Source organism: Sprattus sprattus, assembly GCF_963457725.1.
Source record: "Sprattus sprattus genome assembly, chromosome: 9".
Taxonomy (NCBI): Eukaryota; Metazoa; Chordata; class Actinopteri; order Clupeiformes; family Clupeidae; genus Sprattus; species Sprattus sprattus.
The window spans coordinates 21,572,291-21,698,721 of NC_137928.1; the positions used below are offsets into that span (position 1 = coordinate 21,572,291).

General features: G+C 41.8%; 6 protein-coding genes across 10 annotated transcripts in view; 3 read left to right on the forward strand and 3 right to left on the reverse strand.

The window, feature by feature from the left end:
* Window positions 1-252: 252 nt before the first annotated feature.
* On the forward strand, window positions 253-9,747 carry LOC308370358 (galectin-4-like; the record flags this gene model as incomplete). The annotated part of the gene is made up of 7 exons (XM_080845012.1): window positions 253-294; window positions 432-520; window positions 1,423-1,627; window positions 5,467-5,580; window positions 8,736-8,824; window positions 9,281-9,446; window positions 9,601-9,747. 7 exons carry the CDS (start codon window positions 253-255, stop codon window positions 9,745-9,747), a joined length of 852 nt encoding a protein of 283 aa, XP_080701138.1.
* A 3,812-nt stretch (window positions 9,748-13,559) lies between these two features.
* Window positions 13,560-27,383, forward strand: mindy4b (MINDY family member 4B; the record flags this gene model as incomplete). Its single annotated transcript, XM_080844284.1, has 12 exons — window positions 13,560-13,681; window positions 13,850-13,874; window positions 15,453-15,629; window positions 16,549-16,668; window positions 17,803-17,900; window positions 18,076-18,241; window positions 18,370-18,435; window positions 18,604-18,674; window positions 21,566-21,638; window positions 26,233-26,409; window positions 26,668-26,848; window positions 27,241-27,383. The coding sequence occupies 12 exons, from the start codon at window positions 13,560-13,562 to the stop codon at window positions 27,381-27,383; spliced, it is 1,419 nt and encodes a 472-aa protein (XP_080700410.1).
* A 2,290-nt stretch (window positions 27,384-29,673) lies between these two features.
* Window positions 29,674-63,484, reverse strand: maml2 (mastermind like transcriptional coactivator 2). Of its 2 annotated transcripts, none has more exons than XM_080844785.1 (5): window positions 62,468-63,484; window positions 37,987-39,264; window positions 33,425-33,592; window positions 31,894-32,002; window positions 29,674-31,237 (listed from the first exon to the last, which is right to left on the reverse strand). In XM_080844785.1, exons 1-5 carry the CDS (start codon window positions 62,882-62,884, stop codon window positions 30,333-30,335), a joined length of 2,877 nt encoding a protein of 958 aa, XP_080700911.1. In that variant the 5' UTR covers window positions 62,885-63,484; the 3' UTR covers window positions 29,674-30,332. The 2 variants fall into 2 exon arrangements, with proteins under 2 accessions (XP_080700911.1, XP_080700910.1); XM_080844784.1 differs by having other exon boundaries at window positions 31,876-32,002.
* Window positions 63,485-73,196: 9,712 nt separating this feature from the next.
* Window positions 73,197-93,991, forward strand: cuedc1b (CUE domain containing 1b; the record flags this gene model as incomplete). Of its 4 annotated transcripts, none has more annotated exons than XM_080845327.1 (11): window positions 73,197-73,316; window positions 82,825-83,501; window positions 87,022-87,149; window positions 87,370-87,496; window positions 87,718-87,949; window positions 88,975-89,046; window positions 89,564-89,653; window positions 89,757-89,850; window positions 90,518-90,576; window positions 90,684-90,753; window positions 90,998-93,991. In XM_080845327.1, coding segments are annotated over exons 2-11 (1,164 nt in total). In that variant the 5' UTR covers window positions 73,197-73,316; window positions 82,825-83,210. The 4 variants fall into 4 exon arrangements, with proteins under 4 accessions (XP_080701453.1, XP_080701454.1, XP_080701451.1 ...); XM_080845328.1 differs by having other exon boundaries at window positions 90,687-90,753; XM_080845325.1 differs by lacking the exon at window positions 90,998-93,991 and having other exon boundaries at window positions 90,684-90,757.
* A 4,991-nt stretch (window positions 93,992-98,982) lies between these two features.
* On the reverse strand, window positions 98,983-108,801 carry LOC308370359 (NACHT and WD repeat domain-containing protein 2; the record flags this gene model as incomplete). The annotated part of the gene is made up of 8 exons (XM_080845013.1): window positions 98,983-99,135; window positions 100,831-100,907; window positions 101,148-101,961; window positions 103,051-104,412; window positions 105,484-105,669; window positions 106,013-106,120; window positions 108,094-108,182; window positions 108,762-108,801. 8 exons carry the CDS (start codon window positions 108,799-108,801, stop codon window positions 98,983-98,985), a joined length of 2,829 nt encoding a protein of 942 aa, XP_080701139.1.
* A 3,268-nt stretch (window positions 108,802-112,069) lies between these two features.
* The window catches only part of fchsd2 (FCH and double SH3 domains 2), a 59,112-nt gene continuing 44,750 nt past the window's right edge, over window positions 112,070-126,431 (reverse strand). Inside the window, exons 11-20 of the mRNA XM_080844197.1 lie at window positions 121,500-121,616; window positions 120,899-121,003; window positions 118,375-118,536; window positions 115,951-116,085; window positions 115,407-115,490; window positions 114,778-114,955; window positions 114,223-114,443; window positions 113,053-113,227; window positions 112,821-112,915; window positions 112,070-112,483 (exon numbers count right to left, since the gene is read on the reverse strand). Coding sequence (XP_080700323.1) covers window positions 112,379-112,483; window positions 112,821-112,915; window positions 113,053-113,227; window positions 114,223-114,443; window positions 114,778-114,955; window positions 115,407-115,490; window positions 115,951-116,085; window positions 118,375-118,536; window positions 120,899-121,003; window positions 121,500-121,616 — 1,377 coding nt within the window. The 3' untranslated portion in view covers window positions 112,070-112,378. The remainder of the gene's footprint in view (window positions 112,484-112,820; window positions 112,916-113,052; window positions 113,228-114,222; window positions 114,444-114,777; window positions 114,956-115,406; window positions 115,491-115,950; window positions 116,086-118,374; window positions 118,537-120,898; window positions 121,004-121,499; window positions 121,617-126,431) is intronic.

A 126,431-nucleotide genomic window follows, 5' to 3' on the forward strand; every position in this document is an offset into this window, starting at 1 on the left:
CACAAACGAAAGCAGACCCTGCTACACATTAAAGCCACACCCCACATTCACCTCTTTGTTGATGAGCCACTCCTGTACCATGCATTTCAAACATTTCTCCTGATAACACTGAGCAAATAATGGAAGTTTCCTGTACCTTGCACTGGAGAGGGCATAATTCCCCACCCTTCATTGTGCACATATAAATGAAAAATGCATCGACACCGTGCTCTCTTCTCATTCACCCTGCCTTTGGATTCTCAGCGTGCCACCATGTTTACAGCTCCTCCAGGATACCAGCCCATCTATGGCCCCGTGAGTTCATCCTGCCATCTCTCATCCTATGATGAAAAATACATTGTGTTGCAGTGTTACAGTCATCTCTCTCCGATGTTGGTGCACTGGAAAATAACATTTGCAGAACTTATTTTGCATTGTTGTGCACTTTTTAGAGCGTCCCTTACACGGGACCTATTTTTGGAGGTCTAAGGGCAGGAATGTCTCTGTACATCCAGGGATCAATTCCTCATCATATAACAAGGTAACCTCTTTCTATACCCATGTACTGTATATCTGGTTGCAATGTTACAGCACCCAGAGCTATTACTTATATATCTAGGGATAGATTGTGAAACCTGTAAATGATCTGGGTACAGTATGGATTTTGATTATAAGAGGGGAAAAGGTGTATGCGTTTGGTAAATATATCCATGTACGAAAGGGGGAAAACATGAACATGAAAGGTTTATAAGATAGGTACAAATATTTTGTATGAGAGATTAAAATAGTTTGTAAAGTGATAACGAGGCAAAAACTGAATATAAGAGGTAAAGAGAATTGAAGGAACACATTGAATGAAAACCTAGTATGTGAAAGGTGAAAGCAGGACCTACGAGATGAGGTGTAAGTGAGAAGTAATGTGCAAATTATTACGGGCAGTTCACCCATTTGGGACTGGGACATAGAGGTTTGTTGAGGAGAGAAATGAATCACAATCTGTTGCTGATTAATCATGTGGCTGAGGAGCATGTGCGGGGGACTTTACTTTGCTCAGACTGAACTTACAAGTTAAATACACATTGGTTAGCTGTTTTATTTTTATTCTCAAGGCTATTCTTCAGTGAATCCGTTAGGCGGGGCTCAGCACCATTAATAGTTCCCCCAAGTACACAATAAAAAGTAACATTGAGACAACCGCTGAGTTGGCTACTTGGGTGTCCAATGGAAACATGAGAATATGATGAGCTAGATGTTCCATTACACTGGTCTGACTGCTCTGGCCTTTAATAAGGATTGATGCACAAATATAGGCTTCCAAGTGCTGCTTCTTAAAATAGTAAAATACTTAAATAGTATTAGTAGTAGTAGCAGTAGTAGTAGTAATCGCAGGTGGAACAGCAGTATTAACAACATATTCACAACAGTTTTCATTCTTATTCCAAGATTTGCAGTCAACTTGCAATGTGGTGAGTTTGATGGCTGTGACATAGCACTTCACTTCAATCCCCGATTTGATGGCTGGGATAAGGTGGTCTTCAACACATTCCAGAATGGGGAGTGGGAAGACCAGGATAAGATCCATGAGATGCCCTTCTCTAAAGGAGAAGCCTTTGAAATGGTCATTGCAGTCACCCCTGAAGGCTACCAGGTAAGTCACCATACAAGCGAACACATTCTAATCAAAATCATTTATTGTTTTCTGAGGGATGGCTTGTTGTGCCATTTTTTAGTACTGCGCTTTAATCCTTCATTGATCTGTACATTTTAATCACAGGTAAATTATATTGACCAAGGTACCTGCTATAAAACAAATGACATGGTGGAAGGATTACTAATATAGAGATAAACAACAATAACATTGAATTATAACCTATAGTAGGCATGAGAGCAGTGGTGGTCCGTCAGGGCCTTCAAGGCCTTCTCTGCTGGCCTAAACATCATCAGAAAATAAATGTAATAAATACATTTAATTTTAATATTTTCTTTTCATAAATATGTATTCAATTATTCCTCATAGTCCATTATCTTCATTTCATAGCTTCCAGCGTTGTTAATTTATGTTAGAGCTTTCATCCAATCATATTTCAGCTATCATGTGTTGCCACGCTCCGAGAAACCTTCCCCGAGAACAGAATTCTTCCCTGAGGCCTTCAGAATTCACATTGAAGGCCCGTGTACATCTGATTGGTTTTCACAACTGGCTGTTTCAGTTCATTTAAGTTGAATGAACTGAAACAGACAGTTGTGACAACCAATCAGATTTCGAGTTGGCGACACTGGGCCTTCTAGAAGGCCCGGAAGATTTCTTTCCTCGCGTTGAACGTGACACGTAAACGTCCTTTGATTGGATACTGAGGCAGACCGGTGCAGTGCTTCAGTGCTCAGTTTAGCTGGCTAATGCGAAAACGGAAAACGACGTACATCGGTTTCAATGCTTATTATGCTAGTTGTTTCAATTGGTAAGACTAAATATAATTACATTAACCAACTCAAATAAACTAGTTTACACCAACTTGATAATTCCAGTTTTTGATACAATTACAACGCCATTTTCAAGGCGGAACTTTCAAGAAAAACTGGATATCGTGAGGATGGGAAGTTTAATGAAACTGCTTTGCAGGTGGGACAATGCGATGTTTAGTGGACAAACTTGTTTAAGCTCTCATAGGCTACTTTCGGTAGACTTAATAAAACTTTGTAGACTAATCCCTGAAAATCGCCTTTTATTTTTAAGTTGTGACAGTAATATCCAAGCGATCATATAACTGAGAGTTTACTACTCTCAATGTATTGTTAATACGGGTGTATTGATTTTAAATGCTCCGGAAATATTAATAAAGTCTGTTGTACTCGACTATGTTAAGGTGATGCAATGCTCACTTATACTGCCTTTCTGTATAAATATAATGGTTCGAGAGCCTAGGCGTCATAATGATAGTATTAGGAGGTGGATTCACTCAGTTTAACATCGTGTAGGACATCGCTGAAGGCCCAGTCGTGAAATGCACGGACCGCCACTGCATGAGAGGCACAAACACAATTGTACATTACTTTAATTATTATTGTTTCCATGAACTGAAAAGTAATGACAGTAGTCAACTGATGATATGCTAACCATGCCCTGCCGTATTTACAGGCAATGGGATACATTCATGAAACCTCCTGAATTTCTTTGTCTGATTTTACTTTTGAATTGTATTTTATATGTATTTATTTGAATTTTATTTGTATTATTGTCATATTTATTATTTTTCTCTCTCAATTCACTGGTAAATAAACATATTGTTTTTGGCAAATAAAGTATTTTCATCTTAAGCAATAGATAAATCAATATTATATGAGGCAGTAATACAGGCATGTAACATTTACACCCTTGCTGTGGTACCAAAAGGTAGAAGTGGGAGGGGCAATAATAACATCTTTCTTTTGCATAGACCCACAGGTTTGAATGAAATGTGAATTAAACACGTATGTGTGTTGTTAGGCTTACTTTCATTGATCAGTTATTTTGTTGTATCTTTAAGTGAAACAGTCATGTAATCTTATGTTATAGAATGGTAGCTTAAAGGCACCCAGTGCAACTTTATGTAAACATTCAATGAAAAATAAACATTCAATTTCTAGTCTTTTTTACACATAGTAAGTTTCAATAACTCCATACCATTACATATCGACATTCAAGGAGCAAAGATGAGACGTCATTGTGTGGTGAGAACTGATAGAAAATCGTAAACAACAACAATCGCCGGTGGGGAGAAGCCATTTTTCTATTGACTGGAAGCCTGCTTTATTTATTGTAGGTTACAAAAAATAAAGAAAATGGCGGCGATTGTTGTTGTTATCGATTTTCTATCAGTTGTCACCACACAACGACGTCTCATCTTTGCTGCTTGAATGTCGGTATGTAATGGTATGGAGTTATTGAAACTTACTACGTGTATAAAAGACTAGAAATTGAATGTTTATTTTTAAGCCTCGAAAGTTGCACTGGGTGCCTTTAAAAGTGCACTATGAAGTATATTTTTGTAGATAACTGATTTTAATTTATATAAAATTGAATTAATTTGGTTAACATGCCCACGTGAAGAACAGATGAATGCACCTGTTGTTCCCATTAACCAGGGCCTCGTTTCCCGAACGCGCACTTAGCCTAAAAAGGACTTGAAATCGTTCGTAAGAGGAATCGTTGCAGACCGGTTTCCCGACGCGGCACTTAGCTTAAGTTTATCTTTCGTTGAGAAGAATTCTACGTGTGGTCAGGACCAGTAGTAACTTCACACTTAGCGATGCAATCCAGTAGTAACTTCACACTTAGCGATGCAATCCACCAGGGGCGTCGTTCGGCCTATTATAGAAGAAATCCAAACGATGTTTCTGTGTCATGAGAATGTCATTGTTTCACCTGCCTATTCCCATCAAAATAGAAATAAAGAATATTGAGTATTTGAAAATAAAGATTAGGCTATACAAAACTAGTGCAGTGCCCGTAGGAATTATGCATTCTGTAGTGTTAGCAGACGTAGAGCTGTTGGGTAGTGTAATGGCAAGACATATTTGCACTCCACATAGGTACAGGTTACACTGAAGTATTATTGTGATGCATGTTTCCTTTTCATTAAGAAATGTGTAAATGGTAGCCTTTTTGGAGAGTTACCAACAAATAAAGTTTGAGATTATGTAGTGGATGCAGTTGAATATAGATGTCAACGTTGCTGTCTAAACTATAAACTAAATGTCATAAAGAAAGAAATTATTTTAAATGAAGTTATGGTTGAAATAGGATCACTTCTTTATTGTAAGGGTAAGTGTAGGGTAAGAATGGTCATGCAGTTGGACTCAAATGTAGGTTAATTTTGTATTATGTATGTATGTATGTAGCCTACTGTACTGTATGACTTCGATGATGCTAGCTTTGACAGCCCACTCTCAGACAGATCGTAATAAATGTCCTTACAATGGGAACACAGTTTAAATACTCTGCTGGAGATGGCGTTACTATTCCCGCCCCGAATTCAGTGCACAGTGCACGTTCGATGCACGCATAGGCTAGCTAATTTCACAGCAATTAACGTAAACAGGTTAACCTGACGTAAACAGCTCCTAAGAGATACTTAAGAACTCGTGCACGTTGCGCTCGTGCACCTGACTTTAAGATGATGTTCGGGAAACGCTCGTAAGTAGAAAGTGTTATTGAGTCTACGATGTCGCCAAAATCCACGTAGGCCATTAAGATACGTCGTTATCGGGAAACGAGGCCCAGGCCATTTACTATGAAGTAAGAGCAGATCTTACAGCACAGCATGAACAAATTTCTCACTAAAACACCGATTATCAAGCTAGTTAGCCTTTCTCAGTACTAACTGTGTTGTTGGCATTTGCCAGGTAAGTCAATTGGCTTTTAGACAGTTAGCTCTCTGGTTTCAGTTTCAGTACCACTGCTGCTTTAACACAGGTGATGTATGTAGAGGCCTCTTGTTTCTTTTACAGATTAATGTGAACGGGAAGGAATTCTACATGTACAAACACCGCATGCCTCTAGACAGAGTGTCTGCTCTCCACATTGCTGGTGATGTGACAGTTCAGTCCATCAACATTATAGGGGTGAGTAATGATCACTGACATTTCCCACAATTCACTCTGTTAAAAGAATGATGATAGTGGTTAGGCTTATGAGTAAGTTATGCAAGCAAGTTGCAAACAGTGAAAAGGAGGCTGAATTTTGGAAGCAATGTTTGTTTCATCGGAAATGCACTGAAATGACATATTACACAAACATCACACATTGATGCTCTCAGTCTCAGCTATGTGAATGGTTTCTCATATAGGGCATGCAAGGTGGAATGGGAGGCATGGGTGTTAGTATAATGTGCATATGACTGTGAGCAAATACTCTTTCTTTTGATGTTTATTGCATCAATCCATTACATCAATGAGATTAATTTGCTTATGCATGACTTCAACATTCATTTCTTCCAGAGATTGTCTTTTTTAAATCATGTTGGGTCTTGCTATGTTACACATTTGAAGACTTAAAAACTGTATGAATCGCTCCTACTTTAGGGTATGCAAGGCGGAATGGGAGGCATGGGGGTAAGTACATTAATCTATAAGTCATAGTCTTCCGATCTTATTTCTTGAAATTGATAATTGATAACTGCTCAATTGATAATTGATTAAAACTAATTTACTGCTGCACAAAGGATCTACAGTGCACAGGTATAACATGAATATGCTCTGGAAATCATTTCAGGGGGGATATCCAGGGGGAGACAGTGGCATGGGCGTAAGTTCTCACACACTTTGTGTTTGTCTTGTTCTTGTTTAAGTGCAGTTTCTGTACACAAATGAAGCTGAACAAAACAAAAATAAAGGATTATTATAAGACCTTTTCCCCAACTACAAACACTGTATTGCACATGGCAGTAAATAATACTCAACTTCTTACACTAGGGTGGATATCCTGGAGGTGGAATGGGGGTAAGTATATATGGGACCCCTACTTCCATCTTGTGTTATAGTGTATATATATTATATATATTATATTATTGGGTCAATACACATACCAACAACTATAATAATAATAATAATAATATTAACTTTCTATAGTCAAGCAGTCGACACACAATGCTTTAACATACTCCACCTGTATGAGGGATTTCAGTTCAGTACAGTGCTCTGCTTTGTAGCCTGAATGGCAAAGTAGCACAGTGGCAATGTTGAATATTAAAATGATCAAGAAAAAAAAAAGAACAGACACTGTATTGCACTAGATTACTCCTGGAAGTCAAGAGTGCCATATTGAAATAAGAGCGCATTTAGCTCTCTGCCTTTATGCAAAAAAATCGGTGAGCACAGCACACCTTCACACAGATCTCCGTATGCTCATGTGAAATGATCCTGCTTTCATATAGATTTCCATATACTTGCTTACTTCACTTACGTAAACATTCACTTATCCTTGCACCGCCATCTTCACACTTGAAGAGCTGGATTTATCTGTAACTGGCAGTGAGTGACATCGTGCCTACTGGCATAACATGATCAAAAAGCCATCGTGTCACATAACTTTATAACTCCATTGACGTGCCATTCAGGAGTCTTACATTAGCATAGGCCGCTGTTAATGACTTCTGAAAGGCACAGCGCAAGTTGTAGCTCAGACATGCAGGGGAGTGTGCAGGAAAATGAGATTAAGTGATTTTTTGCAGGTCTTAACGTAGTCAGCTGGTGAGGATGGGTTTTAATGGCCTTTAGTTATTTAACCCCTGTGATTTTTACAATCTACTGTACTGTATGTGTGTGCGGAAGCATGTCACTTACACATGCCATTCTTTTGAGTCTGTTAAGAAACTCCATTGTTTACACGTTTTTTGATCAGATCATTTAACACAATTAGCATATGGAATATTTCAATCAGAAAAGCCTCACATTCGAACAAAGTCACTGTAGGCCTTTCCATTTGTCTGATTAAAATAATGTTCGCCTTTAAGTGCTCTCTAGATTTATACTAATTCAAGGTCTTATCCATATGGCAGATTTGCCATAAATTTTATGGTTTCACGTTCACGGGACGTCGCATTTCACCTGAACGTCCGACTTGAGGATGGGGTAGTTGTTCGGAACAGTCAAATTGGTTACAATGAAGTGTTCCACCTTTGTTATCTGACAGTTTTTTTTAAAGAGAATATAAATATCTATGGATACATTTGGTAAATCAAGTGCACACCTAAATAAGGACACACATAGAAGCAGGTAGGTCAGGTGTAAGTGTACTGATAGGATGGTAGTTGGGTGCAAAATATGTTTCAGGGTGGGGGAACCCTCTCAACACAAATAATGTTTTGGTCTTTTATATCTTTTATGCTTTTTTTAAGTGTAACATAGCATGCTTCCTCAGAGCATCATCAAAACTGTTTCAGCCTAATCAGTATTTTGGAGTGTAATTCTGTGCTAGGATAACTTTTGGTTTAAAACTGAATACATCTAGCTTGACACTTACAACAGTAGGATATAAGTCTAACAATAATTTCATAAAGGAACACTTGTTTTGTCTTGTTCCTTTCAAGTGCAGTTTCTGTACACAAATGAAGATGAACAAAACTGATTATGATAAGATGATACCTTTTCCCCAACAACATACACTGTATTGCACACGAAAGTAAATAATTTAAACTTCCTACACTAGGGTGGATATCCTGGAGCAGGAGGCGGGGTAAGTAAATTTGTGTATATACACTATGTTGAATATATCAGAAAGCAATGCTGTGTTGATGCTAACACTGTGCTCTCTTCAAACAACGCCAGGGATGCTATCCAGGTGGAGGCATGGGAGTAAGTCCAGTGTAACCACTTTTTGTAGTATATATTATATAATGTGTCTGCAAATTGCAATGGTCACTGCATCATTTTGCAAAATGACAGATTAGCCTTACCTGGCTTCCACACCTGGCTTGTGCTGCTAGATTCTCCCATAATTATATTCCGATCTTTTCAGCAGGGAGGTGGTTACCCGGGAGGGAATCTGCCGGTAAGCATTGTTGTGTGTGGAAATTAGGTGAGAACTGCTAACGTTCATTATGATATGAAATGGCCTTAGGAACTCATTTCATGTTTTTTCCCCTCCTAGATTATGGGTTTGCAACCCATCTACAACCCTGTGAGTAACAAAGCAATACCAGTAAAATGAGGTTTTTCTAAATGCACAAGACGAACTGCTTTCACAAACTCCTTAATCATTGCATTGCACACCTTTTCAGCCTATGCCATACTCTGGCATGGTCCCTGGAGGAATGTCTCCAAAAAGGACCATCATCATTAAGGGCATGCTACCCTATGGAGCCAACAGGTCAGTTGGCCTTTTTCAGGACTGTTGCCATGTTGTGAGAATATTAGGGTTTTTTGGGATATGTAAAATTAATGCAATGTGTCTGTGTCGCAATGATTTTGGAAAATGAGATTAAGTGATTTTTTGCAGGTCTTAACGTAGTCAGCTGGTGAGGATGGGTTTTAATGGCCTTTAGTTATTTAACCCCTGTGATTTTTACAATCTACTGTACTGTATGTGTGTGCGGAAGCATGTCACTTACACATGCCATTCTTTTGAGTCTGTTAAGAAACTCCATTGTTTACACTTTTTTTGATCGGATCATTTAACACAATTAGCATATGGAATATTTCAATCAGAAAAGCCTCACATTCGAACACAGTCACTGTAGGCCTTTCCATTTGTCTGATTAAAATAATGTTCGCCTTTAAGTGCTCTCTGGATTTATACTAATTCAAGGTCTTATCCATATGGCAGATTTGCCATAAATTTTATGGTTTCACGTTCACGGGACGTCGCATTTCACCTGAACGTCCGACTTGAGGATGGGATAGTTGTTCGGAACAGTCAAATTGGAGGCGACTGGGGCCAGGAGGAGCGAGAGCTCAGTTTCAACCCTTTCCAGGAGGGCCAATACTTTGATGTGAGTGATGAGTGATGGTTATACCTTTGTTCAATTTTTCAAATTTTGCAGCATTATTACACCTCGTTTAAGGACAATACATCATGCACTGAGTGTTTTGGCACTTTGAAAATCTGTCTTGTTTTCTCAATGGTTTCACTGTGTTACCCCATAGATCTCCATACGCTGTGGTAACCAGAGATTCAAGGTGTTTGTCAATGGGCAGCATTTGTGTAACTTCTTCCATCGTGTTCAGCCCTTCACACAAATTGATCTACTTGAAATCGAGGGAGACTCGCAGCTTTCCTACATACACTTCTGATACCAGCATCCAGTCGACCTACCATCAGTAACAAGGTCACATGACATGGTACCAAGATTTAGCCCTGTTTTGCATCTAAACTACTGAATTTTAAATGAATTCCCTGAACTCAAAGGAATTAACATGTAGATTACTATATGTTGTCTCTTTCACAGAAAAGATGTACGGTGTACACAATAAACAGTAAATAAAAGTAATACATAATTTGTTCTGTATTATTATTTTGTTTAAGCAGTTTGGTTTATGGGTATTTTTTTTTAAAGCTTTTTTTTAAATCAGGATATTCACATAGTGGAGCCACTTGTCTCAATGCAGAAAAAGTTAATAACACACTCATTAATATCGTACATGACACTGTTGCACCACATCCACAACTCTGAAGAGGCAGCCAAGGCTAGTAAGAGCAGCCCCTTTGGTAGTATCCTTTGGCAAAGCAGCAGCAAGGCCTTCCCCCTGATCTGGCATGGCAACACCAGAGATCCTCACCATGTGTTGGTCATGGCAGGATATCTGATCTGAATTTTGGAGGTAATAGCAGGCAGAGGTGAATTTTGGAATGTCCCCTCCATCTTGGACATCTCAACTTAAATGAGTGACTGTGTTGCTCATCACATTGTTAATTTGGTGGTGAAGCAATAGACACACAGGGCCATCTTTTCATTGACGGGCAACTGTCAACGAGCAAAGTAAGTAACAAACTAATTCTGCCGTGCATTGACTACTTTTAATAACCTGGCAAAAACATTATGCTAAATACCATGAGAAAGATCCTGAGCCCAAAAATGGGTGGGTTACCCCAAAGCACCCACACTCCACACGATAACTTTGAACTTTGCCCGTTGCTTGTTGCTTTGCTCATTGCCCTGTCAATAAAATGAGGGCCTATGTGTGTAAATTCAAGAATTTAAAAAGTATTCTGTCTAGATGTAGATTCTCCTTTTCATGATTCTTCTTTTGCTTACAAACTTTGTATTCTCATTACTAGGTGATGTTGGCAAAGTCAGTAGACACAACAAAATTATCCTGATTTAACTTAGTTAGAGTCTCACTCAGTGAGGGCTTAATTTTATTTGGCTATTTATCACAGAGCCATACAACCACTCTGTCAGACTCATCCTCCTTACCTTCACCACGCACAGCCTCAACATCCTGCTGATACACCTGGCTAGATTTCAGTCTCCCTTCCAGGAGGCCGAAGAATCTGACCTGACCAATCTCCTGTACTGCCTTGCCAGCTTTTGTCTTGTGTGGTTTCTTTTTCTTTCTACCTGAAGCCGCTTCCCCCCCTGGACGACATCAGAAACTGGGCTATTAGTGCTCATCAAAGCGAGCCCAGGATTCCTTTTGTCTGTGCTGAAAGAAGAAGGAACATCTGACCCTCTTAAGCCTTATCTCTTATATGTCCCCACATTTCCAAATGGCCACAGAACAAAACCTAGGAACATTGCCTGTAGCCTCAGTGGGTAAACTATCTTAAAATGTCAGACGGTGGGGGGCAGATTGGGTGGGTGGATGGAGAGAGATGAGGTCAGGTGTGTTGACATTGTGCATCTTGTTAACGGCAATGTTAAGTGACAGCTCAGTGTCAGTGTTTAAAATGGCTGCTGAAAAGGATCAAATGATTTACTTTTGCCTCTACTATCACACTGAAAAATATTATGGAGCAGGTTTTACTATTAAGGAATATTTACTTAAGGAATATTTGTATTTGATTTTTCTCTTAATTTAATTCTTTATGGATGTTGATTGAATTTCACAATGTGAATTCTGGAAAAATTGAAAGAAAGAAAGAATGTGTGTGTGTTCATTCTCCCTAGTTCCGCGTGCATGTGTGTGTACAGTCATGTGAGATCAGACAAAGAAACTAGCCATTATGAAGCGCAAAATTTGAGTTTTCTCTGTATGTGTGGCTATGTTTAAGACCATAGTATGGGTAATCTGTGTGATTATGATGCCAAGTTAAGAGAGGAAAATTGTTGGTAAGGCATGCAAGATCCTATATCTCTGGGGAGCGTAACTAACATTAACATAAGCGAAGCCAGTTACTTAATAACCTAAGCATGAAAATATATGAAGAGTCATCATCAGTGAACAAATCAAATCAGCAAATGAACACTGCAATAGCAAAAGTTAAACAGTCCATTGCTTAGCCATGCAAATGACTATGCTAGGTTAGCTAGATGTACGCCCAGTTACTATATTGAATTATTCCTTGGGGGAAAGGGTTTTCTGATGTTTGTTGAGCCAGGCTGAAGAGTTTGTGGGAAAACTATGTTGCTCTTATAACTGAAGTGATATTCACTTTCAGTGGTTTGGGGTTTGTCTCAGTTGATGACAACACAGAGCACAATGGACAGGTGCTCCTCCCACAAGCAAAGAAATTTACCCTGGAAAAATGTTTGGTACCCATTATCCCTCATGCATATTCATCAGAGATAAGATTTAAAAACCCAGCATTGCTCTGATGCTCTGATGCGCAATCTGGCATTTCAAGGGCTCCAAGGCCCCCCAGTATACCTTGTCTTTTATGCTTTCTGCAACTCCTTAGAGAACTTTTTTGTCCAGGTATTGCAACAGGACTCTCAGATCACAGTAAGTCTGATTTTATCTCTGTATTATGGAAACTTTCATGTTGTAGCATGAGTATGTGTGACCTGCCAAGATTTAACACAATTGTAAAAAAAAAAATAATAATAATAATTAAATCTCTGAAGTGCCTTCAATACTTCTTGTCTCCATGCCAACAGTTTAAAGTGTATGGACCCTAATTGTATTGACGGTCAACAAGGAATTAATGAGCAAAATCCTTCCCCCATGAACTGAAACTGTTGTGTAGTGTGTGGTATTGCAGTGTCCCACCATGTTTGCCCTTAGGATCTTTCCCATAGTATCAAATTAGCAAAATTATTCTGGCAAATTATTAAATTAGCTTTAGTCCATGTACAGCAGACTTGTTGCTCATAGCTCTGCTGGCTGCCAATCATTGAAATTAGGGCCATATGTGTAGGAGGGAACTGATGGGGTTTAGCCTGTGAACAATGCATACAATGTGTAACAGAGAGAATCCTTTATTAGAAGAAAGAAAAGGGAAAGGAAGGGCAATTACAAGCTTAGGGTAAATTCCTTACCATGTAAAGGACAGCAAAAAAATTGGTTTAAAATATATTTAGTAATAATACATTCTTGCACATACAGACTGCAGAGCGACATTGGTAAAGACATCTCACCTTTTGCCCTGTATAGTTTTAAATTAGAGAAAAACATAAAACATACTGCATGCCTAAGGATAAGGTATAAGAAAAGATTAGTCATAAATGACAAAAGTATACAAACAGAAAAGGACTGCAGTATACAAGTCTACAGAGAATCATAACAGAAACCACGCTAAACGTTGTAATATATATAAAAGTCTGAACTAGTTTAGTCCACACGTAATGTTTCACAAAACCTTGTTTATGCGGTTGACAACGGCATGATCTGATTTGACAGTGCCTGATGTATTCAGAGTATTCTAGAGAGTAAACTTACTACAGTGAGTGACTATCCATTTCGGTTTGTAAACATAGCGATTTATGTGCTTGAAACTCCATATTCGTTTTGAGCCAATATGGCAAATTCCTGCATAGTGGTGACAAAACAAAACAAAACAGAGTTACAATGCGGATCAGTTGGGTCAACCAGTAAACAGCAAGCTTACGTTTCAACAATCCCTCTTCGTTACACAGTCTTCCACAACAAACGGTATTTTGTCTGAGACATGAAACGCTGATTGTTGAGTAGAACAACCTTAACACCAAGCTAATTTCATGTAGATGGAAAAAGATACGGACAACACAGACATACACAAACGAAAAGATGTCAATTCTGAATTGGAGGACATTCTTCGTCATATAGCAGACCTGGACAGTTGGAGAGCGCTCTTCAACGCGCGAGGGTAAAGTGTTAGACCAGAAACATTGTTTTGCTCACTGCAGTTACTGTAACGTAATTAATTGCACGTCACTTGTGATTTTGGTTTAACCTTTGAAATGTCAAACATTTATTCTCAACCATGTATAGTGGTTCAATCAACCCATTCACATAAAGTATATTTGCGTCTTAGGTTGGAATTGAAAACCTTTGCTAAGGTAAGTCAGAATTTTATCCCTCACATTTTTAATGCCACCCTGCCGAGTAGCTGCGTAATGTCCTTCCTGCTTAGGATAAATTAATCATAACATTATCAGGTGTCATTGACTGTATCCGACACAGTTGTGTCAGAAACAGTTGTGTTAGAGATGACCATTGGTGTGTTTTTTCTCTCACCCATTGAGTGGTTACCCATTTGCTCACTGACATAGAACCTGATATGTGTAAGTGCTGTTTGGGTCCAGAGAGGAATAGGAGGTGTGTTGTTTTGCATCTCTGTGTGTGAGAGAGAGAAAGAGAGAGAGAGAGAGAGAGAGAGAGAGAGAGAGAGAGAGAGAGAGAGAGAGAGAGAGAGAGAGAGAGAGTGTGTGTGTGTTTGTGTGTGTCTATGTATGTGTGTGTCTGACAACTAGCCAGCTCCATGTTTTAGAGTTTGCGTTTGAGAGTTAGTGAGGCGTCTTCGATCCTGTAATGACAGACTACCAAGCGATTCTGCAGACCATTAGAGCTTTGAAGCCCACCAGGCTAGGATACATTGAACTCCTTCAGGAAGAGGTGAATAAGAATCAGGATGTGAGTAGTAAAGGATTCTACATAGAAACTTCCTCATCAAGGGGCATTTGCATGAAATGACAGACTTTTTTCTTTTTTTATAGATTAAAGTGGTTCATTAAATAACTTATTTACGGAAGGGGTTTTAATACGTTTTCTAAGAGTGCAATGCACTTCTTACTTATCCCCCACTGATATTTGTGTAAGACCATAGTGTATGCTGTGTTTAAAAGAAATACTGTTTTGATGGATTCTGGTGGGAGTGGATCTTATCTGTTTGTAAATTTTGCAAAACATTTGACATCTGAGCAGTCTGACTTTGTATATATATAATCTGTATGTAAGTGGTGATATACATGTAAAGCAAACTGCATTCACCTACATTTAGCATTCAGGTTTCTGCTCTCATGTATTTCCCTCATTTTCTGATAGCCATATTAATCATCAAGGGTATGAAATTGCTTATTTAGTGTCCACTAGATTCTCGTCTGGTTTGTCTGATCATCCTTATTCTCTCAAATCAAGATACACAATATAAAAAAATATTTCTTTCTTTCACTTAAAGTCTAAGTATACCCCCAGCTCTGAGCCTGACCCCCCACTGCATAATTTTGAAAAAATGCTTAAGAGGTGCAAAGGCTGGACGGGGAGGGGCTGAGGAATCAATATGTACAAACCATACAGATCTATGTCACCATTGCCCTTTCATGATTCTAAACAGTACATAGCGTGTTGGGCATTTTCAACCCAGAAAAACGCAGATTTTTACAAGAATAGTAGTTTGGTCATTATTAATATGGTCAATAGTCATATTGTTTAGTTTACAGCTAAAACATATACAAATTTAAGTGTACACTTACACTTCATACCAACTTCACACAGGGTGAGATGAGAAGAACTTTCATTTGGAGGGGGCTCACAGTTTTCATCTAATTATACAGGTTTTCCCTTATTTATGTCACTGTTTCCAGTGTATAAAGGTTGACAGCCCTGCTCTCTTCCTAACTCTGTTTCCTCCCCTCCAGAGGCCACCTGAGCGTTATAATGCAGAGGAGGATGCAGAGGATGTTTCCGGATCTGCATCTGCCACTAAGCCTTTGCGTCCTCAGGCCCACCAGCTCACAGTGCCGTATTCTATCCCCCGAGCATTGGCTGTGCATCCAAGTCTGGGAGGAAAGCCTGTGTCCCCAGAGCTTGCTGTGGTGAGTCCTGCAACATGAGCTGGATATCTGATACCAGACTCCAGACCAATGCTACACTCTCACTGTGAGTCATTGTTAGAACAGATATGGACATTTATGTGCTCCTGTGGGTGTTTGGCTGTGCGTTGTGTTTGTTTTCATGCACATACATCTGTGTCTCTGTAACAGTTTGGGGGATAATGTGTGTGTGCGTGTGTGTGTGTGCGAGTGTGTGTGTGTGTGTGTGTGTGTGTGTGTGTGTGTGTGTGTGTGTGTGTGTGTGTGTGTGTGTGTGTGTGTGTGTGTGTGTGTGTGTGTGTGTGTGTGTGTGTCTCAACCCTCAATCCAAGAGCTAAACACCTGGCATTATGCAGCCCCTTCATTTATTCATGAATCTCTTAAGCATCGGAGTTAAGCATTGACTTAGTGAGTGTATTGTAGGGAAAACAAAGCTTTTAATGCTTACCTAACAGCTGATTGTAGTATTTAAGTGCTTGTTGCATGTGCTGTTGCCTTTCTGCTCATTTGTGTCTGTGCCTATGTTTGTTGCTATGAATGTGTATGTATTTTCTCTTGAGGATTATATTTTCTGTAGTTAAAAGCATCAGTAAACAGTTTTTTTTTTTTTAAATTGAGGTATGTGTTTCTAGATAGCTAGGTTTTGTAACAACTTCAAATGTATGTTGATAGTAAACGTTCATGTGAAGGGCAGATAAAAACACCTGTCGTTCCCATAGCCACCCAAGCTATCCACTGTGTGGGTGTGTTCTCCAGGACAGAGATCCTGCAAACATTTTAATAAAGCTTTTACTGACAGTCAGTGGGCAGGCATGGTCATATGCTTCATTCAAAACAACAAAATTGGTAAAGCTTTTGGTTTTGTTGTTTGTTTGTTTGTTTGTTTGTTTGTTTGTTTGTTTGTTTGTTTCCTAACATGCAGAGTCTTAGGAAGACTTTGTTTGGCAATGTGTTTCATATCTTCAACTACGAGTGGAAGAAATCTTGCTTCAAATTCAGAGAGCCCTACTCAGCTCTGTCATATGCTTTGGAGGCTGAACGGGTAAGCAGGCATAGGTGTCAGACGAGTGGTTTGTGTTCAGACCTGAAACAAAAGTCAGAAGGGTTTGAGGCTCACAACAAAGTGTAAGACATGCCCATGGGTAACCAGGTTAGCCATAAGGAACAGGACAGCCTGTTATATTTATGTTTATAACACGGGTAGATGGAATTATAACACGGGTAGATGGAATCCACCATTCTGAGAGTGAGTTCCGGGGTGTGCTATATTCAACGGTATAGTAACTGTACGACCTGTTTTCATCTAACTGAGCGTTCCAAATCAGTGCGCACTCAAAAGAAAATATCTAACCAAGATGGCGGCGTGTTGTGGCTAATGTAGTGGGGAATGTTTCATGTGAATTAAGCTATCTACATGACTTTTTATATGTCTAAATTGACTCGGTTAGTTGTTTCTGTGCTACACGAATGTTGCAGAGTATTGTAAGTCTTTACTGAAAGTCTCGAATATTATTTGTAGGTGACTGCAAACGCTTAGACCAAAACCCCATTGAAACACACGTAGCTTTTGTGCTAGGCTTACAGACGTGAAGTTCCCAATGCTATTTGTCTGTTGCATAGCAACAGCCACACAAAGGGGGACTATTTTCTCTTGGCTACTGAAATGCGATACACAATGTTTGGTGACTAGAACTTTTTTGTGCTGAAAGGCAGCTTAGTGTTTATAATTTAATTTGACTTAATATTTATACAGTCGCTGGCAACCGTGTTATAAAAGCAATAAGGTACTCGAGTCAGTACGGTATCGTCAATAATGTACTTGTTCGAGGGTTTGCCGGCCTTCCGCTGCGCGTCAGGCCTAACAACTCCCTCGAACAAGTACATTATTGACGATACCGTACTGCCTCTCGAACCTTATTGCTTAAATATAATTGGCCATTGTTCTGACTAACCCACTGCCTCATCAAGCAGGTTCCGTGGGGGGAAAACTACCATAATCATTGCCCATGACTACTGAGAAAACCATGTTTGATGTGCACAGTGTAATACAATTTGTTCATATTTTCAGCAATAAACTTTACCAATAAATAAGCTTTGGTAATGGTGATAGTCATTGCCTTATGTGTTTACTCCAATATTGACATGTAAGGATGTGAAGAGACTGTTTCTCTTACAGGGTGGCGCCCGAGCAATTCAGATGGTGGTCCAGGCAAACATAATCAAATATCTCCTGTTTTCACGGAAAGACGATTCTGTTGGTTATGGCATGCAGAGGTGAGATGACCAATCCAAATCTCTGAAGGCCCACTGTGCGAGTGCAGGCACATGTGTGTTTTGTTTTCTGGTTTACTTCAATAGCGTACAGTGTGGTAGACACATTTCTAACAACATTGTCATGCCTTGCCCCTTTCTCTATACATTCCACACATCATCTCTCTGTGTGTCTCAGTCTGGAAGAGGTTGATGAGAAAGAGCAGGAGCATGCTCTGGCTTCAGCTCTGGCAGATATATTGTGGACAGCCGGAGATGAACAGGCTGCCACTGTCACCCTGGTAACATCGGAACGCTGTTTCACTCCAGTCTTGGACTACAAATCTGACAGTTTCACAGAGAGGGTACTGACACTTCAACCTCTCACATTTCTGTTCTTCTCACCACATTTGGAGAGCTTTCAAAGGTGTGCCAGTCAGTTGCAGTGCTCTAGGATCTAGGAAGCGTCAGTTTCGTTTGCTCTTTTCTGCAGCTACAGCTCTTCAACTTTCCTAGAAAAGAAGACACTCAAAGGTTCATCTATGAGCATATTCAATGTGTGAGTTGATTTGAATGCCATCTCTGATATAGCATTTCACATAAATATAGATTTTTTGTTTGTTTATAATCTTCCTGTTCTGTGTGCATAGTACATCAAGTATAGATCATTTATAGATAACAATATAGATAATTTTGTTAGAGACCTTGTTTCGTTTACACCTTGCAGTTTAAAGAGGAGGGAAGCCATGGAGTCATCCTCTTTCTCTACAGCCTGATTTTGTCCAGGACTATTGATAGGTAGGTGTCATTGTTTGTTTTTTTGTATGCTAAGTTTCATGATTTAGTTTGTTTACTTCCTTGGTTGCCATTTGTTTTTGGGGCAAACAGGTTTCGTTAACTTAAGATAATATAACGACCAAAACCTACCCATCCGATACAGTTTAGGCTACAATTGCAAGTTTGCAACAAAATTATTCTAATTTGGAATCAAAAGTTTGTTAAATTGTTCTGCTCAGGAACTATACATGTGGGTAGAAGCTATTGGTTTGTCCAATCTTGTACCAAAGGGCAAATGTTGACTTTGGTGTCCAAGGGTATGTGTCATTTGAGTCACATTACGCCAAAGACATGAGCCTAGCATATGTAAATAAGTAAATAAGTTCACTTGCACGCTTCTCCAGTGACTATCCAAAAACACAGCAAACCTTAATGATGATAAACTCTTACCTTTGTATGGTCCACTGAAAGTTATCCACAAATCACACATTGGGGTCCACTGTTATTTCAGTAATAGCATAATGTAGACTGCTAAGCATGATGAACTCGATAGCTAGAAATAGCCTGACCAGAGTTGCTATTGTCAGAAATTTTACATACAATCTGACTCAGGGGGACTAACCTCTCTTCATCACTGAGAGCCTGCACTTTTTTATTTCCCTTCCCTGTTAGCTCCTCTAACTGTTTTTGAGATAGCTGATGACAACCTTCTTCATCTTGCTTTTTGATCTGTGCTTGGCCCTTTTGATGAAGTTCAACATGGTGTCTGACAGAACGAATGATGGGTCCATGTATTCAAGTAGACCTCTTCCTGAATGATACTCTCAACAACTGATCAGTTTCAGGAGTCGCCAGAGGTCTATTTGCTTGTCTATGTATGTCATTGGTTTCTCATCATCTCCTAGTTTCTCGATGGTCAGTGTGGAAGGATAAATGTTCATTTTAGATGTTTCTGTCAGTGCCTTCCAGTCCACTGGTCTGAATCGGGTCCAGAACATGGGTCAAGAAATGTTTCCGCTTCTGTGTGTTTGGGTCTCCTGATTATTCCCAAACATTTATCATCTACCCCTTCCATTGCTTCATCCTCCTCTTCATCAGGTTGGTATCCCTGCTCTCTGCTCTTTCATTCCGCCCCTATCCCTCTCAGCCCTTCATCTTTTGACAAAGGGTGCTTCTTCTGGAAGAGGACACACAGGTGACTGGACTCTGTCCTGATTGCTCTCTTGTGGTCCAGATGGGGGAGCTGGGGGCGCTCAGGCCTTCTTCCCATCTCTTCATTGTTACTTCTTTGAACTTTCTTACCCTTTCATTGTTTTCTCTTACTACAGCTCATGTTTCTTTTCTTCTCTTCCCTTATCTTGTTCGAATTCTACTCCCACTTCTATGTCTCCTGAGAACTGCCCTGGAGCCATTTCTTCCTTTTTCTTCTTTTGGGCTTCCTCTTTCATTTTAGTATCTTCAAGTGCTTTTTTAACTTTCTTTCTCCTCTTGATCCCTTCTTCTAGTTCCCTTTTTAAAAGTTTCAGCACTTCTTCCTCAATTCTTTCTTTGTTCTCACGATCTTTGCTTATGCCCTTGGGTTTGTGTTCTCTTATCTTTACTTGCTGTGTTTGCAGCACGAACGGGTCCAAGGACCCTTCTTTCGGCCACTTTGTTTGGTCTTTCCGTTCTCTTCTGCCACTTTTTGCTACACCGTCTGATACCCTCCTCAGCTGCGGGTTTCACTTAGTGACCTTCTCTATTGGGGTTTCACTTAGTGACCTTTTCTTTTGGGGTTTCACTTAGTGACCTTTTCTTTTGGGGTTTCACTTAGTGAATGTCTCTATTGGGGTTTCACTTAGTGACCTTCTCGATTGGGGTTTCACTTAGTGACCTTCTCGATTGGGGTTTCACTTAGTAACCTTCTCTTTTGGGGTTTTACTTAGTGACCTTCTCTTTTGGGGTTAAGTGGCCCTGTGTTTGTCCTGCCTGTACTGGCATCTCTATGGCTGTTGGTCCGTCTGCTATAATCAGATGAGCCTGCGCAATAAGGAGAGAAAGGTTTTTTTGTGATCGCGCAGACTCAAAATCGGCCAACATAAAGCCTGCTCCAGGGTCGACACCAGCCCAACCACCGGATGAGATTCAGACGACCTCCTGCCTGGCCTCCACAGGGGTTCCACCTTTACCGCCGGCCTCCCGCCTTCACCACACCACGCCTTCACTCCAGCTTCCAAAGGGGTTCCGTCTTTAACGCAAGCCTGGCTTCCTATGGGCTTCTATCTCCTGACCGGTCCCATGAGGGGTTCTTTATTTGGCAGCAGCCCCATCTGTCTGCCCTGCCTCCGGGTTGTCCACTTGAGCAGTCCTGCCGGTCTGTTCTGCTGCAGTGCCATCATTGTGTCTTTGTCTCTGCCCCTCACCTTATTCTGTTTATCTCATTTACTAGATTTGTATATTTTTGCTTTGATTTCACCTGCCCCTCATTGTGTTTAACCAATGATGTTTCCCCTGTTTGGTTCCCCTTGTGAATTTAAGCCCATCGCCCTGTCCTTGGTCTATCATTGATCGTTGTTTGTGTTAAAATCATGCTGTGATCCATGTCTCTAATCTGTCTCAAATTGTATCTTTCTTCTGGCACATAGCTTTGGCTAAATCCTTATTGAGGATTGTTTGTAACGTGACTTTATATATGTGTGTGTGTCATAAAATCCATCAAATAATCCATAAATGTATAAATTAAAGGGTTTCAGAAGAATAATGCCTGTGGTATCTGAATATCTGTATAAGACACCGGGCATTCAATTCTATTTAACAACATGCATGTGTGTGTCATCGCCTTCCAGCTCAGGGCCAAAAGTAGTTGCATACCCTGCCTGTCCTGATGCAGAAAACATTTGCCACTAACCTCATATTCAATCTCCTTTAATAAGGTTGAGGGAAGACCTGGATAAAACCACCACTCATCTACTACAGCAAAGCTTGGGGAACTTCGTATGTCGACAGGTAAGAAAAATGTATAACTGTTGTAGTTCTGTATTACTGTAATATATTAGCCTAGCCCTAGGCTATCATGAAGTAATTAAATATAAATTATGTAACATGGCCAGCAAAGGGATTGTTTTGGATCCTTTGGGGAGAATCGTTCTTCAAGTAAGTACAATTTGTTGTTATCACATAAAAAAGAAATTCCTCCGGATTACAAATAATGATGTAACAAGTCATGACAAACACACACTATTCCCAGTGGTTTCGTCTTATAGGATCAATTGAAACCTCAGCGCTTTTTCTTCAGTCAGCAGCTAATCATATGCCAACATACAAACATTATGATAGGATAAACAAACTAACAAACCAACACTGTCAATGTAATATCCCCACATGTTAGATAAGTCCATTTAGTTAGAGGGAGAGCTTAGTATTTGTTGAATTGGCACCAACTCTGATGAAGCTGGCACTAAGTCTGTAAATAATTGACATTGCAAACAAATTTGAAGCTGACAGACAATTAAAACTGTTGTAGCTAGCTAGCAGTTCAGTGTTATGCTTCACAGAATTGCCTCAGATGCCAATTTGTTGGTGCTGAAGATAAAGCATTACTAAAGAAAATAATCTGATTATAAGAAGTCATGATAAGGACCAATTTGGAAACTTGGATGCAAGATGCCAGAGGCTCAAGCTCAAGCTACACTCAAGCTTTTGAGCTAGCTGATAGCAGGTAAATCTTAAATGTCAACTAATGGGCTTCCTATTACTTCAAAAGTGGTATTTTGAGAGAGGCTGGGCTGATGCATCCCGCTTAACATGCTAACTAGTAGATATCTTACAGGAAAACAGTAAATAGGTATTTTTGACATTATGCCAAAACTGTTATTTTTTTTCACATTCTGTGGATAGATTTACTTAATTTTTGAACGTTTTACACTAACATTCTTTGCATATAGCACCTTTAAACAATTAAATTATTGTGTAGATTATGTACACTTGGCAGAAGTGGTTCATTCAGTAACCATGTAAATTAATGACAGATTCATTAAAAACTGTAATTCTCTGTATTCTCTGTATGTTGGAACAGTGCTAAACCTCAATCTACTTTACATTAATGATACAAAAATATATAATTTTCTTAAAGGGCCTTACATACATATTTTATATATTATATATTTACATATATGTACAGGATAAGATGTGAAGAGAGAGCATTCAAGTATTGTAGAACAGTTTAGTGGCTAAACAGTGTGCTCGTAAGGTTACCAAGGTTAAATAGCGTAATGGAACAGAAAACTGTGTTGATGGTGGCAATTATTTACATTGCAGGGAAAGTAAGCAGATAGATAGAGTTCGAGACCAGTACCATAAAGTGATTGAGTTTTATCTGATCCAATCCACACCCTTGAGTTCTCCATAGTTTTGGTTTTCCCTTGGCTAACCCTCCACAATCCACACATCAACTGCTCAACCAGTTTGGTGATTGAGTCAGGGCCTCAGTGTTGCTTTATCTGCATCCTCTCTAGTTCCAAGCCCTCTTCTCCCAAGATCTCTAGCCTTCCGAGTCGTCCAGAGTCCCTCCATCTTATCTAGACCTGAAGGATTATTCTGTTTAAAAAAGGGCTGTATCACTTCCTCCCCATCACCCTTTGAACCTTTTTAAGAGGGATCCTGGTCAAGGGAATGGACCACCTAAGTTTTTTGTGCCAACCCCAGCTCGGTCTAAGGTTTTGCAGTGGGGGCATTATTTACAACTCAGCAGCCATCTGGGGGCAGCTAGAACCCTTGTTCCCTGAAAGGACAGTTTTGGTGGCCTTAAATGGAAGCAGTTGTCCGCTCTTTTGTTGCTGACTTCTTTACTTGCGCTCAGAACAAGGCTTCTAGGATGCGCCCTCCAGGTCTGCTACCTCCTCTGCCCATTCCAAAATGTCCCTGGTTTCAGATTAGTGGCCTTCCCCCATCACAGGGCAATACAGTCATTTTGATGCCGGTTGATCCGTTTTCTACGGCTAGCCGTTTCCTAAGAGAGGTCCTGTGTGAGCATGTATTCAGGGTTTATGGTGTACCACAGGATGTTGTTTCAGATTGGGGCCCCCAGTTCTCCTCCCGGTTTTGGCAAGCCTTCTGTAGGCTCATTGGGGCAACTGTAAGTCTCTCCTCTGGATTCCATCCAGAATCTAATGGCCAAATGGAAAGGGTAAACCAGGATCTCGAGACAACTTTACGATGCCTGACTTCCACCAACCCACCAACTTGGAGCAAGTATGTTATTTGGGCTGAATATACACATAACTCTGCACTGTTCTTCTACAAGCTTATCTCCCTTTGAGGGGTAATTGTATCAACCTCCCTTGTTCCAAGTGCAGGAGGCTGAGGTGGGAGTCCCTTCAGCAGAGACATTTGCCTGGTTTACAAGCAAATCTGGAGGAAGGTGCGTTTAGCCCTACAGCGAGTTGCCAAGCAGCAGCAGCTGCAGGCCAACCACAGATACAGACCCGCTCCACCCCTACGGCCTGATCAGAGGGTTTGGCTTTCTGCCAGGGATCTGCCCCTGCGTGTGGAATCACACAAACTGTCACCTCGTCTCGTCGTTCTTGCCTTGTTTGAGGGGCTTGTTTGTGTTGACTGGGAGGGGTATGACCCCGAGGAGCGGTTTTGGGTCCCGGACAGAAACATCATGGACCCAGGAGTGAAACAGGATCTTCATCAAAAACATCAAGACCGGCTAAGACGAAGCGTCAGGAGATGTTCCAAGGGGGGATCCTGTTTGGTTCTGGGGTCACCGGCTGTCTCTTTACCTAACACAAGAGGGAGCCACTGGGACTTAAGCCTAGATCTATCTAAACTAATGTACACTTAACTAGTACACCTGGGACCAATTATACTGTATGTGCTTAAAAGCCCCATTGTTGTTCTCTGGCTTCACTCAGTCCTGAGGAAGTCACCTAGTGAGTACCTTGTTCTTAAGAGTGTTCGTATTTTTAGTGTTTGCCTCAAGTTTGGGGGATTATTTGCTTTCTTCTTCTTTTTTTTTTCTTGACTTTCTTGCCAATTTTTGGAGACTGAGCTATTGTTTGTTCAAATTGCCTTATTTCTTGTAATAAAGAAAAAAAATGAACAGAATGATGGCTGAACAATGAAGCCATCTTGATTGTGGGCGTCCTCCTAACGGTCCTAAATAAGTTCCATCTCAGATTTGAAAGTACTAAGGACATTACTCTAGCCTCTGATGGCCAATCCAAGTGCCACCTACCCCACACTGTGTCTCTCAATTCCACCTCCTGCTTACCTCTCCATCAATAAGCAGGATGTCAACAGGTTGTTCAGAGGACAAAAGGGGAGAAAAGCTCCATGCCCAGATCTTGTCTCACCATCCATTCCTAAAGCATTGCTATGATCAATTAGCACCAGTTCCACCAATTGCTGGAACTCCCCCAAAATACTCAACAACACATTACAGCACCAAATGACTACAGACCAGTCTCCCTGACCAATGTCTGTAGTTATGAAAGTTTTGCAATGCCTGGTCCCAGCCCACCTGAGAGCTATCACAAACATGTCAGATATCTGGACCATCCATAGTGGAGTACCACAAGGTGTTCCCTCACCCCTTCTCTTCACTACAATAATGGATGCCTCTCCAGTGAGCTGACTGTGAAGATCCTGAAGCTTGCAGATGACAACACTGTGGTTGGTCTCATAACTGACAGGGATGAGTGATTACTAGATCTCCCATCCACAGTATTGCAGACACTAAATGGGACAAATGTTAGTCTCTCTACCAAAGTATGCTGTGACAAGCTGCACTGCCTAATTTATTAGATAATTCTTTGGTAGTGTTGAGGTAGTCAGATATTGTGCATATGATACAATTGATACAATTAGATCAAGTTCAGTTATAATTTCAAACCTATGTTTATGTGATTGGCTGAAATGGAAAGACCCATCTGATAGGCCACAGAGAATGCCTTGTAAAAAAAGAATTTGAGTCATGCCAGGAGGAGGTAAATAAATACTGTAAATGCTGGGATGTTCTCAAATGCGAAGCGGTTTGTAAATGCAGGGTTGTCAATCTTTAAACAAATATAATATTGGCAAAATATGATTTTTTTTTAAGAAAATTGCAAATGTTTTTATATACAGTACATATTTTATTTTATTTTAATATGTGAAATATTTGTGCCTTGTAAATGTGAATCACATTTATATGTGAATGATGAGACAAATCTGGCTCCACATATTCGTTCATGGAAAACGGGAAACTCGGACTGAGCCATCAAGAATTTCAGCCAATCGATATGTTGCTTCAGGAGCTAGGAGGGGAGTGGTGTAATTTGATTGGTTGTTGAGCTCAAATATCAACAACCTTTCACCAGAATCACAGACGCCATCTTAAAGAGGGAACTCTTTGCACTGACAGAAAAGCCTATGATTTTGTTTGTGGCATTGTATTTGTTCCTTGCATGCAGACTTTGTGCACTGCAAATGCACCCACAAAAATTGGGTCTATAATCTTTATAATGCTTATGTTTTGTCATTCTTAACTGGCGATGCTTCAACCAAGTGTGTTTCTTTCAGTGAGCTCTTTGTCCATCTATATGTCTTCCATCAGGCACTGCTCAACCTTTTGCTTACCGGGCGAGCCAGTCCTAATGTCTTCAATGGGACCCTGTTATATGATGAAAATGGTGACCTGTTGGAGCACCCTCTTCATGGGGTCCTGGCTCGCAGTGATGTTGGGTATCTGCACTGGAGCCGAGAGCAGGTTAAACAAGGAAAACTGCCAGCGGTAAGCTCATAAATGACTACACATAACAACCACTCAAACAAACTGTAATAATACGTTTATTTCAGCTTGAATATCCAACATCTGGTTAACCTCATTTTGATGAATTTGAGTCTTTCTATTGTTTGTTTGTTTAAACAGGCCGAAACATTGTATGAATTTAGATTAATATTCACCCTCTAAGTTTGAACAATTTGTAGCAATGATTCAGCCATGGTTCAATTTCTCTCTGTTGTGGCTGCCTGCTGTGTCCTTTGGCAGGTTGGCAGCATGCTGAAGACGCCCAAACTCCCTGTCTGGGTATGCAGCATCAATGACACCTACAGCATTATTTTCAGTCCACATCCCTCACTACTCTCTGACTGGAAGATGGAACATCTCTTCAACCTGTATTTCTACAATGGCCAGTCCACCCAGACTTGTACTGCTCTTCTGACCATAGGTACATTATCATAAAGATCGGGTACAACTGTCTCAATACACTGTTTTCCGACTCTATAAAGAGGATTTATTATTGTATCAGCTATCTGTGGAAAATGTACAATTCAAGCACTAGCAAAGACGGTTTTACATGTCAGTGGAAATCAGTACTGTTGGTTTCTTAACATTAACGTATGATTAGACATTAGAGGTTTAATAGTCAAGTGTGAGTTTGTTTTTGTGTAATGTGTTTTCCTGTATGGGTTAAATTCTTTCTTATTTTTACAGGGATGGGGAGGTGGGTATAATTAAAGTGCCCTTTGTTTTGTTGTTATGTGCTTTCAAAGCTTTTCACTATTACATAAAGTCACCCTTCTAATCAGGCTGTATTTGGAACTTACACTTTTCCTCCAGATACCCATTCACATCACTGGGAGGTGGAGAAAAGGGATGTCCAGGGGGATCCTGAAAAGAGATTCCCGTCTGTTGAGATGACAATCCGTACTAAATGGGAAGGGGCAGCCATTGACTGGAATGGGATAGGGCCTTTCTACTGACAAGGCTATGGCTTCGGTGCTGGTCCTTATTCATCGCAAAGAATATGAAACAAGCTACATAAAACTGCATGCCATTACATGTGGTACCAAAGCATGTCAATATTTTTTTGTAATTATATTCACAGACATGTTTGTCGTTGTATTTCACCTGGCTCTGACTTTAAAAGTATGCACCAATTGAACAAGAAAATTGGCCAGACAAAATTTGGTGTTACATTTTTTTTTTAGCAAAAACAGTGCTGCAGCTGTAACTGTTTTTGCATGCAACAGTTTATTTGCAACTACAAACTTTTTTAAGTTTGTGGTAAATCTTTTTTCAGTGCAAAATATTATTTTTTATTTGCACTCAAAGAGAAACAAGTACAACTATCAAGGTATTTGTGAATGTTATTGATGGTAATGTCTTAAAGATACAGTCCATGATTCTATTTGCATCACCCTCGTTGTCAAATTCAACAAATTACTCTTCACGGCCCACTAGCTGTCTGTTTAATCTTTGCGACAAACAAAAAATATCTGGTGTTTGTACACAGTCCTGGTTCTCTAAATGGGAAACAAACATAACAATCCCGGCCAATCAAACGGTGCTTCACGAACATGAAAGGGCAAAGTGTAATTTGATTGGTTGTTAAGCACAAATATCAACAACATTTAACAAAACTCAAACCGAATTGTGGACTGTACCTTTAAATACACACTGTTTTGCAGCAATGAAGTCACATTTTCATCTACCAGAAAATCTGTCATTGTGTTAAATTGGCCTCTTGAGTATAGCCAAATACATAATGTTGTGTGTAATATAATTATTTATCATTATGTGGGATATTTTCAATCAACCCATTTTTACCCAGGCATTGTCCAGTTGTAACAATATTGGATAATCAGTCCATTAAAATTTGTCTTTGCCCATTGTAGGACTAGTTTTCTTAAAGCTTTACCAGAACACCATGGGTGTCACTATGAGGTTGAACACCATGGGCGGCACTATAAGGTTGAGAGCTGATTAAGAACATCATGGAGTCAGCCTTCATTTTTTACATACTGATTAACTGTGATCTAATTTTTGTAGTTCGGGAAATATTATTTACATATATGAATAAACAAGATATGGTTGAACATTAGCCCATAGTTTGAAAGATAGAATGACGGATTGACCTGAACATTATAGTATTCTTTAAAATCAGATTCAGGGTTCATACACATTTTTACCAATACATTTCCATGAGTTTTCCACGCCTTTGATGCAAATTGTCATGACTATACATTCTCTAAAACATCTGCGTATACATGAAAAATAAGAAGGTTAGTCACTAGAACAAGGTCAAACCTATGAATACAAACTGAACGTAAAATATAAATATTGAAAATGTGTTGACCAAACCAGCCCTTCACCAATATTCTACTTGCAGCACAGAAATTACCCTTCAGTATGCCTAATCTTTTGAGGAACAACGTGCCTTAAATTGTATTTAATTCACGTTTAACATCATGTTCAAACACTATAATTTCACAACTGAATGCAAGGCAGGGTAACATATAGTGTAATAAGGTAATTTCACTTTTAATGAGAGCTATGTGTTGAATGTCAGATGAATGTCTACTTTCATGCTAACTTCACCACAGCCAAGTGATGTAACTGATATGTTTGAACATAAAGTATTGTTAAACCAATATAGATTTCTCTGGGAAGCGGAGGCAAAAAACTCGACATGAAGCGGAGTGGAGTTTCCTCCGCCAAGTTCATTTATTTTGTATAATGGGGTCGCCTCAAAGGCCGTTTACTGGCTTATACCCGGTTGCCTGCGACACATGTAGACTATGCGTGCATGCATGTACAGCCCAAAAGGGAAACATTTTAAAAGATTTGCTATTTTCAAGATTTGCTTTTTTCAAATGCCATGACTCTTCCAGGTTTTTAATGATTAAACTAACCCCAATTCCATGCAGCCAGTTCTGTTTGAATGAAATTCCCAGAGCTTGCAGCTGGGTACTGTCAAAGACGAAGAGGAGAACCACGGCGCATATAAAACGATTATAGTTGATAATTAAGAACAGAATAATATGCCTTCTAAATAGAGTAAACAACCATGCCTAGTAAAGATAAATAAAAAAATAATATTCTACCTACAATAAATAAATGGGAATGAATTAATGAAACAAAGCATAAAATAATATAATAACATAATAGTACAATGGAATCATGATGCTGAGAACACAAAATTACATAAATTCAACATTGCACTTTTATGTAACAGTTTATTACCAGTATACAAAGGTTTAATTGGCATTAACGATTTGAAGGGGTTGTGTCTTTACAAAATAGCATCAACATCAGACAGAAAGTTTCCTGTAAAATATATCATTTCATTACCTGAATTGAAATATATATTGGTTACAAATGTATTAGTGAGGCGGCCCATCAAAACATATTTTTTACATATAGCCAACGTTTTGCAAGCCTTGATACCCGAAGCTGAGAGCAGGTGGTTTGTTTAAGTGTCTACAGATGGTTTGGGATGAACTTTCATTGACTAGATTGTAACGTAGTGCTAAAAGGCTTTAGGAATGAGGCTGTAGAAAATTCAAACTGTGAATATCATGGATATCTTTCTCATTGGGGCCAATCATATGAACACAACTTAATGAATCTTTAAACAAATGTGTCTCTACGACATAATGACCGACTGTTATAGTGCACTGGTATACACGTGTCACCAAATGATCTGAAATGCTCCATATAAAACATGCTTGGAGAAAACAACATGGAATTTCTAACACGTCCTTTTTTACATACAGATATAAAATGCAATTATAATTTTGCACAAACAACCTTTTCCATATCTAGTATAATCAATCATGTATACGTTATATGCAGTCAATACAAAAAAAATCTCATTTTTGAAATTCCATGTTCAGGAATCCTTTCATCTCTGGTTGCAGAGACACATTTTAAGAGTTTCCACCAAGAATCTCTTCCAGGTTAATGTCCTTCATCCAATCATCATTTCCTGTTCCTGACTTCAACAGCGAATCAATGAAATCAGAGTCTGTGTTAACCCCTGGCACAGTGTTATCTCCCTCCGGCAGAAAGTCAAATGTATGTTGGCCTGGCCGGCTGTTGCTGCTGTTCTGCTGATACCCTCTCAGGTTCTGACTGGGTGGTGGGAAAGGTCCAACACAAACCGACTCGGGTATTGAGCCCGGATTCAGATTGGTGGAAGGTGTGGGCATCCGGGGTTGGGTCTGGGGTGGACAGGTTCTTGAGGTCGAGCCTCGAACGTTGCCAGAGTTGAGGGGCGGCATTCCGCCATGTGGTACCACTTGATTGGGCGGTCCAATAGAGTTCTGCTGGAAATGGTGGTGCCCACCCATGTCAGGCTGTGAACTAGGGGACGCTGCTGATCCTGGCCTCCTCTTTAAATCCAACCCAGTCTGCTTCTGCCCCTGTGCCCAGTTCATGACTGACTCCATACTGCCACCACCAGTCGAGCCACGTAGCCCCGATCCCAGAAGCCTGTGTTGACTCACTGCAGTCCTGATCCGTGGCTGGATGTTTGTGATGGCGCTGGTGGCAAAGCTCTGACCATTAGTCCCCTGGAACTGTGGCAGTTTGTTCTGATGCAATCCTCCCATCCTGCCTTCATTACTGCTGTTGAACTGCTGCTGATGTTCTCTTAGTTGACCCACACGGGGTTGGACACAGGAGCCTTGATGGGGGTCCTGTCCGCCTGAGAAGGTGTCTCTGGAGGTGGGGATCATCTTAGAGGCCTGGCTGTTTGGCAGGGGACAGGGCATGGCCTGCAGGTCACTCTGGTCTGGGCTGTTCTTTGCAACAGGCTGAGAGGAAGTTATTCCTAAAGAGAGCGCAAACCAATATTAACCACTATACCATGAAAAACACACTCTATTAACAACATACTGTTTATGCTGAAAATTCCAATGGCTTTTTTTCAATCTTTTTTTTTTTTTTTTTAATCTCATGATATGATATGTAGTCCTGCGACTTGATGACATCCATTACAGTATTGCTCATGCCCATAATAATTTAGGCACTGTTTACCTAAGCACAAAGATCTTTGACATATACAGTATGTCAGTAAATAATGGAGGTAATCTGTGGCAAGATGTAAAATGTTGGTTAGGTTAACTGCACGAGGTCAGCGACATTTTTGTAACCTGAAATATATTGTCTGTTAGCTAAATGAACACCATGTCACCACTGCTATTACATTCCTACAGGTTTCATGCCATGTATCCAGGTGTTTCATTCTGATGACAAATTGCCATTGCCATGTTTTTCCCTGCCACAGGTGCCTTTGCCCTTTCTAATGGAGGCTTAGTCATTAGTTCTATAAAGCACCTTGAGACAATGTTCATACTAAAATAGTGTTGTATAATGACCCATGCCTTTATTCGCTAATACACTAATGGAAACTGTACTGAGATGTTGAATGAACACAGAATACAATAACATCAATGAAATCCTTTCTACCTGAATGTATCATTCTACCTGTGTATATCATAGACGGTTGGCCTCCCACTGCGATTCTGGCCTGCTCATAATCCGGGGGAGGTCTTGTGAGATGATGACTGAACTGGTCTGGGGCCCCGGCTTTCTCCTGAAACCAGAGAGGCATAAACACAGTGACCCAAGCTGTCAGTGCAATGTACATGAGACTTTCTACCATATGAAGCTTTGCCATTTGTGTCCAGCTAAATGTATGATATACTGTAGCACAGCAAAGGGTACAGACTGTAATTCAACAGGAAACACCTGGTCATCTTTGACCGTGAGATTGCTCTAGAGTTTAACTTCAACGAGAAATACTAACAATTTAGAGCACTAGGAATACTAAACACTTGTTTTGCTCATTGTCATTCTGTTTCGTGGCACTTGTCATCTGTCGAAAAAGGTCCATGTTGAACATAGAAATGTCATTGTCAGTGCTCTCTCTGCTATTCCATGTCTTCTGAACTGTTGTACTGTGTAGGGCTGTTGTCTTGCTGAACAAAACAACAACACATAACTATCATTCATGATCATGCAAACATATAGTTGCGTAGAAGATGCATGGTGCCAATGCATGGGTTTGGTTGTGAAAATGTAAGCTTACGTGCATGTAAGCTTTTGAGTACAAAAGAACAATATTGTGTGTGGGTTTTCCTGTAAGCTTGTGTCTGTAAATTGTCCAGTACTTGTTAATTCAAGAAATAAGGGGCCACATTTATGGATGGTGTTTAGTCTGCATTTTAAAGGGTGAACATCTATCCCTTAGACACATGGTAAACATAGCTTGTATGCGCATACATAGCTTGTGAGTGCAATTTACGGCCGATGATCATCACCCGTTTAGCTATCCACGTCTTTGCTAATCACACGATGATCAAGTGTCAAAATGAATCAAAATAACCTGCTGTGTGCTGTCATTCTATCGGGTTACCCAGACCTATACATTATCAGCTTTCAACACTTATGTTGTGAGAGTACAGTTTGAATGTCCAAAAAGAAACGGAGTAAAAATGTCACATGACTTTTATAATCTAAAATCTTATAAATTTGATCATTTTATCATTCAGAGGCCAGGGATATTATTCTTTTGAAATCCCATATCACATTAACAAATGTATATCACTAAACTCTTCAAGCAGATTGCTCCTATCTGTGTGTATTCTGAATTCCCGTTGGCAGCGACAATGTTCCTATATCTCCTCCGGAGCAAAGTCAAGTATTCACAATACATCCATTTTTCCAACTGCCTAGACAACTGTATTAGAAACCTGTAAAACAAGCCCAAGAGATGTATCAACTTTTTCATTGTCCTTTATTCACAAATAACTATAATTTAAACACCTCTTGGATAATCACGCTTTGTAATTTGGTGATTCATTTTGAACACCTGTGTTCTGACGTGTCTAAGATAAAAACTCCCCTTGTAAATTTGTATTTGTATTTCATTTACCTTACACAGAAACGTATCCCTAGTCCCTGAGCTCTGAATACATGCACTGAACAAATCTTAACAGGCCGATTCCAAGCTTACTGTTCCAGAAAGGATGTCATTCTGTTGCCCCAGCGATCTCTGCATGGCATGATTCTTCCCTACTGTCTTCTCCTGACCGCTGTGGGCAGCAAAGCCCTGCTGCTGGGACAGGGCTGTGATGTCACGGATCCGGCTGTTCCCTGGCAGGCATGCTCCAGCCTGTGTGACCTGAGGATGATACAAATGATGATGATTTAAGTGCATTGTATTTTTGTTTTGTCGCTAAATGCATCAAATGTATTTCCCCCGTTTTTGAAGGAAGCAAGGACATGCTATGTGTTTTGGTAGGTATACTATACTAAATACACAGCAATGCAATGCCAAGTACAGGCCTAATGTGTTACTTTATTTAGCCTGTTTCTAACCCGGTCTCTGCCGTAGCAGCCCATTGAGTGCCTGTAGTCAATTAGCAAAGGGAGGCACTCTCCTCTGACTGCCCACTCCAGCACCACACGGTAGACCAGTCGACTACAAACACTGAATGGGGTGCTACGTCACAGACAGGAAGGTCGCGAAAGGGTTGAGTACAAGAACATCGGAATATTTCTGACAAGAAGTACATACTGCATATTTTAGGGGGCAACACCCCCCCAAAACCACCCAGAAAGAGGCATGCATCCACTTCTGCCCCAGAAGGCCTCATCCCTCAGTGTTTCTTGGTCTGGGAAACACTTCAATCATCTAGCTTCTCTCCTTAAGTTAACTCCTACAATCATTTGTCAGAAGGGTTAACATCCCTCCTTGTCACTTCCCATAACCAAACAACCGGTCTGTAAGCAATGTCAGTCAGCACGTTCACTGGAAACATTTTCCAGGGCAAAATGAATCTGACTGTGGTACACTACGTTATTAAGGGGGGGGGGGGGGGGGGGGGGGTGTCTTTAGGAACAGACACTGAGAAGAGGACCATTCTCCACAGACTTGCTCCACAGGTCCCATAAGGAAAACACAGAGAGAGAGAGCAAACTTCCTCCCTACTTTTCCCCTCTCACTGCCCTCCTCCAGCAAACACACATACACACACACACACACACACACACGCACACACACACACACACAGACACACACACACACATCACAGGAAGAATTCTTAACATTGACAGGTCAGGGTGGGAGCAGGGGAAAATGTTTGCCTTTCTGGCTTCATCAAGTTGAAGTTTCCATCCTACAGAAAAGAGCAGTCATACATGCTTCTGAATTTAAGACACTTACTGCTTTTCTCCTCCTGCTCATACTGTATATGTATTTCTGTATGTGTTCTGATATGTATACCTTTTGGCAGATTTATGGATTTCTGCCTCCCTGTTTTCTCTCTCTCTCTCTCTCTCTCTATCCCAGGCCAAACTCAGGCACATGGATCCCGCTATGTTCTTCTCAAGGTTTCATCCTGTTAAAAATAAGTTTGAAGGATTCTTGCCGCTGTTGCCTTAATGCTTACTTTACGGGGTTGCAGGTCTTGGCTTCTGTTGTTAATAGCACTATGTAAATAGATAGTATTGAATTTAATTGAAATATTATATATTATTTTACCCAACAATTGACAACAACAAGTACACATACAGATAAAACAGGCCCATTTGACCACATAGCACCAACTTTTGTCAAGTTTTGCCTTGCCTATCTTCAGCAGTCACAGAAATGACAAAAAAAGAGAAAATGTACTGCAAAATGTACTGTTCATTTTCACAAAGCTGGAAAAAGCTATCTACTCACTCCATTGTATTCTGTCCAATTAGCAGCACCGTGAGAAATCACAGAGGTTCTCAGAAAATCTGACCACAAAGCCAGCCCGGCCTCATATTACACCCCAGTCAACCCCTCCCCTCTGCGGAACACTGGCCATGGAGAGTGAGAGCTTCAAACAAGAGGCTCTTTTAACATGTACGTCTGCGTAATCCTCTCTTTGTCATCCTGATGTGTCATGAAGCCATTTCCCATCTTTCTTTTTTTCCCTTTCCCTACTTTAAATGAATACCACATGTGGCCACGGAGTCCATAAAGGAGTGGTGCGTGAAGGAAGCTCTTGGCCCAGAACATTATGACCAGCTGACAGACATCCAGCCCCCCCTCCTCCTCTTTCTCACACACACAGACACAAAGTCACACACACACACACACACACACACACACACACACACACACACACACACACACACACACACACACACACACACACACACACAAAGACATAGGGTCTCTCACACTCATACTCATGTTTTTGTGTTATTATTCACTAGCATTAGCTCTCTCACATAGACAAAACATATATGTTTATACACACACACACACACACACACACACACACACACACACACACACACACACACACACACACACACACACACACACACACACACACACACACACACACACACACACACACACACACACACACACACACACACACACACACCATGAACACATGCTCTTTCCCTCTCTGTTTCAGTCTGTAATCCCGACTCTCACACTACTTGCTTTTCCTCTAGGCTGCAGTCCCAGGGGATGGGCCTCGGCATCTGGATTTGGCCCCAAAGCTTTTTCCCAGAAAACAAGCATTCCCTTCACAGCGCCAACCAGCTAGAACAACCTGTCATTCCTATCCCCTTCACCCCCACACTCACCCACTCCAACCAGCAACGACTATCCACTGCCACACTTCCTCCTTTAATATCCCCAGAAAGCCTGTTTCACAATTTTTACCCCCTCACACTGGACGACCAATAAGTGTATATTTGTGTTTACTTACTTGTTTGTTTTCATTTGGTTTACACAAATATAAAACCCGAATTTGATGCTCTATTATAATAACTTATATAATAATAAAGTGACCTTAAATATTCACACCGCTTGCATTATATGCCCAGAATTGCATCATCCACCACATACAGTTTCCAGAATTCATCCAGCACTCAAAACACAAATGGCCATCAGTGATATTTGTCTATTTATGTCCTGGAAACCCTTTAGATATAATCCACAACATAGCTAATCAAATACAGTACCACCAGAAGTAAGTGCTGTTTTTTAAAAGGTGGCATACGTAGGAGGAGAATAGACAAAGCATCTGATAGCAGTGCATAAAGAGATCCAGGCACAGGTTTGAGCAGCAAACAGAGAACACTGAGTCGATGCTCCTGCTCTTTTAGAGCCATCTCTCAAAGCATCTCCCATTGGGAGGAAATACAGTGGAGCTAATTGCCACTCTGAAGGAGATTGTGTCTACGATGAGAGAACTTTATTGCCATAGCATCACTAATTCAGTTCACTGTGGGAATAGGTGAAGGAGAAGACTTTTTTCCATCATTCATTAATTTCCCTCATTTATGTCTGTCTCTCTCACTCTGTGTGTACTGATTGAGAGGAGAGGACGACAAATCGACAAGGCAGACAAAGTCCTGACATTCAAAAATGACTACATTGATAATATTAATACAACAGCAAGTAAGTCTACAGAAACATTTGGTTCTCATTCCTTGTTTTCTTCAGAGTATGGAATAGATCTTTCTCTCTAGCCGGTGTCATCCTGCTAACCCTTTTGTTGAGAATGGTCTGAAATTCCTGTCTGTTCCTTAGCCAGAACAATCTCTCTTCCTGTCACAGTTTGAAGTGGCATCACTGATGGCTCCTCTTGTGTGGTTTCCCATTATCACTTCTGTACAAAAGTGGGGTTTGAATAGGGGGATGTTCTATACCTCCCCAATCATAACAAATCAGCAGTCAAACTTCTGGCACCAAGATAAGCAGATTACTGTCATTTTCCACAACTTGTCCCTCGCAGCTAACAACCTCCAATTAACAAATCCCGCTGTGCACATCTATGTGCTGATGGAGAATGACTGTGACAAGTGGTGGAATTACAAGTCTTGCATGTTAATGTACCATACTGCCACAAACTGGGGCTTGCTGATGTCAGATGGCTTCAAGGGGATATACATATTCAAGACTCTTGCTACTGTGCGCACACAAATAATATTCATACAAGAACAACAGGAGAGGAAATTCAGCTTGCAAAGGGCTTTGGGCCAAAACAGACACAAATAGAGAGAGCTGAACTAAGTAATATCCTTACAATTTCTAACTGAGAGGATCTATTATCAAAGAGGAACATAGAGATGTGTGTAAAATAGTATAAATAATAGGTTCATAAGTGCTGTGCTGGTGATGCTAAGCCAGGTCTTAATATCATGAACGACTACTCTACTCCATACTAATAACTGTAAAAACTATACAGGCCAATTTTTACATCAAAATAACATGACAATATTGCTGATAAAAACTTGGTAAATGCCCTTGAATTATTCAATCACCTTCTGCTGTACAAAGGCCTACAATGGCATTTAGTTATTAGATAAAAAATCCAGTGAAAATGCAAGAATTTGAAAAAGATTACAGCATAATGCTGCCGAATACAGTATATCACCTAAACTGGTCAGTGAGCAAATTAGCTAGCTTAAATCAGTGCCAGTTGTGCTGTTGTTGGTGACATATAGTTAGCTCATTAAATTTAGACCAAAACTCCTTACTGCATCTTTAAATTCAAAATAGATTATATCGGTTCTTACCGGTTGTTGTTGCGGACTCATTTTGATGTGCATCCCTGGCCCATGCTGGCTGAGACATGGTCTTGGAGACATTCCTTTGGGCAGGAGGCATTGTGATCCAACCGTGGGTACCTGTTGGTTCTGGAAATGAAGTCCGCTAAGAGTCTGGTTCTGCTGCTGACTATGGTTCTTATTCTGTGCAGCTGCAGCTATTTGCTCCTGCTGCTGTTGTTGTTGTTGTTGTTGTGAGGTGGCTTTTCCCTGAGGCAAAGACATGAGGGAGACCTTCGGAGTGAACTGAAGCATGGGCTTGCTGTTTAGGACCTTGAGGTCTGTATAGTTGGAGTTGCTGAATCCGTTACGCTTGAAAAGGCAGTTATTTCTGCCCTTGCTCTGCTTGTTGCTGAGGGGGCTGATATGTTGAGGGCACATTGTGGCAACTCCAGGGAGTTTATCTCCATGGGTGAAAGTCCCTGCAGAGTGGGTGCCCAAGCCCAGGGGCCAGGTCACCTGGTGGTTCTGATTCTGGTGACTTTGCTGGGGATGGTGGAGCAGGACACTTGGCTGCTGCTGGTTTGCTGCCATCTGTTTGAGCTGCTCTGCGTGGGAGAGTTCTGGCCAGCCTGATATGGTTCTGGAGAGGCCAGCAGAGCCCTGAGAAGTCTGAACATGACTCATCTGTACTGAACCATCCATAGAGAATGACGGACCAGCCGAGGCAGGCCTTAGTTGCGAGGAACCCTTACACACCTGGCTAAAGTCTGGAGAGTACTCAGTCTTGATTGGTCTATCCAAGAGGGGGCAGGGATTGGTTGAGCCTGTTGAGCTGGGCCGCCCCAACTCCAGATTAAAGGTGTCATCCTGTTTCAGTATCTTCTCAATCTCCAGGTCATTCAAGGAAGGCACGGATTTTGTCAGCTCATCAAAGAGCTCCTGGAGCTCAGGGTCGATCTGGCCTCCCCCTTCATCCTTGAAGTCAAACCCAATCATGCCAACATCTGCTGAAGCCTGGCCACATGTCTGCACCTCCACAGGCTCCTTCTTCATGTCCCTGAGGGTTATGTTGAAGAGGTCACTGCCCAAGCTATGAGGCATCAAGGAGTGCAAGTGGTGGCCCATGGAGGCTGTGCCTGGGTGGTTCTGAACCCGGCTAGGCCCAAGAGCACAAGGCCCAGTCTGAAGACTACCTGGGTCTACACGGATACGTTTGAAGTCTCCTCCTGAAGTCCCACAAGTTACGCCATTTTTCTTGAACCCAGAAGGATGTCCTTCAATCTTTCTTCTCAAAGACCCATGGACCTATAGCAATACAAAAAAAGATGACACATTTTAGAATTCTGCAAAACATGACACAACACATTATATTTATGGTTTGCAAATCACAGAGGACAAAGCGCTGGAAGGATTCCTCTAAGATCTCTGTGTTCATTCTTGGAACAAAGATTGATGGTCTATGTGGAGCTGTGCCTGAGGGGACAGCTCTAACACTGAGGCACAGAACACACAACTACACAGAAAAAAAAATGAGCTCAAAAGTATTTTTACTGATTCATCAACAATGACAAAAAAAACTGTAGTAAAACATGACAGTAACTCATAGCACATTCAGTCTATTCAAGAGGGCCAGTGAGAGGAGTTAATATAGGTGGCACCAAATCCCTTGTCCAGCAATCTGATCAGTAAGTCTTCACTGATTAATAAGTCTACAACTTGCATACATGCCAAAAGTCTTCAACTTACAACATGCCTAAAGTCCTGACATTAGCTGAATAAATGTGTTTAGGAATCAGAGAGCTAGAACAAAGAAAGCCTTTCTGCTTTCCACATGAATAATGTTGTCTCTGTTGGTTTAGAGTAAAAATAGCAGCCCTTTCTTTGTGGGTGTGTGTTTCATACAACTTATTAATTGTGTGAGGGATCTATTATTTTATGTAATTAGGCCAAGAAATAATCATGCAAAAGTCAAAATTAGCTGACAGGAAACCACCAGAAATCTCAAGTCCTAGTTGGCATATACAGCCACATGTAATGCAAGAGAGTTTCAGATAAAAATACCGGTCCTTCATTATGTGCATACTGTATCCCTGAGAGTGTCTGGCTTTGAAAGTGAAGTGAAAGTAATGAATCATCCTCAAATCGCTAGGGTGGACTACTCTCTTCCTCCCCTCTCTCCTAATATTCTGCTTGTCCCATTTGCCAGCTTGGCTTCAGACTCTATATATCAGGAGATCTACAGGTCCACTTGTGTCCCCAGAAAACCTCCAGACTACAGAGGGGTCACCTCATCTGCCGTCTGGTCCCACTGATCCTTTACTGGTGAAATGTCCTTAGAAGTAAAGAAATGTTTCACCTCTGTACGCCCAGTCAACCACAAGCCCATTACAACTCCTATTTGTCCCCACTAAACACCATCACCAGCCATCCCCCATCAGATAGTCACACCTCTATGCACTCTCCTCTATGTCATCTATTGCTTTTCCAACTCAGTGCACTTCATTACACATTCCAAAAGTTAATCTTTCTTCAGAATTGCACCCACAGTTCAATGGCCAGACAGAGTGGGACTGTGTTGCAGTGTCCGACCTTCCACAATGCATCCTTCTGGAGTCAGCAGCTGCCTAGGCTGAGTATGCCATGATCTCCTGTCCTGCTCTACTGGTCTGTGCCCCTTGGAATGCTAACTTGGCTCTCAGCCTCCATTGTTTCCTGACCAAGAGAAGAAGGTGAGTGTCCTGCTGGCTCAAGGATTCATCCACCATTGCTGTCAGATATGGGGTGCTAATGCTCTGCTCTTCTCTGCATCTCAGCCAGAGTCAAGCATCAAGCTATCCACCATTGTTCTAAGGTCTCCAATGTTCCTTCTTTCCAGCCCTTAAGTTAAACATATTTTTGAATGGAGGGAATGGAGTTGACCAGCCCCAAGTTGACTAAGGCTTCAAAAAGGGCAGTTGTTGGACAATCATACATTTGGCAAGAAGCTATACAGCAGCTATGTTTCCATTATATTCTGAGCAGTTAGATTTAAAAGGTGTGATAGTGAGGTACATTATTCCTTTACGAATAGGAAAAGGAAAAAATTTACTTTTTCAAATTTGTGTTCCGTGTTTTTGTATTAGTAGCTGTAATAGTACCAAAGTGGAGTCATTCAGGTTTGACAGGTACTGTATATATGACTGCTGAATCTGTGAAGGTATATGGTATCATTGATTTCAATTATGCAACATTACTGTCTATTTAATTTGTGTATTTCACTAATTAACACAAACAGTAGTTATGTCAATTATGTCTGTAGTAACCGAGAAGATAAAATACTCCATAACGCCATTTGCAAAACAAAGAATGTAAAGTAATTTAAGGATAATCCTAATCATCAGTAACTGGCCCAACCACAAACCAGCAAATGTCACTGAAACAAACAGATCCCAGCCCGTTCTTTGGTCATCTGTTTTCTACATAAATCTGCTACCTAAAATCCACAGTACTGTGTTGATGGATCTGAAACAAACCACTCCAAGTAACCAGACTATTTATATCTTTTTATTACTGCAATCCCCAAATGTCATCAGAAAGGAATCAAACACCAGGGATCAATGGAGTGAATGAGTAGCTGTATGCTACAGCATTGGGGACAATGCCTCTGATTTTCAGTGCAGAGCACCAGTGTATTTCAGGAGTTTAATGTTTGACAGACATGCCTGAGGTCTTTCTATGTAGCAGCAACAAGAACTATTACTTTTCTAGTAATAGACAGCCTTACTCAGAGGCCTAGTAAGTAGGCATAAATAAACCAAATTAATACATCTTAATTATCACAGTAGACGAAAAAGATATCTTAAAGCAAGGAGTGAAACATTGCATAAAACCAACACTGGGGCAAGATGGCATATCGTTTTCTATACTATAGATGATGTTGGATTTGATCTGTTCATTAAATACTTAGATTGCATGCCTTTTCATGTAAATTATATTTTCAGGAACAGCATATTGGGTCGAAGGTGGAAGTCTTAAAAAACACATTCATTTTCCTTGTACAAGCCAATGCATTAGCAGTCTCTATATTTGGCTGAAATCCCCATGACAAATCTCAGACATCAGGAAATAGATTTTCTGATTAAGAATTAATGAGGCCAGAAAGTCGGGTTCATGTGGAAAGTGACTCCTGGCCAACACATATCTCCCAGCCAACCAGCTCTATTGATGGGAAGAATGGGAGAGTTGGGTAACACTTTACACTACAGAGCCTTTGTTACAGTGTATTTTCTCTATGTGGGTAACACTTTATATTTCAGAGCCTTTGTTACAGCGTATTTTCTGCTGCTTCCAGCACAAAAGAACGTGTTCCTTCTGTAAAAACCTGTGGTGGCTATGTGGGGTTAGATGCTAAAGTACAGTAAATCAGGAGCTTTTTGGAGCCTTGTTCAAAACCTGCAGGTGAAGTAGGAGTTCAATAGTCACTGTAAACACTGTATTAGTACAATAGCTTTATACACATGGTAATGCAAATCAGATGCATAGTTTATGGTGATCATGGGAATAACTGAACTACTACATATTGCATTCTTTCCTTTAGAGGAGCAATACACCCAAACATTATTCTGAGATGTAAATATGAATAAATTAATGCTGCTTTGCGCATTTAATGGATGCAGTCTTGGCAGACCCAAATATAGTAAGAAACAAAAACTGCTCGCAACATTGTGTTCACACACTTGAGGTAAAAGCTTTATCAGTCAGAAGTGGATATCCAACTAGACTACAGTCAGGGTTCTTTCCAATCGACACAACAAGCCAGCAAGACATAGAAAAACCTTGTATTCAAAAGGCTCCATCTTGAAGCTACACTGGTTGGCTTTCTATCTTCCCTCCACAAGAGGGAGAGAGATAGAGACGTAGGAGAAGAGGAGGGGAGAGACAGAGAGACAGAAGCCCAGCCGACACGGTGTGGGTCTCTGATCAGGCTTGGGCACGTGCTGGGCTGCCTCCTCTTCGCTGCAGAGGTGGGCTGCCTCTTACTCACTCTGCACTCATCAGCACTTTGCCTCAGCACACTTCCTGGCGGATTATTAGATTGATGCCAGACCTCCAGGGAGAGGAGGAGGATGAAGAGGAAAAAGGAGGAGGAATAGAGAGAGGGAGGGGAGGATCAGTGCCAACTGAGAGTGGTAGGCAGGCAGGTTGCTGGGCGGGAGCCCCCCCTGGGAGACAGTGGAGCATAATGATCAGAGCGCCTTTGAAGAGACGGGAGTTTACTGCTCATCCATGTTCAAGTGAAGCCAAACAATTAGAGCAGCCTTCCTCACATTTGCATTGTATCCACGGTCTTTGCTGTCTGGACTTTAACTAAGCTTGTGCCAGACAGCTTGACAGTACCACCCAGATCCTGGCAGAGGCGACGTTTTTGTTCACAGGCATGGAGCTTCAAGTGGCCAAGCATTAATGGTGAAGAGAGAAGAATGAGGTCTATTCAACACACCAGAGAACAGGAGACTGGCAGCTACTGAGCTGTTCATTTGACAAAACTGATCGAAAGATTTTACACGAGGGAAGAGACTGCAGAGTATTAATATGGAGAGAAGATAACGGAGAAGTACAGCAGGAACTTAAGACTCAAACCAAGTGTGGCAACAAAGCAGTCGATGTTGTGGGAAGCAGCAAAAGAAAAAAAATAGGTTTTAGAAAAAAGATAAGTTGTCAAGGACATTCATGGATGACAGAGAAAAGAGACATGAAGTGCCTTCACGAGTTCCTGGAATTATTCCCCCATGTATAAAGTCGTAGGATGCATGCGCAGTAAGATAGGCCCTCAAGCAGGCAAATGGCACTTTTCCACTGCAGGAACTGACAGACCGTTTTAGGGGGGGCACACCTTTAGGTGATTTTCCACGACAGGAACCGCCCCTGTCTGATCTCTTTTAGGACTGTTCTCGAGGGTGAAATAAGTACCTGCTCCGGGGCAGACACTTTGTGACACTGCTGATATGCTGATACTGCCGGGTGGCTCTTGAAGTGACGGATGATGCTTATTGCTTAAATGAGATAGCAGTGGAAGACAACAACAAGTGCCATTTTTAACAACCAGCAAGATTTACCAGAGGTCAGAGGTTGTGCGGTAGCCTGACGATGTCATACTCATAATTCTAGTCAGAATATGAGTCTGAGACCGGACAATTGGGCTGTGATTATGGGGCGTGTTTCAACGAACCAGGAAAGAAAATTCCTCTTCGCTGAATTGGATACCTAGAACCAATCAGAGCAACGTAGTATTACCATCTGACAGATTAAACTTTTACCTGCTCCCGTAGGAAGGACGGCAAAAACATCTTTTCAATCGACAAATGCCTTGATCGCGTTTCTCTGTTCCTCTTTCAAAATGAATGCGCTGTCAATATCTGCTGAGATATGCCTGCTCACGTTACTTAATTAGCACTCAAGGCTAGAAGCTACCATTAGTTTCAATGATTTTTTTGGCCAACGCGTTAGCATAACCGATCAATAATGGTCTAGAGTGCTTTAGTTAGGACCTAAAATCCTCGGCAACACTCGTTTTGCGTATACACAACTAACCGAGTCAATGTAGACATAAAAAAGTCGTGTAGATAGCTTAAATCATATAAAATATGTCCCACTAAGCTCCCGAGACGGCGCCATCTTTGTTCGATGTATATTCCGGTATATTCTATCTATATCTGTCCATCAACGTATAAAGCCCGCCCTTACAATTTGATTGGTTTAGATTGCGTTTCAACCTTTTTGAAACGTTAAATCTCTCCCAACTAACTCGATTCCAGACTGAATCTCCCAGACCAAAAATGTTGTGGGCGGAGTTCAGGCTGGTATCCAGGCTAGTTGTGCGGGTCAATACAGCAAAAAAAAATAATCACAGCTTCAATAGTGATAGAATCTAAATGAGCACGCCAAATTTGAGTACACATGAGTTACGAATACAAAATAATGCTTCACTTTGTTAATGTCTCTCACAACAGTAGAATAGCAGTATTTTCGGTTCTATTTCAAGCTTGTTGAGGTACAGCCACTGAATAAACACAGGCAGAAAGTCAGCTAAAATATAGGCTTTAATTAATCATAATGGTCCTAGTATATTTATTTTATAAAGTAAATACAGTTGACATAAAGCCATGACACATGAAGTGTTAGCAACTTTATAGCAAACCTTATAGAAAAACTATAAGTAATCTTAACGTTAACGTTTAAAAAAACGTCTACTGTTGGTGCTGCTGCTGGAGAAATATAACATTATATATAGAATATAAAAGGATTATCTTAACGACGTACCCAAAATGTACGTAGGCTAGGGTAAGTCAGGCTACTTCCACAGTTCAGGCACCTCTCTGAAAGGGCTGATTAGGGGGCCGTTCCTGTAAACGTTCCAGCACCGGAAGAGCCCTGATTTCCTGCAGTGGAGAAGCTATGTGCTATGCTAATGCCCTGGCACCAGTGACGAGGGTAGAGCAGATGAAGAGGTGTCTGTCAACATCGCTGCGACACATCACAGTGCTGGTGAAGCTCACACAGCGCTCAACTCTACTGTCACCTCACTTCATCCTCATGTCACTCTTATGGCCGGTTCACACTACACGATTGTCGGATATTACTTCACGATTTAACGCGATCACAGAGCCACGACTTTGGGCTTCGTCTTGGTCGGAAGACTGGCCACACTACAAGATCATGAATCTTTGTATCCAATAGCCTAGGTAGCAGCTAGCTACTTTTGATAGGCTACGTCAACTTTTGAGGAAGGCTATCAAACGTCAATTTCTATGGAATCAGATCAATGCAATAAATATTTTGTATCTGTAATGTAGATTTTGTATCTGTAATATAGATTTTGTATCTGTGAAACCATCTACACTTTCAAAACCTATCTACAGATACGGATTTCAAATACAAAATGTATCTACACTTTCAAAAACTATCTGCAGATACGGATTTCAAATACGAAACCTATCTTCACTTTCAAAAACTCACTACAGATACGGATTTCAGTTACGAATTATGGCAGTGTTTTTACGTCCTTTCTAAAGAGCCAATCAGCGCTATTGACTAGCCAATACAATGTGTTGATTACAAAATCTATATCACAGATACAAAATATTTATGGCATTGATCTGATTCCATACATTTCCGGGTAAGACTGGAAAAAGACTACTTTAAAACCAACATTTTGTAACGTACATTTACAATCATAACAGTTTATCAGGCTGGACATTCGTTATACAGGCCAGAGTGAGGTTTAGGCTAGGTTTACGCTATGTGAACAATGGATACGTCATTGCAATTCACCCCCAAATTCTGACATGCCAGACTTTTCTTCGTGGGGTTTTCGAACGTCGCAGACGAAAAAATTGCACGTCGCAAGCATGTCACACTACAAGACCTTGCCTCGTCGCAGACTTTTCAAAATCGGGCCCGATCCTGCAAATTTGTCGGCGACGAAGAAATCGGAGCAAAATCAGGCTGAAATCGTGTAGTGTGAACCGGCCATAACACACAGACATGCAGAGGCAGCGGAGAGGGCCAATGGCCATTTTTATCTCCTCCAATTCTGCTTCCTCTCTCTTTTCTTTTTGTTCCTCGTCTCCTCTGGGAACATTTGAAGCAATATGATGTCCTTAATAATGGTTTACTATTTCTGGGACATAAGCTGGAGGATGGAGGAACAAGGAGATAGTGAGGCATCAATATTGGGAGGAATGTGACTCACACTATGTCTTATACTCTATAAAAAGAGGTGTTGACCTTACAGAGATGCTATGGTATAGTGCCAAAAACACATCCCCAAAATCCACATTTAAAAAAGACCATCAAATCCTCATTTTGGTCCTAATGTTTTGTAAAGCTGGTTGTTTGGTAGCCATTCATTAATTGATTACCCACTTTTGCAACCCCCTTGATTTTTAGATAGGGGGAGGCCAGAAATCTTTTGCACATACTCAGCCTTAACAAATCTACATGTTATTGGGACATTCTACACACCTTGCCTGTTGCTGATTGTGGTTGTTTGACAACTCGATAGTGGTGTGCTGCAGATGCCTCTGACTGTAGCATTGCTGCCTGATCTATCGAGGCGACAGTGCTTCGGGAGGTAGAGGAATCAGTCGATCCCACCTCCTCCTGACCAAGTGTCAAAGTGTCCTTGAGCACGACACTGAACCCCCAATCACTCCCGGTGTGCAGGTTGGCGCCCTGTGCGGTAGCCTCCACCGCCGGTGTGTGAATGGGTAGATGTCTGAGGCATTACCATGTAAAGTGCTTTTAGTGCTCTGTGAGCAGAAAAGCACTATATAAATGCAGTCCATTTACCGTTTACTATAGCTTACAACTGTCAAAGGCAGTCTTGTATGTACCCACTCACCTCTGCTCTCCTTTCCACTGATTCCAAAATACCACATAACAAGCGGAGTACAAGCTGACTGGGCCAAGAGGGAACAAAAGTGCCATGGTATCTGCACCCTCTCACAATGGCAGGAATACAAAAAGAGTAGTGTTCCTCAGGTTAAGTTAGCAACCACTTCCTGCTTTCCTCACACAAATTCACTCACACCCATGGCAAAGGGCGGTGTGGTGTTTCATTTCATTGTTACAAATGGAAACAACAGCCACCATTTTTCCAACAAGAAAGAATGCTGCAATAGACCCCTTCTTTGTGTGTCTCTGAAATATGTCTTTCTTTCATTCTTTCTTTGTATATGCCCCTGTGTCTTTCTCTTTTTCTTCATCTTACATTGCATATATGTGCCGCTCTGTCTGTGTTGCTCTGTCTGCCTGACTCAATATTTCTGTCTCTGTCTCCTTTACCATCTCTTTCTGTGTCTTTCTATTACCGCTTCTATCTTAATCTCTTCCCTTGCTATCGCTCTCTCTCTCTCTCTCTCTCTCTCTCTCTCTCTCTCTCTCTTCTCTACGGGTTGTCTATGTTAAAAAAGGATAAAGAGTGAAACAGAAAAAGAAAGGGGAGGGGGGTGCCGGGTTGGTGAAAGACCTCCCACTCAACCCCACCATCTTGGTGCTGTTCAGAGAAAGTGCTTTACAGAGGCCATTCTGCCAACCAACCACACAGAGACACGGAAGGCTTATGAGGGCTCTCCTACCCATTCTGAAAGGGTTTCATTTAGTGGCAATAGTGACTCAAGTTCTCACTCTGCTCACTAAGCTGCTACCAATGGCTAGGGATAACAAAAGATGGCCACAGAGGAGGGGGGAGAGATAGATAGAAAGAGAGAGAGATCCAAACAGAGAGACATACAGACAGAAACAAAGTTGTACTGCGAGAGAAAGAAAGATTTGGATCGCATGTCTAAGGCATAAGGAAGAGGTAGAGAGAAGAAAAAGCAAAGCCCAACCTTGTAGAGAGTTGACTCATAAATTATGTCATGTAATATTATCATTTCTGATAGCCTTTTAGCCCATCTGCTATGTAAGTGCTGATGGAAGCGACACTTCCTTCAGCCAAACCACAGTCCACCAGGGGTCACTACAGCTAGTAGCAATCCTGGAGTAGTCCTGGTTTCAGTATGTTAAACTGGCACAGAGAATATAATATATATTATTGGATGATTATCTATAAGCACTATGAGCACAGACTTGACTTGATTGACATACACTAAAACTAATTACAATGGCCCTGTGGGTATGAATGGGGCTCAGACAGCCTTGTCTTGATTGGTTCTGAAGGCTGACGATAAGCATGGGAGATTTTTCACTACTTTACGCTGTGACACAGACTGGTCCTAACTTGCCATGGCATTACTGAGGTAATGAGCGGATTCATTTGCACCCAGTATTGAACTAGATTGTAAGAGATTATCTTCAAGAGATTATCAACAATACTTCCATACTGTCAAAAAGAAAAACAAGAAGTTCTAAAACAGAAGTGACTCTGCTATGTATGCCCATACATGGCCATTTCCATATGACCCCGTGCGTCTTTTCCCAGACCCTGGGCCTGCCTGGGACTGTGCCACCGGAAAAGGCCCATAAGAGGGGAACACACTGCCTTCCTGTTTTCAAAGAAGAGTCCTATGGCATGCAGGGCTATTCCCCGCTCCCCCACATCATTTCCCTATCTTCAGCATCTGGCAACTTCTCAAGTGTGCAGATGTGACTCACTCACTCACACAAAAGCACAACCTCACAGTCACACAGTTCACACCTACACCTACATGTGTACAAACAATGTATAAACATGTGTAAACTCAATCTCTAAAAAACATACATTTGTACACATGCTCATACCTCACTCCACAAACAGCAACAACCCCTCTATGTGTACGTGCTGGGAGTATTCTTGAGCATGTGACCATGAATACCTCCAACCTTTCCCACACAAAAAAAAGCAATTATTCAAAGGCAGCAAAATTCATAGGCCAGCCCTGCCAGTGCTGAGTAGGGCTAAACTGACTTTATGCACTGGTGTGAGAAATGTCGCTGACTGCACATCTACTGCACTGGGAAACCATCAGCGAATCCCAGGGCATTAGAAGCTTCACCCAAAGCCAGGCCGCTTTAATTAGAGCCAGTGATTATTGCGCAGTCTTTTCTTTTAACACCTATGCTGTCAGTATGCCCAGAGGATGGTGTTTCCCTATCTGCAACGGAAGGCAAAGTAATACTATTTGTAAGGCCTGCTCTATTGCCTCAGTTTGTTTTGTGTGCTCTCTTAAGCAGGTTAAAATGTTAAGCTGGCAGTGCTTACATCAGAGTGGTAGGTTGTCTGGGTAACATCCTAAATGTAATTACACATTTGTCAGGGCAGAAGCTAACAACAGAGCAGGTTAACATGGCAAGAAAAATATTTACAGGGTTGTTGACTCACTTATCCTCTGACAAGAGGCAAACTGCAATTTTCCCACAAGAAGAACAAATGCTTCCTAGTGTGAGGAAATGAAAGAGATTCAGCAGACAACAATCAATCGCAGTCGTGAGTGTGTAAATACAGAGAAGAGTTTTTAGATAGGGCCTCTCACACTCTGGGCTGCATACTTACTGCAACATTCCATTCAAAAACGGTCTCCATTTTAATCTCCCATGGGGAGCATGGCCCCAGGAGTTAAGGCATGCCTGAAACATTACTGTTTGAGAGACCTGAAATCTCCACAACATCTCCACACCTTTAAGATATTCTACCACCACAAAGAAGATTCCAATCAGTGTGGTTTCGATGTTGTTCTAGCATATAGCAAACACACTGGCAGAGAGACACAATACCCTGCCAGTCAGAATAGCACACATTTTACCAGCAACAACCTTAGCGTTAACTCACACTGTTAAACTCAGTACAACTGCTGAGGAACTTAACACAGCCCCAAACATTTTCCCGTCGTATTTATCACCAGCAAAACTCTAGACAGGCTTCAATTGCACTCACTAACTCACACAATACACTGCATTTCTGTAGGCTCCGCCTGAACACAAAGGGGCTCTGGCCAACAAAGCAGCACATTATAACATGATTTCATAATGAGGGAGAAACAGGCACAGCCCAGAACATGAGAAAGTAATGACACAACGAAAAGTCTAACCCTAAAGTCAGTGGCCCCACAGGCATTGAACAGAGACTTTAACAATGAGAGTTTTAATGTTTAACGATACAATTATACACACCATTTAGTGCTGTATTACTGCTTTGTGCCTCTTGAAGGTTCAGCAGATATTCAGCTACCAGGGCAATACATGAAGAAATCAAGTTCATGCTCCTACAAACACATCAGTTTATCATCAAGTTAGAAGGAAGTTATTAATCTTACTATTAGGGAGACAGGGACCAAAGACACCCAGGCCCCTAAAAAAGGATCTCACATCATGTACATAGTTCATGCATGTCAACATAGTCCATGTACAAATAGTTAGCTGACTTCAGCCTCCCAGCGCTTCTGTTGCTGGAGGGGGACTACAGGGTGGTAAAGAGTTCAAGATTGCAGCACACCTCTCATGGGGCTCGTTTGAGCATGCAGCTGCCTGTGACACTGTCTTATGTGTTTGTGAGAATCAGGCAAGATGGCCAGTTTCTCTTCTCTTCTCTCCTCCTTCTCTCCTCATGTCTAGCTTATGTCTCAATCCAGTATCAAATACTTTTTTGGCGTAACAAATAAATACATTTGGATTACTGAATTACTGAAAGTACCAAATCACTCCTTATTCTCTCAATCTAACTTTCTTTTTCCTCTCTCTTTTTCTGTCTTCAATTACTCTCTTCCACATCGACCTCTCACTCTCTTTGTCTTTCTTCTGACCTTGTCTCAGTGTTTAACTCCCTAGACTGCAGGAAGTAGGAGTAAAAAAGTACCATCATATGATCTCACTCATATCCCCTCCCCCAACGTATGGTAGAGGTTCACTTTTCCCATGTTTTAATCCCCCTACCCCCATTTTGGTCACACACACACACACACACCAGGAAAAGAATCTCTGAAATTAGATTAAACTGCACTGCAAAGACATGAAAGGCAATTAAATACCCAGATGGACAGCAACAGTAAAGTTTTGTTAAACCACTGAAGAGAGCTTATCAACTGATCAAAAAGTTTCATGAATGTCAGTACGATCACAGCCCATTGCAATACCAGCCTTGCCTCATTATTATGGTTTGCGAAAGTCCAAAGTTGATATTGAGCAGGCAGCCTCAATTTGTTCACCATAACAAACCAACCGACACAATTTAATTGCTAAAAGTCCTGTTGTGTCATGTTACCCCTTTAATATGTTTGCCACTGCTGAGGACAAATTAAAGATTTTTTTTTTGTCTGCAGGGATTAAACTGCAGCACGGAGACATTATCAGAATGGGTTACAGCATAACACTGACCCTACAGCCAATAGGCCCTCTCTCTATCCTGAAGACCAGGGATGGTAAACAAATAAATCATTTTATTTAGGCAGAACATGACCTGATTAGACAGCCTGTGTTTAGGCAAACCTCCTCTAGACCTCTGCTGCTCTATGTAGCACATTAGCAGCAGAGAGTGTTTGTGTAATAACCCACAAAGAATGATTGTAGTAAAGAGGCTTGAATTTCAGTTCACAGTTCAGTAGGTTGAATTGGTTGTGATTGTGGTTTTCAGGTTATCCCAGTGGATGGCTAGATTTGACAAGATGTGGTGCCTAGACTGTTTGAGTTTTGGGTACTTTCGACATTCACGGCCATGAAATTCTGTGTGCAATAGAGATACTTTCATGATGTATAGCTTCAGTAGCATTCTGAGTGTTAATATCCATCTGTGCCAGCCCAAGGTGCGCCAGAGAATCAAAACCATGGCTCTTCCATTACCTGCCAAGCTACTACTTAACTGCCATTTCGTTATAGCACTTAAAAAACAGCTACCTATGCTTTCTGAACAGACAAATGGTGAGAGTTGCTGAAATATGGTATAACAATTGAAGAGTATTTGCTTAACAAACGTTTGTTTGCTTAAAAAATGTTTTGTGCAGAAAAATCTGGACTTCTTATGAAGAATTTCTTATGCCAACTGATGTGCTTTAACATAGCACTAACCCTAGCATCCTAGCAGCCTACAGCCTCAGCCCAGTCTGTGTTACCTTCAACTCAGCGTGGGTTAAAAGGGGAGAGACGGAGAGAGAGAGAGAGAGATGGGGAGAGAGAGAGAGAGAGAGAGAGAGAGAGAGAGAGAGAGAGAGAGAGTGTGTCCAGGAGCTATTTAATGAAAATATTTATGAGTGCCCCTGTTGCTTTGCTATTGGAGGGCCATGTTGTTAGGATATAGCACAAGCCTCTCTTTGTTGCCGGATGTGGGAATAACATCCAATAGATTCTAAAAAAAGAACAGGAAGGAAGCTGGGGGTGGGGTGACAGTAAGCAGAGGAGAAGAGAGGAGAGGTGAGCCAAGCTGAGGGGAGGAAAGGGGAGAGCAACAGCGGGGGTGTACTGGTGAGAAAGGAATGTTACAGCTCACTCATTCTTTCTCACTGAGACACACATAACCACCTTGTCTCGCAAGCATTCATGAGCGACCACATACTAACGTCATAATTCTGAAAAATGTGAGAATGACAAAGCGGATGAGAATATTTATACATGAGAATCTACAATATAGCTCTACATGAGGACATCACAAATCTCTACAGAGGGAAAATCGACACACAGGAAGAAGTACGACATTCACAAGTGCACACACAGGCACACACACACACACTCCCTCCCTGCTTGGCATGAAAAAGGACCTTTGCAAAGCCACAGAACACAGAATGTTTGATTCATCAACAAATTATTCCAACTGTTTGGCAGCTCCAGCATTACTGCAATCATCATTTTTCATCAGCCTGGGTTGCTGCTTTTAATACACTGTCCTGAGCACATCTTGCAAACCATTGCTAGGAATTCTTTCATCAACAGCCACAGTACTATTATTATTGTTTTTAGGCTACAATAACAACAATAATAATATTAATAGTTTTGAACATGAATATAAGCTAACCAAAAATGCACACAAAAAACATTGCACACACCAACAACAGCATAGTTGGCACTAGCTTGCTAGCATGAATTTGATATTTTTGAGTCAGGCATGATAGCTAAGCCTGGTATAACCACACCCATATTACCTTTGTGAATAGGATATGGCCTTGCTCCATAGGGGATTATTCCAATAGCTGCATCCTAATAGGCGTAGATTTTGAGTACATTTTGAAACCACTGGACCCGCATTTAACCAATCGACATTGACCACTATTAGATTGCTATACTTTCTGTTTCACCACTAACGATGCAAGCTGATATATATGGCTTTTCCCAAAACCTGTTGGTAGTCATGCAACCATGTCCGCCCTCGGTTAATAATATTACATGTTTACTACTACTGCGTGGTATAGCTCTAGCACTATTGCCATTATTGTAATTGCATTTCAACGTCATCGCACTTAGCCACCCCCACTGGTCGCTGACAGGTGGGCCCCTCTGAAAGGCCCATCGATTCATCTTGTGAACAGCAGTTCCACACTATAATCCCAATGAAAATTTTGATGAATATTGGACATTAATTGTGTCCTGTTTTAGGGATGCACCGATCCACTTTTTTCAACTCCGATACCGATACCGATACCGATATCTGAGGTTAAGTATCGGCCGATACCGATCCGATACCGATATAAAAAAAAACAGCGCAAAACTGGTAACTGTGTGTATGTGTGTGACCACACGTGCGAGAGGGAGAAATGAGGAGTGCATGACATGCATGATCTTGTTGCATTTTTTGCTCATTTTCTACTTGACATCATGTCTAGTCATCACTATCAATTCATAACATAGGCTAAAAATAATCACAAATAATGTACGTTCTAACTAGCGCTAGTGTTCATATTAGTTAACAATCATATATCCGCTAGCGCCAACTTTTACGTTACATTGTAGAGGCTCAGCATGGTGACCTGTTAATGTATTTGCTGGTTCAAGTCTGTTAAAAGACCCACGATTACCAAAGCAGTATTCTTTATCTCCCTTTAATGTGCATTCATCAATTTCCATTACATGACGATGCATGTGATCCTACATATGTGAGTGTCTGCAATGAGAATGGGGACTAATTAGCACTGCACTGAATTACTTTAACATGAGTTATTGCTACACGATAACAATTACAAAACTAATATTTCTCGATACATATAATTGTGGGCATTACACAAGGCAACATGAATCTCATTCATAGCTCATCCAGTCGAAATCTTAACAGGATGAACCCATCTTTGTTAGAGCGAATCAACATCAGGACATAACTAAATCTCCGCTTAGCATGCTAATCGCTACTAATAGCAACGTGCACTCATAATACACTACCTATATACATAAACATAAAAAAAAAATAAAAAATCTTTTTTTTTTTAAATTGTCACTGATACCCGATCTAGAAATGTCTTCAATATCGGTACCGATACCGATACAAATATCGGATCGGTGCATCCCTAAATATTTTTAAACTTTTTAAATACAATCCAATATGGTGGACATTTACATCACAGTGTGCGCTGAACTTGATCCAAGAAATCCAACAATACCTAATTTCTGAAAATCGGGCATACGGTTAAAATGTTACGTGCATAAAGGCACCTCCAATGCGCTCAACAATGCGCTGCCTGATATTAGATGAACTAACTTAAATGTGGATATCTTAAAAGGTGAGCATCATCGTTGCTCTCATCATCACTGTTTAGCTGTGCACGTACAAGTCCGGTTTACCTACTGTTAAGGGAAAACGTCAGGGCCCTATTTTTAGATATGTATAGGTCCCTTACTTGGGACACTTAACCACTAAAATCATTCAAGTATTGAGTTAGAGCGCTAAACCCAGCATCCACAAAACACCTATAAAATGAAATCCTGTGAGGCAAGTGTCTAAAGAAACTGTAGAGAATTACTGTTTGTACCATCAGTGTTTTATCTGTCTCTTCTTCCGGGCTCTGACGTATCAAACATTTTATTGCCTGTAGTCGATTACCTCTTCTTTTGTAAATGTTAGAAAACAGACCCCAACCAAGGAAATCGCTTACAGGCACTGAATGCTTTTCTAGTTTCTTTACAGTTATTGAGGTAAACAGCACAGATGTATCTCCTTAGGGATCCTTTCCATGTTGTCAGACACTTATAATAACATTTATGAGCCTGTCAGTGGTGAAAACTTTAACGCAAACGCTAGCCTCATTCGATTCCATTGTATAGCTATTTTGCTTTTTTGTTTTTGCGCTGTAACTCAATATTGGACACATTTTGATCATTAAGTGTCCCTCGTAAAATTTGGGACCCAAAAATATCTAAAAAAAAAAGTGCTAGGTTTAAAAGTTCCGAAGTTTTCCTTTAAGGCTTAGATGTTGACCACAAAAACATAGGCTAAACACCCTTCGTAAATGTGTCCGCAACGGCTACTTTATTTCCACAGTAAACGAGCTTGAGTCAGCATTCCTTTCCAAGTCAGACATTTCTGTTGTTGTCTTTTTGGCAATGGCATGATTCTAAAGAGCAGCCAGCAATGGGAACGCAGCTTGGCTCTATTTTTTTTTAAAAACAACCCAAAGGCAGGACAATGGGGAAAAGTTAGTGTGTAATCCGAACAGCTATCAACTTGCTTTTTCTTGAGGGAACTGACATGAACTAATAGCCCCCCTTGGAAAGACATGGAAAATAACAAGCTGGAAGGAAACAGGCATTCACATGCCTCGCTGAGCATAAACAGCTGTTTATTAGCACCTCCACACACTCTTAAACTGCAAGAACAGCAGCAACAGAGAAGGGTCATGCAGGCACAATAAAAAACTTCCAGCTGCAGTTCAGTTGGTAGGTTATGTCTATGAAGGCCATGGGCAAGGAGGCAGAACACAGCTTAGATGGGTTTGCAGCTGTTGACTGAACAGTGAGAAATCTAAGTGGAAGTATTTGATGCATTTACATTATGGAATGCACAATACCTTAAACAATGCTACATCTGCTATTACATCTACTACTCTACTGAAAAGTCAAGTCTGGTTCTCTGCATATTTATTGATCCATGTCCTAGAGTGTATGACCATATGTTGTATATTATGGTTACTGACGTACTATATTCCCCTCAAACATAACAGGAGGCATGATTCAGGGCAGCTGGTATGACACAAAAAAGACAAACTAACAATAGACAGCATTTCCTTCCACTTCTACCCAAACCCACTCCATCCTAGGCACAGATTAGTGTCAGTAGACCGGCATGAAATACTGTATATCCAGAATGAAAATGGATGCAATGGATTCTTCCAAGTTCCAGATCAGCACAAATAGTGGCTAAGCTAAATACACTCTGAATGAAGGGATTACTACATTAACTATAGGCCTAGTTCCTGAGGTTAGTCAATAAAATAACCAAATGACTATTAGAGCTGAGCTATGAGCCTGACTGTACAGACAGCCAGAGAGACATTCAGAGAGAAAAACAAGTCCCTGAGAGAAGAAGAGGTTGGGAGGGGGAGAAGGGGGGAAAGGGAGCAAGGGAGAGAGGAGTGAAAAAAAGAGCATTTCAGCTTCTTTTCAGTATGGTGCATTCTGCAAAGCCTGGGAACCCAAGCAGATTGGCTGCAGACTAGGAGAAATATCCTGAGCTGTAACGTAAACAACGTTGAACTCTGATCTAATGAGCCACCCCCACCCCTTTCATCTGACCCATTCCGGTGAAAGTTTTCTTCTTCTGATTCTTTTTTTATTGTCAATGACTTCAGGAGTGCACTCTCCAGTTTCCTGGGACTAGGGGAGGTCACAGGACAGAGAAGGAAAGTGTTTGTATATGGGGGGGGAGAAGGGCTTGAAGTCGGAGGCCTTTTCAGTTAAAGTCCTGATCCCTCTTGTCACTCAACCATGTTAAGCTCAGATGAGGCACTCTGATTGGCTACTTCCCACAAATGAATGTCTTCATTTATAGACAGCTCACTTCCAATTTGCTTCTGGCCTTGCATAGAAATCAAGCGACTTAACACACATACATGTCAAGATACTACCTTTGAACACTTCTTCTAAACCATTAAATGCTATGAGTCACTTGTAAAAACAAAACCCTTTTAGTTTGAGATATCATGAAAGGCATCAACCTGTGGGAACATGTCACTAAGCAATACCCATGAAACTCAAACCAGTTCTTAAAAACGCTGAGTTTACAACTCTTTTTTTCTGAAACACCTGGAAGAACCAAGGGAGCCGCCATGAAGATCATGGATCAGTTTACGGTTCATGTCTCTGGCTTTGCTCTGTATAAACGCGATGTATATGTCTGTATACCTAAGTTCCCACAAGAATCCAGTTTCAGGTGAGCCTTCCCAGGTGTAACATTAGTTGAGAGACTATGCTTGTGCTGAGAGACAATGTTTGTCGTTTTTCACACTCCGTTTCTTAAAACCTTTTTCTCTGACCCATATACACGTATGGATCATCAGATTCTACACATACCTGCATGCATACAGTGAACACATACAAAGTTTGCTTCCCCTATTTCCAGTAGTATATTAGATATGATTTTGATGGACACACCCACCCACGTTTTCTGCCCACAGATTAGTTTTCTGTCATTTTTGTGAGCGATTTCTCATCTCGTACCTTCTTTTTGCCCTGTTATAAATGTTACCCATCTCTGGTCCAGGCTATATTTCTGATTTCACCTCAATGTTCTTCAACAATGGATGAAAAGAGATGAAAAAGTCTGCTTTGGAAACTGTAACTAAGGTACATTTCATAATCAGAGATGGCAAAAAATCACAGAATTGTTTTCAGATAAAGACGTATTATTAGAAAAGCACCAGGAACCAATAATGGGAAGTGAGCTTAGAGAATCATGGGTTGTGAAACAAAAAGAACTGCTGACTTAATAGTGATTTACTGAATAGTAAGATTAATTTTAATATAGTTAGGGTTCAGCATTTCATCTTCAGTTCTTTAAATATTAGCTTATTATATTGTACCCACTTTATATTAATGTATTTAAGAAAAAGGGCCAACAAACTCATTTTATTTCAATCAATAGAGAGAATTAAAAGGGGTAAAGACTGTCAGATGAATACCCTACCGAATTGAAACAAAAGAAAAAATTACTAAAAAACTCAGTTGAGGTGAAAGCTACCACCAACTCAGAGTTCTATTGGTCTACACTGGCTGAACTGACTGGAACAAAATCAAGGTCACTGGAGATGTCAATGCAAGGCTTTCTCAGACAAAAGCTGGCACTGGAGCTAACGTCCAAAGCACACGCTGAACAAACAGAGGAATGAAGCTGGACCCTTCTCATCCACACGGGACTGTAAGTGTCAGAGTCCTTGACAAGTTCCTCTCTGACACTTCACTGCCATATTACCCCATGGAAAAAGCCACTGGTTGGAGCAGACTGTATGCGAGCTGGGAGAATTCATCTTTCTTCAAAGATCAAGCTGTCTCTCTCTCTCTCTCTCTCAGGCTGTGAATAAAACATGAAGTGCGTGCAGGAGGGTTTGGGAGTAGGGGGGGGGTAAAGGGGAATGGCTGTTAGCTCCACAACACACCAGTCAGGAATGCCTTTGATTTCATCAGTGTGCCCCTGCATTTCAGTGGAGTTTCTGGAAACCCAACTTCTGACAAGATTTTTGAATTTGTCTTGTTGTATGCTCTTTGAGGTATGTGTATGTGTGTGGGTGGGTGGGTGTTTTCTGTTATACCCCACTGTGCGTAGTGAAATCACTGATGTGGAATGATCCCAAACTGCTATGTCAACTTAAACTTCATCCCAGTAGAATGGGAAAATGTATATTTGGGCCAAGGTTTTAACTTTATTCTGTTTTCCCTCAACCTTCTCTTTTCAAAGAAGCAGTAAGCAGCGGCATATCATTTTGCATCACATTCTCCAATAAAAAATAGAAAACATCCTGATGAATATTAGATTTTGTCATTGTTCTCCTGAACATCGGTCAGCTGTCAAAGTATTATCTAATATCACTAATATCACAGACTACATTGAGTAAGGTCATTTACAATTCATTTATGCTGCTTTTTCAGATCACCATTTGGTAAATGCTTTTCCCTGAAGTCCACAAATACTTCTTTTTTTTAAATGTTATGCTTTACCCAAGGAAGCCCTCTCCCTATGGACTACTGCTAATTATCACACATCAATGCCAGATAAGGCCAAGATCAGGCTGCACCCACAAACGCAACACCATTTACTATTTTTCTTGCATGTTCTCTATGCGAAAATATGAAATCATGGATATTAAAATGCCAACTGTGTAGGCCATTAAATGTGGGCTTATATTAGAAAGCACATAGCTTTCACTTGAGAGACTTACTGTATTTTCTTTTCTATCTTTTTCACTCATCCTTACCATAGTAGCGATAACAGTACAACATAACATACATGCATTATTAATCCATCTGATAGCGACCTAACAGTAGACTAACCTTACATCTACTGCTTAATGACCGCAGAGAGCTGGGGCGGTAACGTATCTCCTGTCGTTGCTTTGTAATATCTCTGGCATCGGGTTCAGGAAGGACAAACACTGCTTGCTCAGTACCTTTCAGTGAGAGGGGATGACACATAGGCCCCAGGTTCCCAGATCTGTCAGTACACTGAAATTAAGACCATAGCTGTTCCTCATTTTCTATCGCACATGGAAAAGCTGGTCCCTGGGCACTGACTGACAATTGCAATTTCATGGCCGGCTTGGTACTGTGTAAACACAGGACCAGGAAATGTATTCAATGGCTCTAAACATTTACACGCAGTCCCTGGCCACTTCAAACAGCTTACTGGGACAGACTGCTTTCAAGATAGAGCTTTGCAACTCATTTGCCCCAAGCTTTGATAATAAAGTAATGTCAACGAAAGACATGCAACAATAAGCAGGGTGATTTGACTGGATGTTTGCTCAACTTCCTGAAGTCCCTTTTGAAATCTGCCATGACAATTGCAGAACACATCTACTGAGAATCAATGTACAGCTAAGAGTATACATTATGACCCTTATTCATGTACTTTTCTTAAAAATGAGGTAAAGTGGTCTTTCTTTGTTCTATTTTTGTGAAACAGTATCATCAGAATTTATGAGGAAACAACCTTCCTCTATACGAGTGTGTAATTCCTTTGTTCCATACACATCTCTTCCCTGATTTGTCCAAAAAAAAACCAAGCCTCACTGTTTTCTGCTTCCCATGCATGCACACCCATAGCATGCATGTGTCACAGATTTGGACACCAACAAAAAAGCATGTCTGCATTTTTCAACTGACATCCAACAATCTTGTGAAGTCAAAACACCTGGTTTAGTGGTTTGTCAGAATTGGTTAACATTCTGTAAGACAAACTCTAAAGAGGTGTCCTGGGGTGATAACTGTGTACGGTAAAGTCTCCTTTTGAATACTAAATTTGTCTCCTCCATCTCTACGCATTTTATGGCTCTCACTGCAACTTTTGTGTGAGTCAGCATAAATGTCCATCAGCGAGCAGGATGCTCTATTTTCAGGCACTCTCTTTGGTGTGAGTCACTCTCATTCTCATGCACTAAGAAACATGAATCCTTAAAATACCACACAGCATTTTGGGGGAATAAAGATATGCTTATCGCTATTGGCTTTTTTTCCCTGCATCCATGGAAAGCTCAGAGAACGTGGTCACAGCTAATACAGGATGTAGAGAACCAGGAAGAGGAGAGAACTAGAACCTCAAAATGACATTGGACTTAAGACAAGAAATCACTGCACTCGGCCACATTTATAGCAAAATCCTGCACTGCAGTTTTTTAGAAAGATATGCAAACACAAACCACTGAATGCCACGACTGAAAGGTGGTGTAAAACAAGATGAAATCCGATTTGCAGAAATGAATCAAAATGGAAGTGCCCTACAAAGCATGAGGAGTATAATCCACACCATACATGGTTATCGCCGATGGGATGATTCTGATTGGTATCTCTACAATACAATATAAGTAGCCATGGTTTGCCTCTCAAATACAATACCATCTCCTCCTAGCCTAGATTACAGGATCATGGCTGACTTTTGAAGAAGCAAGCAGACGGTCCGTTAACTCAGTACAGATCTATCTTGCTTACCAGAAAAAATTTACCACACCAATACAGATCCTCTATATTGTCCAAACCACAGCAGATGTTATACCTGCTTGTTTGTGGACATATTTCAGAGCACTGCAAAACTGCTACTACAACCCAACAGGCCTGGCAGCATGGTCTGTGTGCTTCCCAGGACCTCTCCTCAGGGGCCAGCATGAAGGATGTTTCCCCACTGGCCAAATGAGCTGATTAACTGAGTCTAAATAAACAAAGGGGAAATACATTTATTTTCCACAAGAATTTGTGGGAATAGAACTCTTATTGTGAGATATTGGGGGTGGGGGAATATGCATGCTTTGTGTCAGAGCTCCTTCCCTAAAACAGCCTTGTATTCTTAGAGGCAGTTGATGATATTACACTTTATGCCAGTGAAGGAATTTACATCCGGTGGTTTCTATATGCTGCAGGCACACCCCTTCCTAATCTCTCATTGAAGGACCGAACCCCTGCAGAGACAGGGTGCTAATTAGACCCATGTGACTGATTACAAAGATACTTAAAAGTTGACATAAGTTGTGCACTGATGCACAGAGTAAAGCTTCTTCATGACACTGCTACAAGCCTCTTATAAAGGGTTTTGCAGGGTTTTTCACAGAACAAACCTAGGGACCAGTCACAAATTTGATCTTTTACACAGAGACTGCATGGCAAACCACAAGACATTTTATGTGAGTCACAATGAGGATAATCCCCCACATGTCCACTGATAAGTAGCAATGGTGAGCCCACTTTTACTTTCAATCCATAATAGAGATGAGGATATTGTGTGGAAGAACCATGTATCAACCATGTACAACCTATCACTGTAACTGTAGGACTGAGGAGAAAGATCCATGTGGTGTCACCTGCCATGAGGACTCCGAGCAACCGGCACACATAAAATTAGGACATGACACTTTCATGGAAACAAACGATTCGTTTTACTTACTAAGTTTCGCGTTACAACCTTGGGCTCCGTCTCTGAATTTTGGGCTCTCTGCTCGCCGTTCAGCCGGTTGTAGTCTGCCGTTGACTGCTGCCCCACCGACCGGCTGCCCCTGATTTTTCTGTTGCCCGTACTTTGATGAACGAGGTTGAGAAGGTGTAAGGTGTTCTCGTGTTCACGGTCCGAGGTCTCCGCCTGACCTCGCTGGTAGCGGCTCTCGCAGGTGGAGTGATGCCGTCGGCACAGCTCGATGCGGGCACGCAACCGCTCAACGATGGCACTATGAAGCTGCGGGACGGCGGACCCTCGAGAGGCCGCAATAGGCCCGCTGACACGACCTGGCATGGAGCCCACCATGCCAACACCTAACATGGATACAAATCCACCTACCGCAGGCTGAGCCGGGGCTGCTTCTCCCATTACAATCTTGATCTCTTGGTGCAGCAGATTAAAAAGTTTTACGCTAATTGAACAACCTTTGTCCGATTGTTGAATTGAGTACAAATAAAACCTTAAATATAAGACAATTATTTTAAATAATACTGCCACTCAATGTTTCAGAAAAAAATGAATGCATCTGTTAGTACAAATATTTCACACACCCTCGTGAACTTTTAATTCCTTTGGAATGCAGTATGGTGCGACACAGTTTCCTTAAGAAATAGATCATTCCGAGTCCTGGATAAATCCACTTCGCTCTCTTTCTCACTAAAATTCCATAATGCAAGCTTCATGAATGTGCTTCTAAGAGAGACGTAGGGTCAAGTCTAGGAATAGGCTATTTACCAGTAGCCTAGATTGTTGATTTACGGAAGGATTTAGCGGAGACTTATTAATCATGATTGTACAAAAAATATCTGTACCTTCGGGTTATCCGAAAACTGTATCTCCATTATTTAAATACGCATCCAATGTTCAATGTCCAATAATCCATCCTCAGTGGCAGATCCAACAAACTTCCCGAGACCCGTTAAAATAAGCTCGCGTTTCCTTTCAGTGTTCTCCAATCCACATGGATAGGCTATTGTATATTTCGACCGCCATTTAAAAAACTAAGCAAAATAATAAGATTAGCCTACTCAAGAGTGGATCCACGCACGAACACATGCGAATCCATGCAGTCCATATTCAGCAGTCTAAACCGCGCATCAGACTTCACCGGAGGCATCAGTACGGCATTTGCAGATTTACAGACTGGTATTGTGTGAAGGTTTGTCCCGATGGACGTGGAAAATCGCGTCAGGAGTCAATTGGCAGCCTCTAGTGGTATTGAGTGTGAACTACACCAAGGGATTTGTAATAATCTACGTTTACGTTCAGGTTTAGGTGTGGGATTCCAAGGGCCTGACAAAATACAACAGGACAACAACAACACGACTACTACTACTGCACTGCTACTAATGTTAATAATAACTACATAATAATAATAATAATAATACAAATACTAATAATAATTGGCAATAGGCTATGTTAAATCAAAAGAATAAGTCTTCAGTGAATCCGATTGAATTCGAGAGATGAGTCTTGTAAGGATTTTTGAAGACAGAGAGGGCTCATCTCAATTGATCAGGTTTAATTGGGCAGCTTTTTCAGATGTGGGACAAGTGAAAAGAGTCTGGATTGGGATCATGCTGAGGAGGTATGGCAATGCCAAGTATCATTCATTGGAGGAATGCATTGGGTGAGAAGGAACATAGATCTGAATAGTGGAATGCAGCGAGACAGGCATTGATCTGGTGACTGTTGCTCTGTAGGCAAGTATTATAATTTGATTTGAATTTAATGTGAGCAGCCACAGAGAGCCAGTAGAGGGTAATGAATGAAGTGGAGTGACACGTGCCACCAAAGACCAGGCTCAGATGCAGATGTTCTGGACCATCTTGGAGATGTTCCAGTTTCCCCTCCATGGTCCCAACAAAGAGTTGAGTAGCATATTAGGCCAGACAGGGCCTGGTCTTCCTTGTGGTGTATACTGCACTGTGGCACAACCACGAAACTGATGTTTCAATACAAATAGTATGAAGACAACTATCTCTGCTCTGATATTCTGCTCAAACCACAGGTGTCCTAACAAGCTGACAGATAATACATCAATATGTCACTAGCTTGACAGTTTAACTTGAACTTGAGTTGGCCAGCTAGCATTATGTAATAGTTATAGAAGTATTATGATGTTTTGGTCTAAAACTGACAAGCTTTAAAAGCATGAACAATCCTTGCAAACACGATGAACAGCCCAGTTGGCACTGATACAAGGTTGCTGACATGCTAACTGGTGTCATGACAATATTGTTTGGGATGCTGTCAAAGAATCACCACAAGCCTAGGGTATTTAAACACTTTTAATCATTTTAATAATGTTGTCAACCTCCCTACTGGTTGCGCAATTTCCTTTTTGCTTTCAAGTGATTTTCCAGCCACTGGTTGTGATAATATGTGTACCGTCTCCACTACTCTGTATCATTTTAATTTCTTGTCACTTTCCTGCCTCTCGGATCTGGTGTTTCACCCACCACTCACAGCATGCTCTACAGACTTTATTCTCTCTCTCCTTTAAAAAGAAGTGTTTCATGTTGTGGATAGAAATGCCTTTGATATCATAAACTCATCTTTGGTCTCAGGAGTTGTACCAAAATACCACATTTTTTAAACATGCAGTGATGCAGCCTTTGCTGAAAAAGCCTAACCTAGATCAGGATTCTCCCTCTATTTTTAGACCTATCTCTAAACTTCTATCTTTATATGAGAAGGCTGTTTTTAATCCATTACAACACTATATGACTTACAGTAGGATGCTGAATGGAAATTTGATAGACCAGTAGATTCTGTGTTTAGTGCTTCATTTGATCAACTTAGGACAATAGCTTAAGTGCAACATTTCTTGTCCCAATAGATTGTAAGAAGGTAGTCCATGCTTTTATATCTTTCAGGCTGGACTTTCTTGCCTTAAACTGTAAACTGTACCAAATGCAGCAGCTACATAGACTTTTAACTATAACCAAGAAATCACAGTCACGCCCGTTTTTAGCTAAACTACAATGGCTCCCAGTAGAGTTTAGGATTGTATGGATAGGATAGGATGTTTCTCTCTACCTTTCTCTCGTCTATCGCACTGCCATCTGTGCTGTCTGACTGACCGACAAAAGAGGGAGTCAACTTGCAAGGTGGATTTTGGGGGAACCCAATGCAAGTAAAAAGGAAACCCCATGAAATGTTTGAAAGTTGAGAAACATCACCTCAATATATGCTCTAAACACTTTTCCAATCCATGGGATTGGCCATCATGGGGGGTGCTTTTAGAGACATGTAAAACACGTCCAAATGGATGATGTCCAACAGCCAAGTCAGGATATCCCATCACTCCAATGTAATGTGTAAAGAGCTCCTCTCATCCAGCCTCTTAAAACAGGCTAACCCACAATTGCCTCAGAAGATGGAACCACAACCCTCTCTGGCTGCAAGACAGCCTTGCAGAAAAATGTTCTGGCCCTCTAACTGCTGTTTCTGTAGTCCAACAGTGTACTTAGGTTGTTGATGGAGTTGGTGGCCTGAACAGCACATGTGTGAATGTGGTCAGTAAAGCTTTCCTGGAAGATAGCTGGAGTGTCTTATTGCCCAAGCATGGCCAAGACCCAACAGACACAGTTGTGCATCTTGCACATTTGCTCTTCTCCTCTGTTTCACATTGTATGTTTTAACAGGAAGCCTTTTATGATTCCATGATTTGTACAAATGAACAATGAACACGTCCAACAGTGTAATTACACTATGCATTTTCACCATCTTTCAGGAAAACTCTGGTTGCCATCATGGCTTCTTATCCTTGGTTTGCATTCATCCAATCACTGCACATTTCTAAAAGGCCTAGCTGAAAGCAGCTAGATGCCCGCCCGGCCTACCCGCACCAAACTTCAGCTGAAAAACAACTAACCGACAGACACTAGGGGCCTGATTTACTAACAGGATTGCGCCCATTTCTGGCGTAAAATAGCGGTCGTAAACATAAAACGGTATTTACTAAGGGGGCGCAGCGCATATTAACGCCTGTGGGTGTGAACAGGGGAAGGCTAGGAAACGTGGGTGGAAACCTGGGTGGAACGTGGGCATGGAGCGCAATTCAATGGGGGGAGAGAAGGTAAGTGCGCCTAATGATGTATTGCGTGGTATTTACTAAAACTGCCTGTCGAGCGCACGTCTCAATTAGCGGGATAATTCTCCGCCTCCTAAAAGCACGTCTTAACCAGGAAGCGCATTTTCCATTGAGTGTGAAAACGTTGATATTGCACCAGTTATAAGAGCAAGGCGAAGATATATACAGAGACAGCGCACAGAAATATTTTTTTCAACTCGTATAACACATTTTCAGTTAAGCGATCCACAAATCATTAGACGGTACAGGTTAACCACGCAATACTTCTGAACCAGATCAGAGACATCAAAGCCTCCAACCGGAGATCACATTCCATTCCATCGGTTGTTAAACTCAGGACAACATTACAAATGTTGGCATCGGATCATTTCAAACAGTTATAGCATCAGCAGTTGTCATATCTCAGCCTTCACTCAGCCAAATATTCACCCAGGTACTCGACGCATTGCTACGGTGCGCTGGTCAATAAATTTCCCCACTGCCATAGCTGAAATTAGAGACATCAAACAGGACTTTTATTTAAATCGCAAACTTTCAGAACGTAATTGGAACCATTGCTTGCACCCACATGCAAACAGTCCCACCTTCAATCCACGAACACGTTTACCTAAACAGAAAGCACACATATTCAATGAATGTCCAGGTCATATGTGATGCCAACATGACCATTACTTACGTGGTAGTGGTCTGTCCATGACAGTTTTATCTTCCGGAATAGTGCCATCTATTCATGTGAGCAACGGTGATTTTGGAGAGGCCTGACTACTTGGTAAATGTATTTGTTTCAGTGGGGATATATTGTAGTGAACCCATGTCCCAGAACGTATTAATCTCGCCATGTACACACCTATATTGTTATAATAGACAGTTTATGCATTAATGCCACCAATAGCATATTATTTATAATTGTGTTCTTTTAAACATCTCGCTGTAGGTGATGGCGGGCAAAACAACAATATAACCCATTGAATGAGGTTCAATGATTGAGCAAACGTGAACCAATATATCTATCTCCTCTCCGCTGAACCTTTTTGTTCTTCCTCGAATCTCCATGGTGGGCAGTAACTTGCAGGCAATTTCTCCCGTCTTTTAACGGTGCGCTAAATAATGATTGCCCAGGATTTGGCTTGATAAATATCACGGGAAATGCGGGGAAACACCGTGCGTTAATGTGCGCCTGGCAAAGGCGCAGATTAAGCTGCGTTCGCAAATCAATGTTAGTAAATCAGGTCCTTTAAAGGGTGGAGTAAGCACACAGTGCCCAGCGCAGATGTGGTTTGATAAATACCACGGAAAATGCGCAAAAACACTGTGCGTTAATTTGCGAACGCAGATTAAGCAGCGCTCGCATATTAGTAAATCAGGCCCTAGGTCCAGCTGACATAGGGACTTTATGCTGTTGGCACAGCAAGCATGATGGCTGACTCCAGCCAGCATATTAGCAAAGACACTCCAGCTGATGTAGAGGCTGCACAGTGGATACACACTGGCCGGCCAGTTAATATTACTGGGGCTGGAGCTGAATATACAGCAGGAGACAAGTCCAGCTGGCTCTGGTCAGATCTGCAAGAGTTTATATGCACATTAAGGCTTATGTCTATTTAATTGTTCTAAAATTAGCTTTTTTTCATGGAATAAATGGGAAATTTCATTTCTGCTTCCTGAGTCTTTGTTGTAGAAGACTAGAAGTGAATACATGATGATCGGATAGTTCGGCTGCTCCATATAATTTTAGATGACCAACTCCGCTTCCTGCGAAAAGTGAAAAAAGTTTAATTACATGATGCTGTTGGAAAGGTCTCCGAACTTGGAATTGTTTTGTGGGATTTCTGTTTTAATTGTTATTAATCAGAAGGAATTATCTGACATAAAACTTGAAATTATTAAACTGGTATAGGCCCAAAACCAATGGAATCAAGGTGAGATTTGTTGTTTTATATCAAATATGAAAAGTAACATTCAAGCTTTATTCACATTTTACCTAATCCTACAAAATTGACGTCTACACATAATGTGCGTTCCTGTAATTTCACAGATTCTGAAATGAATTAGGTTCTATATTCAATAGATTCAAACTTTGAGTTTTGTGCATAAGGATGAAGCTGAAAGACCATTTAACCACCCGACCTCTATGACAAATTTTGTGTGCAGGGAGTGATGTTGACTGAAGACAGGGAATATAACTAAAGGCCAGTAAAACCAGGCAACTGCTGCCATCTACTGGACACTGTAATTACAGTATCCGAGTCCATTACAATAGCAATACAGACCATAGCAGATGGTCCAATACAGACCATAGCAGACAGACCATAGTGCTGAGTTATTTTCATTCATAACGAGGTTGTCTGATGTTGAATTTTAGTTTTTTTCATTTTAAGGTGATTCTTAAGGTTTTTAAGGTCCTGTTGAAGAATGAGGCACAATTTGTTATCTTTATTTACACACCCTTTTTCATATTTTCTCATATTTTCTTAGTGATGATATCATTAACACATACAAAAAGTTGCGTAAAAGTCTTTCTTTAAGGAACTCAATCTGAGAAAAAGTAATGTTTAAAAAAAGTAATATTTTGGAAACATCCAGTGTACCAAAAGTGCACTGTTGGTACACTGGAAGTATCCAAAATGATTTAAAGTAATAGATTTAAAATTGTAATCATCATTATTATTATTATCTAAACAGTGCCTCATATATAGTTTAAAATAGTAATATATAGAATAAAGTTTAATATATCCTTCTCTATTTGTTTAGGTGAAAGCACATGCCTTGTAAAGGCATGATGAGTTTTACAAAATCAATTTGTTTTCCGAAAACTAAGAAGTACATGTAAATCTGGGATATTTGACGTTAAATTTATATGCCCCTACACTGCATTAGACTCAAACCGCACCCTTATCACGGGAGGCAGGCATGCTAGATAGGGCACCAACACCAAATGTCTACAGGTTCCGGCACAGCCGCTGTCACACACAGTTATTGTTCATTTTCTACGGATAGCAGTAAGCCAGAAGGATGTGCAAGGCTCCCTGGGAAGGTGGTGCATCCGTTTGAGCTAGAGCAGGAATTTCATAGCACTTCCTTTCCATCAGTCCTCCATCGCTAATTATCTTGTAAGCGAGGGAAGTGAGCAGTCGCCCCCACCCAGGTCTACAAGGTAATAAACCTGCACCCTGACTGCAACACCAAGGGCTTGTTGGTATAGCTCTTGCTCAACCATAGTGATGGTGATGATCCATCGATATTGGGGGGTCCCTTGTACGGTTCATAACAGGCACACACCAGGCCTGCTTCCAGTTGTTCACAGCCAGCCAACCCATTTCTGACACCATATGTAGCCCACTCTGTCATAACCTGGAAGGTAGTGTCGGGTGAAGGCAGTCCAGAGCTGAACAGCCAATAACTTGCTATACCTCCAGCGGTTCTTTTCTAAAAGGCTACAGGAGTCATACAGGGCTTGAGGAAATAAAGCTCAGCAAGGCATGAGTAAATAGTTTGGGGTAATTGGGTCGACGTCAACTGCATCTGCTGGCATTTGGAATGCCTTCAATTTCTATGAGAGCAGTTTGGTTTGCAGTATGAGCTTTGGCACTGCCTTCTCCCGCCTAATGATCTTTAATATTGTTTTCACTGACCTGACTTCGTGCTCCCATATCCCTCCAAGATGATGAGCACCTGGTTGGTTGAAGCAAACGTGATCTTCTGCTCGTCCAGCTGTTCCCTTCAGCTGTAGGGAAATGGCTTTGTAAGGTAATGATCCCTTCTAAAAAAGTTAGTGCCATAACCGCATAACAACTTGAAAGGTTTCAATCTTCAGACAATGAAGTGACGGGAGACAACAGAAATGCATTGCTATCTTTCTGTTGTGTGCTGTCATCTAGTGGACGAAAGGATATTGCTGTATAGCTGAGTTAATCAGCTAACAGCAAATTGATCCAATTGTCTTGCTTAATGTACCTACTGAATGGGTTGCCTTAATCTTTATCAAAAAATTGCCCACCCAGAGAATTTTTTCAGGAGCCGCCACTGCTTGGACCTATGCAAGGAGGAGTTTCTCTGCAGCAATCGAGTCAAAACCATCATCTGTGAAATTTGCATTTCAGCTTTTTCCATGTGTGCAACTGGTTAGTTTCATGCAGAAAGGAATGCAGATAAAGTGCCACTGAGGTTGTCCCAATAAAGGCTTTTTTAATTTCTTCAGTAAACTGTGCCCTGCCTCTGGTTTCATGTGGAGTGTTTTTCTCTGTGCTGAGGAGAACTATTGTAATGTCTCAGCTGAATAGCTCTTCTGTTTATCTTGGTTGGTTTAGGGCTTGGTCTACATTGAAGGAACACATCAGCTCAGATAACCATTTTTGCCTCTCCAGGGTCCTCAACATATCAACTAAGGACTGGACGGCCTGGGCATAAGAAGCCAGCTGTGCTAGATCTCCCAACTTGAAGGCTGGGGTGTTTAGGATGCCACTAAGTTCTAACCGGACAAGGTTTCTCAGCTGGCCGTACTTATCTTGAAGAACTTATAGTGCTCCAGTATATGACTGCAGCTGATACATGTTTACCTTACCAAGATGATACTTACTGCTCAACAGGATGTTCAGTGCCTTTAGCAGGGCAATGTCACCCTCACAGTCACTCTCAAACAGCAACTGGGTCAGTTTGGGGATGCTATAGGCAGAGGCAATCAACAGCTGTGTCCCAGGTTGTTTTAGGTAACCAACATAAGGAGCGGAGAAGACTGAAGATGCCTGAGGAAAATAAGAGGTGGTGACAGGTGCTATAGGTGCACGGGATATGGGACTGACATCTTGGCTGTTTGGGTTGAGTACCTCAGGGCTTAGGCTGCATCACTTGCATCTGCAAGGAAGTTAATCACAGGGAGTGGGGTTGGGTTGTGTCATCAGACCATGAAGTCAAAGGTGGAGCTGTGACTGACACAGACAGTCTCACCAAAGGACATATAACAGTAATAACAAGAATGGGAGCATTCAGAGAATGCAAACCTCCGCCTTGTGACCTTGACCTTTGACCTTGACATCTGAAAATCTAATCAATTATTGCCATTATATTACCCAATCTCCCCACAAAGTTTGATGGAAATCGGTCCATGCGTTTCTGCGTAATCCACAATAAACAAACAAACAAACAAACAGACAAACAAACATACAGGGGCGAAAACATAACCTCCTTGGCGGAGGTAATAATAATTATAAAAATAATCAATCAATGGGAACACATTAGAAATAAATTGTTAAAAAGCTGATCTAGGAAGAGATGGGTCTTCTTTAAACGTAATAAGGGTTTTCCCGAGTTAGGTAGTTAACCATCGAGATTCCACAAATAAAAAAGCCCAATGGTATCTTGGTATATTAATCCTGGCTAATGGTAGTAGCCTGTTGTACGAGCTGAATTTTATGGAAGGCTTAAGCTGTATGGAGCCCCTCTGGTGACATCGGTGAGAAAAAAAATACTATTGTTAAATGACATCATGAGTTAGTAATGCAAGACCACAAGATCAATAACTCGTGGCCACAGGTTAGTAAGGAATGGGAATGTGATATAACCCTACAGGGTTTACCTGGTGTTATCTGTAAAAGCTTGGCCACAATTAAGTTATCACGTTCCCATGCCTTATTAATTCATGGCCACAACGTAATTATCTCATTTCCACAACTTAGCTTACGAACTAACTCGTGGCCACGCAATATTTTTTCCACCATCGTCACCAGAGACTCCATAAAACTGCCAACAATTTACATTTTAATTTTGACCCTATCTTCTCGACTTATTTGTCTCGAGAAAACTAAACTTTTTTAGCCGAAATAGGACCTACTCGATATCTCGGGGAAACGATGTATTTTTCCCCCGTGATACATTGCCAGGCTACTTCATGTCATTTTGTAGCAACGACTAACGAGCAGAGCCTACAGTAAACACTGTATCTCTCCAGATTGCTGCTGAAATAGCTTGCCTTGATAGAGAAAATATCCACATTAACTATCATAGCCTAGTCTAATTACTTTTTCATCACGTTAACCCAGTCGAACAAAAGCGACATAGAAGGCGTTAAAGTTTAGGAAGAGATCAAAACCAGATTCAACAAGGTTTGTTTTATAGCAGACATTCATCAGAAACCTAGTCTTCCAAGGCCCTGTTGTCTAACCCTAGCTAGCCAATCAAGTTTGTCCACCAAATCTAGTTGACAGCGTCGCCGATATAGCTGACATTTTTCTAGATGTCTTCTTTAGACACACTGGCCTTATAATTAAATATCGAATTCATACAATATGTAATTTTTCTCGGGGATACAAAGTTTCGTTATCTCGAGATATTCACATATAATTCCAGACCTCGAGAAAACGGGCGTACAAATGAAATGTTAATATTGGGCATATTTGGGCTGCCGTGAAATTGCAAAACAAATGACTAAATCAGATATTTCAGTTGATTCAAAGTTGATGTGAGCATTGTCAGTTGCATTTCATCAACCTCTCCGCTAGGACGCTATCTGATCCTTTGTTCCCCCTTCCCCCCATCAAAATCTAGCCGTGACAGATATTTTGAGAAGCCTCTCGCTGTTATTTTCCCATCGCACCGATTTAACAAACACAGACCATGCACACTATGGAAATTCCTCCGTTGACATACTTTAATGTACTCCAAAGGGCTGCATTCTCGGAATCTCAACTTGTTTGAAATTCGTTATTGGTGAGTCAAATAACTATTCCATCAACATAATAAACAACACATAAATGGAACAATATAATGTTGCGAGCGCTGGTTGCTGGACTAAAGCTGTCCGACGCAGCAAGTAGCCCGTTCGCTGTACAGCAGTGCTATTGAGGATGAACTGGAGTTATGTATATTTCAACTGTCTTGACGCCTGGATGCATTCTTGCCACAGAAATATAACCTTAATTAGATATTTCTGAAAAACAAGAACTCATGAATCACTGGAAGCCAGTCGCTTTGGTTTCATATAGAGTGCTGGGAAAGGATGAGGCCTTCTACTAAATCCACAAGGATTGGCGCTGATGCTAGGTAACGCTGGCTAACGTTAGACATTTTTAAATGCCAGTATAAGTTATTGCTGTTTTTCTTACTGTTCGGTTGTTAACTGATGGTACTGCAGAATTATTTTTCGGTTTGACAGGGTGTTTACTCGATATGTATTGTGAATATCTATGTTACCTAGTATAAGGTTACCCAACTATTGTGGCTAGCTAGCTGGGTTGACCTCAGGGTTGGCTAATGTTAGCAGCTATAAAGACAATTCATATAACGTAAGTAGTTAATCATGCGTTAAACACAGGTCTAACTATTAATTTTAACCGAAAGCAAAAGTGTACTGGTGCTAAATGACATTTAATGTTATTGTAATTACCTCGTGGAACACGTGTGACCACAACTTGTCTGAAACTCGAGCTGACTTCTCATTGTACTTGCATTTGCTTTTCACTTCTGTAATGTTATACATTAATCTTGGGTTGGCAATTTAACCCAGTTAATGGATTTTGTTACGTTACATTACATCGATCAATAGGTTAACTTGCCTAGCATAAAAACAGTTGTAAATTAACGGTTTTTGTTGACATTTGTTTTAAACAAATGAAAGCAAGTTGTACTAATAATGCCGGGTTGCTCTAATATGTCATTAACCTAGTCGAAGCCATTATAACTGATGGCTTTTACAAGTTGGCTTACGTTTATTTTACGACTCCAATGTAACTATAATTCATATATCAACATTGCTACCAGGCTTTCAGGCTGTAGCATATCTAGCTAGGGCTCTATCAAATCAGTTTAAGTGTATTATTTTTCTTCCAGATTTTGTGTTTTCCATTTTTGTTTTTCAAGATTTGTTTTTATCAATTTGATTATCATCAAATCGTGTCCAGTCAAAAAACGTGCTCTTGACATACATTTATATTAAAAAATTGAAGGGGAGATCACCCTCCGGTTTCCAGTTACCAAAATTGTACAGAGTTGGTTTGCCACTTGTTTACATGAGTGGCATGCCTTCAGGGCTAAATCTAACAATATACATGCATTTGAACGATATTCTTTCAGTAAATATGTGTAGCATAGCCACTATCTCTCCATTTACGATCTAATAATACTGTTTGAATTAAGTTTAGCCCTTTGTGCCCTCTTGTGGTCGTTGTGCTGGCCAATGATGGTGACAGTTATGTTTACAAAATTGACTGGAATGTAAATTAATCTAGTTTTCTAAGCTGCTTGTTTAATCCAGTGGTGTAAAGTGTATTTTACTTTAAATGATGTGACTGGTCTCATTGACAAACAGTGGGGGTTGTCAAGCTGGTTGGAGATCAGCTTCTTTTGGATGTTTGCAAATGCACATTGCATACAATATGGTATTGCTGACAACAATAGGAGGATAGGTACGGGCTCAATATTAGTATACAGACCAACATAGTTACACCTGGCCAGCAAGCTGCGTGTCAGCCACCTTAAGCTGATCTGGTATCAGTTATGGTACTGCACCTGTTGTAGACATGTGCATGGGTATGTGATAGGGGTGTAAATATCTCATGACAAAGACGATCCGATTCGTATCTCTATACATGGGCACGAAACGATACAAGAAAAGATGCATGTTGATAAAACGGTTCAGTACGATTCGATGCAAAGCGGAGCTTTGGCCATTGAAATGCATAGCGTAGCTAGAATAGCATTGGCAATTCAAATGAATAGCGTAGCTAGCATAACAGTCATTGGCCATTCAAATGAATGGGAGTTGTAATCTGTCGATGGGTTTTGTAATCTGTCATTCTCTCCAGGTCTTGGCGTTATTTCGGAGAAAACAGCCTGATTGGCCAAAGCCCGCATAGCATAAACCAATGACAGGCTGTCATTGTTCTGACTGAGCTCAAATGCAACAGGTCAGCGAGTGCCTGTGTTTTGCGCAGCAAAAAAACGGAGAGACAAATGCTTGTGAACCGTTTCATAACTTTTAAATCGGCAAAGACCAGTTCATGTCATTTTAAAACCAATACGGGACACGCATCGATGTAGTTGTATCTTACACGCTAAAAACGGATATTGATACGTATCGGTTATTTTTTACACCCCTAGTATGTGATGATGTTTTCTCTTGTCAGCTCATGCACTATAAAAGGAAGAAGGCAACTAGCATAATAAACTCTACTAAAAACCTCTATGTTGTTGAACAACTTTAAGCAATCTATTTTGCAAGAGGTGAGTTTCATGGCAGGATTGTGATTGAGGGATATCAAGTTCATGCTAGGTCTCAAGTCATAGGTCCTCACGATGCGATTTTGCGAGCCCTGTGCCCAGATCAAGGCACATTTTTATCATCTGGCCATTTATGAAGTTCAAGGTATAAAATGTTCAAGCTTTTAGTGTAAAGAAAGTAGGGATGCACCGATCCACTTTTTTCACCACCGATACCGATATCTGAGGTTTAGTATCGGCCGATACCGATCCGATACCGATATAAAAAAAAACAGCGCGAAACTGGTAACTGTGTGTATGTGTGTGACCACACGTGCGAGAGGGAGAAATGAGGAGTGCATGACATGAGATCTTGTTGCATTTTTTGCTCATTTGCTACTTGACATCATGTCTAGTCATCACTATCAATTCATAACATAGGCTGAAAATAATCACAAATAATGTACGTTCTAACTAGCGCTAGTGTTCATATTAGTTAGCATTCATAAATCCGCTAGCGCCAACTTTTACGTTACATTGTAGAGGCTCAGCATGGTGACCTGTTAATGTATTTGCTGGTTCTAGTCTGTTAAAAGACCCACAATTACCAAAGCAGTATTCTTTATCTCCCTTTAAGGTGCATTCATCAATTTCCGTTACATGACGATGCATGTGATCCTACATATGCGAGTGTCTGCAATGAGAATGGGGACTAATTAGCACTGCACTGAATTACTTTAACATGAGTTATTGCTACACGATAACAATTACACAACTAATATTACTCGATACATATAATTGTGGACATTACACAAGGCAACATGAATCTCATTCATAGCTCATCCAGTCGAAATCTTAACAGGATGAACCCATCTTTATTAGAGCGAATCAACATCAGGACATAACTAAATCTCCGCTAAGCATGCTAATCGCTACTAATAGCAACGTGCACTCATAATACACTACCTATATACATATACATAAACATAAAAAAAAATATATATATACAGCCGTGGAAAAAATTAAGAGACCACTTCAAAATTATCAGTTTCTCTGGTTTTACTATTTATTGGTATGTGTTAAAGTAAAATGTACATTTTTGTTTTATTCTATAACCTACTGGCAACATTCCTACCAAATTTCAAATAAAAATATTGTCATTTAGATAATTTATTTGCAGAAAAATGACAATTGGTCAAAATAGCAAAAAAGATGCAGTGTCTTCAGATCTCCAATAATGGAAAGAAAACAAGCTCATATTCATTTTTGAACTACACAATACTAATGCTTTAACTTAGGAAGAGTTCAGAAATCAATATTTGGTGGAATAACCTTGATTTAAAATCACAACTTTCATGTGTCTTGGCATACTCACCACCATTCTTTCACATTGCCGTTGGGTGACTTTATGCTATTCCTGGCGCAAGAATTCAAGCAGCTCGGCTTCTTTTCATGGCTTGTGACCATCCATCTTCCTCTTGATCACATTTCAGAGGTTTTTTATGGGATTCAGGTCTCGAAATTGGGCTGGCCATGACAGGTCCCTGATCTGGTGGTACTCCATCCACACCTTTACTGGCCTGGCTGTGTGGCATGGAGCATTGCCCTGCTGGAAAAAACACTTCTCAGAGTTGGGGAACATTGTCAGAGCAAAAGGAAGCAAGCTTTTCTTCCGGGACAACGTTGTACTTTGCCTGGCTGAGGTTTGTAAAAGACCATAAGGATTGAAAAAGCGGACTGGAGGGTCTTCTAAGTTCGTCTTCTCTGATGAGTCCAATTTCACAGTAGGTGCAAGACTCTGTGGCTTGTAGGCCTCTCCAGGTCTCCCTCTAACCATCAGATGACCATGTGTTGGGCAAAGCTGAAAATTGGACTCAGAGAAGATGAACTTAGAAGATGACCTTCAGTCCGCTTTTTCAATCCTTATGGTCTTTTACAAACCTCAGCCAGGTAGTAGGCTATCTAGTCACTTGTAGACGCTTTAGCTGTGCAGTAGTCTACGCTCTGACCTAACCATAGACAACGCAGCGATTTAAGACTTTTTAATGCCCCGCGGCCACCCTGATACCATTTCTCTGCAACTTATTGCTGCATCACAGAAATTAAATGGATTGCTGTTCCTAATTATTCTCTATCGACATTATCGATATTATTGAAAATGAATTAATGTTACGATAGCTTTATCGAGGGAAGTCATTATCGCGATAATTATTTTTATCGTTTTATCGCCCAGCCCTAATATATATATATATATATATATATATATATATATATATATATATATATATATATATATATATATATATATATATATATATATATATTTTTTTTTTTTTTTTTTTTTTTTTTAATTGTCACCGATACCCGATCTAGAAATGTCTTCAATATCGGTACCGATACAAATATCGGATCGGTGCATCCCTAAAAGAAAGTCAATGATTTATAGTGGAATCCACAAAGTCAATGATTCATAGTGAAATCCACAAAGTCAATGTCACAGAGCCTAGCAAAGTGCTAGGGTATGCTAAAATCTTCTTCTAGGTCCTGTTTGGTAGTGCTAAAACAAGGAAATGACAGCACCTTAACATTAATTTTGTCTGAGTGTTAGAAAGCTGAATTGTGATAACCAGTGGTGATGCGAAATCGAAATCTTAAATCAAGCATGAATATGAATATATAATGAAGCAGAAGATACAATTGGATTGAGCGTTATCTGTATGTCTTGTGGTGGTAGGCTGTGACTTGAGTTGGTATGCAAAAAATTGGCTATAGCTTCAAAATGACCTAGCTAGCAACAGTAAACTAGACATTTCTGCAGTCCTTTTTGTCTCAAAATGCTTGAAAACTGCATTTAAACCCGGTCACTGTTAAATATTTTTCCAAGGGTGGCTCCCCAATCAATTGTTCCTGCCACAGAAAACAGTAAATCATAATAAATAAAATCCATTGTCCTACACTGCTTACTCGGTTACAAGTTAATATGATCATGTCGATGTGTTCATCTGACAGACAATTGAGAGGGAGTGTAGTGTAACGTCTCCACTAGAAAGAGCAGCAATCTGCCTTCGTTATTCTACCCTTTGCTCACAGATAGTTTAATCTTTCAAGTACAGCTAAGGCCAGAGAGCTTTTTAGACACATCTCATTAACTGATTAAGTCTGTACATGACTACATGGTTAATTGTATCAACATCAACATTGTGTTTATCAGCTTTGTTGATAGGTTAGCGGGCTAATCTCTGTCCTGCAGAAGTGTTAAAAGGGAAGTGTGTCTCCAGGATATTTATTGCCAGGTAATGTTCCTTGGTTGTTTGCTGATCAAAATACTCAGATACACAAAGAGGAATACTGGATAATGACCTCATGTGCTTTTTAGAAGATGTCCACTGATTTTGTTAACAGTAGTATTGGATCAGGTATTGGATTGAATCAGGTATTGGATTTAAAATAGCTGATTCTTTAAATGGGGAACAAACATAGTGGCTCGTACAGAGCCATAAACAATCCCACGATGCTTCACGAACCTGGAGGGGTATATTTTTTTGCGATTCATACAATAAATAGAATTGCATCATAAATTAGTCTGTGGGTTTTTCAAACCATCAGATTAAATGGTATAATTATATTCCTTGAAATGTGTTAAACACAGAACTTGGCACTTTCACCATCTGTCAGTTATTTTACTACTGTGGAAAAATGTGTTGCACCTTCCAAAGAAATGGAAAGGAAGTGAGGCTAGCAAAAGCAGAACAGGGTCAGAAGTCATGGTGGTCTTAAACAGCCATCATTTACAGGCATTAACATGTCTTGGTGGATTGCTAGACCACCAAGTGGACCCCTCCACTGCTCCAGTGAGTCTAAAGCAGGGGTCCCCAACCTTTTTTGCACCACGGACCGGTTTAATGCAGGCAATATTTTTCATGGACCGGCTTCAAGGTGTGAGAGATAAATACAGCAAAAATAAAATAACACCACCTAAGTGCATGAAAAATACAACTCACCATAACGATGAATCAGTGCTTGGTCTCCATGTGCCGAAGCAGTTTTGAAGGTTTCATTGGGTCGTTTGCTAGCTTGTCGCCACATATTATACAGAGCGGACTTGAGAATCACCTGTTGCGATAGACCTTTATTTTAAGTATGACTCCTGATATTGTCTGTTAAAAGAAGCTTTCTTTCTTGGAGGTCGTAGGCTCCTGTTCTGGCTCCTCAGTTGGCCTTTTCTGATTTACAAAGAAGCTCTCTAAAGACTTTTTTTTTTTTTTTTTACTAATTTTCGCTAGTTTGCGGGCTTATTTTTTGAGTGACGTATCACGTGAACGAGACAAGCGTCTTGACGTGACAAGAGGCACAGGTGAATGTTACGTCCGGGAAAATCCGGTAGTTTTTTTAAATAAAACACCTTTCAGACTCTAATAATTAATACAGCAGAAATTATATAAATTATCTATTCTTTCTGTGCGGCCCGGTAACAAATGCCTCACGGACCGGTACCGGGCCGCGGCCCGGTGGTTGGGGACCACTGGTCTAAAGAACAACAGGTATGATGCGCTTTGCCACCCACGCTTAATGGAGCTTAAGTAAACTGGCCCTATGCCACGCTCCTGCTTGGCTCTCCCTTCGTGTCAGGAACTGGAGGGGCTATCACTGGCTCAAAATGACAGCAGGGCAGGGGCAGTATACTGTAGGGCAGCAGATTCATTTGATATGGGTTTTTAGTATATCTATGCATTTGCAATAACCTAAAAATATAATGGTCGGTAATGGTTTTCTTCCTAATAGTTATAGCCTAGGTTTTTGTCATTTTTAGGGTGGGTCCTAGTTTGTTGCATGTCATTATATTATTAAGTATTTTTAACTGCTGGGCTACCATTACACTAGCACACACAAACAACTTTATAGCCCTTGAGGCAGTTTAGGCAATATATTGGTGACATGCCTTTGGATAAGAACATTCAGTTATAAATAGTAAGCAAGTATTTGCTGGTGTTATAATATGATTCATTATCTGTATAATATTTTTTTCTAAAAACAAGGTGTGCAAAAATACATTAATGATCTGTTTGACATTAACAATAATGTTAACATTGTAAAAAGATTAACCAAGGTCGGAAGCCAAGCCATGACTAAAAGCCAAACCAAGCCAGGGTGATAATTAAAAATCAGAACATTTGTAATAAAAAGTTATTTTGTACTGATACTACAGTTACAACCAATTACTGCTGGTGAATATGCAGTGCTTTTGACTGAAGTTGATGTTTCCCATCCTAAAACAAAGGTTCTACAGGGCTGCCAAGGCGCCTGCGTTACCAACTGAATGTTAAATGAGATGCAAAACAGTTTTAGCTGGGGCACTCCAAAAAAGCCCTTTTAACAGATGCCACATGATGAGCCTCATCACACCCTTTTCTTTAAAAACACAGAATCATCTTTCCAAGTCTAAGAGTTAGATACTTAGCAAAGCATTTTTTGAAGTTAGTGTGGCAAAAAATAAAGGCAAAAAAATGTGAAATGAAGCCCCTTGATGTAGCCGGGGCCTCCATGGAAATTAGTCTGGGTGGTGAGGTGGGGGTTATGGTTTGTTTGTAACCAGCTGGGGCCTGGCAGTGCCATGTGGGTTGTCCTCGGCTTTGCTGGGTGTATTGTTCAGCTGATCAGGGATTTCTCTTCCCAGCACTGCACAGTGGCGGGGTGGGGAGGGGAGTTTGACACCAAAACATCAAAGCGCCGTAAACCAGAAGGCAAGAAAATCAAGGTTCTGGAACATTGTTTGTTGTCAACTTTTTTCGAATGGGTTTTGGATAGCAAGTCCAAAAGGTAATGCATTTTGAGGTCCACGTTTGAAATGTATGCATTTTGTCCTAAAACAAAACCAGTTTGGGCTCCTTAGATTTTCTTTTTTCTTAATTTAGTATTTTTGTTGTTGCAGTAGCTTAGTACAAATCCTCAGTACACTGTATGCTTGTGAAGCTACAGCTTTCTGGAAAATCCACCTGATGTATCTATGAATTATTAACTCATCATCCATCATACAGTCATGTTTGATGTTTTTCCAAATGCCGTTTAATAACACTTCACTTGGAAGAGGTACCATTTTGAAGTAGAAGCTCTGCATTTTGGATATGAACGAAAACAAATGCATTTGTAAAAGTACCTTGATGTCTGTTTATTTCAGGGCTGACCCTGTGCAGGGAGGTTGGCCTGTTCCTCAGGTATAGCTCTTACTTCCATTAGGAATAATAGAGATTGGGAGAAACCGTGATCAAATAGTTAACGTAGCCTGAAACACTAGTTTCACTGACTTGATTGCCACTAATGCACATCAACCTAATGTTATTTGAGCTAAGCTGGTCTCCAGCCTCTGCTAATATGGATTAAGGGAAAGAGGTATGTGCTTGGCTTTTAACTGGCACCGTGATAATGGCATGCATCCATAGCTCCAACCCCTTTAATCCATTTTTGATCTTCATGTAAAACATTAGACACAATTTCCTGTCTTTACATCATCCCTAAGGGTGCTTAGCTTGGTGTTTCACATCTTTGCCTTGTTGGTATTGTGAAGAAGGTAGTGTGGTTGCATATCAAGGCATCACTGATTTAATTATGAATATGTGGCTACAAACTGCTTTTCTGGAGATTGCTCACTTCCAGTGCCTCCTGGGTAAAGTGTGACCTCACTTTCCTCCCCATTTATGTGCTAACTCTGCTGTGCTGTTCCAAGGGGATGTGCTCTGGTATTCACCACTTCTCCCCACACTCATTTATGGCTACATTTGGTGACCGGATCCTGCTGAAGGCTTGATCATTTCTGTGGCTTTGGTTGACTAGCCATGGCCAGGGTTGTTCCATATCAGAATCTTTGTGGCTTGGGTTTGTGGCTGAACTCATCAAGATCATGTTAAAGTCAACACTATAAAAATATTTCTGATGTCATCAGTTAACCAGTTGATGTCAACTCCAAAATGGTACATTTAGTGTGTTGTCTGTAGGACTGTCCTGATAATCATGTCTTCCCTTCCAGGTGCTGAGGAGAAGTGGAGATGCTGATGCTCTGGCAGCTGAAGTTTAAAGACACTGTCTGACACCTTCCTCTGTACAAGGTCTCTCTCCAACTGCTCCTCAACCTCAGCCAGATTGGATGCAGCAGAAGAATAAGCAAAGAAAGAGAAAAAAAAGCTGCAGGCTTCTCTCCCTCTCTGTGCGAGGGACTGCCATGTGTCTGGGACAATGAAAGGCTGAAAAGAGAATTGAAAGTAGGAGCATAGTGTGACGGAGAGTGAGAGGAGGTTGAGGAGCAGAAGAGAAGGGAAGAGAAGTGAGTGAGAGCTAGGGAGAGAGGGACGAGGGAGAAAGAGGAAATTCCTGCCACTGTTTTACTTGGTGCCAGACGGTCCACAGAGCCACACTATGACCAGTCTCTTCAGGCGCAGCAGCAGCAATGGAGGCTCTCGGAGTGGCTCTGGCCCGGGGGAGCTCAACAACAGCCGGCCGCCGCGACAGGTTCGACGGCTGGAATTCAACCAGGCCATGGAAGACTTCAAGGTCATGTTCCCTACCATGGACTACGAGGTGATTGAGTGCGTACTGCGCTCCAACAGTGGAGCGGTGGACGCCACCATCGACCAGCTCCTGCAGATGAGCATCGATGGACAGGGCTCAGACGACAGTTCCGACTCTGATGACAGCATTCCTCCAGAGGTCAGCATCCTCCAACACCCACAACATTTCATGTCCAATTGTACACTACATGCCCTCCCAATTGTAACTACCTCAATTCTTAACATCTCAACTAAACAAACATAGATATTAGGGCCAATAGTTTTCCGCGTCAAAAAAAAGCAAATTCCGTGTCACGTTTTTGGTAATTCCGTGATTCCGCGTCAAAAAAATAAAAACAGCCGTATAATGCCTTTCCGCACGTTAACTGTATGAAAAACTCTGTTGATAGGGATGTTGCCTAGCAACGCTGTTTGCGTGCGTGCAGCACCCTCAGTTAAGATACTGTCGAGTTCAGTTTGTCACCAAGTAGTTGACCATACTGTGCCTTATACATTTCCAATGCTTAAATCATCATTGTTCGACCTGTTTGTGCGGCATTATGTGCATACTTAATGAAAGTAAGGGTTTTCATGAAGTTGCTACTGTGATGGATCGTGTAAAAATACCAAATTTTGGGCTACCTGCTCGTGCTATTAGTAGTGATTAGCATGATGCTAAGCGGAGATTTAGCTATTTTCTGTTTCTTATGTTGATACGCTGTAATAAAGATGGGTTCAATCCTGTTAAGATTTCGACTGGATGAGATATGAATGAGATCCATGTTGCCTAGTGTAATGTCCACTATTATATGTATCTAGTAATATTAGTTGTGTAATTGTTATTGTGTAGCAATAACTCATGGTAATGTAATTCAATGCAGTGCTAATTAGTCCCCATAAATGAGACTGCTTTGGTAACTCAGTGAATAATACGTGCCCTTCTTAGATTGTTGTTTGCCAGCCATCAACACAACAGAAGACTTAACATTTTTTGTTTTTAATGCGATTGGGAAGATGAGCAAATTAACGTGACTACCGTTGAAAAGGGGGGCGTGGCCGGAGCAGAGTTCAGCGCAGACGTGACATTTTCTGACTGCTTTTGTTCTTTAATTAATGTTTGTTCATTGTTGCGATCGTTGTTGTGTTTATTTGAAAGAAATTCAGTCTAACAGGGTAAAATACAGGGGGTTTTGGGCGATTTTGATGCACAAAATTATGTTTCCGTTTGAAAAGTTGCAATTCCGTTTTCAGTGGTCCATTCCGTTTCAGATGGTCCATTCCGCGTATTCCGTCCGTTTTCCGTTTTCGCGGAAAACTATTGGCCCTAAGATATGTACACGTCACAAATCATACTGGGGCCTTCTTACTCCTTACACATCATTACAGGATGTGGTTTATGCTTTCCTGGCAGGGAAAGTAATCGAGGTACCCCCTGGTGGAAATTACTAGGATTCTCCATAAAGATTTTTTTTTGTGTAGATGGTTGTGGGCACCGGATCTTTGTTGTGTTTTACAACAGAATAAAATTCAGAATCTGGGCATTATATTTAGATATACTGCTAGGCTATTTGGCACCCCATCCGATTCAGAGGTCAACGATTCGATTCTAAACCGATTATCGATTCTAAACCGATTCTCGATTCTAAACCGATTATCGATTCTAAACCAATTATCGATTATCAATTCTAAACCGATTATTGATTATCAATTCTAAACCGATTAAACGATTATCAAGGCATTTCGACTTTTAAAACATTTGAGTTTGCTACCCAGAGTCTTTGCTACACTTCCTACTTTGTGTTTGATAATTAAAGAAAATCAACAGAAGAATTACCTTCTCTATTTTTAAATAGAGAAAAAGCTTTTCCTTGTCACAATTTTGACTTTCTTTGAACAATACAATAATCGATGCAGCTTGCATTTCAACATATAATGGATGTATAAAAAAATAATAATTTAAATTACAAAATCGATTATGAACGTTTTCTGAATCGAGACAGAATCGTTTGAGAGAGAATCGAGAAAAATCGAATACTTAGTCAGTACCATCTTTTATTAAAACAGTGAGACAATACTAGTTTTTATAATTACAGATATGCGTTCATTTCTGGCACTTTGGCTAGCTAATGTTAACTACTAGCTAAGTAACTGCATAAGAACAATATATAACTGCAATATCTTAGCTTAGCTTAACATAGCAGGCTAGCTAACAACCTGGCCAACAGTGCCACAGAGCTTGAAGTCTTGCAGGGACAGTAGCTAGTGTTTCATCAACATACCGGCATGTTTAGCAGTTAGTGTAATAACTGTTAGCTTAGCATGCTGTTCACCCACTAGCATGCTAGCTAGCCTGCTAAGCTAAAATGTATAACACCACACAAAATGAAAGCATCTTTGCGAAATGGAATGCATCACAATAATAGTTTTATCTTGATTATCTTGTTTTTTGTAATCGTTGGAATAAAAGTTGATTAATCGCCCAGCCATAGACGGTGTGCTGGTGTTTCTCACAGTGCCAGTGGAGAGGAGGGGGAAATGGATAGATGGAGAGAAGAGGGCAGGCTGAAAGAGGTGAAAAGGACAAAACAAAGAATAGCCAGTGGTTTTCAATCCTGCTCCTAGGCTCCCTACGCTCTGTATATCTTCCATCTGTCTCACCTCTGCATATCTGACCTACCTCATCATGGCACTCTTTATTAGTTAGTAGCATGAGATTTAGCATGGACAAATAGAAGATCCTCATCATGGCACATTTTATTACTTGGTAACATGAGATTTAGATGGATAGATAGAAGATATGCGAGGCAGGAGGGCTCTGGGCACATTGAGAACCTTCAGGAAAAAGGCAACATGGCACCATTTACACTTAACATTGTGCCCAAGATCTGTTCTGAATCATGTTAGAGTTAGCACAAGTAATGAAGAAATAAGGACTAAGTGAACAGGACTAAGTGAACAGAAGTGAAACAGTGAAAAAGGGAACGAGGAGAGTACAGATATAAACTGGAAGAAGCAGACTGGACTGAATAGGTGGAAGTGAAGTAGAAGAGAGGAAATGGGTAGATTTGAAGACACGAAGAAGCAGTCCAGCGGAAGGGAGAACAGCACTAGCCACCACACTCCGTCTAATACCCCTCCCTCCCTCCCTCCCTCCCTCCCTCCCTTTGCATCTCCCTCTTTTCCCCCTCCCTCTCTCTCTATCTAGCTCTCTCTCCCTCTCCATCCCCTTCTCAATCTCAGCTCAGCAGAGCACAGCTGGTTGCCTTTGCCCTCCATCTGTCTCCAGTCAAGCATTCACTCCAGTGCACTCCCAGTCCGTAATGGAAGTGCATTTAATGCTTCCTCAGCCAGACTGGATTAGTTGTCCACTGAAATAAAAGGGTTAGTTTTAAATCAGTAGTTTGAGGTCCAGCATAGGTTTATTTAACATCTGAAATTGCAGTCGTAGTGCAGTGGCCTGGCGTGTCTAGCTTTTTGTTAGCTTGTTAGCACACATAAACGTTACTTTAATGGCAAGTATTTAGTGAAGCTGAAAAAATAAAGCTGATTATTATCCTAAGAGGAACATGTCGTGTCTGTTTAATAGGATTTATCCATTAAGTACTACACTAATGATTTCAAAGTATCACTACTTGCTGTTCATGGACTGTTTGCATTTACCGCTGTGACCCTTTCCCTAGATTCTAGAGAGGACACTGGAGCCAGACAGCTCTGATGAGGAGCCCCCTCCTGTCTATTCGCCGCCCACTTACGACATGCACATCTATGACAGGAAGTACCCTGGGACTCCATACACCCCCCCACCCAGGTACATAACCAGAGCATTTGTTATTGGTGGAATGAAAGTCCAATGTCATGGTTGGAACAGTATGATAAATCCATGGTGCTGCCACCTGCTGGCGAAGTAGAAGACAGGAGTACAGCAACATGACTGTGAACAAGTCATTCAAATACATTAAATGTATTGTGATCATAGGTGTATGAAAATTTAGCAAATTTCTGCTCTAATGTATACTGTATTCTTGTAGGTTTGAGGCACGGCCCCCACCAGGTCACAGACAGGTTCGAAGCTACCGCAATTGGAATCCGCCACTGCTTGGCAACCTCCCTGATGACTTCCTGCGAATTCTCCCTCAGCAGATGGACAGCATCCAGGTATTTTTTTCCCCCTGAACTGTGTGTTCTGTTTTTGTCTTTGTGCCTGAATACTTGTCATGGCGTTCAGACAAAGAAGTGATTTAATGTTCTGCCTTGCCTGATAAGAAGTGACCTGAATAAAAAAGTGCTGTGCTGGAATATCTGAATATTTGCATCTCAATCAACAGACTTTCTTTTCGTGCTCTCTCCCTTCTTACCCCCCCCTCACCTTCATCCAGAGATCTCAGAGTAGCAGTCTCTCTCAGCCATCCTCCTCCTCCACGCCCTCATCCATTTCCCAGCATACAGCACCACCTAGTGGTGAGGGGGTTGCAGGGGGGGTGGCCTCAGAGCAGGATCGCAAGCTGAAGCAATACCTTGATGATGAACGCATTGCCCTCTTTCTGCAAAATGAAGAATTCATGAGGGAGCTTCAACGCAACCGCGAGTTCCTCGTTGCCCTTGAGAGAGGTACTGTATGCAGCCCTGACTGTAGGAAACACACACACACACACACTAATTTACTCACTCACTGTTTTTTTCCCACTTTCGTATTACCCAAGCATGCATGAACAATTGCATACCACACATAATTAAGTGGTTGAAAGATATGCCCTCAAACAATCTTCTACTATTACTCCTGAGAAACCCACTAAGCTGTAATGGCTGTAATCACACACAGTGCTCACACTTTACTCTGTGCTCACACACACACACACACACACACACACACACACGCACACACCCAAGAACAGTACATCCCTGTCCTGCTCCTGTCTTGTGTCTAGTATGCTGAGTGGAAGTGTTGATATTGAGAGACTCTTAGGCTGCTCTTAGGTTTAGGATCTCTGTGGGCCGGACATGCTCTATGTCATATGCACAGCCATGCAAGGATTGTGCTTCTGCACTCACCTCACTTACATGCCCTACATCTCCTGCGCAGCCTCATATGCTCCACACCACAGACTTTAGCCTCATCTCCTGTGCAGCCTCATATGCTTCACACCACAGACTGTAGCCTCATCTCCTGTGCAGCCTCATATGCTCCACACCACAGACTTTAGCCTCATCTCCTGTGCAGCCTCATATGCTCCAAACCACAGACTTTAGCCTCATCTCCTGTGCAGCCTCATATGCTCCAAACCACAGACTTTAGCCTCATCTCCTGTGTCGCCTCATATACTCCACACCACAGACTTTAGCCTCATCTCCTGTGCCGCCTCATACTCCACACCACAGACTTAAGCGTCATTGACTGTGCCGCCTCATATGCTCCACACCACAGACTTTAGCCTCATCTCCTGTGCCGCCTCATATACTCCACACCACAGACTTAAGCCTCATCTCCTGTGCCGCCTCATATGCTCCACACCACAGACTTAAGCGTCATTGACTGTGCCGCCTCACCACAGATGTTAGCTTCATTGACAGACTCCTCCCTGATCTTTGGCCTTCACTTCCATCCCCGCTGTAACATTGGCTTTCTCTTGTTTTAGATCGCTTGAAGTATGAATCAAAGAAATCCAAGTCCAATCATTCATCAAGTAGCATGGAGAATTCCACTGCAGGTAGATATCATTCATTTTGCTACCTCCCAGTCAAAGGCTCCTGTAGCCCACAGTGGCAAGTAAACATGGTCATACTTCAGTGGATGACATGACATGGACACATGTGTTTTGGTGTTTACATGGGAGAAAGAGTGGGATATTATCCACTCCTTTGCTTTGATGTTTGGAAATAATCTACATTATAATATTTGCTCACCACAATCGGGAACATTTTTGTTGAAAACTGATTCCCTCACAATGTCTTCTTGGATTGGATGGTGACAAATATAAAGCCTGACCAAAAATGGGCTAGCATTGCACAATTATGGCATCCATCCATGTGTTTCATCCTCAGACTGAATTTCTATGGTGAGAGAAATAAGTTTGCAAGCAAGGAAGTGGAAATCTATTTTTGGTTACTTTGTTGTGTTAGCTACTAGAATCTGCCATTTAAATGGATGATATTCTGTATGTTATTTGTCCTTGGTGTAAGTGTGTGTTTCTGTTGCCGTGGGGGTTCCACCCTCTCCCCCTGTAGGAGAGCATTTCACCTCTGGCTCCATGGAAGCCTGCACTGCTGTGTCTGATGAAGCCATGTTCCGAGACAAGCTCAAACACATGGGGAAATGTAAGGTCACCTCTGTATAAGCCACACAGTTTGCATACATCAATAATCCATAACATACTCTTTAATGGTGAAATCACGTATGGCTGTTTTCCGCTCCATGTAGCCACAAGGAAGAAGCTGTTTGAAATCGCAAGGACCTTCTCTGAGAAGACAAAACGAAGGAAGTCAAAACGAAGAACACTACTTAAACACCATTCGTATCCTTTGTGCAGGTTCACAGATGGGGCCCTGGAGTTTATCCTAATGAGCTACTTTGAGCTAAAACTGCAGCTGATTTGCCAGGGTGAAACCCCCTTCTTACAGGCAAACTGCAGTCCTTATTTGATAGTGGGCAAATGAGGGCCTCTGTTGAAGACCTCATTGATGTGCTCCCCCTAATCCACTTACAGAAGCAATGAGAATGGGGCAGGGCATATAGTCTGGAGTAGAATCACTTTCAAGGCCAATATTTCACTGGTGATGATTGATCGGTGATCCAAATGGTTTTTAGGTCTATATTTTCCCCATGTTCTAAAAGGGAATTTCAGAATAACCAAATATTGGCTATTGGCCTACTTAAGGACTAAGTGCATAACAGGAGTGAATGAGTGTGACTGTTAAGGTTTTGGTAGCCTTTAGCCATTAAGAGGAGCAAACAACATTTACACATTAGGCAGATGCTTTTATCCAAAGCGACTAACAAGTGAGGAACAACACTCAAGCTTCAGTAGTGGAAGACCTTGGAGGAAGCACTAAGTACTCAATCTACTGAAGTAGTACATCTATTCAACAACACAGAGTGCAAGGAGGTCAGGTAAAGAAGTGCACAGTAAGTGAGAGTTAGGTATGCTTTAGAGATTGTGTTTATCTTGACTGCACTGTCAGACTCGGGACTGCTAACTCTACAGCCAACCTCCTGGATGATGTGGAGGGGAGTCCCTACGGTAATCACATTGCTTGAATAGTGAATAAACCCTTTTTTTAAGACCCAAGGTACAGTATTTTGGTAAATTTTGTCTAAACTTATTGTGTATTTGTTTGTTTGTGCCAGAAGAAGATGGTCAGCTTAAAAGATTGGTTACTCAGGAAGAGGAGGAATCCCAGAAGGAGACGACGTCATGGTGAGTGCCTGTACCAGAATTAGTGATTGTCACGTAAAATATCTTTATCTGGAAAAGGTCTGGTATTTACTGAAGTTTCAACCCTTTTACAGTTTTGTCAGTGAGCAGTACATGTCTTAAATATTATTGAAAGTTTACAAACATAAACTGCCCTTGAAACATTAAGTATTTTCTTGCATCAGATTATCTGCTCATAGAGATTAGTACTAGTGCTTAGTTAAATCTTTTCTGTTTCTTACTGCAGATGTGTGCAAGATATGTTGCAGGATTATATCTACGGTGAAAAGAAAAAAGAACCTGGAAGACTGGGATCACTCTATCCCCAACCTAGACCCCACCAATTCCAGGTTTGCCTGTGAGCCGAGAGCTGAAGGAACGCAGACTCCCTCCCACAGGCTTAGAATTATTGTTTAACTGCATATTACTATTATAATTACTGTATCATAACAATTTGTTAATATATGATTTTGTATGTATAAAAAAAGAAAGTTACTCATGCATTTTTTTTTTCCAGATCATTATTTTATATTTACTCCTTTAAAAGCTCATTTACAGTAAAATGAACATCAGTAGTTTGATTATTGTTTTTGTCCTTTTTTTGTTTCATTCTTTGTACCCCTTGCTCTTCTTGGTCTTTTCTTTGTTGGCAAAAGGATAGCATTTAAAAAGCACACAGCTCAAGCCTGTTCTTTAGAAGACATCCTTGACACAACAATTGGCATCTAAAACCGCATGTTAATGTGCATTTAATGATTGGGTATGAATTAGTAAGCAAGAGATCCTCATTTTCTGGTGACATGTTGGGTACAGTATATTGTTAATTCAGGACGTGAGTGAGACGTGTGAGGAAAAATAGATGTAATTGCAAAATTAAAATGTACTCATCCTTGTAGTCTACCAGATATTGAGAGTTTCCTCTCAATTCCCTCGGCCCTACGTTCAAGGGGTCTGCAAGTCCAGACCTTGAATTAATCTGTTATGCACTGTTACCATATGAAGCATTTTTACTGGGGATACACCAAGTTACAATTTCATCCCTTAAAACAAGTCACCAGTATGCCTTTTCAACCAGTTTACCTGTTGTTAATGCATTGAAGTACTGGACATCTACATCTCGTAAAGAGCTGTAATATCTCCTGATGTCTCAGCACTGGCGAGGATTGTTTTATTGGGGCGGAGCCTAGGTGTGAAACCAGGACTGCTGGTCTTCTAGGGGCATTGAAGGACAGGACAGACAGAAAGACTCTACTACCACTAATAAAGGGCACAAACATGCTGCATAGGAACCATACATGTGCAGAAGATCAGTTTACATTGTACACATTTTGTCTATCAATCTTAACAGCCAGTCCCAAGCTCTGGAGATCCTGGGGTTTGCCAAAAAAATCTCCTGCTTTGAACGGGGCACACTTAACCGATTTTCAAAACGACTTGTGCTGAAGTGTACTTTTCTTGGTGGCTTCGCTGCATTCAAGTTTTCTGCCAGTAAACCTTTGTAAGATACGTGGGTAGGAGTAGTACTCAACCGTGCACTGCCATATCTGTGATAAAACATTTCTATCAAGTTACCCCTTCAGACAAGAATACACCCTGATACAAGGAAATGTAGTATCTATAATGCAAGGCTGTTTATTTAGAAAAAAAACAGATTTGAAATCAATTCACCAATAAAATGTATCAGATATGGATGTCTTTTGTATGTGTTTTACAAAGTAAAAAGAAAAGCCTTTATCTGAGAAAGAAGAGTACCGAAGTATTTGAACGATCAATCGTCTTGTGATTTTTAAGAGTCTCAGTACTAGACACAGTTAGGTTGGGACAAGGTATAGAGTAGCGTGCACCCTTGATTTGCCTTTTCCAGGACCCAGTTTATGCCATGTGTGTAACAATCCCAAATGTGTTTGCAATGTTGTATGACTGAAAGAGAGACTGGGTGCCCGAAGCTAATATATGTCCATACTAGAGCAAAACATAGATGTCGAATGTCTTCAGATTGATTTGGAAGTTTTCCTTTGTCCTCTGTGCTGGTGGTGTGGTAGACCTAAACTGTGCTGACAGATTCCATTTCATTCATGAAATGGTACCTAATCTAAAATTGTGTTGACCGGACACTTCATCAGCTTATACATCTCTATCCCATTACAAACTGAAGCCGAAGCTCCTTGGTATTTGGTTTGCAAGCAACCAAAGATCATTCCATGTCTTGCCCTATTCAGTACATCTTGGATGTTTCTGCTATTATGAACATCATACATGTTTCTGTCACGACATTGATATTGTTTCAATATGGTGGGGTGGGGTGTGCGGCTTATATCAACAACTCAACCACACGTAGCAGGCAGAAACGTGGATTGCGTTCTTGAAGCACATAACACTATTTGTTTTCCTGCCAAATTTGAAGTTCTACAATAGTCCATACAAATTGTTATATTACATAGCAGTTGCCAAGGAAGCATGCAGTCAAATGGCAGAAAAATATTTTGGGGGTTGTGATCAGATCATAAATGTAGCCCACAGTTGTTTTTTGGCGATGGTGGAGACTGTCTTCACATTGGTGTGGTATTGCTCAATGTGTTGCTTCCTCGGTCCCTTAACCTTGTCAAACTGTGATCCTCTCAGGGAGATTTGTTCCTTGTTTTCTTCCATGTGATTGAGTGGTGTAAGCACAACCAGTAGAACCAATAATCAAGACAGGATATTTTTCCAAAGGTTTGACCATAGTTCTTATATTAGATTTGCATATTTTAGTGTAATGAAATTTGTGTAATAGACCAAAAAAATTGCTTTTTACATAATTGGTTGTGCAGAACAGAAGATTTGTGTCAGAGGTAGTCCTTTAAACTCCTTTTCTCATTTAAGGGTGAATTATCAAGTTTGATTCTGTATGGGACATGGACAGGTACCCCACTTTCTTTCCACCATTGTGTGTGCCTCCTGAATGTATACAAGTTCAAATGAAGAGCTGCAATTGAACAGGTTTGCCAAATTGAACAGGTTTGCCACATAACTGAGGTTTGTAATTGAGGGGAATGTTCAGCCTTTTTTGGTAAGGAACAGCCATGGCAAGTTAAATTGGATGGGCTCCTTGTTTTTATTCTAAATTTAACATGAGCTTTCTCAGTTATTTACCATTAACTGTTATTAATGCAGAATAGTTGTAAAATAAATTGACCTAATTAGGCTGCTTTTGTGGGGGGATTATTAATTTTTGAAAGTGGTGGGTCCATGCCTGCCTATAAAATTGGGTACCAGTCCCGTAAGTGATTGTAGTTTCCAGATGTGTTTTCTTACAAATGAAGTTAGTAGCTCTTGTAATAATAAAATATGTTGTTCCCTCCTTGTCTGAGTCATTTTTGTTATTCTTTGTGATCTGTAGAAATAGGATCTTAAACTGGTTTTATAATGTCATACCTTACTGTTTTTTAATATAAGCCATATTTATGGTGTTATGAAACTTAAGAAATCTTATCCAGTGATTACAATTTCATGATTATTGATGTAATTAGGAAAGATCTGTAGAACTTATTTTAGATTGAACTCAGGTTTAATTGGGTTCTGTATGCTATGCTATTGAAAGATTTTGTACCAGCTTGTAAAAATCCAAGGTAGCATGTATTTGATAACTCTTAATTATCAACAAGCACATAACTCGATAAGTAGCACATTCACATACAATAAAAGTAAGAGAAAGATAAGTGTATTGTATACATTATTTTAAGAGCAGACATACTAAGAAGCAAGGGCTTATTGATTGATAATCAGTCTTTTCAATTAAAGTCTGACAATTATTCCTCTTCTTCCCCCCTTCTCCACATAGCCCATAAGCATTTCTGTATGCCAACTTGGAAGTCTGGAAGGAATGTTTGCCACTGATACACATCAGAGAAAATGTGTGTGTATGAGAGAGAGAGACAGTTATTATAAAGTGCTTCTAAGTCAATTCATATTAATGAAGACCGTGTTTCTTTCGAACTGATATATACCTAGAAAGATAATATTCTTAGAGTAAAACATGAATAGGCTCTTTTTCCACACTTACTGTATGTCCATTTCTGACTGAGTTCTTACAGTACTGATAGTGTTTTATATATTGCTTGAAGCTATGTTTTACAAAGTCTCCAGATCATAAACAGAGACTTTAACTAGATTTTAGCACTCCAAATGGGTTAACATGATTAAATTGAGGTGTGGTAAGACCATCTGTCATCCCTTTTTGTAGTTTTTAGTATAACTGAATCTGAAACTGTTAATGTGTCAAAGATATTTTTCAGATTAATTCCAAATTGTTTAATCACTGACTGATTTTCATCAGAACTTAATTTTCTTTTTCTTTTTTCTTTCAGGTTTTAAATGTGTTAGACTCAAGTTACGCAGTTTAACCTATATTGACAATTTTAATAAAGTCTTCAACGTGTATGTTTGCACTTGAAAGTAGTTTCAAAATAATGAATGAATTGCTACTTATTTTTAATATATGTATTCAAGTTAATGGACTCATTTGAGCTAGCAATGGCCTAAATCCAGAGATCCCAATGACCTCAGGGATTATCAGTGCCATTATTATCCTTTCTATCCAGCAGCATCACAGCCTAAACAGCATTCGCTCATGGCAGGATGACCAACAGGCCTGCACACACCAGGGGACTGCTCTACACTTTCATAACTCTGCATCCTCTTTGCATCAAACTTAACCGAAAAAGGAAACGGGGATACACACTTGAGAAAGGACAAGTTAATGTACGAGAGAGATTAAATTGCCGTTTAATGCGCGAGAGTTTTACTCTAAGACATTGCTGGGGGGAAAAATAAAGATAATTTGATCTGCAAACTCCATCCAGACAACGGTGCTGCTCCTTAATATTACTTATTTCACTCTGGTGGTAGAAGGCCTACTTGCCCTCAAACTGCGTCTTAGTTTACTCAGAGCGTATTTTATTCATTAAAATCTCAGAGCATTCTTTGTTTACTCATAATAATAATAATAATATTTTGTCTCTAGTTGGTGTGGGACTGGTTCTCTCTAATGTTAAACTCGACCCCTTTCGCATGATTGAACTCATCCTCTCAGACAGTTACATTCTTTCTGGCATACAAGGGCGTAAGTTTGGTCTCAGCATTGGTAGGGACACTGCCCAGCAGACCCCCCACCATAAATAAAAAAAACAGGCAAACTTTATTAGAATATATTTACATTTGTGTACTAACTTGTGGAACTTGGAAGTGATTTAAACATAATAAGAATAATAACCCCTTAGTTAAAAAAAAAAAACCTAAACGTTCTCCACATTTTTTACATCACTTGTTTTTGTTGTCCTTTTTGGATATCCCAAACATGAGTAAGACCTCATCTGAAGCCCTTATAGTCCAGCTGCTTCTTCCTCAACCTGCACTACATCTGCACTGGATTTATAAGTTTCCTGATTGCATTTCAAAATATTGCTTTAATGAACAAATGTACATAATGAGAAGTACATGCAGTGCATTTGTTTGTTCTGAAATTAATTTGTAATATGTAGGTAATTGGTTCAGGTTTTATGGAGCTGTACTAAGCCTACATCATCTGGATTGCAGTGCAATGAAATAATGTATTCATGAATTATATGCTGCATAGCCTACAATTTATTGCACCTTTTTACTACCTTCAAGTATAACATGTTTTCTCAAAATAGCCAGTGTGATTGATTACATCCATTTGTAAAATTGTCTAAACATCCCTTTAAAAAACAGTATTTGAATGCAATCTTTACCAAAATGGACAATTCGAACGTCTTATCTGAAGCCCTTATGCTGATTAATCATCACCCTGCTCTACGTCTGTAGCTTCAGGCTGCTGTTTTTCCTGCACAGCAATTCATCAATTCAATAGACACTAACCATGCTTAGTTGACTGCTGACATTGGTCGAGATATTAAAGGGAACGGAGATAGTTGTATTACTATCCTAGGGTTCATATAGGCCTACCAGTTTATAGGGTGACCAGATTATAGTTTGTGAAAAAGAGGACACTTCGACTCCTCTCCTGCAACGGAATTTTTGGATGTCATGTGCTATTGTAAACGATGCAGTGGAGGCTGCAAGGTGCTCAGTGTTGCCAGATTGGAAATGGCGTATCTTATCAGATATTTATATTTGGAGGACGATTATCCTATCTGACAACACTGGGAAAGCGGTCGACCAATGACAGTTCTCTACAGTCAGAGCTCGCGGAAGAAGGGAGATACCCTTTCCAAAACTTGTAAGGAAAAGACCCAGTGGAACACAAATATCCGACAAGGCAAAATCCTGGACGTTTTTAGAATCCCGGCCGGACACATTTTTTATGTCCAGGTAAAAGACGACCTCTGGTCACCCTTATTATGAGTTGTTAGCTGGCTGGTACTTGACTAAACTAGCATGGTCCTATTATGTGGGTAGGCAGGGTAGCTTATCCTTCTGGCTTCAACAAGACAAGATGTAATGAAAGCAAAAGTTACATGCCCTACACACTAACAACTTTCAAAACATGTTTCCATTGTACAATGGGTGGCGATGTAGGGTTAGCAGCTTAGCAGTGTGGGTAGTTTTCCGACTAGCTAACTAGTCTACACTAGCTAACTAGTCTACTAACTATAACACCTGGGCGACCTGGGCTTCTTGATAGCTGCTTACTCTATGGATGGAAAAACTTCTGGCATCTCTCTTCTTTTTAGGTGGCTTTTCCCTATCTACAGAGCACAAAAGGGTCAAAATATCAATGCTGAGTCCAAACTAAATAGCCTACTGATATGAGGCGTTATTATTTCCTGGCCAGGAATGCAAACTCATCAGTGATGAAAAAGGTGACAATAATGTGAACTCCCTAGGAGGGTCTGGGGCATGATCCACGGGGAGTATATTTTATATACAGTATTAGAACATTTTTCACATTTTAAGTTCAATGCATCAATCTGGTGCACTTTGACAGCAAAATTACGAAGCTAGATCTATGAAGAACTTTGTGCTGTTGTAAACCATTTTGTGCTCTGGTATTACTGTGTTAAATGTTGCACGGGCACAGGCCAACCCAACCATCACTGAAATATTTGTAGACACTTTTATTTTACGTCGTTTGTATCCATAGAATATGTAATGTATTACAAATATATGTAGAAGTTATTTAGTCTTGCTGATCCGTCATAAAACCGCAGTGAAAAAGCACATAGGGGAGGCAAACGTAACCTCTGCCTCACCGAAGGGGGCGTGCGATAGCCTGTAAAATGGACTTCCAATCCAGTGAAGTGATAAATACATAATGGGCGACCAATGCCCAAGCTTAAATGATTGCATCAAAAGACGGACAGATGGGCAGATGATAACTCGATCAACTACTCACATTCAAGGTCAAATTGCTTCGAAAATGTTTGGAAGCTGGATTTTTTTTATGTGAATTTAAAAACACACAAGCCCTAGACTGCTTTTTATTGGTGAGCTGATTTTGAGAAATTGAACTTAAATTGCAGCTAAAGTTGTGTTTTCTGGTTGCTAAATAGAAAAATATAATGGGAAAAGTTAGAAATCCCTCAGGGTGCTGTCATCAATGTGCAAGCTGCCAATTTAATGGTTATTTAAGGTACTGCATCTGTATCTTATTAGCAGCTAAACTCCGCTGACGACCGTGTCTTTTATGTACTTTTTTCTGCGTTTTCCAAAGTGACTGAGAAATAGACACTGTACTATCCGTTAACACCGTTATTGTAACCACTAACCAGCAAAAATGGTTAATGTGATTTGCGAGGCGTCTGTCAGAGAACTGTCTGACATTAGCAGGATAGCCTACGTTACATAGCCAAACGTTCTTGCAACGTACCAACGTCACACATTACCGTAAATGCCATATTAAAACGTTTTTAAAAGTTTTTTTGAAAATGCCTTCACCTGAATGACAGCCTGCGTTCGCAGATTACTTGGAGGACCCCCCCCCCCCCCCCCCCAGATCTATTGCAGATCTACACAAATCACACAAGTGACCTAATTCGGCTTCTAAAACTAAAACTGAAATCCTTGATTGTGATTGGCTAAAAGCCGTTGTAAAATCCAGCATAACCTTACAATTTGTCCTCATAACATTCTATGATAACATTCCATATAACTGCGCAGTGACTGGCAAGGCAAGGCAATTTTATTTATATAGCGCATTTAGATTTCGAATTTCGTATTTAGCTTACCATATCAGGCCTAGTTTAGACGGAGCCTAAATTCACGGAATCGGGTTCATTTTTCACACAAATCGAATCTTTTAATTTCGTAAGGACGGAGCCTGGTAACAAGAGATTTGCGTAAGGACGGACCCCAGCCGATTGGGATGAACCGGCTGTAGTACATCCCCCACGCCTGTTGGTGGCGCTCTAACGATGTTACAGACAACTGGAAAAACGTGAAAAAAACGTAGAAGAAAAGACAGGAGCACAGCACACGGATAAACACATTACACAAGACATTCAAACTCCAATTAGCAACGTTTAGCCTAACCACATAGCCTACATTTAATCTGCACTGTAATACATTATGGTGGTTAATAAAATCAGTGGTCAGAGCAGACATATAGGTTATGCGAAAATGTATTCTATTTTCTATTGATATTAAAGAGTTTGGAACAGTTCAACATGACATGTCTGTCATCCCATTTCCCATGAGGCTTTGCTCCGACCATTCTCCATTAATGTATGAATAAAAAAGCAAATTAAATCGCTGGCCAATTTATATTTGTGGTCATTAAAGTTATGTAACGTCTGAATAAAAAGAATTAGATCAAGATAGGAGGCTAAACAAAAATCAGTAGGCTGGATTAATGAGAGTGAGTTCGAAACACACTGTGAGTGAGATGTAGAGAGACAACAAGTGCTATATATCTTGGTTGGAGATCGCAACGTGAACACGTGGGACAATGACATCCTCAGGTTGCGTGAATCCGTGCATATGAACACCAGCCCCCGTACCGATTTTAATCTACTAACTTTCTACCCCCTATTCGGATCGTTGCAGATACCGTGTGCGGATAGAGAGTGTTCGTCTAGGGCTATCTGTATTCAAATCTATTCGGACGCAGACAAACTCGACTCCGTCTAAACTAGGCCTCAGACTACTAGTAGCACTCTTTCAGGATTCACATAGTGTTTCTGACTCTGCCACTTCAGCCAATTAAATGACAGCATCTTCTCTCACAGGCTCGAGGGCGCATTTGAAAACTTGGAATTGTATTTTTCACTCTTCTGGGCGAAGAACATTGTATTGATAATAATACGAATGAGTTTACAAATATAATGTGCAAAATATTTTTTTCTCAAATTAACTAAATATTGGTAGGGACTTTTTTGTCTTTCCCAAACTTTGGTCGTGACTAGTCCCTATCGACCCTATGCAAACCTACGCCCTTGCTGGCATATAATAATAAAGGTTACTTTCGCGCAGCAACTGGGTTTCTGTCGTGTACTAAATGGCCCTTCAACATCTATCGTGCAGTAACTTGCTCTCTCTGCACACCTTCAACATTTCTTGCATGTACTCGTTTCCTCTCGCAATTTTCGCTCTGCTTCCTCCAGGTATGGTGCATCATAGGTAACTGCACTCGCTTGCTGGTCAAGTTGAATTTTGAGACTTTGGAGGCGGGGACAGTTGCTGGCTCATGTCTTTACTGAATGGCATACTGACTATGACCTGTGATTGGCTGTTTGAGTTCCCTCCATATTGGAGTGGGAGTGGGAAGGATACGTTTGGAAAAATGTAAGCACACAGACTAGAATGTTAATTTGACAGGCCTCCAGCAGGGGGCTCCATCAGAGCCTTAAGAAAACTAATGGCTTCAAAATAAAAGTGGAGAAGTAAATAATTACAATTATTACATTCTTTTTTTCATGTAAATGTTCATACAATGTAAACTTGATTTATTGCAAAACAGATGAATGTTCTTCTACAAAAATCTTTCAAAATTCGAAAATGTCAAAGTCAAAGTGTGTTTATTGTCTCGTAATATCACAACAAAGAGCCCGTCCATGTAAGATTGGGTGCAACTAAAGGTTGCCATGTCTGTACTGTACAAGGTTGTCTTCGCCCTACACTCACAAAGTTGCTCTTGGTAGCAGTGGCGCTCTCCTCTGCATCAATAATAGCATAAATGCCTACGGACCCATCCTCAAAACCTACATAAACAGACAAGTTTTCAGAAATACTCATCGCACAAGGATACCTGCAGAGGTAGAACCTACCTACCCTCTTTCCATTTAAGACTCGTATAGCTGTTAAAACAAGTTGAACACAGGGGTTACAACAGCTACTCAGGTGATTGATGGTAGTTTCACTGATGTAGGCAGCATATTTACCACTGATATCCAAGCATGCATATTTAATTTGTCCATTAGCTTTAACTGTGCACAGTCTACCTTGAGCCACATCCAAGATGTTGATATCAGATTGAATAGTTGTAAGAACAGCATATTTGCCATCTGCAGAGACCTGGAAATCTCCAGGTTGTTCAAGGAGGTACTCTGGCATTTGGAATCTCTGGCAAATGGTGTCCTCCGACATCTTCCATGAATAGATCGCCCCTGACGAGGTGATAACGATTACATAGTCTGGATGTTCCAGAATGGGGTTGAATGCAAGCACTTGTGACTGATCTGAGAGCGGGAACTCTCTGGTGACATAGCCAGACCACAGGCTGACAGCCAGGAGGTTCCCCTCCTGCAGGCCTAGAAGGAAGGTGCTCTCAGGTGAGATGACTGGCTTTTTGAGTTTAAGGTGAAAGCTGCACACTACATGCCCATCTGCAACCTTCCATACCCTGGATAATCCCCGTTCTGAGAGCGACACTGCAATGTTTCCTGTGGGGGAGATCAGTACCTGTGACACCACACTGCCAGAGATGCGATAAAGATTAACTCCATCTACACTTCTCCACACATAAATGTCACCTGAGGCTACAGTCACTAGATGCTCCCCATCCTGTGAGACAGCTAAGGCTGTAACCTCACCATGATGCAGAAAGTGGCCCTCTATTTTTCCACTTCCTGCATCCCACTTCGACACAAGATCTGTGCCATCAGTTGTATAGAAGTGATCTTCAAGACTCTTCACCAGCACCACCTTGGTTGTTTTTGACACCGTTTTTGGGATTGAGGCTGCTACCCTGACGAGATCCATATCCCAGGTGGTGATCCCATTGACTGTAACAGCTGACAGATAGTGGTAGCCGACCTGCAAGAGTTTCAAGGCCTCTGTGGAGCCAGTATTAAGGCTTAAAACACATTGCCCTGTGCACCAATTCCAGACCAGAAGAAATGAGCAGCCCTCTAATAAAGCGAAGAGAAAGTAGGAACCACAGTCCAGCCTCACTTGAACGAAGGCTTTACCTTTTGGAGCATGAAATTGATCATCCACAGTGCAGTTATTTGTGTCCCAGAGGAGGATTTTCTGCTTCTTACAAATGAGGAGAACCTCATTATCTTCTGTGAAATCTATGTTCAAAACTTCCTCAGTGTCTTCATTGCTCAAGCACTCTGTACTAAGGCTTGGACTAGAAATATTTTGAATGTTCCAAATGAACAGGTTACCCACACTGTCAACGCATGTCATCACCTCAACTTCAATTAGTTTCAAGGCAATCAGTGGTCTCTTCGTATAGCAAGAGAGGGTAGAAACGGGCTGATTGTTCAGCATATCAAAAATGGATACGTTTCCATTGTCCTGTCCACAGAAAACATACTGAGCATCAAAGGAACATGATACGCATGTGACAAAGCCGGGGCAGTATAAGATGCCACAAGTAGCTGGTTTATCATCTGTGGCATGCATGTAGACATGGTGATCTCCCCTGTACCACCAAAACATCTTTGTTGTGGACACCAGGAATCCCTCAACAGAGATCGGCTTGCTCTGATTCATCTCTGAATTCAGAACAGGAACTTCCTCAAAAAACAGTGTGCGCATATCACATAGGAAGAGCCTATTGCAGCTGGAAGACAACAGAAGATAACTGCTTGACATTTTGATACTGGCCCATTTTATTGAGGGACCATGGGGAAGTTCAAATTGTTCTGATACGATCCCATTCCAAGCCCAGACAGAACCATCGCTAAGGAGGAGAACTGTTGTTCCATTGTCAGCTACTACAGCCACATCTGTGACAGAAGACCCCATTTCCCCTGACAGTTCCCAAGAGGAACAGGGAACAGAGGCGGTAGGAGACAGCACCATGGTTATTCCAGACCTCCCTCTTTCCACACATAACTGCTTTGCATAGTCCTCCAGCTCAGGAAAAAACCCTAGAAAAGGGAAAAGCTTTGCCTGTATTATAAATGGTGTATCTGCAGGGGAATTCTGAAGTAAACACAAGGAACCTCTCAGGATGCAGGCAAGAAGCCTTAGCTCTCTGGGCATCATAAACTGAGATGTCTCTTCCAGCCAAGAAATCAACTCCTGCACTAACTTTCCCTTCAGCATTGCATGGTGGAAATCAAAGGAAAGCATTAAACCTCTGCAAAGCTCCTCCAGACTTCCACTTAATCTAAGGTGATAGGGCAGCTCAAGGACTTTCCTAAAATTTACATCCCCTGTCTGGAGACTGGGGTCTGGGGATGATATAGATGGTTTGAATGATTTCCACACCCAAGGCTGTCCAAAAGGGTTTCTGTCTATGTACATTTTCATTGGCATTCCCTGTGGAGTGTCTTGTTTGTGAGTTTCCATGTCGCAGGCTGATGTGATCACCAAAGGCTTGGCCCTTCCGTATGCATAGCGACCGCTGAAATAGGCAGCAAGCCGATGGTGGATTTCCTTGGACACATCTATGGAGTCAATGTATCTCTTAAGTATAACTAACCTGAAATGTCTACTGACCCAGAACAGCACGTGAGAACCTGATATATGCCTTGCCATCAGAAAGCCCTCAAGGTCCAAGAGTAGCCTCTCTACCACAACCTCAGGGAACCTTAACTTCTGTGGTGGTATGTCCTCAGATGGGAGGAACATTGAAACTAGATCATTCTCACAGGATAGGATATCAGTCAGTTCAGCCCTTGTGATGCCATACCTTGACAGAGTTAGAAAACTCAACAATTTGCCAACAAGTGTTTTGCCATGTTTCTCCTCAAGGTGCTGAAGAAACCTGTGGATATTGTTATGAATGCCTTGGCTGAGAGACTTCTCAGTGACTTCTGTCTCGGAGCTCCAAAGGCTGACTTGTCTGTAGAGGAGCTCTGCATAGAGTGGAAGAGCACAGTGTTTAAGAGCCTCATTCACATACATCTGCTGTCCTGAGGTGATTCTCCTATTGGAGGCCTTCAGAAGGGCGGTCAGCATCTGGCTACTGCTTCTCTTTTGAAATGGCTCCAGCTCTAAAAAGAAGTTAGAGTCTGGGTATTGTGTCTTGAGAAACGCAAGAGTGCCAGCTTTTGTCTGTGAGGTACTAATTACAACTTTGACATTAGGAAGTAAGGATTTAGGGAGCCAGGTCATGTGTTGAGGTCCTTCGCAGTTCGGTATTTGATCAAGGCCATCTATCATCAGGATTAGGGGATGCCTGGAAGATGATGCTAATGCTAAGAGTTCAGTAAAGGCCTCTTTCAGTTGAGTAACATCTCGTATGCCGTTGTCCCATGGCTGGTTATAACTGACAGCAATATGGTGGCAGATATTGTTGAGAAGCTGCTTTAATGGGAGATGAGAAAAGTGAGTGATTACCACAGGATCACTTGACTTCAGCCACACGTTCACCTGAAAGGTGAAATATCAAGAAATTAAAATGTTGACCATGTAGAAATATATTCCAGTTATTAACATCATAGAAGTTTTAAAATAAAAATAAAACTATGGAAATTAGGGAAATTATTTGAATTATTTTAAGCAAATGTCCAATACCTGACTTGCGCAATGGGCCATTAACACAGTTTTGCCCGAGCATGGCCCTCCAATGAGTACTAGTGGATATTTTGGGTCATTCTGCTCAAGGTAAGCTTTGACCTGCGGTTCCTCGACACGTTCAATCCTGCACAGCTGGGAATAGATGTGACACAGGTCGACCTGCTGGGAGGGGGTATCATCAAGATGTGCTGGTTCTGTGACAGTTGAGTCAATGAGTCTTGAAAGGTCGGTGAACAGCTGCCGACAAAGTCCTTCAATGTAAGTCTGTCTCAGGGCCACTGTGTAACCCTGTTGTTGATCACACTCTGTGATGGTAGTGTACACCTCTAGATGACAGGAAGAAACTAAGTTGGGCAGGAAGTAGTTCTGGATAACTCTAAGTCGGTCACTTGAAGTATCTTGATCTGTAGCTTGGCTGTCTCCCGTCGTTTTCTGATTGATGATCGAATGGATGTAACATATGCACCTTTTCATGTCATTGGATGAGCAGTTTTCCATGGCAAAGTGAAGGTCATTCTCAAGGCCTAAAATGTGAATAAATTATTTTAAGCCCAGCATGTATTTCCTCCATACATTTATTAATGCTTTTTACTGATTGATTGGTTGATTGATAGCTAACCTCACCTTACCTGATCTAAAGTATTTCTGGGCTTTTTCTGGTGTAATACTTCCTTCAAGAATACACTGCTTTACAGATGCATGAAGGATATCCTTTGCCTCTTGAAGAGCCTCATTGCATGTTTTTGTGTCTGTGATCGCCTCTTTCTGAAAATATAGATTATTTAATATTAACACATTAGAGAGGCAAAAGTTTATTTTCATCCAATTCAGGATGTATATTGTGTGACAAGGTAATACCTGGCTGCTGTATTGACTAAGCAGACAGAAGGAGGGTGGTATAGCATTCTCATCTCTCCGATAGCATCCCTCCAGTGCTGTAGTGCTTAGCTGCATCGACTGGCACATCTGAAGAACATTCTGGAACTCCGGTATCTCCACCTGCTCAGGTAAGGATGCAGTGCCATACTGCTCCCCAATCAGAGCCTGATCCATGCACACAACATTTCCAAAGTTAAAGTGCTTGCTGGTAGATAGAATAAATAAATACAACTATGAATTTTGAGCAAATAACAAAGCATGTCTCATCTAAATATTCAAAATAACATACTAGGGCAAAATAATCCAGTATCTATATCTCAGACATTTTCTTCCTCTTTGAGAAGAGGCATCAGTAGCACTATCAGATGTTTTGAGTGGGTTGTGGTATTAGGCTTCTTATAAGATTCAACCATGATTTGGGAAATGTGGACGTGACATTTCTGTCAATACTGTGTAATTATAGTGAAGCAGGCTCATTTAGTAACATTCTTGTAATCTAATAAATCACCACAAAGAACGGTCCCACTGAAGTCTTTCTGCAGCGCTGTAAAAGCTGCAGTCGGAGCTCCTGGCTAGGCCAGTCCTGGGGGTTGGGGACCTCAAAGGGGTCAATGACCTGCATTGGATGATCAGAGAAGGCGATCTTTTTCAGAGAATGCAGTCTACATGAAAACATTTGTCATATTTAAATCAATAAAAGAGAATTGAAACACAAAAATACACCTCTTATGTACATAAATATACCTTTTATATACTGTATATGGGCCATTCTACCGAATTGGTGCAAAGTCAGGTTGGAAATATTTAGATTTTTTTTATGTTTTATTCCCAAAACTTTGTCCGTATCTGTATATTGTACCATATCTAAAGTACACATATCTAGTAAAAGAACAGTCAATTTTTATATTGTATTTTCAGAATGTGTTGGAATGTTTTTCCTCTTCCAAAAATAGTCACTACAGAAACATCACATTTACTATAGTAAAAAAGTATTATTATTGACCTGTTCAGATTGTGTTTCCTTCCCTTCTCTGAAGCGTATTTTTACAAATATTTCAAATATATATATTATACAAATATAAGGTTTTCACAATGAAATCCATAAAAATGAAATTTTTACCAAATGTTCAAGTTCAATTTATACAATTCATCAAAATCTAAGTGCAATATTTCTTTGTAAAATGCAAAATACTGATCATATTGATTCCAGAGTTGTTGATTGATGAAATTGAACATACATTAATCCAATCAGTATCATAACATTTTAGTTGATTACTCAATATACTTAATTTTTTTTACAAAACATCAAGTGTTTCGGTAGTGCTGCACTGTTTCGGTAGTGACTGCACAGTTGGATGGATGTTCATTTCTCTCCCAAAATCTTCCAAAAGGTGCTCTGGGCCGCCCTTTAGTCCACACAACACATGTATTTAAAAATTATGGGATTGAACTACTTACCATTTCATTTTGTCACTACCGAAATCATCAGGTCACTACCATATGTTTTGGTAGTGACTGTTTCGGTAGTGACAATTTTAGCTAACTTTAAGCATAAATAAAGAATTCTAGCAAGCACACGGCTTGCAAACAAATCTTTGAAGAGGTGTACACACATACAAACATAAGATTTAGCATGAAACCCCAAAAGGTTTACTTAATTGAAGAAAACATGGGTTTCGGTAGTGACAATTCTTAAGGTTACACGTCGATTTTCAGACTTTGGAACACATTTATATAAAACTATGGGATTTAGCTACTTACCATTCAACCATGAGGGACAGGGATACAGGGTCGTGGCTAAAACACAGGCTTAGCCAATGGACTAAAACTCTTGTGTTTCGGTAGTGACATGAAAACTGGGGACATGATTTTTTGAGTATAGTTTATTTATTTAAAAATTAAACCCACAATCAATCAATCTAAATATTCAAAGTTCTGTTTGAACCAATCATAAAGATCTTTGAAATTAGTTAATTGAAAAAAATCTAATCTAATCTAATCTATTGAAAAGTGTTATTTACAGGCATTGAAATTTAGAAGTCAGAGTTTGGGACAGCTACTTCCCAATAGAAAGTACCCTATAAATGATAATTTTGTATATATTTAGCTTATAACTATCTCATTTAATGCATTGGGTTTATATAGAACATAACATTTTCTTAGTAAATATCTTTGCCTAAATACCTACTGTAATTGTTTTGTAAATAGTTTTTATTGTTGAGGGACTGCATATTACACGAATTCGGTAGAATGGCCCAAATATATAAATATACAGACAATATAAACTTTTTGTCTTCACCCTGACATTATTTAAACATACCATACATAACATTCTGTGAGGATTTCAAAGGAGAACAAACACAATGGTGAACGCCCATCCTGTTCAAACACCAGTCAATACACCAGACAATGCCCTAAAGAGGCTGGTGAATGTCCTGCAGGTACCACATCTCTATCACATGAGGTAGAGTAACAGGCGGTGGATCCACTGGGGTGTTGAACAGCCTGAAATATCTTTTCAGTTGTGAACCAAACTATAAGCAGAAAGGTGATGTGTGGTGTAAGAAGGCGTGAAGGTGTTCCGCTCACTCTGAACTCCACTCCATGTTTCTGCCTGCAGTGGTTCCTGAGGTTAGGGAACACGGTCTCTCTCAGTGCTTTCCTCTCCTGGGCAGAGTCTGAGAAAACACAGGATATCCAGTGAAACCTCTCACATACTGTAGGTGCATGGCACAGTTACAGTAACCTACAGCAACCTTGTTGTTGTGTATTTATTTACACAATAAAATAAGTTCAAGAATGATTAAGTATCAAAAAAAAATGTTCATGAGTTAGGCTCATGAAAACAAAATTTTCTTTATTCAACTTAATTAATTGAACGCAGGCTCCACTTAACACTGGCTTTCCATCTGTCAATACACCAAAAGGCGTATAATTTTATTTGTATGCAAAAATAAAGATCACATTTAATTAGCAATCAATCAATCAACCTGTATCCAAAATAAATTCAGAAAAGCCAGAAAATTCACAGATGTTCTCACCGACCAGCTTCTTTTCTAGAGAACACATTATTTAGAAAGGAAGTTAAACTTTTCTTTCAAGCTGCACTGTATTGGAAAGAATATAGACATATGCCTAGCCTCTACAGAATATTACTACCATGCATTCACTTCTAGTCTTTGAAAGAATGACAAAATATAAAGTAAATCATTTGTGTGCAAAGATACACTTAAGTTTTGCAACCCACTACCACTTACCTTCTGGGTTTGAGCACAAGTAAATTTCCACACACGACATCAAGGAGCCTCTTAGCAATGAACCCTTGATCTGATAGATGTGGTTCCACAGTAAAACACAAAGAAAATTTAAATTTTTCTTGTGTCCTGTATCCTTGGCACCAGGTCCCACCCCAAAGAACTTCAGACTCCTGAGACTACCAATCTACTGTTTGCCAAGAGGAAACTAGCTCATGTCAACATCGGGGCTTTATGAACATGAAACCCTCTGCACCGCCCTTCGTGCCCGGCAGACATGTGGTCTGCTCTTTGTTTCTGCTCACTTGAGTCAACAGGTACTTTTACATTCACACTTACAAACAGCAGAATGATATGCGTATGCAATAATAAAATGCATTTAGCATAGCAAATGCAGATGTGAAACTACAGAGGATAAACAGTTACTTGTTTGATTAAAAAAAAAATGATAACAGAGGAGAATTTTTTTTATTCATTTTATTATTTAACATTTGTACACAATAAATACAAATTTTTACAGCTAATAATATGCAGAATTTTGCACCTGTGTTTTCTGATATTGTCACCATGGCAACAGTCTGAAGAGAAAGCTTGTTATTATTACCAGATTTTTAGCAGCTCGTAAAACATCTTCAATGAAAAAAAAGGAATACTTAAAAATAAATTCCACTGGTAGGGGGTGACATTGTTTTAGAAAGTTCAAAAGTTGAAACTGGCCGAAGAGAATATTCAAGATGAAAACCTTTTTTTATTAAATAAGAAAAAAGCTTGTTTTGAAGGGCGAGAACAGCTCCTTGACACGACACAGCTGTAAACCATAAACTTCAAAACAAGTTCGATAAGATTCAAAAGATCTCAAAGAGATCAACAAGAAACGATCGTGTTTGAGCGCTAACAGATGAAGAGAGCGGATATTTCAACACCATTGCCCTTCCATTCAGCTACTATTTCAGACACATTTTGTGTTAGCTTTCTTGCTTGTTTATAATTCACATTCTCTCCATTTCAGTTCAACATTTTTAGAATTATTTTATGGAAGCTTTGCTTTCGCGATAGACCACTCCAGCATCTCACCCTCAAGGGTGGGGGTGGGGGATGGATTCCTTTTGCATTGCAGTCGAATGCATAGCACATGAACATAGCTGGGTTCTCTACCTCATCCCATATGGGAAGGGACACAAACAATCTCAACGACAATAAGCAAATGCCGGGCAGCTAAAACACTGGCAAGGGGCAGCCATAAGAATACTGAAAAATCACAAGTTTTAAAAAACACAAAATAAAGGTTTAAAAGTGCTGCAAATACATTGAATAGTTGCTTATATGTTAAGCATTAAATATCACTTCAGACAGGGAAGAATATTTTGATTAGTCAATAAATTAAAAGCCTGTTTTGAGATCTGTGGGACAAATCAGGGCATAGACACTAGGTGACATTTTCACTGGTTCCAAGGTGCTGGTTGACTCAGCACCGTGGTGTGCCTCACTCACTCAAGGGCTTTGGGGAATATCACATCAAACACAAAACAAAAACGAGACAAGCTTTCTACTTCTCACAACTAAAGATCCAGGCTGCCCCTTGTAAGGATGAGTGGCACTCCCAAAGCCCTTTTCTATCTGCTCTTGCCATCCTCACCCACTGGAACCTTCTGCGCACTCAGTGACCCTGGTGCATGTTGCCAGTCTTTCTGCTAGAGACAGTCTGAATGTCTCAGGAAGTTAACAATCCATTATAAATACTGCCACAACAGTCAGCCAAATACATCTCACTTAGTCATCAACAGTGTTTACACAATACAAGAGGAAAAGAGGGAGAGAGAGAGAGAGAGAGAGAGAAAGAGAGAGAGAGAAAAGACAGAAATGAATAAAAAATAATGCACTTTCAACTAAATGCTCAGATAATGATTTGCGTATATAAATGAATAGTCTGCCGGCAGAGCTGGTGAGGTGAGGGGTGTGTACCAATGAAGCACCACAGGACCACTCCCGCACACACTCACCCACTCACTCCCGTTCCCTCACTCACACACTCACCCACTCCCACACACACTCACCCACTCACTCACTCCCATTTCCTCACTCACACACACTCACTCTTACTCACACACACACCCACTCACTCCCAACAGTTTACATGATTTGACTCTGTGATCTGTTTTTATTCCTTTCACTTGGAGGACTAAATATTAGTAATATGCACAGATGCCCAACATCATGGCGAAGAGCTGAAAGAGATAATATCGATGAAGTAATCACTACTCAAACATCAGAGATTGTGACACGACGAGGAGTCACCGCTGGGGGTTAGGAGTGGAGGGGGGGGGTTGTGGGAAGAGGCCAGGAAACGAAGGATCCAGCCTCCGTGTTCCCTCTCTTTCTTGCGCTCTCCTTCCCCTCGTTCCCCCACGTGCTGCACACCTCCTTATCTCCTCGAGATGACGAAACGATCCACTACTCATCAAATGAAGGTGGCCCCTCTGCTATGCTATGTATGACGCAATGTTGCACACACTTTCAGAACATTCCTATGACGACAGTAATGTACTGTACTAATGTTGCACATTAAATACGTTATTGATATGACTACATATATCCAAGGCCAAGGCTTCCTATATCCCTCTGCTCGGCTCCCTGCTGTCCAGGCTCTAAAGCCCACAGACTCGTGTCTCCACACGGCTGTTCCATCATCACATGAAAGGCTCACCCATCACACATGTGCAAGTAAGCCACTTTCAAAAAGAAACAATTAGCTCATCTTGGACATTTTTGATCCCTTACAGAGAAAAAAACAACTGCTCCATTGTCTGCTGTGCCTCTGATTGGAGGTTATGAAAAAAAAACGTCCCTCTGCTCACAGACAGAAATACAAAGCTTCCTTTGACACGTCAACGATTAGGGAATTGCATGGGCTACAGTTTTTGTCTTTTTGTCCTTAATAGCATGGCCTTCCGACATCTCTGGGTGTCACGCGTGTCCAAATCATCTGGTCATTTCCACCATTCTTCAGCTACATCTTTTTTTTCTTCTAGAACATCTAGACAATTATTACAAACGTGTTTTTTTTTCGATAGCAGATAGGATTCATTGGCGGCTATGATCACAAGATCTAAATGAACGCACTTGGACCACACCACTGGCTAACTCCAGATATTACACAACACCATCAACATCATGTGGGGGGAGCTGGGGATCGACATGCAAAAAGATCCTCCTAATCTTCAGTCACTTTTTTTTTGTTTGTTTGTTTTTTCCATATAGTTCTATGTTGGGTTTGGAAAACACTTGGAGAACACTTCCTGGTGTTTTCCCAAGTTTCCCGTTTCCCTCTGCGGTTGAAGGCTTGAGGAGACGTGAGGGCTTGGTGTTTGGCATGAGAGTGGTTTAAGGCACCAGAGAGTCTGAGACACGGAGGGGAGCGTTATGCCCGGGTCTGGAGACTAGGGGCGTGGCTTTGAGTGCTGCCCCTCCCTCCTTCGTGAGACGACGAGGGTATTGGTCGGCTGTCCTGTTAAGACCCGCCCTCCATCCTGTTGAAAGAAGGAGGAGGAGGTGGAAGAGGAGTGGAGGGCGGGAAGGAGGTGAGAGTTTGGTTGTTTCTGGCCACCAGGGCGGCGCTGCTGCTACACCAGCGTGATCTCCACCTCCTCCGTCTTCTCGGCTGGGCGCCGCGGCTGCTTCTGCTGCTGCTGCTGTTGCTGTTTGGGTGGAGGTGGCGCTGCTCGCACCTGGAGAAGAATGAGAGCGAGAGAGAGGGGGTTCGAGAGAGAGAAAGGGGGGCAGAAAGAGAGGGGGGGGGGGGGGGGGGGGGGTTCGAGAGAGACATCATGTTAGGTTAGGATCAAGCTTAAATATCACTGTACAACTATGGAGATTTTCGGAGCTTCTCCATACAGATCTTGCAGATGTACAGCAACAACATGTGCTTCTGTAAGACCTATACTAAATTACTATGCACAAAGTGCAGAGGAACACTTCAGAAGTGGGGCCTCTTACTCTCGCTAAAGCTATGCTAATCAACTCCGAATGAGACAGAAAGCAGAGAGGCAAGGTGTGATCACTCACAGGACGCAGTTTACTTGGACCAGCTGCATCTGGGGTTAGTCTCAAGGGCTGTGGGGCGAATCCAGGACTCTCTGGACTTAAAGTGTAGCTATGATCTATGAGAGAGAGGGAGAAGGGGAGGCAAGAGCGCATATACATTATATGTAAGTATTTCTATACAATCACATAGGCAGTATCCGACCAAAAGATCTACACAAAGCCATCCATGCCTCGGAGGCTGCGTGACACTCACTGTGTGCAGGCCCTTTGTGGGAGGGGGGCATGGGCTTGTGCTCCCCATTGACGGAGGGCGAGCGGGGAAGGGGGTGGGCAGAGGGGGCGTCTGGGCTGGCGTACGTGCTACCGGGGGGCTGGTCGTACAGGGGCAGCGGCGGCAACGAGGAGTGGCCTCTCGTGGAGGGAGACACCTGCTGGGAGGCAGAGGAATAACACACATAAACACACACAACCACACACATCCCCCAGGGTAAACATGATTCAGTGCCCGTTTGTATTATTATTATTTTTTTTTGGGGGGGGGGGGGGGGGGGGCGTGTGAAGGGAGAGGTGCTTGAACTCCAACAGGAACATTCTGTCTGGTGACGGACTGCCAGAGTTTGGCTCGTCTAGACGTCTGCAATTGGCTCATATCAAAGAGCACTTAAGCTCCTCTGAGGACTGGGAGTGCTTATCAAAGGCACTCTGATGACAGGCCCAGCAGCCCACTTCCTCTCCCCGAGAGTAAAGCGGGCCGGTAAACATCTTAATTTCAGGAAGGATACAGCCCCTCCTCACATAAACACTCTTCATCAGGACAACTGCACAGAATGGAGGGGCTCGCCTTGTTCAACTGAAAACCTTTCATGCCATTTTTGCCTAACCCAGAAATGTCCCAAAACAATTCCATTTGTGACATCCTGTAGAGATCTCAGTTTGGGAACGGAAAGCAATTATGACTGAGCAGAAGAATAACCTTTAATGCTCCCAGAACGACAGGCATATCTCAGACATTCAAACAGTCAATGAAACGTCTGTGTAAAAGTTAATGTAACATCTGTGTAAAAGTTAATGTAACATCTGTGTAAAAGTCAAAATAACATCTGTGTAAAAGTTAATGTAACATCTGTGTAAAAGTTAATGTAACATCTGTGTAAAAGTCAAGGTAACGTCTGTGTAAAAGTCAAAGTAACATCTGTGTAAAAGTCAAAGTGAAGTCTGTGTAAAAGTCAAAGTAACGTCTGTGTAAAAGTCAAAGTGAAGTCTGTGTAAAAGTCAAAGTAACGTCTGTGTAAAAGTCAAAGTGACGTCTGTGTAAAAGCTAAAGTGACGTCTGTGTAAAAGTCAAAGTGAGGATTGTGCCCAGTCAGACTGTGTGTTTATGTGTGTGTGTGATATGATTGACAGCCAGCTGGGCCTGTGTTACCTGTGCGTCGTGTCCCCAGTGGGCGTCTCCGTTCTCTGAGGTGTTCAGGTCCTCCACCAGCACCGAGGGGAACACGCCCACCCGGCCGTTAAACTCGCCCTCCCAGAAGCCGTCGTCCTCCTGGTTGTCTTTGTTCAGGATGCGGATGATGGCCCCCTCGGGGAAGGACAGCTCGTCGTCTGTCTGGGCCTCATAGTCATACATGGCCTTTACAAAGCTCACTGAGACAGGGAGGGCAAGAAATGGGATCGATAGAAGAGAGAGAGAAAAAAATTTGAACGTTCAGCAATTAGAACCGTACCAATCAGATGTTATTATGGGGCTGTGTTGTGTGTGTGTGTGTGTGCTGTGTGTGTAGGTGTGTGTGTGTGTGTGAGCGAGTGCGAGTGTGTGCAAGTGTGTGTGTGAGTGAGTGTGTAGGTGTGTGTGTGTGTGTGTGTGTGTGTGTGTGTGTGTGTGTGTGTGTGTGTGTGTGTGTGTGTGTGTGTGTGTGTGTGTGTGTGTGTGTGAGTGTGTGAGTGTGTGTGAGAGAGAAAGAGAGAGGGAGAGGCTCACTGCTGGCGTCTCCGTTGGTGCTGCCTGAGGCCAGCTCAGGCTCGGTGGAGTTGCTGGAGGTGTGTGAGCGCGTGTCCAGCGTGGCCAGGGACTGGAGCATGCTCAGTAGGCTGTTAGAGGTGGGGAACTGCAGGTACTTCTCTGGCACGTAGCCCACGTGGCCCGTCTTGTTCCGGGCCTAGAACATCACAGAACCAGCAGCAGGCACACGCGTGAGAAAGCATTTTACAGAGGAACGTAAGCAAGGCAGACTGGCCTGGTGGAAGGTAGAGGTCTGTCCATGGCTGCTCCGTTGTCAAATCTACTCTGTTAGATGTATCTCAAGTTTTCATCAGTCTACATTTCATTTGACAGAATTCAACAAAGGCAGAAAAAATAAGAACCAAGCTCTCCAATCCACCAGGTTTCATCTCTCACTCTGATCCATCAAAGCTGATTGTAATGCATTACTATGAGGTCCCTGACCTCTTCTGGACCTTGACTCTAACTGAACTGTTCAACAGGGTGAACAATCCTGACCTGTGGCGTAAAGTATGAGTAAACATGACTTATTGACTGACTCCAGTGCAGTGTTTGTGGGCTCTGTTATTGATGTGAGTGGGAGCTGTGTTGGTATCTGCTGCTGTTACCTTCACCCAGTCCTCCATGTCTCCGTCCTCAATCACCTCCAGCATCTCCTGCTCATCGATGGTCAGCTCATCGGGCTGGGACGCCTGCCAGGAGACACCACAGCATATAATACACTTCCCCCAACACAGAACAGAAATACACACATCGACAAAGGAACTACACAATCCAACTGTCACCAAACACAGCATCCACACACACACACACACACACACACAAAACATGTGTGTCAGCACGCCGCAACCTGCTGGTTTTCACATATTGGACACACACTCCAAAACAGACGGAGAAGATGCCGGAACAGTTTTCCACATTTTCATTGCGTAAGGCTGGCTTTGAAGGTTAAACATTAGACTGTTTAGCACACAGCACTTAGGAACGTGTGAGGGAGAACTTGATATGTTATCAGAAAAACATTATCTAACCATTGTATTCCCTCCGTCCACAATAGTGTGTGTTTACAAGACTTAAAACTACGGAGTTCCTTCACAAATTGAAGGTGTGTGTGTAATGCATATGAGTGTTTGAGAGTGGTTGCCACGGTACCTTGTAGGAGTAGAGCACCTTGCAGGTGAGGGGGTAGTTCCGCAGCGTTCCTGACGGGCTGGAGCTGCTGTCGTCAAACACCTCCATGTTCTCCTCCAGGTCCTCCCCGTCCTCTCGCTCCAGATCAACCGCAGTCTACAGGCACAACCAAGACGGCCAGAGGTCAGCAACACCAAAACCGTAAAAACAAAGCAGTCGGGAGTGAAATGTGGCCACACGGTCTGAGTTCCAGCGTTATATCAGTCTGAGGCTGAAGTGTATTGAGAGGCTCAGGACATGCATCTCTTTATCCCCAACTCTCCCACGAAAAGGCTTGTGTCTGATTGGTGGAGAGGGTGCAGGTTATGGTTATGAGGAAGATAAGAACCACCTCCGCCCCTCCCCACCCAGCTCACACCTTCTCCAGGAGAAAGACACGAGAGGCTACAGGAGATCAGGTGACCATTGCTTCACTCTCCACCCAGTCCTTAGGCCACATGCACACAAATTGAGGGCGGGAACTCTTCTAGGTGATCCGTCATTGGACGTGTGTGTGTGTGTGTGTGTGTGTGTGTGTGTGTTGAGTCAGCACTGCTCTATTGACTCTGTAAACTCGGAGCAGTTAGACTTTCCCCTGGGAGTGCTGAATGGGAACAGGTGGCGCAGGCTGTAAGGGATCCCTGACTGTGGAGCAGAGAAGGGCCTGAACCCTGTTGTCTTATCCGGATTACAGCGTCTCTACGTCCTCCAACGAAAACAAACTGTGAAGGAGAGGACGCCGAGGGAATGATGGAGAGATACAAAAGTGGATGACTAGACAGTTGACCTAATCTAAAGAACATTAGTCACAAGGGCTGCGCAGGCTGAAATCTCTCTGTTCAGATGAATTGTAAAAAAATAAATCCTGACAAACTGTTTTTGAAGTCATCGTCAGGCCACAGGACAGGAGTGAGGGCAGCTCATTAGAGTTACCCTGTGCAGAGGCTGATAACTTCATCCAATGGCTGCCCATCTCTCTTTTTCATCAACTCATCTCTCCATTCTTATCTCTCTCTCACTCTCTCCAACTCTATCTTGGTCTTTTTGGTGTTTTTCCCATGGTACAGTCCACTGCAACTCTGGGACAAGATAAGTCCCTTAGCTTAGTGAGGGGAATGTGGTGTCCTTTACACACACACACAAACACACACACACACACACATATAAAACAGCGTCACAGCTTCAGATGTCTAAAAAGAAAGAGAAATCAAGAAACATTTTTTTCCCCTCGCTTCTTCAGTATTGAGCACTGAATTTGATTACGTCTTAGTGAGGCTGTTCTGCTCAGTGGCCAGCAGGTGTCAGTATAGTCCAGCCACACAGCAAACACAAGCAACCGTCGAGGAATCTGCCAGGCAAACGCTGACATTCATTTGATTGACAATTATGATTAGCCCCTCTGATGACAGCGGGCCAGTGACATCCTGTAAATTGTGACGCAGGGCCAGCCGAAAACACTGCCGTTCGGAGCGTGACTGGAAACCTTGATAACAAAACGCTCATCTCGCACAAAGGCTACTGATGAGGTAGAGTCTGCGTCACAGCATCTGATAGCACCCACGTTAACAAACAAAAAAAGGCCCACAGATCTATCACAGCCTCACTAATTCCTTTCATCACTCTGCACTCTCATTGGCTGCGGCCCCTCAGTAATGCCATCAGCGCTGACTGGGATAGGTTACTGCAGCAGACAGCTGAAGGTCACAGCGCTCCCCTCCCTCCTCTCTGTATAAAACCATGAGCAATGAGGTATCTAAGAGGGGGAGTGGAGTGGCTTACTTTGCCCAGGGGAGAGGGCTGTATGTGGGGGGGCTTCAGAGTGTTTTGCCTTGTCCTGTCTGCCTGTCTGTGGAGGGCAGCTGGGGGTGGCTGTGGAAGTAGGGCTGGTGGGCAGCACACAATGCCGCTGACAGGCGGCAGGAAGCAGCAGGAGGCGGCGGCGGGGAGCGAGCCATGAGCCATGAGCGGTGGGTGAGTGGGTGTGTGCCGGCAGGCACCGAACAGCCCTGTTTGTGTAGGGAACGAGGGAACAATGCCCGGCGTTCCGGAGAGAGGTGGGGGCGGGAGCTGGGACACCGACGAGCTGACGGCCACAATATGCTGCGCCTGTGCCCCCTACTGCGGCCGCCCGCCCGCCCAAAAACAAAGAGCAGAGTGAAGCGGTGCGATGCAGGAGGGGGCCCCCCCTGAGGGGCCCTCACACATGCTGAGGAGGAGGCAGCTGGGCGGCTCTGTGTGCTCATCTGGGTGGGCTCTCATTGGCTAAGCACAGGGATGCTGGGAGAGAACCTGAAGGGGCTTAAGGCGGGCCAGGGTCCCAGCCAGGGGCCCGTATGTGAGACAGGAGGAGGGGGGGTGGGGTGAGGGTGGAGGGATGGGGGGGGGGGCTGGACGGAGGCGGCTCACCGAGAGAGAGGGGTCATGGGTGGTGAGGGTGGGCAGTGAAGCCCAGCGCTCGTTCTCCAGCTCCTCCATCACCTGGTTCATGGCGCTCTTCAGCCACGTATCCACGGAAACGCCCACCTGCCGCAGCAGGTCTAGACGAGCTTCGGCCTTGAGTTTTACGGTCTGTTGGAGAGAGAAAGAAAGAGTTTTAGACGCATGAACTGAATTTACATTTAGATGCAATGTATGCACTGCATATAAAAAAGCTAATTGAAAGTTCTGAGACTATTGTATTTAAGACAGACAACAAACTCACACAAGCACAAGATGGTGAGAGATACTCTGACAGACTCAATTACACACACACACCCACACACACACACACACACACACACACCGAGATACTCAAACACGCAGGTGTGCACACATAGAGGAATTATACGTGCCTTCACTGTCAAGGCCTTTTAACAACAAAGAGAGTGCTGGCACAACATGATACTGCTGCTGCTGTTCTTTTGCAAACAGCTGATAAAACATGCCGCCAGCAACAATACCCAGCAGCGGGGACTGATTCAAAAGTAGCCAAAAAACCTGCCACATTTCCCCTGTAAAGCGCTCCGCCTCTGCCTCATGGAAGCTGGCACAGGGGTCCGGGGACTTATGTAGGGGAGAAGCTTGGCATTGGCTACATTTCAGCGAAAGCAAGTTAGCATTGGGACAACATAGCTAGAAGCAATCACCGGGCCTATTGATCCTGAATGATTCCCATCACCAGCGTTTGTAAGAGGGAGAGAGTGAGAAAAAAAAACAGACTTGACTGCATTTCTTCATCAGAAAAGCTCTGAATCTGCTTCAGATTCCCTTTCCGCCATTCGGGAATCTTCCCCATCAAAGACCATTTTGAGAGACCTGAGGATAAAACGGTTTTGTGAAGTCTCGCAAATTTCTCAGCGTCTCAGTAATAACCACTGAGACGCAGGCAGCTCAGCTCAGCTCAGCTGGCAGAGGAGGGCGGCCGTGACGAGATGTCAAAACCATACGACTCAAGTCGGGGACCTGACACTCAGATGACACGCTCTCTCATCTCCCGACAAAACCAATAATCAAACGTGACACTGAACACACCGAAGCCTGGCGTTTTGATCAGATTCACTCAGCGACAGTCAGTCATCTTCAGACACAGACTTTACAGGCAGAGAGGGGCTGTTGTCTTTAAGTGCCATCACCGGAGGGTGGGACAGACACGTTTTGAGAGTGGGTGGAGGGAAGGGTGGAGCTGATGGAGGGGGCAGCATCCTACCTGCCAGCCCCCTCACCAGACAGAGGCTGTGTGGGACTGAGGCACAGGATGAGATGCCCCCTTACCAACACATGCCTGCTGTAGTAATAGGAATATCTTTAAGTGTGTGTGTGTGTGTGTGTGTGTGTGTGTGTGTGTGTGTTTGTGTTTTTGTGTGTGTGTGTGTGTGTGTGTGTGTGTGTGAATAGACACAGAATGAACAGAATAGTTCCACTTTCATACTACAAAAGTCCTAGTATCCATGCAACTCAAATACAGACCACACAATTCCTTCTTATGAGCTGATATTTTAGTCCCTGAAACCCTAATTAAAACACACAGTGTAAGTTACTTGCATTTGTTACACAGCTATCCAGTTCTATGGTTGAAATCTGTTGGGGGGGAGGATATCTCACAATAGGCCTCTTGACTGGGGTAGTGTGGAGTAAACTGAACCCTTTAATAATTGATGCAAAGCACACTTCTTGCTGGCTATTCTGCACTTCCCTGGAAAACAAAAGCTTTGCCGTCTCAAATTTACTACGGAGGCCCCCTGCTTCCCCTTCTTTTATGTCCATTAGTTCTTAATAAGGCTGATTAAATATTTAGCAGTTCTTCATAAACTAATGGGAGACTTGGAGGAGGAACCCTACAGACATCGTTTTTCTGAAGTGAAAGCTTTATGCAGTCAACACTGTAGGGGGGGATGGTGCAGCCAGGATTGCTCCTGCTGTCATCTGCATGATACACTGGTCTCTGTCACTCCTGACACCTAAATGGACGTTAATTGAGTACGTTTGGCCCTGTGGCCACCAGGGGGCGTGAGAGGTAATGAGGTTTGGATCAGAGGGGAAGGTGAGAGGCTTTGTTTTGTTTTAGTTTTTTTTTCAGCTGGGGCTGAGATGCATTGATCCCTTGTGCAGACTGGCAGGCTGCTCTCTGCGCGGATCAATGCGGGGCAGGGAGAACTCCAGCGGGGAAGGGGGAGACGGCGAGGCAAGGCTTGGGCAGCGGAGGTAAATGGAGTCATTACAAAGAGACTGCTCAACAACAACAACAACAACAACTACAACAACAGCAGCAGTAACAAGCAGCACCCTCCTTTGTTTCCTTTGGCCTTATTGATTCTTTACCCATCATCCACCCAAATACCTGTGCATGCATGCAGACTTGAATACAAAGGAATGCTTACTGTATTTTATATGAAACTCTCACACACTCACAAACTCACACACTCACACACACACACACACACATCATCTGTACCTCAGCCTTGCGGATGTTTTCTTTGGCCTCTTCGATCCTTAGCTCTAGGTCATTGCGGCCTTGCTCGGTGGGCGGGATCCCGAGAGTCTCGCACTCCTCCAGAGCCTGTACAGCACAGCAGTCAATCAATCAAGCAGCCAATCAGGCTCTACTTCAGTCCATATGAGACACAATCAGGTTTTATTTTCTTACACTTTGTCATGCAAACCACAGGAATCATACTCTTTCCTCTCTGCAATCTGTAATGCTGAGGTGGACTTCAGGTGAGGTGGACTTTGAGCATCATCATACCGATGAACACTGACCAGCCCTCACTCTCAGCAGAAGAATAGGGGAAGAGCGGAAGGACATGATTCCCCCAAAATGCAAATCTCACACATATCTGTGTGTGTGTGTGTGTGTGTGTGGAGGGGGGGATGTTCCTGACATTTTGCCTTTTACACACACAAACTCTCTGAGTGCATGAGTATACAGTTGGGAATCTGGGCATATTTGTGAGTATGTGTGTGTGTGTGTTTGTGTGTGTGTGTGTGTGTGTGTGTGTGTGTGTGTGTGTGTGTGTGTGTGTGTGTGTGTGTGTGTGTGTGTGTGTGTTGCGTACCCTCTTATGGTGGATGATGTTCTTGTGCTCTCTGGCCATGCGCGTGGCCCACTTGCGGGCCTCCTTGTTCAGGCTGTGCTCCTCCGTGGTGCCCGTGTCCGACTCCAGCTGCCGACTCTGAAACACACACCAAACCCTCCGTGACCGCTGGAAGGAAGCACAGGGCATCGCTAAACCTCCCCCCCATCACCCACCATCCCCACAGGGTTGTAAACACTGGTCTTAGTCCAGTTTTCCTCCCTGCTTGGGACTCCGCGGCTAAGGCTACTCCCTTCAGTAAAGCCCCCCTGTCCTCCCCTCTCTGATCTTAAGGGAGATTAACCCCAGGCAGGCGGGGGCCGAGCAGATGAAGCTGCGGAGGGATTGCCTGCTGATGTAAACACTGGAGATGGGGGGAGAGACGGATGGACGGATGGATGGAGGGATGGATGAAGCGATGCAGGGCTGGAGGGATGGAGGGGGGAGCGTCGGCGATGACAGCGGTGGCAGACAGTCTGAGAGGGAGGATGGGATCTGGAGCCGTGCGGCAGATAAGACGAGCCCCATGCAAAGCAGCTTTGGACCGCGGGGCTTAAAGGCAAAAAATCAGCCACAACGCTCCTCCTGACCTACTATGTGGAAGTGTGTGTGTGTGTGTGTGTGTGTGTGTGTGTGTGTGTGTGTGTGTTTGTGTGAGTGTGTGTTTATGAAAATATACGCGCCTCTATAGAGTATGTAGATGAGTTGGATATAAATACTACGTCACTAAGTCACTAAGTGTTTGTGTAGAGGTAGGCATGCTGGCTGTTTAAGTATGTAGCATGAGTGTGCTATTGCGTCAGACGCGTACAGCATGTATGCTAGCAGTGTGTGCCTTGCAGAGGAGGCCTCCGTCAACAGAACTCCTTTCTTCCAGGCCTCTCAGCACCCCTCCAGCCCTCTGCAATGCAGTCAGGGGGGCTCCCTCCTGGAGGCCCCCTCTATCTCTCCCTCCCTCTATCTCCCTCTCCCTCTCTCTTTCTCTCTCTCTCTTTCTTTCCCTCAATTTAGTCTTCCCTCCCTCGCTCACCCTCTCTCCACTCTCCAGGCCTCAGGCAGGGCCTGCATAGGAAATGGGAGCTGTACTAATGAGTACAGATGGTAGCCTACTCAGTCTCCTCTGAGACCATCCATACTGTATCATAAGACGGGAGGCCGATGGGCTGTGACCTCTCTTCTCGTGCTGAAGTGTGACACCACACACGGGGCGATGAGACAGTTTCCTTCCCAGTCTAGTCTAAGAGAAGTGTGTGGGTGTGTGTGTGTGTGTGTGTGTGTGTGTGTGTGTGTGTGTTTGTGGGCTTGCACTGGCAGACTACCTGGTGTATTTGTCTCTGGGCTCTTCCATAGAACATATGTTGTTTGTTAGTCTGCTGCGCGTGTGTGGGTGTGTGTGCGTGTGTGTGTATGTATGTGTGTGTGTGCGTGTTTGTGAGTCTGTGTGTGTGTGTCTGTGTGTATGTGCCTGTGTGTGTGTGAATGTGCGTTTATGTGAGTTTGATGTACTCGTCTTTGTGCTCTTTCATAAAGCATGTGTTGTTTGTTAGTCTAGAGTTTGTGTGTGTGTGTGTGTGTGTTTGTATGTTTAGTGTGTGTTGTGTGAGTGTGCCTTTAGTGTACTTGTGTGTGCTTTTTGTTTGTGTTCTCCTGCGAATGAGAGCATTGTTCACTGCACTGGTGTCAACGTATTGATTCTTCCAGACCTAATCATGTTAGCGGCGGGAAGTGAACCAACCAGCTACTCTTCCACACACACACACACACACACACACACACACACACACACACACACACACACACACACACACACACTCAGCAGGGGAGCATAGACTACTAGCTGGAGATCTGATGAGACAATGGGAACAGGCTACACTGGCAAGAGAAAGAGAGTAAAAAGAGTGAAACAGAGAAAGAGAAGAAGAAGATAGACAGGGAGAGAGGGAACAAGAGAGTCTGAGACGGAAAGGGAAAGTGAGCGAAGGCAAAGGTGAGAGAGGGAAGACAGAGAGAGGAGGAGAATCATCATTTTGTGTCTGGCCAAAGAGTGTGCCTCGATCAGTGTGGCTGGGCAGGCTGTACGTGCCATGGCTCTATAATACACTGAGGCGGGGAGGGGGGGGGGGGGGGGGAGCTGCAGGGGAAGGAGATGAGAAACACATGACTCCCCCTCTTTTCTTTCTCTCTCTTTCTGTCTCTCGTTTTCCCTCCATCTCTCTCTCTCCATCTTGGTCCAGACCTAAATCACAACCATGTGGCTCTCTTAACCTTGCCTCCAAAACAACAGAGGAGTGGTGCATTGTGGGAGTGAGGGAGTGTGGAGGCTCGCGCGAGCACACGTGCTGCTGGGGGAGAGACTTGGCACACAGATTCCTCTATGACTGTTCACATTGGAATGAAGCGCGCGTGACAGCAGCGCAGCTCTGGACCATGTGTGTGACGTGCAGACCGCACCAGACAGTTTCATGAAGCCATTTTATGTGGACAATTAAGGTTAAATGACTACAATCACACCGCTTTCCAACTCTCTCTGTTGCAAGGACGTGCTCATCCCCTTTCTTTCCATGTTCATCAAAAACATCCCCTCAGCTGTGCCCTCATGTCAACTCACTCCCTAGCAAACCATTAGCTCAACATCTAAGCAAGTGCGTGTGTGTGTGTGTGTGTGTGTGTGCTTGTGTGTGTGTTTGTGTGTGTGTGTGTGTGTGTGTGTGTGTGTGTGTGTGCTTGTGTGTGTGTGTGTGTGTGTGTGTGTGTGTGTGTGTCTGTGCGTGTGTGTGTGTGTGTGTGTGTGCGCTATGTGTGTATGTGTGTGTGTGTATTTATGTATGAGTGTGTGTGTGTGTGTGAGATAGATTGTATCATGATATACACAGACATGCAAAACAAGAGCAGGACTGGTGAGAACAGACTAAAGGAGATGGGTGGAAAAACTGCCCCCAACACACAGAACAGCGTTGCATCTTTCCCATCATGCACTGCGAGGACACTGGCATGCAATGGGTGACAAGTCTGCTGATAGCTTTTGGTTTCATGCCATAGGACAGGAACCTGAAGTATCAGAACACGATGACGGGTGGAAACACAGGAGGTTCATTCTTTATTTCACCAAGGACATGACTGACAGATTGAACCTCCTGTGTGTGTGTGTGTGTGTGTGTGTGGGTGTGTGTGTATGGAGGGGACTCTCTACCTGAGCCAGGGTCATTCTCATGGCACTGACCGGAGACGGCTCTATGTCCACCAACTGCTCAATGGAGTTAAGGGTCTGAGCACACGCGGCCAGGAGAGACGGAGGGTTAGGAGCAGAGGGGACAGAGGACAGAGGACAGCAGTTAGGACAGAGAGGACAGGGCCATTAAAGGGACACCAGAGATTGTTAGTGAGGACAGAAACCAAGAGAGAGGATTTAATTAAGACTGAAGCTAGAACAGAGAATATTGAACAGAGAGAGAGAGAGAGGGAGAGAGAGAGAGAGAGCGAGAGAGAAAGGGAGAGAGAGAGAGAGGGAGAGAGAGAGACAGAGACAGAGAGAGAATGCCAATAGACATACAGACATAGTCAGCTCTATAAAGCAGATAGTAAATGTTAAAGAGAGGAAAAGTGAACAACAAAACAAGGAGGAAGACAAGACAGCTTACAAATAAAGGCAAGGAGAGAGAGAGGTGAAAGCTTCTGCTAGAAAAAGAAAGGCATTATGTTAGGAGGGAACATACAATAACTACATTCAGAAAATGGAGGTAAAGGTTGCATTAGTGATTCCTTCTAGTCAGTGAGGAAAGTGAGACAGGAATTGGAGTGTTCGAGAACTCCAGGGACACACTAGCAAACACAATCTGCGGCAGTGTTAGTGTGTAGCAGGGGTTCATAATTAGCAACAGTGTTAATCACAGACAGAAATAGGAAAGGACCCCTGTCAGGTGCTGCTTGAGGTGTGTGATAGGGTGATAATTGTGTGTATGATTTTGTGTGTGTGTGTGTGTGTGTGTGTGAGAAAGAGAGAGAGAGAGAGAGAGAGAGAGAGAGAGAGACCAACAAACAGAAAGGAAAGAGAAAAAGAAAGAGAGACAGACAGATAGACTGTGATGTGAGACAGAACGCTCATGTATTCAGTGTGTTCAGCCTCAGAGTCAGAGTGTGTGAGAAACCAAAATGGCTGCGCATGTGTGAGAGCTTAAGTGTACCTTGGATGGGAATGTGTGTGCATATGCACACAACACACATACACACACACACACACACACACACAAACACACACATACGCACACGCACACGCACACACACACACACACATACACATGCTAAGTTAAGAGCACTCAGAAGACCCACAGAGATAGAGGGATTACTACATATCCCTGCATGGCTGACATTCCAATATCATTGAATCGATGCTCTTTTAACTCCAGCCGAGAAAGAACAGGGCAACAAAGCAACAGCAGACCCTACACTCTAGAGTGACCCCTGTCCTCCTCTCCATACACACACACACACACACACACACACACACACACACAGTCCATTTTTGAACTGTCAGCACATATTCATCTATGAAATTACCTAATTTGCTTAACTAATTAGCTTATAACTAATGAATGAACATATGGGGTCTGAGCTCATGGTCTCTAACAGATGACTCATCACCATCATCCCAGTCCCCTTCCAGCAGGACAGGACAGAGACAGAGACAGAGACAGAGACAAAGAGACAGGACAGAGACAGAGACAGAGACAGAGACAGAGACAGAGACAGAGACAGAGACAGAGACAGAGACAAAGAGACAGGACAGAGACAGAGACAGAGACAGAGACAGAGACAGAGACAGAGACAGAGACAGAGACAGGACAGAGACAGAGACAGAGACAGAGACAGGACAGAGACAGAGACAGGACCGAGACAGAGACAGAGACAGAGACAGAG

Coding starts and splice junctions, on each gene's coding strand:
- maml2 (XM_080844784.1), bottom strand. CDS start 62,884: ATGGGAGAAGCAGCCCCGGCTCAGCCTGCGGTAGGTGGATTTGTATCC. Junction 39,265..62,467: donor AGGTTGTAACGCGAAACTTA/GTAAGTAAAACG, acceptor GTATTGCTATAG/GTCCATGGGTCTTTGAGAAG. Junction 33,593..37,986: donor TGAGTCCGCAACAACAACCG/GTAAGAACCGAT, acceptor TATCATCCTCAG/GTCACACAGGCTGGAGCATG.